Raw genomic sequence first — 144179 nt, forward strand, 5'->3', positions numbered from 1 at the left:
CTGTTGATGTGTTGCTTCTTCTTCAAGTTAAAATTGGCATCTGTCGCATATTTGCTGGTTGTGTATTGCTTCTTCTTTAACTTGAAACATGCATCTGTTGCATATTTTCTGGTGATGTATTCCTTCTGTTTCAACTTGAAATCAGCATCTGCTCTGTATCGGCTGATGATGTAAGTCCTCTTCTTATTGGTGACAGACATCTTTGTAGCCTTGAAATCACGCCTTCTTTCATTTCTGTGTCTTGTGTTCAGTTTTTGTCGCTGCTGTACATTTAATTTGGAAAATGCCTTACTGTCCTTCCATATGCCCTGTGAGGATTTTGCATCAAGTGACCATGTAGAATGCTTGTTGGCTGGGAATCCAGTGTGTGTTGCATCTTTGGTCATCTGTGTAACTTTGTTCTCCACATGCTTTCCATTATGTGGTTTGTCAGATTGCACCGGTGGGGACAGCAAACCATCTGCCAGACGTCTTGCACAATGAAATGAGACTGGCATGAAGTCATACTGCAGTCCATCAATAGGGCCTCTGGTGTCTGTAAGGAGCAATTCATACAACTTATAAATCCTTGCTCCCATATCACTCAAATGTGTAAAAGTGATCATAACAGCTTTTCCTTTGCCAGTGGCAGGAAGTCCATCTTTATTTCGACTATGAGAATCAAACAGTCCATATCTCCCAGACTTGTCTCTGAACAATGCAATACAAAATGGCGTTACTATAAAAAGTGCATGTGTAACATCTGCATTGAGGCACTGAAGTCTTGTTGAGAGGTCAACAAACCAACCTTGGTTGTCACTGTCGACCGTGGCTCTCACACATCCCGATAACACTGTAGATTTAACAACATTATACTCATATTTGTCAGTGTTGACTCTGAGGGGCACTTCTTCCATTGTCAAGTGTTGGTGCTGATAGAAATTTCTTCTTTTTAGCTGTTTTATTGTTGTGCCATACAAGCTATTGCCCTTCTTCAGTATTTGATCAAGATCATCCTTCCTCACATCATTAAGCTCACTGTGGTATGCCAAAAATGTCAGAGCCATGCATGTACACTGTTTGTTCCTTAACCTTCCATAGCCATGATGACCCTGATGAAATGATGCCTGCACAGATATCTCACTTGGTACACATGGTTCTTGCATGCCATGGTTTTCAGAAGTGCCCATCACACTGTCACTGTGCTCTTGAACTTGACACTGAGATGAACATGGGAATGACACCACAGGTTCACTATATACCTCGAGGGCACATTCACTGTCACAAACCTCCATTTCCACTATGCTGCTGTGGGGCTCTGGATCCAGAATGTCACAAACCTCCATTTCCACTATGCTGCTGTGGGGTTCTGGATCCAGAATGTCACAAACCTCCATTTCCACTATGCTGCTGTGGGGCTCCAGATCCCGAAAGCATGGGTCTGAAAGGTTAAGTTTAGCCCAGCGTATCTTTGCAGCTTTAGATCTCTTTCCTTTAGATGGCATGATGATATTCACACAGCTCTAATTTCTTTTCAGAAATGTAGCTAGTTGAAACACCTCAAATACTCTCTACTATAGACAACTTATTTCCCAACCTTTAACCAGAAGCCGGGAAAACTGTCCCGAATTCAAAATTAGATTTCAAATATGGCATTGAAGAGCGGTAAAAACAAACTGCTTAAAATTGCTCACTTCACTGGCGTCTTCACAATTTCTGTGGAAATTGTGTGGTGTTCTGGCCTCCACACACTGGAGTGGGCGGAGTAGCTTTTGTCTCTCTGCTTCCTGCTCACACAGCTGGGTTCCTATGGCAACTCCATCCACACCAAGGGCAGAGTCATGGTTATAAACAAACTGCTCCAAGTTGCTGACATCACTGGCGATTGCCATCTTCAAACGCTTGTAGTTTTAAAAGTATAAATGCTACCGTGAAAATGTTTATATTGTGACAATCACAAGAAACAGACCTAAATTTTGATGTATAGTATGTCTCTGCAATATTAAAAATGAAGGCACAGTCGCAGTTTAAAAACGTCCCTTAACATTTCAGGTGGCTGTGAGTGAAGTTTCAATGAAAGTCAATGGGAGGGGTGAGGTGCAAACACATGGTCATATTGTGAAAACTATCAGGAGTATGTCCTAGCCGTGAACATTTTTAGTGACAGCAGGGTTAGCTGAACGTTTTGATATAAGATATGTGTAGGTGGGCTTGAAAATGACAGAGTGATGGCAGTTTACAAATCATGTTCTGATTTTTCCTTCCACCCTGTAGCTTTGTCATTTCTCACTCTAGTTGCTCAATGCATTCCTATGGGAAAATTTCGCCACAAAAACTGCGATATTTCTTGAACGATTTGGCGAAACGTTCCACAAAGTAATAGCAATCCGATCGGGAACAATCCGCACGTTTTGATATATTACTTGTCGTTGTAGTGTAAAAACTGTGGGAGGAGTTAGCGTGGCAAATATGGCTATAATAAGAAACGGAATAAGAACTAGACAATCTACAATTTCTGGGGAAATTGTGTAAAGTGTTCTTGCCGCAACCTTTACCAAATGATTGATGAAATGTAAGCAGTGCACATTGCAAGCCTGATAGTGAGAAATGCATTTCAGCTTGTATTTTGAAGCTCACAGTCCAGCCTGGTGAGTCATCTGCCTCTTGAGTGACCTTTGGTTGCTGCACCTGGAGAGGGCGGAGTAGGCTCACTGTGCTGAGACAGCTGGGTTGCTATGACAACTCACTCTGAGAGGAATGTCAGCATGTGTGTTCTAAACAGGCTTTTTAAACTTGCCAAGTTCAATTGCGTGCTAAAATTAGTATTAATTAAATATTAAAGAAAAGAAACATAGTGTCTTATCCGGGATATCAATTATTTATTTTTATTTTAATTTTTTTTTTATTTTAATTTTATTTTAATTTTAATTTTTATTATTTTATTTTATTTTATTTTATTTTTAATTTTATTTTTATTTTATTTTAATTTTAATTTTATGTTTTTTTTTATTTTTATTTTAATTTTATTTTTATTTTAATTTTATGTTAATTTTATTTTTATTTTAATTTTTTTTTAATTTTAATTTTATTTTTATTTTAATTTTTATTTTTATTTTATTTTTAATTTTATTTTAATTTTAATTTTATTTTTTTTTATTTTAATTAAATTTTTATTTTATTTTTATTTTTATCCAGACTGAATAATAATACCATCTCATTTATACAGAAGGAACTGTCATTCCCACTGCAAATATGGCTATAATAAGAATAAGAATTAGATTTCAAATATGGCAGAGAAGAGCGGTTAAAAACAAACTGCTTCAAATTGCTCACTTCACTGGCGTCTTCACAATTTCTGTGGAAATTGTGTGGTGTTCTGGCCTCCACACAACTGGAGTGGGCAGGTTAGCTTTTGTCTCTCTGCTTCCTGCTCACACAGCTGGGTTCCTATGGCAACTCCCTCCACACCAAGGGCAGAGTCATGGTTATAAACAAACTGCTCCAAGTTGCTGACATCACTGGCGATTGCCATCTTCAAACGGTTGTAGTTTTAAAAGTATAAATGCTACCGTGAAAAGGCTTATATTGTGACAATCACAAGAAACAGACCTAAATTTTGATATATAGTATGTCTCTGCAATATTAAAAATGAAGGCACAGTCGCAGTTTAAAAACGTCCCTTAAAATTTCTTGTGTCTAAAGTGGAGTTTCAATGAAAGTCAATGGGAGGAGTGAGGTGCAAACAAATGGTCATATTCTGAAAACTATCAGGAGTATGTCCTAGCCGTGAACATTTTTAGTGACAGCAGGGTTAGCTGAACGTTTTGATATAAGATATGTGTAGGTGGGCTTGAAAATGGCAGAGTGATGGCAGTTTACAAATCATGTTCTGATTTTTCCTTCCACATTGCAGCTTTCTCACTCTAATGTGACTCAGCTGCCCCCTGAGTGACCTTTGCTTGCACCTGTTACCTCAGTCAGTCACAGGTGTGTGAGGAGCTGTGCTCTAAACAGGCTATTTAAACTTGCCAAATTCACTGGCGATTGCCATCTTCAAACGCTTGTAGTTTTAAAAGTATAAATGCTACCGTGAAAAGGTTTATATTGTGACAATCACAAGAAAAAGACCTACAGTTTGATGTATAGTATGTCTCTGAAAGATAACAAATGAAGGCACAGTCGCAGTTTAAAAACGTCCCTTAAAATGTCTGGTGTCTAGAGTGGAGTTTCAATGAAAGTCAATGGGAGGGGTGATGTGCAAACAAATGGTCATATTCTGAAAACTATCAGGAGTATGTCCTAGCCGTGAACATTTTTAGTGACAGCAGGGTTAGCTGAACGTTTTGATATAAGATATGTTTAGGTGGGCTTGAAAATGGCAGAGTGATGGCAGTTTACAAATCATGTTCTGATTTTTCCTTTGCACACTCTAGCTGTGCTCTGCTGCCACTCTAGATGCACCATTCATTCCTATGGGAAAATTTCGCCACAAAAACCGCGATATTTCTTGAACGATTCGGCGAAACGTTCCACAAAGTAATAGCAATCCGATCGGGAACATTGCGCACGTTTTGATATATTACTTGTCTTTGTAGTGTAAAAACTGTGGGAGGAGTTAGCGTGGCAAATTTGGCTATAATAATAAGAATAAGAATAAGAATATACTTGTGAGATAACAATAAGTGTTCCTTGCTATGCAAGAACACTTAACTAGACAATCTACAATTTCTGGGGATATTGTGTAAAGTGTTCTTGCCGCAACCTTTACCAAATGATTGATGAAATGTAAGCAGGGCACATTGCAAGCCTGATAGTGAGAAATGCATTTCAGCTTGTATTTTGAAGCTCACAGTCCAGCCTCGTGAGTCATCTGCCTCTTGAGTGACCTTTGGTTGCTGCACCTGGAGAGGGCGGAGTAGGCTCACTGTGCTGAGACAGCTGGGTTGCTATGACAACTCACTCTGAGAGGAATGTCAGCATGACTGTTCTAAACAGGCTTTTTAAACTTGCCAAGTTCAATTGCGTGCTAAAATTAGTATTAATTAAATATTAAAGAAAAGAAACATAGTGTCTTATCCGGGATATCAATTATTTATTTTTATTTTAATTTTTTTTTTATTTTAATATTAATTTTAATTTTTATTTTATTTTATTTTAATTTTAATTTTATGTTAATTTTATTTTTATTTTAATTTTATTTTAATTTTATGTTAATTTTAATTTTATGTTAATTTTAATTTTATGTTAATTTTATTTTTATTTAATTTTTTTTTTAATTTTAATTTTATTTTTATTTTTAATTTTATTTTTTTTTTATTTTAATTTAATTTTTATTTTATTTTTATCCAGACTGAATAATAATACCATCTCATTTATACAGAAGGAACTGTCATTCCCACTGCAAATATTTTTTATTTATTTTAATTTTAATTTAATTTTTATTTTATTTTTCATTTTATTTTAATTTTAATTTTTAATTTTATTTTTATTTTAATTTTATTTTATTTTTTTATTTTAATTTTAATTTTATTTTATTTTTATCCAGACTGAATAATAACACCATCTCATTTATACAGAAGGAACTGTCATTCCCACTGCAAATATTTTTTATTTTTTATTTATATTTTTCATTCATAGTTTTTGTTTTTTCACATTGATAAATTAATTTATTTTATATATTTACACAAATCATATATTTAAGTATAATTAATTGATGTAATTATTTGATTATCGGTGGTACACTTATGAATTCATTATATCACATAAGGTAGAATATATTGGAGCGTGGTACACTACTGGCATTCGTGAACATTTTTAGTGACAGCAGGGTTAGCTGAACGTTTTGATATAAGATATGTGTAGGTGGGCTTGATAATGACATAGTGATGGCAGTTTACAAATCATGTTCTGATTTTTCCTTTCACACTGCAGCTTTCTCACTCTAATGTGACTCAGCTGCCCCCTGAGTGACCTTTGCTTGCACCTGTTACCTCAGTCAGTCACAGGTGTGTGATGAGCTCTGCTCTAAACAGGCTGTTTAAACTTGCCAAGTTCACTGGCGATTGCCATTTTCAAACGCTTGTAGTTTTAAAAGTATAAATGCTACCGTGAAAAGGTTTATACTGTGACAATCACAAGAAAAAGACCTAAATTTTGATGTATAGTATGTCTCTGAAAGATAAAAAATGAAGGCACAGTCGCAGTTTAAAAACGTCCCTTAAAATTTCTTGTGTCTAAAGTGGAGTTTCAATGAAAGTCAATGGGAGGGATGAGGTCCAAACAAATGGTCATATTCTGAAAACTATCAGGAGTATGTCCTAGCCGTGAACATTTTTAGTGACAGCAGGGTTAGCTGAACGTTTTGATATAAGATATGTGTAGGTGGGCTTGATAATGACATAGTTATGGCAGTTTACAAATCATGTTCTGATTTTTCCTTTCACACTGCAGCTTTCTCACTCTAATGTGACTCAGCTGCCCCCTGAGTGACCTTTGCTGGCACCTGTTACCTCAGTCAGTCACAGGTGTGTGAGGAGCTCTGCTCTAAACAGGCTATTTAAACTTGCCAAGTTCACTGGCGATTGCCATTTTCAAACACTTGTAGTTTTAAAAGTGTAAATGCTACCGTGAAAAGGTTTATACTGTGACAATCACAAGAAACAGACCTAAATTTTGATGTATAGTATGTCTCTGAAAGATAAAAAATGAAGGCACAGTCGCAGTTTAAAAACGTCCCTTAAAATTTCTTGTGTCTAAAGTGGAGTTTCAATGAAAGTCAATGGGAGGGGTGAGGTCCAAACAAATGGTCATATTGTGAAAACTATCAGGAGTATGTCCTAGCCGTGAACATTTTTAGTGACAGCAGGGTTAGCTGAACGTTTTGATATAAGATATGTGTAGGTGGGCTTGAAAATGGCAGAGTGATGGCAGTTTACAAATCATGTTCTGATTTTTCCTTTGCACACTCTAGCTGTGCTCTGCTGCCACTCTAGATGCACCATTCATTCCTATGGGAAAATTTCGCCGCAAAAACCGCGATATTTCTTGAACGATTCGGCGAAACGTTCCACAAAGTAATAGCAATCCGATCGGGAACAATCCGCACGTTTTGATATATTACTTGTCTTTGTAGTGTAAAAACTGTGGGAGGAGTTAGCGTGGCAAATTTGGCTATAATAATAAGAATAAGAATAAAAATAAGAATAAGAATAAGAATATATTTGTGAGATAACAATAAGTGTTCCTTGCTATGCAAGAACACTTAACTAGACAATCTACAATTTCTGGGGAAATTGTGTAAAGTGTTCTTGCCGCAACCTTTACCAAATGATTGATGAAATGTAAGCAGTGCACATTGCAAGCCTGATAGTGAGAAATGCATTTCAGCTTGTATTTTGAAGCTCACAGTCCAGCCTGGTGAGTCATCTGCCTCTTGAGTGACCTTTGGTTGCTGCACCTGGAGAGGGCGGAGTAGGCTCACTGTGCTGAGACAGCTGGGTTGCTATGACAACTCACTCTGAGAGGAATGTCAGCATGTGTGTTCTAAACAGGCTTTTTAAACTTGCCAAGTTCAATTGCGTGCTAAAATTAGTATTAATTAAATATTAAAGAAAAGAAACATAGTGTCTTATCCGGGATATCAATTATTTATTTTTATTTTTATTTTAATTTTTTTTTTATTTTAATTTTATTTTAATTTTAATTTTTATTATTTTATTTTATTTTTAATTTTATTTTTATTTTTATTTTATTTTAATTTTATGTTTATTTTTATTTTAATTTTATGTTAATTTTAATTTTATTTTTATTTTAATTTTAATTTTATTTTATTTTTTATTTTATTTTTATTTTTAATTTTATTTTTATTTTAATTTTAATTTTATTTTAATTTTATGTTAATTTAATTTTATTTTAATTTTTATTTTAATTTTATTTTTATTTTAATTTTATGTTAATTTTATTTTGATTTTAATTTTTTTTTAAATTTAATTTTATTTTTATTTTAATTTTTATTTTTATTTTATTTTTAATTTTATTTTAATTTTAATTTTTTTTTTTTTTTATTTTAATTAAATTTTTATTTTATTTTTATTTTTATCCAGACTGAATAATAATACCATCTCATTTATACAGAAGGAACTGTCATTCCCACTGCAAATATTTTTTATTTATTTTAATTTTTATTTAATTTTTATTTTATTTTTAATTTTTATTTTGTTTTAATTTTAATTTTTAATTTTATTTTTATTTTAATTTTATTTTATTTTTATTTTTATCCAGACTGAATAATAACACCATCTCATTTATACAGAAGGAACTGTCATTCCCACTGCAAATATTTTTTATTTTTTATTTATATTTTTCATTCATAGTTTTTGTTTTTTCACATTGATAAATTAATTTATTTTATATATTTACACAAATCATATATTTAAGTATAATTAATTGATGTAATTATTTGATTATCGGTGGTACACTTATGAATTCATTATATCACATAAGGTAGAATATATTGGAGCGCGGTACACTACTGGCATTCGTGAACATTTTTAGTGACAGCAGGGTTAGCTGAACGTTTTGATATAAGATATGTGTAGGTGGGCTTGAAAATGAAAGAGTGATGGCAGTTTACAAATCATGTTCTGATTTTTCTGATTTTTCCTTTGCACACTCTAGCTGTGCTGTGCTGCTCAATGCATTCCTATGGGAAAATTTCGCCGCAAAAACCGCGATATTTCTTGAACGATTCGGCGAAACGTTCTACAAAGTAATAGCAATCCGATCGGGATCAATGCGCACGTTTTGATATATTACTTGTCTTTGTAGTGTAAAAACTGTGGGAGGAGTTAGCGTGGCAAATATGGCTATAATAAGAATAAGAATTAGATTTCAAATATGGCAGAGAAGAGCGGTTAAAAACAAACTGCTTCAAATTGCTTACTTCACTGGCGTCTTCACAATTTCTGTGGAAATTGTGTGGTGTTCTGGCCTCCACACAACTGGAGTGGGCAGGTTAGCTTTTGTCTCTCTGCTTCCTGCTCACACAGCTGGGTTCCTATGGCAACTCCCTCCACACCAAGGGCAGAGTCATGGTTATAAACAAACTGCTCCAAGTTGCTGACATCACTGGCGATTGCCATCTTCAAACGGTTGTAGTTTTAAAAGTATAAATGCTACCGTGAAAAGGCTTATATTGTGACAATCACAAGAAACAGACCTAAATTTTGATATATAGTATGTCTCTGCAATATTAAAAATGAAGGCACAGTCGCAGTTTAAAAACGTCCCTTAAAATTTCTTGTGTCTAAAGTGGAGTTTCAATGAAAGTCAATGGGAGGAGTGAGGTGCAAACACATGGTCATATTCTGAAAACTATCAGGAGTATGTCCTAGCCGTGAACATTTTTAGTGACAGCAGGGTTAGCTGAACGTTTTGATATAAGATATGTGTAGGTGGGCTTGAAAATGACATAGTGATGGCAGTTTACAAATCATGTTCTGATTTTTCCTTTCACATTGCAGCTTTCTCACTCTAATGTGACTCAGCTGCCCTCTGAGTGACCTTTGCTTGCACCTGTTACCTCAGTCAGTCACAGGTGTGTGAGGAGCTGTGCTCTAAACAGGCTGTTTAAACTTGCCAAATTCACTGGCGATTGCCATCTTCAAACGCTTGTAGTTTTAAAAGTATAAATGCTACCGTGAAAAGGTTTATATTGTGACAATCACAAGAAAAAGACCTACAGTTTGATGTATAGTATGTCTCTGAAAGATAACAAATGAAGGCACAGTCGCAGTTTAAAAATGTCCCTTAAAATGTCTGGTGTCTAGAGTGGAGTTTCAATGAAAGTCAATGGGAGGGGTGATGTGCAAACAAATGGTCATATTCTGAAAACTATCAGGAGTATGTCCTAGCCGTGAACATTTTTAGTGACAGCAGGGTTAGCTGAACGTTTTGATATAAGATATGTGTAGGTGGGCTTGAAAATGGCAGAGTGATGGCAGTTTACAAATCATGTTCTGATTTTTCCTTTGCACACTCTAGCTGTGCACTGCTGCCACTCTACATGCACCATTCATTCCTATGGGAAAATTTCGCCACAAAAACCGCGATATTTCTTGAACGATTCGGCGAAACGTTCCACAAAGTAATAGCAATCCGATCGGGAACAATCCGCACGTTTTGATATATTACTTGTCTTTGTAGTGTAAAAACTGTGGGAGGAGTTAGCGTGGCAAATTTGGCTATAATAATAAGAATAAAAATAAGAACTAGACAATCTACAATTTCTGGGGAAATTGTGTAAAGTGTTCTTGCCGCAACCTTTACCAAATGATTGATGAAATGTAAGCAGTGCACATTGCAAGCCTGATAGTGAGAAATGCATTTCAGCTTGTATTTTGAAGCTCACAGTCCAGCCTGGTGAGTCATCTGCCTCTTGAGTGACCTTTGGTTGCTGCACCTGGAGTGGGCGGAGTAGGCTCACTGTGCTGAGACAGCTGGGTTGCTATGACAACTCACTCTGAGAGGAATGTCAGCATGTGTGTTCTAAACAGGCTTTTTAAACTTGCCAAGTTCAATTGCGTGCTAAAATTAGTATTAATTAAATATTAAAGAAAAGAAACATAGTGTCTTATCCGGGATATCAATTATTTATTTTTATTTTTATTTTAATTTTTTTTTTATTTTAATTTTATTTTAATTGTAATTTTTATTATTTTATTTTATTTAATTTTTAATTTTATTTTTATTTTAATTTTATTTTAATTTTAATTTTAAGTTTATTTTTATTTTATTTTAATTTTATTTTTATTTTAATTTTATGTTAATTTTAATTTTATTTTTATTTTTATTTTAATTTTATTTTATTTTTAATTTTATTTTTATTTTTAATTTTATTTTTATTTTTATTTTTATTTTAATTTTATGTTAATTTAATTTTATTTTAATTTTTATTTTAATTTTATGTTAATTTTATTTTGATTTTAATTTTTTTTTAATTTTTATTTTATTTTTATTTTAATTTTTATTTTTATTTTATTTTTAATTTTATTTTAATTTTAATTTTATTTTTTTTTTATTTTAATTAAATTTTTATTTTATTTTTTTTTTTTATCCAGACTGAATAATAACACCATCTCATTTATACAGAAGGAACTGTCATTCCCACTGCAAATATTTTTTATTTTTTATTTATATTTTTCATTCATAGTTTTTGTTTTTTCACATTGATAAATTAATTTATTTTATATATTTACACAAATCATATATTTAAGTATAATTAATTGATGTAATTATTTGATTATCGGTGGTACACTTATGAATTCATTATATCACTTAAGGTAGAATATATTGGAGCGCGGTACACTACTGGTATTCGTGAACATTTTTAGTGACAGCAGGGTTAGCTGAACGTTTTGATATAAGATATGTGTAGGTGGGCTTGAAAATGAAAGAGTGATGGCAGTTTACAAATCATGTTCTGATTTTTCTGATTTTTCCTTTGCACACTCTAGCTGTGCTGTGCTGCTCAATGCGTTCCTATGGGAAAATTTTGCCGCAAAAACCGCGATATTTCTTGAACGATTTGGCGAAACGTTCTACAAAGTAATAGCAATCCGATCGGGATCAATGCGCACGTTTTGATATATTACTTGTCTTTGTAGTGTAAAAACTGTGGGAGGAGTTAGCGTGGCAAATATGGCTATAATAAGAATAAGAATTAGATTTCAAATATGGCAGAGAAGAGCGGTTAAAAACAAACTGCTTCAAATTGCTTACTTCACTGGCGTCTTCACAATTTCTGTGGAAATTGTGTGGTGTTCTGGCCTCCACACAACTGGAGTGGGCAGGTTAGCTTTTGTCTCTCTGCTTCCTGCTCACACAGCTGGGTTCCTATGGCAACTCCCTCCACAGCAAGGGCAGAGTCATGGTTATAAACAAACTGCTCCAAGTTGCTGACATCACTGGCGATTGCCATCTTCAAACGGTTGTAGTTTTAAAAGTATAAATGCTACCGTGAAAAGGCTTATATTGTGACAATCACAAGAAACAGACCTAAATTTTGATATATAGTATGTCTCTGCAATATTAAAAATGAAGGCACAGTCGCAGTTTAAAAACGTCCCTTAAAATTTCTTGTGTCTAAAGTGGAGTTTCAATGAAAGTCAATGGGAGGAGTGAGGTGCAAACAAATGGTCATATTCTGAAAACTATCAGGAGTATGTCCTAGCCGTGAACATTTTTAGTGACAGCAGGGTTAGCTGAACGTTTTGATATAAGATATGTGTAGGTGGGCTTGATAATGACATAGTTATGGCAGTTTACAAATCATGTTCTGATTTTTCCTTCCACATTGCAGCTTTCTCACTCTAATGTGACTCAGCTGCCCCCTGAGTGACCTTTGCTTGCACCTGTTATCTCAGTCAGTCACAGGTGTGTGAGGAGCTGTGCTCTAAACAGGCTATTTAAACTTGCCAAATTCACTGGCGATTGCCATCTTCAAACGCTTGTAGTTTTAAAAGTATAAATGCTACCGTGAAAAGGTTTATATTGTGACAATCACAAGAAAAAGACCTACAGTTTGATGTATAGTATGTCTCTGAAAGATAACAAATGAAGGCACAGTCGCAGTTTAAAAACGTCCCTTAAAATGTCTGGTGTCTAGAGTGGAGTTTCAATGAAAGTCAATGGGAGGGGTGATGTGCAAACAAATGGTCATATTCTGAAAACTATCAGGAGTATGTCCTAGCCGTGAACATTTTTAGTGACAGCAGGGTTAGCTGAACGTTTTGATATAAGATATGTGTAGGTGGGCTTGAAAATGGCAGAGTGATGGCAGTTTACAAATCATGTTCTGATTTTTCCTTTGCACACTCTAGCTGTGCTCTGCTGCCACTCTAGATGCACCATTCATTCCTATGGGAAAATTTCGCCGCAAAAACCGCGATATTTCTTGAACGATTCGGTGAAACGTTCCACAAAGTAATAGCAATCCGATCGGGAACAATCCGCACGTTTTGATATATTACTTGTCTTTGTAGTGTAAAAACTGTGGGAGGAGTTAGCGTGGCAAATTTGGCTATAATAATAAGAATAAAAATAAGAATAAGAATAAGAATATATTTGTGAGATAACAATAAGTGTTCCTTGCTATGCAAGAACACTTAACTAGACAATCTACAATTTCTGGGGAAATTGTGTAAAGTGTTCTTGCCGCAACCTTTACCAAATGATTGATGAAATGTAAGCAGTGCACATTGCAAGCCTTATAGTGAGAAATGCATTTCAGCTTGTATTTTGAAGCTCACAGTCCAGCCTCGTGAGTCATCTGCCTCTTGAGTGACCTTTGGTTGCTGCACCTGGAGAGGGCGGAGTAGGCTAACTGTGCTGAGACAGCTGGGTTGCTATGACAACTCACTCTGAGAGGAATGTCAGCATGCCTGTTCTAAACAGGCTTTTTAAACTTGCCAAGTTCAATTGCGTGCTAAAATTAGTATTAATTAAATATTAAAGAAAAGAAACATAGTGTCTTATCCGGGATATCAATTATTTATTTTTATTTTTATTTTAATTTTTTTTTTATTTTAATTTTAATTTTAATTTTTATTTTATTTTATTTTATTTTTAATTTTATTTTTATTTTAATTTTATGTTAATTTTAATTTTATTTTTATTTTATTTTAATTTTATTTTTATTTTAATTTTAATTTAATTTTATTTTTAATTTTATTTTTATTTTAATTTTATGTTAATTTTATTTTTATTTTAATTTTTTTTTAAAATTTAATTTTATTTTTATTTTAATTTTTTTTTTAAATTTAATTTTATTTTTATTTTAATTTTATGTTAATTTTATTTTAATTTTAATTTTTATTTTATTTTTAATTTTATTTTAATTTTAATTTAATTTTAATTTAATTTTAATTTAATTTTTATTTTTATCCAGACTGAATAATAATACCATCTCATTTATACAGAAGGAACTGTCATTCCCACTGCAAATATTTTTTATTTATTTTAATTTTAATTTTAATTTTATTTTTATTTTTATTTTAATTTTATTTTTTTTTATTTTTTTAATTTTAATTTTATTTTATTTTTATCCAGACTGAATAATAACACCATCTCATTTATACAGAAGGAACTGTCATTCCCACTGCAAATATTTTTTATTTTTTATTTATATTTTTCATTCATAGTTTTTGTTTTTTCACATTGATAAATTAATTTATTTTATATATTTACACAAATCATATATTTAAGTATAATTAATTGATGTAATTATTTGATTATCGGTGGTACACTTATGAATTCATTATATCACATAAGGTAGAATATATTGGAGCAAGGTACACTACTGGTATTCGTGAACATTTTTAGTGACAGCAGGGTTAGCTGAACGTTTTGATATAAGATATGTGTAGGTGGGCTTGAAAATGGCAGAGTGATGGCAGTTTACAAATCATGTTCTGATTTTTCTGATTTTTCCTTTGCACACTCTAGCTGTGCTGTGCTGCTCAATGCGTTCCTATGGGAAAATTTCGCCGCAAAAACCGCGATATTTCTTGAACGATTTGGCGAAACGTTCCACAAAGTAATAGCAATCCGATCGGGAACAATCCGCACGTTTTGATATATTACTTGTCTTTGTAGTGTAAAAACTGTGGGAGGAGTTAGCGTGGCAAATATGGCTATAATAAGAATAAGAATTAGATTTCAAATATGGCAGAGAAGAGCGGTTAAAAACAAACTGCTTCAAATTGCTTACTTCACTGGCGTCTTCACAATTTCTGTGGAAATTGTGTGGTGTTCTGGCCTCCACACAACTGGAGTGGGCAGGTTAGCTTTTGTCTCTCTGCTTCCTGCTCACACAGCTGGGTTCCTATGGCAACTCCCTCCACACCAAGGGCAGAGTCATGGTTATAAACAAACTGCTCCAAGTTGCTGACATCACTGGCGATTGCCATCTTCAAACGCTTGTAGATTTAAAAGTATAAATGCTACCGTGAAAAGGCTTATATTGTGACAATCACAAGAAACAGACCTAAATTTTGATATATAGTATGTCTCTGCAATATTAAAAATGAAGGCACAGTCGCAGTTTAAAAACGTCCCTTAAAATTTCTTGTGTCTAAAGTGGAGTTTCAATGAAAGTCAATGGGAGGAGTGAGGTGCAAACAAATGGTCATATTCTGAAAACTATCAGGAGTATGTCCTAGCCGTGAACATTTTTAGTGACAGCAGGGTTAGCTGAACGTTTTGATATAAGATATGTGTAGGTGGGCTTGAAAATGACATAGTTATGGCAGTTTACAAATCATGTTCTGATTTTTTCTTTCACACTGCAGCTTTCTCACTCTAATGTGACTCAGCTGCCCCCTGAGTGACCTTTGCTTGCACCTGTTACCTCAGTCAGTCACAGGTGTGTGAGGAGCTCTGCTCTAAACAGGCTGTTTAAACTTGCCAAATTCACTGGCGATTGCCATCTTCAAACGCTTGTAGTTTTAAAAGTATAAATGCTACCGTGAAAAGGTTTATATTTTGACAATCACAAGAAAAAGACCTACAGTTTGATGTATAGTATGTCTCTGAAAGATAACAAATGAAGGCACAGTCGCAGTTTAAAAACGTCCCTTAAAATGTCTGGTGTCTAGAGTGGAGTTTCAATGAAAGTCAATGGGAGGGATGAGGTCCAAACAAATGGTCATATTCTGAAAACTATCAGGAATATGGCTTAGCTGTGAACATTTTTAGTGACAGCAGGGTTAGCTGAACGTTTTGATATAAGATAACTGTCATTCCCACTGCAAATATTTTTTATTTTTTATTTATATTTTTCATTCATAGTTTTTGTTTTTTCACATTGATAAATTAATTTATTTTATATATTTACACAAATCATATATTTAAGTATAATTAATTGATGTAATTATTTGATTATCGGTGGTACACTTATGAATTCATTATATCACATAAGGTAGAATATATTGGAGCGCGGTACACTACTGGCATTCGTGAACATTTTTAGTGACAGCAGGGTTAGCTGAACGTTTTGATATAAGATATGTGTAGGTGGGCTTGAAAATGAAAGAGTGATGGCAGTTTACAAATCATGTTCTGATTTTTCCTTCCACACTGCAGCTTTCTCACTTCTCACTCTAATGTGACTCAGCTGCCCCCTGAGTGACCTTTGGTGCACCTGTTACCTCAGTCAGTCACAGGTGTGTGACAAGCTCTGCTCTAAACACAGTGCTCAAACTTGCCAAATTCACTGGCGATTGCCATCTTCAAACGCTTGTAGTTTTAAAAGTATAAATGCTACCGTGAAAAGGTTTATACTGTGACAATCACAAGAAACAGACCTAAATTTTGATGTATAGTATGTCTCTGCAATATTAAAAATGAAGGCACAGTCGCAGTTTAAAAACGTCCCTTAACATTTCAGGTGGCTGTGAGTGAAGTTTCAATGAAAGTCAATGGGAGGGGTTATTTGCAAACAAATGGTCATATTCTGAAAACTATCAGGAGTATGTCCTAGCCGTGAACATTTTTAGTGACTGCAGGGTTAGCTGAACGTTTTGATATACGATATGTGTAGGTGGGCTTGAAAATGACATAGTTATGGCAGTTTACAAATCATGTTCTGATTTTTCCTTTCACACTGCAGCTTTCTCACTCTAATGTGACTCAGCTGCCCCCTGAGTGACCTTTGCTTGCACCTGTTACCTCAGTCAGTCACAGGTGTGTGACAAGCTCTGCTCTAAACAGGCTATTTAAACTTGCCAAGTTCACTGGCGATTGCCATTTTCAAACGCTTGTAGTTTTAAAAGTATAAATGCTACCGTGAAAAGGTTTATATTGTGACAATCACAAGAAACAGACCTAAATTTTGATGTATAGTATGTCTCTGAAAGATAAAAAATGAAGGCACAGTCGCAGTTTAAAACGTCCCTTAAAATGTCTTGTGTCTAAAGTGGAGTTTCAATGAAAGTCAATGGGAGGGATGAGGTCCAAACAAATGGTCATATTCTGAAAACTATCAGGAATATGGCTTAGCTGTGAACATGTTTAGTGACAGCAGGGTTAGCTGAACGTTTTGATATAAGATATGTGTAGGTGGGCTTGAAAATGAAAGAGTGATGGCAGTTTACAAATCATGTTCTGATTTTTCTGATTTTTCCTTTGCACACTCTAGCTGTGCTGTGCTGCTCAATGCATTCCTATGGGAAAATTTTGCCGCAAAAACCGCGATATTTCTTGAACGATTCGGCGAAACGTTCCACAAAGTAATAGCAATCCGATCGGGAACAATCCGCACGTTTTGATATATTACTTGTATTTGTAGTGTAAAAACTGTGGGAGGAGTTAGCGTGGCAAATATGGCTATAATAAGAAACGGAATAAGAATAAGAATATATATGTGAGATAACAATAAGTGTTCCTTGCTATGCAAGAACACTTAAATATATATGTGAGATAACAATAAGTGTTCCTTGCTATGCAAGAACACTTAATAAGAATAAGAATATACAGTCATGGCCGAAATTGTTGGCACCCTTGATATTTCTCCAGGAAATCATGTATTTCTCACGAAACGTATTGCATTAACACATGTTTTGCTATACACATGTTTATTCCCTTTGTGTGTATTGGGACAAAACAAAAAAAGGGAGGAAAGAAAGCAAATTCGACATAATGTCACACAAACCTCCAAAAATGGGCTGGACAAAAGTATTGGCACCCTTTCACAACTGCGGATAAATAAGAATGTTACAAGCATGTGATGCTCCTGTAAACTCACCTGGGGCAAGTAACAGGTGTGGGCAATATAGAAATCACACCTGAAAGCAGATAAAAAGGAGAGACGTTCACTTAACCTTTGCATTGTGTGTCTGTCTGTGCCACACTAAGCATGGACAACAGAAAGAGGAGACGAGAACTGTCTGAGGACCTGAGAACCAAAATTGTGGCAAAATATCAACAATCTCAAGGTTACAAGTCCATCTCCAGAGAACTAGATTTGCCTTTGTCCACAGTGCGCAACATTATCAAGAAGTTTGCAACCCATGGCACTGTAGCTAATCTCCCTGGTCGTGGACGGATGAGGAAAATTGATGAAAGATTGCAACGCAGAATAGTCCGGATGGTGGATAAGCAGCCCCAAACATGTTCCAAAGACATTCAAGCTGTCCTGCAGGCTCAGGGAGCATCAGTGTCAGCGCGAACTATCCGTCGACATTTAAATGAAATGAAACGCTATGGCAGGAGACCCAGGAGGACCCCACTGCTGACACAGAGACATAAAAAAGCAAGACTACAGTTTGCCAAAATGTACTTGAGTAAGCCAAAAGCCTTCTGGGAAAACGTCTTGTGGACAGATGAGACCAAGATAGAGCTTTTCGGTAAAGCACATCATTCTACTGTTTACCGAAAACGGAATGAGGCCTACAAAGAACAAAACACAGTACCTACGGTAAAATATGGTGGAGGTTCAATGATGTTTTGGGGTTGTTTTGCTGCCTCTGGCACTGGGTGCCTTGACTGTGTGCAAGGCATCATGAAATCTGAGGATTACCAAAGGATTTTGGGTCGCACTGTAGGGCCCAGTGTCAGAAAGCTGGGTTTGCGTCCAAGATCCTGGGTCTTCCAGCAGGACAATGACCCCAAACATACGTCAAAAAGCACTCAGAAATGGATGGCAAAGAAGCGCTGGAGAGTTCTGAAGTGGCCAGCAATGAGCCCAGATCTAAATCCCATTGAACACCTGTGGAGAGATCTTAAAATTGCTGTTGGGAAAAGGTGTCCTTCCAATAAGAGAGACCTGGAGCTGTTTGCAAAGGAAGAGTGGTCCAAAATTCCGGGTGAGAGGTGTCAGAAGCTTATTGATGGTTATAGGAAGCGACTGATTTCAGTTATGTTTTCCAAAGGGTGTGCAACCAAATATTAAGTTAAGGGTGCCAATACTTTTGTCCAGCCCATTTTTGGGGTTTTGTGTGACATTATGTCATATTTGCTTTTCTGCCTCTGTTTTATATTTGTTCCAATACATACAAAGGGAATAAACATGTGTATAGCAAAACATGTGTTAATGCAATACCTTTTTTGTGTGAAATACTTGATTTTCAGGAAAAATATCAAGGGTGCCAACAATTTCGGCCATGACTGTATATGTGAGATAACAATAAGTGTTCCTTGCTATGCAAGAACACTTAATAAGAATATATATGTGAGATAACAATAAGTGTTCCTTGCTATGCAAGAACACTTAATAAGAATATATTTGTGAGATAACAATAAGTGTTCCTTGCTATGCAAGAACACTTAACTAGACAATCTACAATTTCTGGGGAAATTGTGTAAAGTGTTCTTGCCGCAACCTTTACCAAATGATTGATGAAATGTAAGCAGGGCACATTGCAAGCCTGATAGTGAGAAATGCATTTCAGCTTGTATTTTGAAGCTCACAGTCCAGCCTGGTGAGTCATCTGCCTCTTGAGTGACCTTTGGTTGTTGCACCTGGAGTGGGCGGAGTAGGCTCACTGTGCTGAGACAGCTGGGTTGCTATGACAACTCACTCTGAGAGTAATGTCAGCATGGCTGTTCTAAACAGGCTTTTTAAACTTGCCAAGTTCACTGGCGATTGCCATCTTCAAACGCTTGGGGTGAGGTGCAAACAAATGGTCATATTGTGAAAACTATCAGGAGTATGTCCTAGCCGTGAATATTTTTATAAATAGTTGGATAGTTACTTGTGAGCCACTGGGAGTTTTCTTTCTATATATAAACTCTATTGTTAATTGATATCATACATAAAAAATTATAAAAAAATATATGTGAAAAATATATAAATAATAAAATATTACAAATTAATTACGAATTAATTAATTAATTGCATGCTAAAATTAGTATTAATTAAATATTAAAGAAAATAAACATAGTGTCTTATCCGGGATATCAATTATTTATTTTTAATTTTAATTTTATTTTTATTTTTCATTTTAATTTTATTTTAATTTTATTTTAATTTTAATTTTTGTTTTATTTTATTTTTATGTTTATATTTAATTTTAATTTTATTTTAATTTTATTTTATGTTTATGTTTATTTTTTTTATTTTTTTTTTATTTTTATTTTATTAATTTTAATTTTTATTTTATTTTTCTTTTCTTTTTTATTTTCATTTTCATTTTAATTTTTTTTTATTTTTATTTTTATTTTAATTTTTATTTTTATTTTCATTTTTTTTTATTTTTATTTTATTTTTATTTTTATCCACACTGAATAATAACACCATCTCATTTATACAGAAGGAACTGTCATTCCCACTGCAAATATTTTTTATTTTTTATTTATATTTTTCATTCATAGTTTTTGTTTTTTCACATTGATAAATTAATTTATTTTATATATTTACACAAATCATATATTTAAGTATAATTAATTGATGTAATTATTTGATTATCGGTGGTACACTTATGAATTCATTATATCACATAAGGTAGAATATATTGGAGCGCGGTACACTACTGGCATTCGTGAACATTTTTAGTGACAGCAGGGTTAGCTGAACGTTTTGATATAAGATATGTGTAGGTGGGCTTGAAAATGACAGAGTGATGGCAGTTTACAAATCATGTTCTGATTTTTCCTTTCACACTGCAGCTTTCTCACTCTAATGTGACTCAGCTGCCCCCTGAGTGACCTTTGGTTGCACCTGTTGCCTCAGTCAGTCACAGGTGTGTGAGAAGCTCTGCTCTAAACAGGCTGTTTAAACTTGCCAAGTTCACTGGCGATTGCCATTTTCAAACACTTGTAGTTTTAAAAGTATAAATGCTACCGTGAAAAGGTTTATATTGTGACAATCACAAGAAACAGACCTAAATTTTGATATATAGTATGTCTCTGAAAGATAAAAAATGAAGGCACAGTCGCAGTTTAAAAACGTCCCTTAAAATGTCAGGTATCTAGAGTGGAGTTTCAATGAAAGTCAATGGGAGGGGTGAGTTGCAAACACATGGTCATATTCTGAAAACTATCAGGAGTATGTCCTAGCCGTGAACATTTTTAGTGACAGCAGGGTTAGCTGAACGTTTTGATATAAGATATGTGTAGGTGGGCTTGAAAATGACAGAGTGATGGCAGTTTACAAATCATGTTCTGATTTTTCCTTTCACACTGTAGCTTTCTCACTCTAATTTGACTCAGCTGCCCCCTGAGTGACCTTTGGTGCACCTGTTGCCTCAGTCAGTCACAGGTGTGTGAGAAGCTCTGCTCTAAACAGGCTGTTTAAACTTGCCAAGTTCACTGGCGATTGCCATCTTCAAACGCTTGTAGTTTTAAAAGTATAAATGCTACCGTGAAAAGGTTTATATTGTGACAATCACAAGAAACAGACCTAAATTTTGATGTATAGTATGTCTCTGAAAGATAAAAAATGAAGGCACAGTCGCAGTTTAAAAACGTCCCTTAAAATTTCTTGTGTCTAAAGTGGAGTTTCAATGAAAGTCAATGGGAGGGGTGAGGTCCAAACAAATGGTCATATTGTGAAAACTATCAGGAGTATGTCCTAGCCGTGAACGTTTTTAGTGACAGCAGGGTTAGCTGAACGTTTTGATATAAGATATGTGTAGGTGGGCTTGAAAATGGCAGAGTGATGGCAGTTTACAAATCATGTTCTGATTTTTCTGATTTTTCCTTTGCACACTCTAGCTGTGCTCTGCTGCTCAATGCATTCCTATGGGAAAATTTCGCCGCAAAAACCGCGATATTTCTTGAACGATTTGGCGAAACGTTCCACAAAGTAATAGCAATCCGATCGGGAACAATCCGCACGTTTTGATATATTACTTGTATTTGTAGTGTAAAAACTGTGGGAAGAGTTAGCGTGGCAAATATGGCTATAATAAGAAACGGAATAAGAATAAGAATATATATGTGAGATAACAATAAGTGTTCCTTGCTATGCAAGAACACTTAATAATTCCAACATTTAAACACCACATTGTTGGAGACTGAAGAATTGAAGTGGTATAATTGTGGCATAAACAGTAGAATTGTACATTTTAAAATATATTTTGGTGCTAATGTTAAAAAAGTAATATATTTTTTATCTTTGCTGAGCTTTCCATAAAATGTTTCTTAGTAAAACTTGTTCATGTTTGTCAAAGAAAACAACTGAAAGTAGATACAGAAAAAAAAGCATATTCAGAACAATGAGAAATCTATTACACTGAAATGTATAAAGAGAGAGGAGAGAGGAGAGATAATGACATTGTCAGTAACTTACTGAGGGCATGTCACTGATCAATGTTCAGTATCATCTCCATATCCATGATATTGATACCAGAGATCGCTTTATGTTCTATGAAGATCAGAATCTTAGTTTCATGTAATCTCTATAAAGGTCTGCTTTTCTGGATTGTCCTGTGGATGACATTATTTATACCCAAGATTCACAATTTACCACCATTCTTTAAAGTCCAGTTCGGGTGGTATGAGGAAGATGAGACTGGATATTATCAAGATGGTGACCTTATTATTGGAGGAGTGTTAACAATATCTGCACATGTTGCACCAAAGGTGTACAACAATACCCTAATACTTTTTACTATTGGGTAAGTAGCATTTTACAGAATTGTTTTACATTGTTCTCTTTTTTTTTTTTTTTGAATGCAGTTGATGAAATGTCCAGGAATTGCCCTAACCAGTGCTAAAAAATTAAAGGGATTCTGTGAAGATAGAAATATAGGAGTTTCATCTGATGACTTGTTACTGAAGTGTATGAGACTGTATGTGGTGACCTTCCTAAAAAAAATATTAGTTCTTTGGCCAACATGCTGATCCTTCAGGTTCAGTCCTTCCTTGATCACAGACCTGGGACAAAATGAGGCTCCAGCATTCTGACTTTCCTAATCTGAAGGCTTGTTTTTGTCTCAGGATGTATTGGTCCAGAGGAATACAGATTTCCTTTAGGGCAGAAGTTTTGTCATTGTGATATTGATCCTCTATTCATTGGCTAGACGGTCCCTGACTTCAAATAATTATGCAGGATGAACATATTAATATTACGCATCACTTTCTATATCTACTTCAACTTTGGAAGGTTTTACCCCCTTCATGACCAGGCTATTTTTTGATATTCAGCACTATGCTACTTTTATTGGTAATTGTGCGGTCATGCAACACTATCAGGTGTGTATTTACCGCTAAGAAAAAAAGGGCATTTGCTCCTTGGAAGACGAGACTAACATGGCAGGTGACAGATGATGGGCACCGGGTGAGGCACTGCCTGAGCTCTGCCATGGGATCTGAGAGAGGCTGCAGGCTTCTGGAGGGTGTAGGTAAAGGGTGACTCTCGTTCCCACTTAAGGGTGACACTGGGGATGGCTGGTGCTTTCAATCTGGAGAGTTGCAGGTGAGTGCTGGAAGAACGCATCTCTCTGTGGCTTTGGGGATGGCTAGCTGCTTTTGCTCTCTCTCCCTTTTTTTTTATTTGGGGGGGCATCCGATCTTTCTGTTGCCTGGAGCAGCACTATCACAAAATAGACCACTGAACAATGTACCCAAATTAAATGTATATACATTTTTTCACACAAACTTAGCTTTCTTTTGGTGGAATTTGAGTAACACTGGGGTTTTTTTATCATATGTATTAAAAAAGACAAACAATTTAGAAAAAAATATATTTTCTACTTATAAAACATATCCAATAAAACAATCTAATTTCTTCATAAATGTAGGCCAAAATGTATTTGCTGCATGTCTACCATAGCGGTAGAACACCAGTAAATAACAGTTCTAGTGTACTCTGTCTTCATAAAAGAAACATAAAAGTAGATAAACAAAAGAAAAATAATCAGCAGGAAATATCCACTAATAAAAACTTTAAATGGTATCTTAGATTGCAGAGTGCAAGAATAATGTGAACTATGCAACTCATAGAAGTGGGGGATATGGAATTCAGTAGAGCTCAGCTTATTGGGATCATGGTTATAAGATGCACCTTAAGAAACTTAAGAAGGGATGAATGGCATTAGGATTGTGTAGTGCAGGAAACACATCACATGGATCCAACAGGGGATCAATCTCTTGAGAATCATTTATGAGGTTTAGAGTGACTGGGTTTGCATATGTTATTGATGATAAGACCCCCATTGAGACAGTAATTTTGCTTCATCTTCTGGAGATGACCTTGGCTTGGTATCAAGAGATCCCCAGACGTTCCACTTCTTAATAGGTGATTTAACAGTACTGGTTGGCATATTCAAGGCTTTGGACATCTTTTTATGTTCTTTTTCATCTTTATAAAGTTCCATTACCTTGTTACGCATGACTTTTGACAGTTCTTTTCTGATCCCCATGGCTCAGTATCTAGCCTAGTCAGTGCTTCCATGTAAAAGCTAACAAACTCATTGACTATTTACACTGACAATAATTGCAATTTAAAAAGCCACAGATGTGGGACATTAACCTCTAATTGGCATTTTAACCCATGTGTGTCACCTTGTGTGTCTGTACCAAGGCCTAACATTCCAGGGGAGGGAAATTTTTGATCCGGGGGTGGAGACTTCTGATCTGGGGGGCGGAGACTTCTGATCCAGGCCATTTGGGTGATTTCGGTTATCATTATGATTTAAAAAGGTGTCAAACAAATATTTAATAATAATGGCTTCATATGCTCATCATCCTTCAATAAAAGAGCATTTTTGGCATGATCAGTCATATTTTCAATATCAATGCCAAAATTTCACAATTTATGCCAGGGTATGCAACCTTTTGAGCACAACTGTGTGTGTATATATATATATATATATATATATATATATATACACAATATATTGCCAAAAGTATTGGGACACCTGCCTTTCCACGCACATGATTTTTAATGGCATCCCAGGTCTTATTCCATAGAGTTCAGTAATAAGTTGGCCCACCCTTTGAAGCTATAACAGCTACAGCTCTTCAGGGAAAGCTGTCCACAAGGTTTAGGAAAGTGTCTATGGGAATGTTTGACCATTCTTCCAGAAGCACATTTGTGAGGTCAGACACTGATGACAGCCGAGAAGGCCTGGCTCACAGTCTCCGCTCTAATTCATCCCAAAGGTGTTCTATCAGGTTGAGGTCAGGAATCTGAGCAGACCAGTCAAGTTCTTCCACCCCAAACTCACTCCTCTATGTCTTTATGGACCTTGCTGGTGTGCAGTCATGTTTTAACAGGAAGGAGCCATCCCCAAACTGTTCCCACAAAGTTGGGAGCATGAATTTGTCCAAAATGTCTTGGTATAATAATACCTTAAGAGTTCCCTTCACTACAACTGAGGGGTTGGGCTTGGCCCCTTAATTCCAGTGAAGGGAGCTCTTAAGGTGTCAGCATATCAAGACATTTTGAACAATATCATTCTCCCAACTTTGTGGGAAGAGTTTGGGGATGGCTCCTTCTTGTCCCAACATCACTGCACACCAGTGCACAAAGCAAGGTCCATAAAGACGTGGATAAACGAGTTTGGGGAGGAGGAACTTGACTGTCCTGACCTCAACCCCAGAGAACACCTTTGGGATGAATTAGATTGGAGACTGCGAGCCAGGCCTTCTCGGCCGACATTAGTGCTTGAACTCACAAATGTGCCTTTGGAAGAATGGTCAAACATTCCCATAGACACACTCCTAAACCATGTGGACAGCCTTCCCAGAAGATTTGAAGTTGTTATGGCTACAAAGGATAGGCCAACTTAACATTGAACCCTACGGACTAAGACTGGGATGCTAATAAAGTTCATGTGTGTATAAAGTTAGGCGTCTCAATACTTTTGGTAATATACTGTAGTATATATATATATATGATCTGTGGTCTAGGGGACTTAGCTGGATCAAACCCATCTTGTCAGGGAAATCACTAAAGGTCATTGCAGGGATACACTCATCTCTGTCGCCATTGTTATTTGCCATATATGTGATCTCACTGGGAAATACCATTTAATACCATAGTCTTAGCTACCATTGCTTAATATATGGCACACAAATAAAACTAGACACAGGTGACCCAGTGATCATGTAATCGTAGAGGTCAGGCCCATGACCAGGTGAAACAGGTTATTAGGGTGTTGCTTGGGAGGAGGCAAAACTGAAGGCTAGTTGGTATACTTGGAACCAGGAGGCTTTCTGGTGAGTGCTCCTATTTCATTTATAGTTAGTGACACTACTTAACCACCATCATTGCCACATCACCTCACTTTTTCACTCTCTAAATCTTGTAAGACAAAATCAATTTTGAAGTGGTTATTCATTCCTTACTGAAAAAATAATCTGAATTTAAATCCAGTCATGTCTACTGAAAAGTGTTAGACAGCGTTTAGTGAACATGTGTGTAGTGGCCTACAATTGCCTGTCCCCACCTTTGACAAGCCAGACACTTAAGCTGGATATAGACAAGTAGAATTTTGTTTGAAAAATGTAATTCTAAGAACATTCTTTGATTTTTTTTAATCATTAATGGGGTCAAATCGATGTTTGCTTTTAACCACATTGATGCCTATGTGCCACCAAGACGAGTGTTTGTTTTGTCAGAGATGTAGGAGAGGCCATCAGAGGCCAGTTGGTGTAAGTCCATTGTAAAATGTATGCTAATCCACCACAAATATTTTTTCTTTACAGATTTTATAGGCATACACTTATAAATGTTTTTGCTTTTCTTTCTGCTATACGCGATGTTAATAAGAATCCAAAAATTTTGCCGAATCTTACACTTGGATTTCGTATGCTAGACTCATGTTTACATCCTAGTTTTGCTGTAAGGAATGTTCTAAGGATTTTATCTGGACCACGGAAGACAGTCCCTAATTATTCCTGTTCTAAAGTAGCTGAACTGGTGGGTTTCATTGGAGATCTTTGTTCAGTGACAACAATTCCAATGGCAGAGATACTGGGAATCTATGGATATACACAGGTAGATGCTGACTATTGTAATTCCCTCCTCATTGGCCTACCTAATCGCAGGTTATCCCCTCTTCAGTCTTTCATGAATGCTGCTGCCAGACTCATTCACCTCACCAACCATTCCATATCTTCCACCCCTCTCTGACAATCCCTCCACTGGCTTCCCATTGTCCAACAAATACATTTCAAAACATTAACAATAACATATAAAGCCATTTATAACTCTGCCCCAAATTACGTCACCAATCTTGTCTCCAAATATCACCCAAACCGTCCTCTCCGCTCCTCGCACAACCCCCTGCTCTCTAGCTCACTTGTCTCCCTCTCCCACGCTCATCTCCAAGACTTCTCCAGAGCTTCCCCCATCTTCTGGAACTCTCTACCCCAATTTGTCTGTCTAAAGCCTACACTTTTAGGCGATCTCTGAAAACCTCTCTCTTCAGGGAAGCCTATCCTGCCCTCAGCTAATAATGGAATCTTCTATTCCTCCTACCAGTCCATCCCCCACAGTTATTACCATTTGTACCACCAGCCCCTCCCTCTTAGATTGTAAGCTCCCAGGATCAGGGTCCTCCTAACCCTCTTGTTATGAACTGTATCGTTGCTGTATTGTCCCCCTTTATATTGTAAAGCTCTGAGCAAACTGTTGGCACCATAAATCCTGTATAATAATAATAATAATAATAATAATATTCCTTTTATCTTTCCGTCATGTGCAAAATTCTAATAACATAAAGCCAATGAGAAAATCATGTTATTCAATGCAACTGAAATGATTGTGAAAATAACTGTTTTGTGCACGGAACTCCTGGTATTAAGTTTTAAAGGACAATTATATTTTGCATGTTGTCTTTAATTAAACCCCCATCCCCCTGATTGTATCCTGCTTGATAAAATGCTTAGCCTCCCCCTTTTGTTTTCACCATGAGACCCTGACCAGAATAGCAAAGTCTTTGCAAGTGTAGCACCTTCCTAGTTAGTACAGGCTGTTAGAAAAATTTAGTAGAGCTCTTCTGTAATCAGTGGAGCCGGGGGTCATTATTCTGGCTTGCTCAGTGTTTCACCAACTGCTGCTCTGATTGATTTCCTCTGGTGGGGGGAGAAGTAGAGTGGGGATCGGTGGTGATGACAGGGGAGCAATGTTAGAGGGAGGGTAATGATGATGGGCTGGCTTCTTGTTGCAGTGTGGTGAGTGTAGGACAGCCATCAGTGGATGCACATGCCGGGCTCCTGTCTGTGTGATGAGTGACATGTGAGGTCAGACCTCGGCTCTAGCAGTGTGTGTGATCCTCCAGTGCTTTGTAATGGTCATTCCGCATCCATGAGATCACATGACAGTGTATGTGCGCATCAAAGTGAATGTAAAAATCTCACAACTGGTCCTGTGTGAACAGTCTGTGGTGGAGGCTGGATGTCCCACCAGAGGCTCTATGCCCCCTCCTCCAGTACCACTGAATGCAGACTGAAGGGGGAATAGTTCAGTTGGTTCTCTTCTTCCTCCATTAGCTGCTTCCTTTTTAGAATGCCCCAAATTCCTCTGCATGGAGGAGCACTAGGAAGGATGATACAGATTTCCTGGCAGAGGACATTTGATCTGATCCAGTAGTGAACAAACTTAGGGGGTGGAATGGCTGTGACCTGTATACCATGAATAGATCCCATAGACTGGAGGAGCCCAGGGTGACCACTCCATATGCTCTTATGTCCAGAATGCTGTGTACTGGGAGGTAAGGCAGACTTCATACACCCCCAGTGCCATCTAGCTGGACGAGCTCTGATCACACACTACTATTTCATTCACTGCTCATCCATAGAATACCTAGAGTTTCCAGGATTCACCCTGACAGTCTGGGTTTTGAATCATGTGTCCAGATTTCAGTCTGCCGGAAAATTGGCACATTAGTCTGATCCGGCTGTGGCTCCCCAAGTAACCAAAATACTCACACACAAATGCCATTCCAAGAGCTGTGGGTGGCTGTGGGCAGGACTGGCATCATTGGGGGAATGGGGTGATGATGTCAGCAAGAGATATTTGGCCACACCCACTGTTTTCCTTGGCACGCTATGTGCCTCGCTTTACTATCCTCCCCTTCGGGCACCTAAAGGTGTCCCAGGTCTTTTATGATCCTATAGTGTATACTTCAGTAAACGAATTTGCCCTGCACTGCTACAGTGTTCAGGTTTGGCTTAAAGAAACAGTGGCAACCCTAGGCCATGGTTGCGGCAGTCAGTGGCAGAGTGTGGTGGTGCGGGGGGGGGGGTTGGTTCTGTGTTGCATAGGGAAGCACAAGAACTAAATACACCACTGAACGCATCATGGAACGCAGCGTGGCATGACTTCATCACACCAGCGCTGCAGTCCTTGGTGCGTTCCAGCTCTCACTCCAGATGTTGGATTGGTGACCAGTTATGTAGGGCTACACCGATAGGGCCAGACTGAAAAGCAGGAAAAGTAATAAGATTTATTAGGAATGCACACTTTTTTTTTAAATACAAACACCAACAAAACACAAAACTCCCTATCTAACCTGACAATTATAATGACATTAAAATTTCATTTTTTTTTCAATAAATAACAAACATATCATACTTACATGCTCTGTGTAATGGTTTTGCACAGAGAAACCCCAATCCTCCCATCCTGGGGTCCCCTGCCGGCATTCCAGGCTCCTCCCCCTCCTTATTGCCCACCATAGGAAGCCGCTTCCTATGGTGGTCACTTGTGTGTGCTTGCTTCAAAGCTGAGCTTCATGTGTCTATTCAGACATACATCCTGGCTTGACCTGGCCCCCGCTGTCTACTCACTGGTCTTGAGCCAATGGCTCCCGATGCTGTGGGAGATGGCAGACATGCACAGTGCTGGACCAAGATTGAGCTCACGTGAGTATATAGGGGGGCTGTGGGGAGAGTTGCTTCTACCACTTTAATTAAATAATCTACAAACCAATGCAAATTTCCTAAGATATGTACAAGTGTAAACTACCTAAACTAAATGCAAAGCAGCAGGAGGAATCAGGTAACACATTGTAGGTTAGGAGGAACAAGGAACAGTGTATATGATGCGTCAGGAACAGGGGCGGACTGACAACTCATGGGGCCCCCAGACAATAGGGGGTCATGGGGCCCCTGTGTCCTAGCCTACACCCAAAAAAGCCATTGAAAAAGCCAATGAAAGGTACCAGGGGCATCTCATGAGGCCCCCTACTGACCCCGGGTCCTCGGGCAGTACCCTAGTGCTCAAATGGTCAGTCCACCCCTGGTCAGGAACAGGGCCAGAACAGGAATCACATACACAGGAAGCAGGTACAGGCAGTAGGAACAGGAGGATGGGGATAAAGGTTCATAGGAAGCAGGATCAGGATAACTGGCAAGAAGAAGCAAGTAAGACAGGTAAGGAACTGGACCAGGACAAGGTTCAGGATCACAGAAAGCAGCAACAGGATGAAGGGCAGCAGGGGTGAAGTTTGTGATTGTAGGGAGTACCAAGACAAATGTCACATAATGCATTGCAGTGCTTGGGAAATCCGGTCAGGTACAGAGGTTGCATATCCACATTTAAACACTCTTGTTCTCATGGGGACAAGGTGCTTTGCCAGGGTTGTCCCTCACGGCAAGGTCCATATTGAGGACATGTGGCCTGGTATGGTTCAGGAGGAGAAAAAAGTACCCTCCCCCCCATTCCCGGCCATCTAGGCTGCATGCTTGGCTAAGGGCCTGGTATGTATATTGGAGAGGGGCCCTATGCTTTTTTTTTCACTTCTGTGTCGGATTACCCCTTAAACACAATACAAGGCTCAAATAGTCAGGTGTAGAATTTGAAGAGAATCCACATTCGATCTGGCAAGTCCCCCTAAAAATGTTGGTGGTGTCCCTCCTACGAATTTTTGGGGGAACCCCATGCTGTTTACTATCCCCACCCCTTTGTTCACATTCACCTTTTAGCTGGGAATTTCCAATGAAATGGGTTAGGTGGGGATGATTCAGTGTTAGCAATCCTGTTGCACTTCCCACTCCAGCAGGAGGTTTGACTCCTTCGCTGAACCTCCAAACAAGCAAAACTCAGTCAGAGCATGGGTTGAGGCTGAACTAGAAGCTCATCCCTACTGATAGCTACTGGACCAGGCTTGTTATAGCTTGAGTTCACACAGGATTGGTGTGGAAAGCCTTCCTGCACTGATCCCATGCTGAGCGGAGAGTGGGCGATTGGGGATGTATACCGTGGAAGCAGATGCTCCATATTCTCAGTGGTAGGAGAGGAGAGAAAGTGGTGAGGATTTCAGATCCCCACCACTTTCCCTCCTCTCCTTGCAGGGATGACAGTTTGGGCTAGAGGGCTTTTAATTAATCAGCACCCTCACATGGACGGTGCTGACCAATCAGTTGCCATCTAGCCCGTACTGTCATCCCCGCAAGGAGAGGAGAAAAAAAATACTTCACAGGTCTAGGGATTTGAAATCTGCACCGCTTTCTCTCCTCTCCTTGCAGCAAAGAAGCTGATTGGCTACCATGCACAGCTCCACCAGATTCTGAGTGAACCAGCTTTAGTATATAAACCCTATATGTCTAGACCAGGGGTAGGCAACCTTAACCTCTTCCTGACCACCCTATAGCAGAACTACTGCTACAGGGTGGCAGGGCTGTGCAAATTCACATATACCGTATTTTCTGCCGTATAAGACAACTTTTTTTACTTAAAAACTTACTCCAACAATTGGGGGTCGTCTTATACGCCGGGTATAGAACTGCTGGATGTGCGGTAATACTGTACGATAGCTTCAGCTACATACAGTGTGCCGTGCTGAGCCAATCACGGCGAGCATTGTATTCTAATAATGAATACAGAGCCTGCTCAGATTGGCTGAAGTTGTGACATCATCAGCCTGCCTCTCTGACGCAGCCAATCCGAGCAGGCTCTGTATTCATTAGTAGAATACATCACTTGCCGTGATTGGCTCATATGACGTCTTCCCATTCTCCACGCATGCGCGGCGATGTGCTGTGTCCCTCGGACACAGCAATCACCGATCACTGAAAGATCCGAAGATGTCGGCTTGGTCATGTGATCAGCTGTGTCCAATCACAGCTGATCACATGTAAACAGGGAAATGCCGGTTATCGGCATTTCTCTCCTCTCGAGCTGTCACGCTGACAGAGGAGAGTCGGTAATCGGCTTTCCGTGGAGGGGACATGTACACTGATCATCAGAGCACTGATGATCAGTGTGCCCTGATGATCAGTGTAGCCCCAGCAGTGCCAGCTGTCAGTGTCCATCAGTGCCACATCAATGCTACATATCAGTGCCTACCAGTGCACATCAATGCCACATATCAGTGCCCATCTGAGCTGCCTTTCAGTGTCACCCATCAGTGCCAGTCAGTACCACCTATCAATGCCAATCAGTGCCACCTATCAGTGCTGCAAATCAGTGCCACCTATTAGTGCCAGCCAGTGCCGCCTATCAGTGCCGCCTATCAGTGCCATGTATCAGTGCTGTCTTTCAGTGCCCATCAGTGATGTCTGTCAATGCTCATCAGTGCCACCTATCAGTGCCCGTCAGTGCCAACTATCAGTGCGCATCAGTGCTGCCTATCAGTGCCAGTCAGTGCCACCTATCAGTGCCAGTCAGTGCCACCTAACAGTGCCAGTCAGTGCTGCCTTTCGGTGCCCATCAGTGATGCTTGTCAATGCCCATCAGTGCCACCTACCAGTGCCTTCTCATCAGTGCCCATCAGTGCCACCTATTTCATATGGGTACAGTGTTGCATGACCGAGCAATTGTCATTCAAAGTGTGGGGTTAAATGGTGTTGCTTCAGAAGGGGGGTAGTCTTATACGACGAGTATAGCCCAAAACCTATGTTTTAACTGGAAAATTAGGGGGTCGTCTTATACACCCAGTCACCTTATACGCCGGAAAATACGGTATAAATGTGATTTTGCATTACCTGGTAGGGGGGCGCACACGTGCCGCCCTACATACGCTGCCATTGGTGGCTACAGCTGTCAATCACCGGGTCACTGCTGAAGATTGACCACGGACACCTGGCAATCGCCAAAAAACACTGACAGGGGAGAGGTCTGTATGTAAACAACAGCATGCTGCTTACATAATAAAACACCTTCCTAATCCCTTCCTACCCAGGGCCATTAGTACAGTGTCAGTGCATTTTATTAGCACTGATCACTGTATTGGTGTCACTGTGGATGTTAGTGGCAGTTAGTCAGCTCCCCCCAGTGTCAGAATGCCCGCCGTAGTCTCGCTATAAGTCGCTGATCACCGCCATTACTACTATATATGAAAAAAAATCCAGTATCTATACCGCCATTTGTAAACGCTTTAACTTTCACGTAAACCAATTAATTTACAAGTAATGTACACATATTGGGATTTTTTTTTTTAGCAAAGACATGTAGCAGAATCCCTTTTGGCCTAAATTTATGACGGAATTACCTGTAGATTTTTATTTTTTTTACTGGATATGTGTTATAGCAAAAAGTCAAAAATATATATATATTTTTTTTAAATTGCCTTTTTTTATTTGGTTATAGCGCAATAAATAAATGCAGAGGCGATCAAATACCACCAAAATAAAACACTATTTGTGGGAAAAAGTACATAAATGTAATATTAATTAGCGTTGCATGACCGCGCAATTGTCAGTTAAAGTAACGCAACGCTGTATCGCAAAAAATGGCCTGGTAAGGAGGGGGGGTGAATCCTCTGGAGGGCAAGTGGTTAAAGAGGTGGGGATCTACCTGAACAACATGGGAGAAGTCAAAGATCACCAGGCACAGTGTCGCCTCCTCACACCTGATTTAAATGTTTAATTGCCGCACTACTGTGTCACAATCGTGTGCATTGCATGGCAATCATGGGTTTAAATCAGGTGGTGAGCTGCAGGTACACTGCACTGCACCCGCGATGTGGATAAAGCTCAGCACATCAGTGTGAAAGCAGCCCTATACTATTACGCCCAGTGTATTACTTCACACTGACCTGAAGATCTCTTTTTTTCCTGCTGCCGGCACCACTCTGGAGACCACTAGCCGGGATAAGAGGTGGAGTGCAGTGGGTATCATGGGACAGGAGCCGCCACTACAGAGGAGGCATCGGCTTATGTGGCTCTGGTTCCTTACTACAGATCCAGCTTTACAAGTAGCATTGCACTCTGTTTGATGCTCATGGATGGGGGGTCCACAAGCCCAGACCACCATCTACCAGTCACCTAGCCGTGATCAACTGATAGATAGCAATCTACAGGTTGCTGCCGCCCGGTCTAGACTATAGTAGACTGATTTAATTCCTTTTATCTTGTGGATATATTTCATAAAATCGACTTCAGCATTGAAAATAATTGGCTCTTTTTCTGTTCTATAGATCAGTTATGGAGCTACGGACTATTCTCTAACCAACAGGCTTCTCTATCCTCATGTATTCCGGACAGTTCAGAATGACCACGTTCATTATATGGCTGTTATTAAGTTGTTGAAACATTTTAGCTGGACGTGGGTTGGAATAATTGCATCACAAGATGATGCCGGAGAAAAAGATAAAGAGATATTAATAAAGTACATGAAAAGTAACAGTATTTGTGTGGAATATACAATATCAATCGGGTCTTATATGCTTGCTGATGACACTGATATAGAGCGTGCTATAAAACGTGATATCTCTGTTATTAAAGAGTCTAAAGCTAAAGTAATTGTAATATGTGGATCACTTATCAGTCAGAGTGTATTTTATTTGTATTTACATGATGTAAGTACTAGCTTTGAAAAAACATTTATCTTTCCTCCTCTGAGGTATTTGAGCTTTTCTGGATATAATCCAATACCTGCCTTTAATGGTAGCTTGGCTGTGGATTTATACCCTTTATTCATCCCAAATAAACAACATTTTTTTGATGGAATTGACAAGACTTTTAGCTTAACTAATTCATTTGGAGACATCTATATTTTATCAATGGCAAAGTGTATGTCTGCAAACAAAGAAAATGAAAATAGTACCATATCATGTCCACTTAACTATACTGATTGTATAATAGAAGAAAAGTGTCCAAATTTATTTCCTTTTGTGCACCAAGGACTCGCTCCACGAATTTATTATGCAGTGAAAGCTATGGCTGAAGTACTGCATTATATGAACCTGATCTATAAAGGAACATTGTATACAAAACAACCTTACAGGCACAAGGTAGAGTACTCTCTTTTTTTGGAAAATTTAAAATGAAAAGGCGATATGGTCAAATTTCAAATATTCAATCCCTATACTAAAAAAAAAAAGAAAAGTTGTTCCTGTAATAAAACAGATTTGTTGCTGACATATTCAGAGGAGGATTGGGAATTTATAGCCAGGGGGGCAAACACGACCAATTGGCCCATTCATGGTAGGGACACTTTCAGGGACAAATTACGCTGCAATATGAACGGGGTGAATAAATGTTTTTTTGCACTAATGTTTCCTTGCTCTGTCAGGCTTCCCTCTACTAAGTCACCGGTCACACCGCTGCGATTTAAAATTGTGAGTTTTGTGTGCAATTTCAGGTGCAATTTCTGAAGACTTTATTTCTACTTGTGAAGATTTTCAATGATTTCTTGCAATTTGCAGTGCAATTTCCATTATATTCTATGTATGTGAAATTGCAACAAAACTGCAGAAAAAGTAATGCAAGAACTATAGAAATTGCCTTGCAGCAAATCGCACGTGTTAAGACACTGACATTCACATTCATTAGATGAAATTTCTGGTGCGATTTCAATTCGCATTAGGTGCGATTAAAATCGCATCAGTATGATTGGGCACTAACATGTTTTTTCAGCTACACCCTATACATATACACTATATTGCCAAAAGTACTGGGACACCCCTCCAAATCATTGGATTCAGGTGTTCCAATCACCTCCATGGACACAGGTGTATAAAATCCATCCCCTAGGCATGCAGACTGCTTCTACAAACATTTGTGAAAGAATGGGTCGCTCTCAAGAGCTCAGTGACTCCAAGCATGGTATCGTGATAAGTTGCCCCCTGTACAATAAGTCCATCCATGAAAACTGCCTTGCTAATAAATATTCCATGGCCAATGGTTAGTGGTATTATAACAAAGTGGAAGCAACTGGGAACAGCAACTCTCATGTAAAATGAGAGAGCGGGGGGGGGGGGGGGCATGACTTGGGGAGCATGGAGCCACAGTGATACTTACCTTCTCCTCCACTCCTGTCACTTTTTCCACTTTTGAACTGCCTCAAGTGGCTTTTCCGGACTGGCCCTTTCAGCTGCAAACTCCAGGTCTTCCTTTTGCCCCACAGTGGCAGTGGTCCAGCAGGAAGAAGCTCTCCAGATCCTCTTCCCAGAAGATTCCAGATGGTTGAATTCCCAGCTGCTTTGCATTGGGAGGTTTTCCTTTTTCTATTTATGTTTGCATTTGACTGTATGGCCTCCACCCCTACTAGGTGGTTTCCAGGGTTCTGTTGGTTCCATGCTCTTAAATAACTACATTAATGTTATTTTTCTTGAATTGTCATTGTTACATGTGTTTTTTTTTGTTATCCATTCCTTGTGTGTTTTGGTTTGGTGTTAGCTCCCGAGTACTACCGCCTGTGTTTTGGGGGGAATGGTAGGGGGGCTCCTTCAATCCTTCCTGTGAGGGTTTTGCGCCCCTCCTTTCTTTTTGTGGGGGAAGCTCTCCCACTGCTCGCGGGCTCATGCTTCTCTGGGGAGGAGGATAGCTTGTTTTCCTCCATTTACCTCCTGAGGGTATGTTATACACATATTTTATGAGGGGGTTGCTCTTTAACTTGAGTAGCTTCCCTCTTGGTATCTGTTTCCCTGTGGGAGGCCTGGACCAAGACCTGCTCAATGTGCCTTTGATGTTCCCCACCTAGGCCTCTCCCATTTCCATATGAACAGTATTCCAGTTCTCCAAAAGTCGCTACTACACCCAATGGTACCACAGTACTAATATAAAAGCCAGGTCTAAGGGGGTGTTGGTGGCCTTCCATAATATCTTTAGTCCTGAGGTCTTGGACTCCCTCATAGATCCTACCTGTCATTATATTGTTCTTAAATTGAAACATCGGGACTTTATCTTTATGGTGGTAAATATTTATGGTCCCAATCAGGACCAGGGTCCCTTTCTCTCCACAGTTCTGACCAAATTGTCCTCTTTTGGTGGTCCCTGTTTCATTGTGGGAGGTTACTTTCATATAGCTTTTTCACCTACCTTGGATACTTCCTCAGGTAAACTTTTGCCCCTTTGCTGGTCCCGCTTTTAGCCCAAGCTTTTAATGTCATTGACGACTCTCACCTGTCTTATCCAGCCTTTCAGCCAATATTTTAAATATTCCTAAACTGGATAAGGATTCATCCCTCTACAGTAGTTATCGCTTAATTTCCCTGATTAACCTAGATGTCAAGTTATTTGCGAATCTTATGGTAAATCATTTGTCACTGTTCCTCCCTGCTTTGATTCACCAGCATCAGGTGGGTTTCATTTTGGGTTGTGAGGCTAGGGATAACACCACTAAAATTATTCATCTTATTTCCTATATCAAACAGCATTGCCTGAAGGCTTGCCTTCTTTCGTTTGACGCTGAGAAGGCATTTGATTGAGTAGATTTGCGTTTTTTGCGCCTCACTCTGGAGCAGATAGGTTTGGGATCAAGGTATAATGCCAGAATTATGTCCCTTTATTCATATTCCATGGCGTTGGTACTTGTGAATGACACATCCTCTTCATCCTTCTCTATCTCGAACGGCACAAGGCAGGGATGCCCTCTTTTTGTTTTGGTTATGGAACACCTGGCGCGGGCTATACGGGCTAACGATTCTGTTGTGGGTATCCATACCCCTTCCTCTCATCACAAACTTTCTCTTTATGCAGATGACCTTTTGGTTTACATGCAACAGGCACTCATCTCACTCCCTAGTCTACTTCATGAGTTTCATAGGCTTGGTTCGTATAGTAACTTTAAACTGAATATCTCAAAAATGGAGGTGCTGAATACTACTCTGCCCAACAACATGTTATTGCATCTTCACTCCAATTTTTCTTTTCAGTGGCGTCTGAAGGCTATTTCCTACCTCGGGTACTGATACCTTCCAATCTTGCTGAACTGTACTCCCTTAATTGTCTGCCCCTACTTTCTTGTCTGCGTAAAGACCTGGCCTCATGGGGAGCTTCCTCTTTGCCCTGGTTTGGACGCATTAACACCCTTAAGATGGACACTTTACCTAAATTGCTCTACGTTTTCCAGACTATCCTGGTTTCAGTGCCCAGGAGTTTCTTCCTCTTCCTGCGTTCTATATCGATCAGGTTCATTGGGCATTGTGGCTTTTCGAGACTGAAGTACAAGTTACTTACTTATCCAAAGCTCTTGGGTGGAGTAGGCTTGCCTGATTTTGAGCTGTATTACAGAGCCGCCTTGCTGTCACATATGCTTGATTGGTTCCCCAAACCCTATCGTAAGGCTTCTTCCATGGTGGAACAAGACTTATCTCCGGTCAGTTTACAAACTTTCCCCTGGGGTTATGGCCATGACTTACAGTGCTTCCCTGGCTTGTCGCCCTTAACTGTTGAGGTCATGCGTGTATGGTATAGATGTGGCCTTAATACCCTACTGTCTTTGATCCTTCCCCAATGTCGTCTCTATTTGACAATCCTTCCTTTCTATAAGGGATGGGTTCTTCTGTTCTTAGTCCCTTCTCCCGTGCCTCCTGGCTGGTAGCTCATGACTTAATTCATCCTTAGATGGGCCTCCTTCTCCTCCCGGGTTTTCCCAGGGATTGGCTGACTGCTTTGCACTTATCTTCATTTTGTAAACACTTGCACTCCTCCTCTCATATCCTTCACCTTCTCTCTGAGTTTGAGCAGTTATGTTCCCTTTCTGAACCTACCAGACATCTTTTAGCTTCCCTCTACAGATTATTACATTCCGCGATTCACTCTGAACTTCCATCCTATACCAGGGCGTGGTCCCAGTATCTGGGTAGGGACATATCTCATGGGGAATGGCTTACGTCATTCCATTTTACCCATAAATCTTCTATATCCTGCTACTCACAGGAATAAATTTTAAGCTCCTCTCATGATGGTACAGTATAGGGATCCCTTGTCTATGCATAGGGTATTTCCTTCTACATCCGACCTTTGTTGGCGTTGTAGTGAGGCTGTGGGCACTCATTTCCACATTTGGTGGGATTGCAATGGAATTAAACCCTTTTGGTACCAAGCCTTTAATGTTTATAATAAAATCTATGGCGAGTCCTTGACCTCTTCCCCGGAGATGGCTCTTCTTTCTATATTACCGGGTTCCTTGGCGGCACAAAAGAGATGCCTACTGTGTTTCTTCTTATCTGCGGCTCGCCAACTGATACCCCTTTTTTGGAAAACAGCCACCCCTCCTCCCCTTTCTTTGTGGGTCTCTACGATTAATGATATTATGTGCATTGAAGCGCCTAGCGCCTAGTCTACACCCGCCTATGCTCTCACCTCAACGACAACAACCTCCTCGATCCCCTACAGTCCGGCTTCCGCCCCCTACACTCCACCAAAACTGCCTTACTCAAACTCTCCAACGACCTGCTAACCGCCAAAGCTAATGGCCACTATTCAGTGCTCCTACTCCTTGACCTCTCTGCGGCCTTCGACACAGTCGACCACCCCCTCCTCCTCAAAAAACTACACTCCCTCGGCCTCAGAGATTCTGCTCTCTCCTGGCTCTCATCCTACCTGTCACAACGCTCCTTCAGCGTTACCTATAATGATACCACCTCCCCCTCACTCCCCCTCTCTGTTGGGGTCCCTCAAGGCTCTGTCCTCGGGCCCCTTCTCTTCTCCATCTATACCTCCTCTCTTGGCCAACTCATACACTCTCACGGCTTCAACTACCACCTCTATGCCGACGACACACAAATCTATCTCTCAACCCCCCACCTCACCCCCTTGGTCTCAGCCCGAATCACATTCCTACTGAGCGACATATCAGACTGGATGTCGCTCCACTTCCTTAAATTGAACCTCTCCAAAACTGAGTTTCTTGTCTTCCCCCCAGCCCGGACACCACCCCCCATTGATTTCTCCGTCACATCCAACAACGCTACCATCAAACCCGCCCTGCAGGCCAGAGTACTGGGTGTCATTCTGGACTCCAACCTATCCTTCCAGCCCCAAGTCCAATCTTTAACAAACTCGTGCAGACTCCACCTCCGCAACATCGCCAAAATCCGCACGTTCCTAACCCCAGAAACCACTAAACAGCTCATCCACTCCCTCATCATATCACGACTCGACTACTGCAACTCCCTCCTCACTGGCCTGCCTCGCCGCTGGCTATCCCCGCTTCAGTCCATCCTGAATACGGCTGCCAGACTCATTCACCTTTCCAACCGCTCTGTCTCCGCCACCCCCCTCTGCCAATCCCTCCACTGGCTTCCGATTGCGCAACGGATCAAATTCAAAATCCTAACGCTGACGTACAAAGCTGTCCACCATACTGCCCCGAACTACATCACTGACCTAATATCCAAGTACCGCCCAGCACGCACACTCCGCTCCTCACAAGACCTCCTTCTCTCTAGTTCCCTGGTCTCCTCCTCCCATGCCCGCCTCCAGGACTTCTCCAGGGTGTCACCCATCCTCTGGAACTCCCTGCCCCAACCCATCAGATTATCACCTACTCTCCTCTCCTTTAGGCGCACCCTGAAAACCCATCTCTTCAGGGAAGCCTACCCCACCCCCTGCTAACTTGCCGACCTCCTCCACTCTTCCTACCACTCCATCCCCCACAGCTATCTCCTCCTGTGCCACCACCCCCTCCCTCCTAGATTGTAAGCTCGAAAGAGCAGGGCCCTCGATCCCCTCATGTTTTGCATTGTATTGGTATTGTTCTGTCACATGTTCTGTCCCCCTTTGTAATGTACAGCGCTGAGCGAACTGTTGGCGCTTTATAAATACTGTATAATAATAATAATAATAATTGAAGAAATGTTGGCGTTTGCCAATGACACTTATGACAAACATAAGTTATTGTGGTGGGTCTGGCTCCATTTCTCCTCCACGACCCTTCAGGAATTGTGTGTTCCTGCTCTGCCTCCCCAAACCTCGTTCAATTGGACTAGTGGACTCGCTGTCATCTCTCTAGGTACTGGTTTCCTTGCTTCAGATATGACTTGTCATGTCCCCCCCCCTTGGGATTTGTCCAGGTGACCATCGGTGTGGCCCTGCCCCCTGTCCTTTCCCGGATTCCTGACTTCCCCACTGCCTTTTCTCACTTCTTGTGTGTCAGGGACCGCCGCGGCTCCGTCCCCGGCGCACGCGTACTAGCGGCGGCTCACGCCGGGACACAAGCACCAGGTCCCGGCGGGCCGCGGCTGACAGGCTGCCACGCATGCGCAGTAGGAGCCGTGGGCACGCCTCGGGCGGCCAATGACAGCCCGGGGGCGCGTCCTGGGCGGCCAATGACAGTGCAGGGCGCGATATTTAAAGATGCCCTGCACTGTCACAAATCGCCGCAAGGTCTGACCTGTTGTCTGAAGTTTCCTGTGCCCTGTGATATTAGACTCGGATTGTTTGACCTCTCTGCCTGCTCCAGCTCTGACCCGGATTGTTTGACCTCTCTGCCTGCTCCAGCTCTGACCCGGATTACCTGACTACGCTGCCTTCTCCTATCCCGACCCCCGGCTTGTTTGACCATTCTGCGGACTGACTTCGATACTGACCCTGCGTGTGACCTGACCACTCTCTGCCTGCCGTCTCTGTACCTCGCCATTCCCCACGGTGACAACCGCCGGTTTATCCTGCCTGGTCCTGCCGGCCTCCTCACATCTGGCTCTCTTCTGGTTTACTCTCATCCCCGGAGGCTCCCTCTGCCACAAGTGGTATTGCTCGGAGGTCGTGACCTGGTCCTGGTTCTGCTCCAAGTCCATCCCCACCATCAGGGGCCCTGGTAAAAATGCAGACTGGGACTTAGACTACACGCTCCGGGTGATTCCGCCTAGTGGGCTGCCAGAGGTACCACCTGGCGGATCCGTAACAGTGTGCTTGTTTCTTTTCTTTCCCTTTGTTTTTCCTTCTTGCTACATTTGAGCTATCCAGTGACAGATATTAATGTTCCTTGTGCCTTACCTTAGGGTGCACACCTGGGTCATATATCATTGTAATGCTTATGTTGTTTACTAATTCTACCATTGTGGTGTTCAGATTGTTCTTCTCTTTTTGGATTGTCTTCATGCTCAGACCAGTGCTCTGGTCCCATATGTCTGTACTCACTGCTTTCCCTTTTCTTTATATATATGTCTTCTTATAAAAAGTAATAGTGACAAATTTGCCTTTAAAATTTGAGAGCGGGGTCAGCGCATGCTGAAGAGAACAGTGTGCAGAAGTCACCAAATGTCTGAAGTGTCAATAGCTAAAGACCTACAAACCTTGTGTGGCCTTCAGATTAGCACAATAACAGTGCATAGAGAGCTTCATGGAATGGGTTTCCATGGCCGAGCAGCTGCATCCAAGCCTCACACCATTAAGTGCAATGCAAAGCGTCAGATGCAGTGGTGTAAAGCACGCTGCCAATGAATTCTAAAGCAGTGGAGTAATGAATCACGCTTTTCTGTCTGGCAATCCAATGGACATGTCTGGGTTTGGCAGTTGCCAGGAGAATGGTACTTACCTGACAGCATTGTGCCAAGTGTAAAGTTTGGTGGTGGGGGGATTATGGGGTGGGGTTGTTTTTCAGGGGTTGGGCTTGACCTCCTAGTTCCAGTGAAGGAAACTCTTTAGGCGTCAGCATACCAAGACGTTTTGGACAATTTCATGCTCCCAACTTTGTGGAAACAGTTTGGGGATGGCCCCTTCCTGTTCCATCATGACTGCTCACCAGTGCACAAAGCAAGGTCCAAAAAGACATGGATGAGAAAGTTTGGGGTAGAGGAACTTGACTGGCCTGCACAGAGTCCTGACCTCAACCCCATAGAAAACCTTTGGGATGAATTAGAGTGGAGACTGCAAGCCAGACCTTCTCATCTGACATCATTCCCTGACCTGACAAATGTTCTTCTGGAAGAATGGTCAAACATTCCCATAGACACCCTCCTAAACCTTGTGGACAGCCTTCCCAGAAGAGTTGAAGGTGTTATAGCTGCAAAGGGCGGGGCCAACTCAATATTGAACCCTATGGACTAAGACTGGGGGGCCGTTAAAGCTCATGTGCATGTAAAGGCAGGCGGCCCGATACTTTTGGCAATATAGTGTATGTCTGTGTTCAGATCTTAATGTCTTACAAATATACAACACATGAGATGCTAAAGGATGGAAATGTGTGCGTATAAAGGCCAGCCAACCAATACTTTTGGCAATATAGTGTAGAATATATGTAAAGTGTTGAGAGCGTGTCATTCGGTTTAAGTATTGTTCAGAGAGCTTTAAAGAAGTTCAGATGGTCAAACCCAAATCTGACAAATTAAAAATGCTCATTTTCATGGGCTTATACTGTAGGAAAGGGGTGTATACAAAATAGCATGGGAGGTGGGCACTGCACTGGGGAACATGTACCAAGACAAAAAAAATCTTTAAAATTCCATTCAGCCAGAAGCTGTAATTTATTTAAATGCTTAAAGTGAACCATTAAAAAAATGGCCATTTCCTTTAAATAACATACCTGGGGGTGCCCTAATCCTGCCTGTTAAGGGGCGCATCTCTGTGATGTACAGAATGAGCTGCATCACTGACATTTACAAAAGTATTTTAAATTACACTTCAGTACCAGCTTTTCTTTTTAAACAGCTCACAGACCCCTCTTAGGATCTGCTATGTATTTTGATGGACCTTTGGATGGGTGTTGTTTCTGTTGTTTGGTGTGTGCTTTTTATTTATTTTTCTTAAGGAAGCCAGTAATGAAATGTCATTTTTCAGCAAATAAACTGGTTCTAAAGGTTGAAGGCCTTTTACGCATTTTATGCATGAAAGTAGAAAAATGCAGTGTGCAACTCCCCCCTCACCCCCCCCCCCCCCCCAATACTTACCTGAGCCCAATCTTGATCCAGATATGTACATGAGAGCAGCTGCTCTCCTAGCTATCTCCCTCCTCATTGGCTCAGGCACAGCAGGTGTAGTCATTGGCTCCTGCTGCTGCCAATCACAGCCAGCGAGGAGGGAGCTGGGGGCAGGGCCAAGCTGAACTCTGTGTGTCTTATGGACTGACAGGGCTGGCTCTGTAGCGAGCATGCATGAGTGTCCCCAGAGCAAGTGGCTTGCTCTGGGGGCACTTGGCAGCAAGTGACTCAAGAAAAGGAGGATTGGGGCTGTTCTATGCAATTGTAGAGAGCAGTTAAGTGTAATATGTTTGTTATTTTACAAAAAAGCCATAAGAAACATACTCTGAGTCTGGTATTTTAAGGGGACTACTAAAAAATAAAGGAAAAGCCATAGCAGAGCCTTAAACAGATCATGCAGTCTGGACGTCCAGAAAAGTGGGGAACAATGTGTGCCCTCCCCCTCCCCTTCCTGTATCATACCAGGCCATAAGACCTGCTTCAGGACTCAACAAATGCCTACTGACACTTTTCCGGACATACAACCCTTTCAAATAACCTGTGGCTGCTTCAAAAAGCCCTGCCTTCTGTTTTGATAGCGTTGTCAATATGTACAAAAGATTCAGGAAGTTATTAACCACTTGCCGTCCGGCCGCTGTATGTAAACGGCCGGACAGTGGCAGTCCAGGGGCGGGTTGCCGTTCATAAACAGTGCCCGCCTTATTGGACTGTGCGTGCTCCCTGGGAATGTAAAATGTAAAAAAAAATTTTAAATTATAATTTTTGGTTATAAACTAATTTGGGTTATTTTTTTTTTACTAAAAAGTTAACAGAATACATTTTGGTCAAGATTTATGATGAAATATTATTTATTTGGAACATTTTATAGGAAAAACAATTTTTTTCAAAATTTTGGGACTTTTTCATTTATATAGCAAATAAAATATAAATCCCAGTGGTGAATAAATACCACCAAAATAAAGCTTTATCTGTCTCAAAAAAATGCTAAAAAATTCATATGGGTACAGTGTTGCAGGACCGTGCAATTGTCATTCGAAGTGTGATAGTGCTGAAAGCTGAAAATTGGCCTGGACAGGAAGGGGGTTAAAGTGTCCGGACTGGAAGTGGTTAATAATGCCAGTTTTACAAAGTGGTGCCATTAATGTACCAAATTCAAAAATAATTTCCTTCAGTTTGTAGATAATGAAAGTGGAGGTGTATAAGACTTGTGTCTGTCTCTGTCCTCTGCTGTGTAGCCGAGTGGCAGATTTGTTGCGTCTACTGCCTCCCCTTCTACCTGTCACTGGTTGTTAATGATGCTGTTGACTTTACAGCCGACTAGACATGTGTGTTTAGTTTTGTAACAAATCGATTTTTGGACAAAAATTGAATTTTCAGAGATTCAGATGTATTTAAATCTCTGAAAAAACAAAGTAACAAATGTCAATGAATCTGAAAAATGTAACAAATTAAATTTTCAAATTTGTTCTATAATTCAGATTCAAGTAAAGTTGGGAATTAAATTGAATTTGTAATTGTCACAGTTAGAGATGAGCGAATCGAAGTAGGCGAAGTGGAATTCGAGTCGAATATCGGAAAAATTTGCGCGCCGAATCCGAAAAATAGCCTACTTCGGACGCGCGAATCGAAATTTTTCCGAAAATGGCGGCGGACATGTGCGGCGACGGAGCGGGGATGTCTGGGAAGGCGCGCAGACAAGGCGCGCTGACCCATAATGTATTCCTTAATGACATGTGATCGCATCAGCCAATCAGCAGCCAGCCAGCCAGCACTGTGTAATGGTCGAGCTATAAATAGCGGCCATTTTGGAATTCTTCATTTGCCTCCAGTCATTCAACAGAGGCAGACCGCTCTGTATTAGGGACAGAGTTAGGGACACAGAAACGTTACTTGGGGACAGAGAAACGTTACTTAGGGACAGAGAAGCATTACTCAGGGACACAGAATTGTTAATGAGGGCCACAGAATCGTTACTTAGGGACAAAGAAACGCTAGTTAGGGCCACAGAATTGTTACTCAGGGACAGACAGAATTGTTACTGAGTGCCAGAGAATTGTTACTTAGGGCCACAGAAACGTTAGTTAGGGCCACAGAATTGTTACTCAGGGACAGACACAGAATTGTTACTGAGGGCCACAGAACTGTTACTCAGGGACAGACAGAATTGTTACTGAGTGCCAGAGAATTGTTACTTAGGGCCACAGAAACGTTATTAGGGCCACAGAATTGTTACTCAGGGACAGACACAGAATTGTTACTGAGGGCCACAGAACTGTTACTTAGGGCCACAGAAACGTTATTAGGGCCACAGAATTGTTACTCAGGGACAGACAGAATTGTTACTGAGTGCCAGAGAATTGTTACTTAGGGCCACAGAATTGTTACTCAGGGACAGACACAGAATTGTTACTGAGGGCCACAGAACTGTTACTTAGGGCCACAGAAACGTTATTAGGGCCACAGAATTGTTACTCAGAGACAGACAGAATTGTTACTGAGTGCCAGAGAATTGTTACTTAGGGCCACAGAAACGTTAGGGCCACAGAATTGTTACTCAGGGACAGACACAGAATTGTTACTGAGGGCCACAGAACTGTTACTTAGGGCCACAGAAACGTTATTAGGGCCACAGAATTGTTACTCAGGGACAGACAGAATTGTTACTGAGAGCCAGAGAATTGTTACTTAGGGCCACAGAAACGTTAGTTAGGGCCACAGAATTGTTACTCAGGGACAGACACAGAATTGTTACTGAGGGCCACAGAACTGTTACTTAGGGCCACAGAAACGTTATTAGGGCCACAGAATTGTTACTCAGGGACAGACAGAATTGTTACTGAGTGCCAGAGAATTGTTACTTAGGGCCACAGAATTGTAACTAAGGGACAGACACAGAATTGTTACTGAGGGCCACAGAACTGTTACTTAGGGCCACAGAAACGTTACTTAGGGCCACAGAATTGTTACTCAGGGACAGACACAGAATTGTTACTGAGGGCCACAGAACTGTTACTTAGGGCCACAGAAACATTATTAGGGCCACAGAATTGTTACTCAGGGACAGACAGAATTGTTACTGAGGGACACAGAATTGTTACTCAGGGACAGACACAGAATTGTTACTGAGGGCCACAGAACTGTTACTTAGGGCCACAGAAACGTTACTTAGGGCCACAGAATTGTAACTCAGGGACAGACACAGAATTGTTACTCAGGGACACAGAATTGTTACTCAGGGACACAGAATTGTTACTGAGGGACACAGAACCGTTACTTAGGGCCACAGAAACGTTACTCAGGGACACAGAATTGTTACTGAGGGCCACAGAACCGTTACTTAGGGCCACAGAATTGTTACTCAGGGACAGACACAGAATTGTTACTCAGGGACACAGAATTGTTACTGAGGGCCACAGAACCGTTACTTAGGGCCACATAAACGTTAATCAGGGACACAGAATTGTTACTGAGGGCCACAGAACCGTTACTTAGGGCCACAGAATTGTTACTCAGGGACAGACACAGAATTGTTTCTTGAGGGACACAGAATTGTTACTGAGGGCCACAGAACCGTTACTTAGGGCCACATAATTGTTACTCAGGGACAGACACAGAATTGTTACTGAGGGACACAGAATTTTTACTGAGGGCCACAGAACCGTTACTTAGGGCCACATAAACGTTAATCAGGGACACAGAATTGTTACTGAGGGCCACAGAACCGTTACTTAGGGCCACAGAATTGTTACTCAGGGACAGACACAGAATTGTTTCTTGAGGGACACAGAATTGTTACTGAGGGCCACAGAACCGTTACTTAGGGCCACAGAATTGTTACTCAGGTACACAGAATTGTTACTGAGGGCCACAGAACTGTTACTTAGGGCCACAGAATTGTTACTCGGACAGACACAGAATTGTTACTCAGGGACACAGAATTGTTACTGAGGGCCACAGAACCGTTACTTAGGGCCACAGAATTGTTACTCAGGGACACAGAATTTTTACTGAGGGCCACAGAACCGTTAATCAGGGACAGACACAGAATTGTTACTGAGGGACACAGAATTGTTACTGAGGGCCACAGAACCGTTACTTAGGGCCACAGAATTGCTACTCAGGGACAGACACAGAATTGTTACTCAGGGACACAGAATTGTTACTCAGGGACACAGAATCGTTGAATTAAAGAGTATGTCAGACAACACGCAGAGGAGTGGCAGAGGAGGCAATGTTTTAGGAGCGAGCAGACGTGGCAGCAGAGGAAGGGGTCGAGGCAGCACTATTCACAGCCAGAGGCCAGTGCTCCCGGTGTCATCCAGCGGTCGTGTCTCCACCGACAACCCTGCCATCATCGATTGGTTGGCTCGGTCGTCTTCCTCTTCCCAGGTCACCTCTGACACCTACAGCCAACGGTCGGTGGGTACGTCAGACACAACCGTTAGTTGGCATGGCCCGGGAGCAAGCCCACTGAAATCACGTGTCCTCTGCCTGCCCCTGTCCTTTGGTGTTCCCTCACCAAGCAAAGTATCGCATGCTGTGGGCTCAGCCCCACTGTACAGTGAGGAAGAGCTAACAGAGGGCGGTCAGGAACGGGGGGAGACATCCGCCTTTTCAGCAGCCAGGCGAAGAAGTACTGGCGAGGAGAGTGGCTCGGTAGCCGGTCTAGAGACAGGTCTGTCTCCTGACCCAGACGCAGCCGAGGGGGCTAGTAGTGAGGCGGAGACCCTACTTGATGATGATGAGGTTGATCGCACTTGGCAGCCTCGTCGTCATCAGGTAATTTCTTCCGCATCATCAGGAGAAGAGGGTGCCAGCTCCACTGCAGCCTACCACCACGGCCAGTAGTGGTGCCGGTGCGCACGGAGGAAGTAGCAGTCAGCCAGTGAGGAGTAGCGGGGGCAAAGTTTCCTACTCGGTGGTGTGGCAATTTTTCGTCAAGCCGCCCGAGGAAGTAAACGTAGCCGTATGTCGACTATGTGGCCAGAAATGCAAGCGTGGCCAGGGGGCCCATGTTGGGACTACAGCGTTGCGTCAGCATATGCAGCGTCACCATTCGGTGGCCTGGGAAAACCGTGATAAAGATACGGCGGTTCTGCCTGCTCCAGCCCCCGCTCCATCACCCGCTCCGTTACTTGCTCCGTCACCCGACGTCGTCAATCGCCCTCTATCAGCCAGTCAAGGCTCCAACACCTCTGCTGAGGGGAGTTGTCGCTCGTTGGCATCTTCCGCTCGTTCAGATGCTCCTTCTCCTGCTACTCCTCTTCTCGGATTCCGTCAGCAGTCTTTCTTGGAATCCGTTTCCAAGAGACAACAGTTTGCGAGCACGCACCCGACGGTGCAAAAGCTGAACGTCCTCCTGTCCAAGTTGCTGGTGCTGCAGTCCCTCCCTTTCCAACTGGTGGACTCAGCACCTTTCCGAGAAATGATGGCTTGTGCCGAGCCGCGGTGGAGAGTGCCAAGCCGTCATTTCTTCGCCAAAAAGGCAGTGCCAGCCCTGCATTCACATGTAGAAGAGATGGTGGGCCAGTCTTTGAGCATGTCGGTCTCTGCCAAAGTGCACGGCAGCGCCGACGTGTGGAGCTGTAACTACGGTCAGGGACAGTACATGTCATTTACGGCCCACTGGGTGAACGTGGTGCCGGCACAGCAGCACCAGCAACTTGGACAGGTCACGACGCTTTTGCCTCCACGTTTGCACGTCCTTGGTCCAGCAAACATGTCCGCCTCTACCACCTCTTCTTCCGCCGTGTCCTCAGCCGCCACCCCCGTGCCAAGTCCCATTACCCGATCGGCATATCACATGTGCAGGGCGCAACGGTGTCACGCTGTGCTGCACCTGGTATGCCTTGGCGAACGTAGTCACACAGGGGAGGAACTTCTGAGTGTAATGAACAGAGAAATCGACAGATGGCTGTCTCCGCGCAAACTGAAAATCGGAACCATGTTGACCGACAACGGAAAGAACATGGTGTCTGCTCTGCGTCAAGGAAGGTTGTGCCATGCGCCATGCATGGCTCACGTGTTCGATCTGGTTGTCAAGCGGTTCCTAAAATCCACCATCCCACTGCAAGACATCCTTAAAATGTCACGTAAACTTTGCATGCATTTCAGCCATTCCTACACCGCAAAGCACACCCTCATTGAGCTGCAGCGGCAGAACGGAATTCCACATCATCGCCTAATCTGCGACGTTGCAACAAGGTGGAATTCAACCCTACACATGTTAGACCGCCTTTACGAACAGCGAAAGGCCATCACCGATTTCCTGATGTTACAAGCGGATAAAGGTACTCCCCTGTGTAACTTCGATGTCAGCCATTGGCAGCTCATGCGTGACACCTGCCGCTTGCTCAGGCCCTTTGAGGAGGCCACGCTATTCGTGAGTCGGCAGGACTATGGGATGAACGACGTCATTCCTCTGTTGCACGTCCTTGAACAAATGCTGTTAACAATGGCTGGTCAGGGTGCGGTAGACGTGGCGCACAGATCTCAACGCCACATGACCCCTGTGGGGGCAGGACAGGAAGAAGAGGAGGAGGTAGAGGAGGACATTTGTGTTCAGGAATTATTGAGTGAAATGGGTGGTTTTTCCACTCAGCGGACAGGAGTGGAGGAGCAGGAGCATCTGGGAGAGGAGGAGGAGGAGGAGACAGAGGACCCAGACGCACCGTGGCAGTATGCTGTGGATATGGAGGCAGGGAGTCCCTCGCATTCCTTGGCGCAAATGGCCCATAGCATGCTCGGTTGTTTGCGTAGCGACAGCCGAATAATAACCATCAGACAGAGGGATGACTTTTGGCTGTCCACCTTGTTGGACCCTCGCTATCGTTCCAAAATGGTGGCCTTTTTCGCACCTGCTGAGAGGGAGGCCAAAATTACGTACTATAAAAACCACCTATGTAGTCAGTTGGTCTCTGCCTTGTGCGCCAACGTCCATCCTCAGACACTGTGGGCCCTGTGCGCTCGCGTTCCGCTGCCATGGCAGCAGGGGAGAGGTGGGGTGGTAGGAGCAGTGGCAGCTCCACCAGCAGCGGCTGCCTCAGTCTGCAGTCGATGATGAGTAGCTTTCTTCACCAGCGCAGTGAGGAAACTACTAACCAGCCGCAGCAGCAGCATCAGGTGGACCTGGAGCAGGAGCTCAAACAACAGGCTTGGGCCTACTTGGACAGCACCCTGCTCACCGAGGTAGACAATCCCCTTGACTACTGGGCAACGAAACTTGACCTTTGGCCCCAACTAGCTGAATTTGCCCTTGAAAGGCTGTCATGTCCGGCCAGTAGCGTGGCATCGGAGCGCGTGTTTAGTGCGGCAGGAGGTATTGTAACTCCGCGGAGGACACGACTGTCCACCCAAAGTGTGGAGAGACTCACGTTTGTGAAAATGAATCAGGCGTGGATTAGTCTGGATTTCAAACCACCAGTTCCTGACACAACTGACTAAATCCGCCATGAATCATGCCACAAACATGTGCCACTTTCAGGTCTCCTCACACACTGCTGGTGTGTTCCATTTTTTGTCATAGGGTGCTGGCAGATTACGGGCCTCCCATTGCTGCTGTCTCCATCGCCACACTCTGCCATGTGCCACTTTCAGGTCTCTTCACACTGCTGGTGTGTTGAATTTTTTGACATAGGGTGCTGGCAGATTACGGGCCTCCCATAGCTGCTACCAGGCCCCTAATCTGCCATGGGCCCCTATATACCGCCTCCTCATGCTGCTGCCAAGTCCAGAGTCTGTCATGGGTCCCTGTTCGGCCTCCCATTGCTGCTGTCTCCATCGCCACACTCTGCCATGTGCCACTTTCAGGTCTCCTCACACACTGCTGTTGTGTTGAATTTTTTGACATAGGGTGCTGGCAGATTACGGGCCTCCCATAGCTGCTGCCAGGCCCCTAATCTGCCATGGGCCCCTATATACCGCCTCCTCATGCTGCTGCCAAGTCCAGAGTCTCTCATGGGTCCCTGTACGGCCTCCCATTGCTGCTGTCTCCATCGCCACACTCTGCCATGTGCCACTTTCAGGTCTCTTCACACTGCTGGTGTGTTGAATTTTTTGACATAGGGTGCTGGCAGATTACGGGCCTCCCATAGCTGCTGCCAGGCCCCTAATCTGCCATGGGCCCCTATATACCGCCTCCTCATGCTGCTGCCAAGTCCAGAGTCTCTCATGGGTCCCTGTACGGCCTCCCATTGCTGCTGTCTCCATCGCCACACTCTGCCATGTGCCACTTTCAGGTCTCTTCACACTGCTGGTGTGTTGAATTTTTTGACATAGGGTGCTGGCAGATTACGGGCCTCCCATAGCTGCTGCCAGGCCCCTAATCTGCCATGGGCCCCTATATACCGCCTCCTCATGCTGCTGCCAAGTCCAGAGTCTCTCATGGGTCCCTGTACGGCCTTCCATTGCTGCTGTCTCCATCGCCACACTCTGCCATGTGCCACTTTCAGGTCTCTTCACACTGCTGGTGTGTTGAATTTTTTGACATAGGGTGCTGGCAGATTACGGGCCTCCCATAGCTGCTGCCAGGCCCCTAATCTGCCATGGGCCCCTATATACCGCCTCCTCATGCTGCTGCCAAGTCCAGAGTCTCTCATGGGTCCCTGTACGGCCTCCCATTGCTGCTGTCTCCATCGCCACACTCTGCCATGTGCCACTTTCAGGTCTCCTCACACACTGCTGTTGTGTTGAATTTTTTGACATAGGGTGCTGGCAGATTACGGGCCTCCCATAGCTGCTGCCAGGCCCCTAATCTGCCATGGGCCCCTATATACCACCTCCTCATGCTGCTGCCAAGTCCAGAGTCTCTCATGGGTCCCTGTACGGCCTCCCATTGCTGCTGTCTCCATCGCCACACTCTGCCATGTGCCACTTTCAGGTCTCTTCACACTGCTGGTGTGTTGAATTTTTTGACATAGGGTGCTGGCAGATTTCGGGCCTCCCATAGCTGCTGCCAGGCCCCTAATCTGCCATGGGCCCCTATATACCGCCTCCTCATGCTGCTGCCAAGTCCAGAGTCTCTCATGGGTCCCTGTACGGCCTCCCATTGCTGCTGTCTCCATCGCCACACTCTGCCATGTGCCACTTTCAGGTCTCTTCACACTGCTGGTGTGTTGAATTTTTTGACATAGGGTGCTGGCAGATTACGGGCCTCCCATAGCTGCTGCCAGGCCCCTAATCTGCCATGGGCCCCTATATACCGCCTCCTCATGCTGCTGCCAAGTCCAGAGTCTGTCATGGGCCCCTATATACCGCCTCCTCATGCTGCTGCCAAGTCCAGAGTCTCTCATGGGTCCCTGTACGGCCTCCCATTGCTGCTGTCTCCATCGCCACACTCTGCCATGTGCCACTTTCAGGTCTCTTCACACTGCTGTTGTGTTGAATTTTTTGACATAGGGTGCTGGCAGATTACGGGCCTCCAATAGCTGCTGCCAGGCCCCTAATCTGCCATGGGCCCCTATATACCGCCTCCTCATGCTGCTGCCAAGTCCAGAGTCTCTCATGGGTCCCTGTACGGCCTCCCATTGCTGCTGTCTCCATCGCCACACTCTGCCATGTGCCACTTTCAGGTCTCTTCACACTGCTGGTGTGTTGAATTTTTTGACATAGGGTGCTGGCAGATTACGGGCCTCCCATAGCTGCTGCCAGGCCCCTAATCTGCCATGGGCCCCTATATACCGCCTCCTCATGCTGCTGCCAAGTCCAGAGTCTGTCATGGGCCCCTATATACCGCCTCCTCATGCTGCTGCCAAGTCCAGAGTCTCTCATGGGTCCCTGTACGGCCTCCCATTGCTGCTGTCTCCATCGCCACACTCTGCCATGTGCCACTTTCAGGTCTCTTCACACTGCTGTTGTGTTGAATTTTTTGACATAGGGTGCTGGCAGATTACGGGCCTCCAATAGCTGCTGCCAGGCCCCTAATCTGCCATGGGCCCCTATATACCGCCTCCTCATGCTGCTGCCAAGTCCAGAGTCTGTCATGGGTCCCTGTACGGCCTCCCATTGCTGCTGTCTCCATCGCCACACTCTGCCATGTGCCACTTTCAGGTCTCCTCACACACTGCTGTTGTGTTGAATTTTTTGACATAGGGTGCTGGCAGATTACGGGCCTCCCATAGCTGCTGCCAGGCCCCTAATCTGCCATGGGCCCCTATATACCGCCTCCTCATGCTGCTGCCAAGTCCAGAGTCTCTCATGGGTCCCTGTACGGCCTCCCATTGCTGCTGTCTCCATCGCCACACTCTGCCATGTGCCACTTTCAGGTCTCTTCACACTGCTGGTGTGTTGAATTTTTTGACATAGGGTGCTGGCAGATTACGGGCCTCCCATAGCTGCTGCCAGGCCCCTAATCTGCCATGGGCCCCTATATACCGCCTCCTCATGCTGCTGCCAAGTCCAGAGTCTCTCATGGGTCCCTGTACGGCCTCCCATTGCTGCTGTCTCCATCGCCACACTCTGCCATGTGCCACTTTCAGGTCTCTTCACACTGCTGGTGTGTTGAATTTTTTGACATAGGGTGCTGGCAGATTACGGGCCTCCCATAGCTGCTGCCAGGCCCCTAATCTGCCATGGGCCCCTATATACCGCCTCCTCATGCTGCTGCCAAGTCCAGAGTCTGTCATGGGTCCCTGTATGGCCTCCCATTGCTGCTGTCTCCATCGCCACACTCTGCCATGTGCCACTTTCAGGTCTTCTCACACACTGCTGTTGTGTTGAATTTTTTGACATAGGGTGCTGGCAGATTACGGGCCTCCCATAGATGCTGCCAGGTCCCTAATCTGCCATGGGCCCCTATATACCGCCTCCTCATGCTGCTGCCAAGTCCAGAGTCTCTCATGGGTCCCTCTACAGCCTCCCATTGCTGCTGTCTCCATCACCAAACTCTGCCATGTGCCACTTTCAGGTCTCTTCACACTGCTGGTGTGTTGAATTTTTTGACATAGGGTGCTGGCAGATTTCGGGCCTCCAATAGCTGCTGCCAGGCCCCTAATCTGCCATGGGCCCCTATATACCGCCTCCTCATGCTGCTGCCAAGTCCAGAGTCTGTCATGGGTCCCTGTACGGCCTCCCATTGCTGCTGTCTCCATCGCCACACTCTGCCATGTGCCACTTTCAGGTCTCCTCACACACTGCTGTTGTGTTGAATTTTTTGACATAGGGTGCTGGCAGATTACGGGCCTCCAATAGCTGCTGCCAGGTCCCTAATCTGCCATGGGCCCCTATATACCGCCTCCTCATGCTGCTGCCAAGTCCAGAGTCTCTCATGGGTCCCTGTACGGCCTCCCATTGCTGCTGCCAGGAGGCAGCAGGGTCGCAGCAGTGTCAGTGGAGGCAAACGGCCACGGAGTAGAGCAGCAGCTCCACTGCAGCCTACCACCACGGCCAGTAGTGGTGACGGTGTGCACGGAGGAAGTAGCAGTCAGCCAGTGAGGAGTAGCGGGTGCAAAGTTTCCTACTCGGCGGTGTGGAAAGTTTTCGTCAAGCCGCCCGAGGAAGTAAACGTAGCCGTATGTCGACTATGTGGCCAGAAAGTCAAGCGTGGCCAGGGGGCCCATGTTGGGACTACAGCGTTGCGTCAGCATATGCAGCGTCGCCATTCGGTGGCCTGGGAAAACCGTGATAAAGATACGGCGGTTCTGCCTGCCCCAGCCCAGGGTTCCATTTTGTCATAGGGTGCTGGCAGATTACGGGCCTCCCATAGGTGCCGCCAGGCCCCAAATTGGCCATGGGCCCCCGTACCGCCTGGTCACGCTGCTGCTGGTCCCTCAGTGTGACCTGGGTCCCTGTACGGCCTCCCATTGCTTCCACTCTGCCATGTGCCACTTTGAAATCTCCTCACACTCCTGCGGTTTTCCATTTTGTCATAGGTTGCTGGCAGATTACAGGCCTTCCATAGGTGCCGCCTGGCCCCATATCGGCCATGGGCCCCCGTACCGCCTGGTCACGCTGCTGCTGAGCCCACAGTGTGACCTGGGTCCCTGTACGGCCTCCCATTGCTCCCACTCTGTCATGTGCCACTTTGAGGTCTCCTCACACTCCTGCGGTTTTCCATTTTGTCATAGGTTGCTGGCAGATTACAGGCCTTCCATAGGTGCCGCCTGGCCCCATATCGGCCATGGGCCCCCGTACCGCCTGGTCACGCTGCTGCTGGTCCCACAGTGTGACCTGGGTCCCTGTACGGCCTCCCATTGCTTCCACTCTGCCATGTGCCACTTTGAGGTCTCCTCACACTCCTGCGGTTTTCCATTTTGTCATAGGTTGCTGGCAGATTACAGGCCTCCCATAGGTGCCGCCAGGCCCCAAATCGGCCATGGGCCCCCGTACCGCCTGGTCACGCTGCTGCTGAGCCCACAGTGTGACCTGGGTCCCTGTACGGCCTCCCATTGCTTCCACTCTGCCATGTGCCACTTTGAGGTCTCCTCACACTCCTGCGGTTTTCCATTTTGTCATAGGTTGCTGGCAGATTAGCGGCCTCCCATAGGTGCCGCCAGGCCCCAAATCGGGCATGGGCCCCCGTACCGCCTGGTCATGCTGCTGCTTGTCCCACAGTGTGACCTGGGTCCCTGTACGGCCTCCCATTGCTTCCACTCTGCCATGTGCCACTTTGAGGTCTCCTCACACTCCTGCGGTTTTCCATTTTGTCATAGGTTGCTGGCAGATTACAGGCCTTCCATAGGTGCCGCCAGGCCCCAAATCGGCCATGGGCCCCCGTACCGCCTGGTCACGCTGCTGCTGAGCCCACAGTGTGACCTGGGTCCCTGTACGGCCTCCCATTGCTCCCACTCTGCCATGTGCCACTTTGAGGTCTCCTCACACTCCTGCAGTTTTTCATTTTGTCATAGGTTGCTGGCAGATTACAGGCCTCCCATAGGTGCCGCCAGGCCCCAAATCGGCCATGGGCCCCCGTACCGCCTGGTCACGCTGCTGCTGGTCCCACAGTGTGACCTGGGTCCCTGTACGGCCTCCCATTGCTTCCACTCTGCCATGTGCCACTTTGAGGTCTCCTCACACTCCTGCGGTTTTCCATTTTGTCATAGGTTGCTGGCAGATTACAGGCCTCCCATAGGTGCCGCCAGGCCCCAAATCGGCCATGGGCCCCCGTACCACCTGGTCACGCTGCTGCTGGTCCCACAGTGTGACCTGGGTCCCTGTACGGCCTCCCATTGCTTCCACTCTGCCATGTGCCACTTTGAGGTCTCCTCACACTCCTGCGGTTTTCCATTTTGTCATAGGTTGCTGGCAGATTACAGGCCTCCCATAGGTGCCGCCAGGCCCCAAATCGGCCATGGGCCCCCGTACCGCCTGGTCACGCTGCTGCTGAGCCCACAGTGTGACCTGGGTCCCTGTAGGCCTCCCATTGCTTCCACTCTGCCATGTGCCACTTTGAGGTCTCCTCACACTCCTGCGGTTTTCCATTTTGTCATAGGTTGCTGGCAGATTAGCGGCCTCCCATAGGTGCCGCCAGGCCCCAAATCGGGCATGGGCCCCCGTACCGCCTGGTCACGCTGCTGCTGGTCCCACAGTGTGACCTGGGTCCCTGTACGGCCTCCCATTGCTTCCACTCTGCCATGTGCCACTTTGAAATCTCCTCACACTCCTGCGGTTTTCCATTTTGTCATAGGTTGCTGGCAGATTACAGGCCTTCCATAGGTGCCGCCAGGCCCCAAATCGGCCATGGGCCCCCGTACCGCCTGGTCACGCTGCTGCTGAGCCCACAGTGTGACCTGGGTCCCTGTACGGCCTCCCATTGCTCCCACTCTGCCATGTGCCAGTTTGAGGTCTCCTCACACTCCTGCGGTTTTCCATTTTGTCATAGGTTGCTGGCAGATTACAGGCCTCCCATAGGTGCCGCCAGGCCCCAAATCGGCCATGGGCCCCCGTACCACCTGGTCACGCTGCTGCTGGTCCCACAGTGTGACCTGAGTCCCTGTACGGCCTCCCATTGCTTCCACTCTGCCATGTGCCACTTTGAGGTCTCCTCACACTCCTGCGGTTTTCCATTTTGTCATAGGTTGCTGGCAGATTACAGGCCTCCCATAGGTGCCGCCAGGCCCCAAATCGGCCATGGTCCCCCGTACCGCCTGGTCACGCTGCTGCTGAGCCCACAGTGTGACCTGGGTCCCTGTACGGCCTCCCATTGCTTCCACTCTGCCATGTGCCACTTTGAGGTCTCCTCACACTCCTGCGGTTTTCCATTTTGTCATAGGTTGCTGGCAGATTAGCGGCCTCCCATAGGTGCCGCCAGGCCCCAAATCGGGCATGGGCCCCCGTACCGCCTGGTCACGCTGCTGCTGGTCCCACAGTGTGACCTGGGTCCCTGTACGGCCTCCCATTGCTTCCACTCTGCCATGTGCCACTTTGAAATCTCCTCACACTCCTGCGGTTTTCCATTTTGTCATAGGTTGCTGGCAGATTACAGGCCTTCCATAGGTGCCGCCTGGCCCCAAATCGGCCATGGGCCCCCGTACCGCCTGGTCACGCTGCTGCTGGTCCCACAGAGTGACCTGGGTCCCTGTACGGCCTCCCATTGCTTCCACTCTGCCATGTGCCACTTTGAGGTCTCCTCACACTCCTGCGGTTTTCCATTTTGTCATAGGTTGCTGGCAGATTACAGGCCTTCCATAGGTGCCGCCTGGCCCCAAATCGGCCATGGGCCCCCGTACCGCCTGGTCACGCTGCTGCTGGTCCCACAGTGTGACCTGGGTCCCTGTACGGCCTCCCATTGCTTCCACTCTGCCATGTGCCACTTTGAGGTATCCTCACACTCCTGCGGTTTTCCATTTTGCCATAGGTTGCTGGCAGATTACAGGCCTCCCATAGGTGCCGCCAGGCCCCAAATCGGCCATGGGCCCCCATACCGCCTGGTCACGCTGCTGCTGAGCCCACAGTGTGACCTGGGTCCCTGTACGGCCTCCCATTGCTCCCACTCTGCCATGTGCCACTTTGAGGTCTCCTCACACTCCTGCGGTTTTCCATTTTGTCATAGGTTGCTGGCAGATTAGCGGCCTCCCATAGGTGCCGCCAGGCCCCAAATCGGCCATGGGCCCCCGTACCGCCTGGTCACGCTGCTGCTGAGCCCACAGTGTGACCTGGGTCCCTGTACCGCCTCCCATTGCTCCCACTCTGTCATGTGCCACTTTGAGGTCTCCTCACACTGCTGGTGTGTTCAATTTTTTGACATAGGGTGCTGGCATATTACGGGCCTCCCATTGCTGCTGCCAGGCACGTAATCTGCCATGGGCCCCCGTACCGACTCCTCATGCTGTGACGTTGCAACAAGGTGGAATTCAACACTACATATGTTAGACCGCCTTTACGAACAGCGAAAGGCCATCACAGATTTCCTGATGTTAAAAGCGGATAAAGGTACTCCCTGTGTAACTTAGATGTCAGCCATTGGCAGCTCATGCATGACACCTGCGCTTGCTCAGTCCCTTTGAGGAGGCCACGCTATTCGTGAGTCGGCAGGACTATGGGATGAACGAGGTCAAATCGGCCATGGGCCCCCGTACCGCCTGGTCACGCTGATGCTGGTCCCACAGTGTGACCTGGGTCCCTGTACCGCCTCCCATTGCTCCCACTCTGCCATGTGCCACTTTGAGGTCTCCTCACACTCCTGCGGTTTTCCATTTTGTCATAGGTTGCTGGCAGGTTACAGGCCTCCCATAGGTGCTGCCAGGCCCCAAATCTGCCATGGGCCCCCATACCACCTGGTCACGCTGCTGCTGGGCCCACAGTGTGACCTGGGTCCCTGTACCGCCTCCCATTGCTCCCACTCTGCCATGTGCCACTTTCAGGTCTCCTCACACTCCTGCTGGTTTCCATTTTGTCATAGGTTGCTGTATGGCCTCCCATTGCTGCTGCCTCCACCGCCACACTGTGGCTCCAAACACTGGTTTTGGCCCCGTGACTGGCCAAATGAGTGAAGTGTGCGGTGATTCTAAGATCGACGGCACTCATCTGCATGTCATACTGAGTGACAGTATTATTTCTCTTCCCCAGCAGACTCCAAGGGCATTTAAATTAAAGGTACAGTGTTCTGCACTAATATTAAGTCTCTCTGAAGCCTAGAAACACCCTTTTTTAAGTTAAATTCACAGCGAATATATTCGACTCGAATCGAATATTGTCCACGAATTCGCCGAATCAGTCGAATCGAATTTTTCAATACTTCGCTCATCTCTAGTCACAGTCAGTCAGTTCAGTTCCACAGTCTAATGCAATTCTTAGCTTTGAAAAATGTATATCTGAATAACGAATCCAACCGAAAACCAACATGTAACAATCTTTAAAAAAAACCTGCAAAATTTTTTCGAATCCACCCGGACCAACGCATATATGAAATGAACGCCAAAGATATGAAATGATGCCACAGTGGATGGAGCCTGATGAAGACGCTGAGATACTAGTTCCCCCACATGTCCACTTTCTACTTTTGATTGATATCAGGCATCGGGCAGTTTCTATAGCCATAAGAAGGCTGTCTGGTGTCATAAACACTCTTTATGAATTCCTTTAGGTGTGTCTGACTTACTGTAAATATACAGTATAAGATTTCAGCAATCAACAGCAGCAACTAGCTCTCCCTGCAAACACTGCTTGATCTGTCCCTAATATGATATATGACTGTCCACCAGTATCTCAGTTTTCTCTCTAGTGTTCTGATCGTCTCTGCTAGTGGTCCCTGCTAGAGGTCCTATGGCTTCTTCCTCCTCAGTCTGCTAGTATCTGGGGAAGCAACCTTAGGGAAATAGTCCAAACCTCTGTGAGGGGTCCCTAGTGAATATTGCCCGTTCTTCAGACTCCACTCCTCAGGGAACCCAGACATAGTCAGAGTAGGGTCCAGGTCACTCCACTATGCTCAGTTTGTGACAACTAAGTATATTGATTGTTTTCTACAAGATCTAGAAATAATCTGATGGACACTGGGGGCTGGATATAAATATTGATTTTCCTGTGTCCAGTTACTTTTCTTTACTTAACACGTTTTATCTTTCTATATTCAAACTGAAGTTGTATCATCTTTTAAAAGAAATTAAATATGAATTTGAATTACTCGAGCCAAGATCATTTTTTAATGAATACGGAGAATTTGTTTATCATTACAAAATTACAAATTGGGTATTTAAGGATAAGCGCACTATGATTTATAATGATGTGGGAAATTTTACATCCTGGGCACCAGAAGATCAGCAATTACAAATGAATACTAAAGCCATAACATGGAAGCTTTGCAATGAGGTAAGTCCATGATATACACTCACCGGCCACTTTATTAGGTACACCTTGCTAGTACCGCGTTGGACCCCCTTTTGCCTTCAGAACTGTCTTCATTCTTTGTGGCATAGATTCAGAATCAACAAGGTGTTGGAAACATTCCTCAGAGATTTTGTTCCATATTGACATGATAGCATCATGCAGTTGCTGCAGATTTGTTGGCTGCACATCAATGATGCGAATCTCCCGTTCCACCACATCCCAAAGATCCTCTATTGGATTGAGGTCTGGTGACTATGGAGGCCATTGGAGTACAGCAAACTCATTGTCATGTTCTATAAACCAGTATGAGATGATTTGAGCTTTGTGACATTATCCTGCTGGAAGTAGCCATCAGAAGATGAGGACAATGTAATCAGAAAGGGATTGACACGGTCACCAAAAATAATCAGGGAGGCCATGGAGTTTAAACAATGCTCAGTTAGGACTAGGGCAGTGGTGGGCAACCTTTTTTTTCAACTGAGCCAAATCTCGCCAAAACCACGATTGAAATTTATTTTGAGAGCCACATTTTTAAAACTGAAAATACATCCCCCATATAGTAATTCATCCCCCATAGTAATTCATCCCCCATAGTAATTCATCCCCCATATAGTAATTCATCCCCCATAGTAATTCATCCCCCATATAGTAATTCATCCCCCATAGTAATTCATCCCCCATATAGTTATTCATTCCCCATAGTAATTCATCCCCCATATAGTAATTCATCCCCCATAGTAATTCATCCCCCATATAGAAATTCATCCCCCATAGTAATTCATCCCCCATATAGTAATTCATCCCCCATATAGTAATTCATCCCCCATAGTAATTCATCCCCCATAGTAATTCATCCCCATATAGTAATTCATCCCCCATAGTAATTCATCCCCCCTATAGTAATTCATCCCCCATAGTAATTCATCTCCCCATATAGTAATTCATCCCCCATATAGTAATTCATCCCCCATATAGTAATTCATCCCCCATAGTAATTCATCCCCCATATAGTAATTCATCCCCCATAGTAATTCATCCCCCATATAGTAATTCATCCCCCATAGTAATTCATCCCCCATATAGAAATTCATCCCCCATAGTAATTCATCCCCATATAGTAATTCATCCCCCATATAGTAATTCATCCTCCATAGTAATTCATCCCCCATATAGTAATTCATCCCCCATAGTATTTCATCCCCCATAGTAATTCATCCCCCATATAGTAATTCATCCCCCATAGTAATTCATCCCCCATATAGTAATACATCCCCCATAGTAATTAATCCCCCATATAGTAATTAATCCCCCATAGTAATTAATCCCGCATAGTAATTCATCCCCCATATAGTAATTCATCCCATATAGTAATTCATTCCCCATATAGTAATTCATCCCCCATAGTAATTAATCCCCCATATAGTAATTCATCCCCCATAGTAATTCATCCCCCATATAGTAATTCATCCCCCATATAGTAATTCATCCCCCATAGTAATTCATCCCCCATATAGTAATTCATCCCCCATAGTAATTCATCCCCCATATAGTAATTCATCCCCCCTATAGTAATTCATTCCCCATATTCTGTCAATTCACTTACCTTTGCTCCGCGCGTTCCTCTCGCCGTGTTCCCGCGCCGTTCCGGTCTTCAGGGAGGACTGTGAGAGGAGAGGAGTTCGTCACGCTGCCCCGCCTACATCCTGACAGCCAATGTTTGCCACGCTCCGCGAGCCGGATTAAAAGGTCCGCCAGGCTGTAATTTGCCCATTGCTGGGCTAGCTGCAGAGTCCTGACTTTTTGGGCGACCGCCCGAGAAGAGGGAGGGGAGCGGGCGCCCGGCACACAGAAGAGCCGCATTGAAATGTGTAAAGAGCCGCATGCGGCTCGCAAGCCGCGGCTTGTCGACCACTGGACTAGGGGGTTCATAGTGTGCCAAGAAAATACCACCATTACCAGCTTGAACCGTTGATACAAGGCAGGATGGATCCATGATTTCATGTTGTTTACACCAAATTCTGATCCTACCATCTGAATGTCGCAGAGTAAATCGAGGCTCATCAGACCAGGCAATATTTTTCCAGTCTCCTATTTTCCCATGTTGGTGAGCCTGTTTGACTTGTAGCCTCCATTTCCTGTTCTTAGCTGACAGGAATGGCACCTAGTGTGGTCTTCTGCTGCTGTAGCCCATCTGCATCAAGGTTTGATGTGTTGTGCATTCAGAGATGGTATTCTGCATACCTTGGTTGTAATGAGTGGTTGTTTGAGTTACTGTTGCCTTTCTATCATCTGGAACCAGTCTGCCCATTCTCCTCTGACCACTGACATCAGCAAGGCATTTTTGTCCACACAACTGACTCTCACTGGATATTTTCTCTTTTTTGGACCATTCTCTGTAAACACTAGAGATGGTTGTGTGGGGAAAATCCCAGTAGATCAGCAGCTTTTAAAATACTCAGACCAGCCCGTCTGGCACCAACAACCATGTCACATTCAAAGTCATTTAAATTCCCTTTCTTCCCCATTCTGATGCTCGGAACTTCACCAAGTCATCTTCATTATGTCTAGATGCTTAAATGCATTGAGTTGCTGCCATGTGATTGGCTAATTAGCAATTTGTGTTACCGAGCAATTGAACAAATGTACCTAATAAAGAGGCCGGTGAGTGTAAACTTGGAATAACAATAAAGATGAAGAATTTGGGATCAATTAGAAAAATAGGAACTGTGTAGAGATACAGTATAGGGTGGACAGCACCAGCAGGAATCTTAGCTCGCAACCAGGTGTGCCCCCAAAACCCCCCAAAACAAACAGAATACAAGGAGATTACAGCACAGAGCGCTTAATGCATTGCTCCTATTAGTTAAAAAAGAATCCGGTCACTTGAGATATCTCTGCCCTTATAATCACTGACCTGCACAATGCAGTAGAAATAGAGATACACTATATTGCCAAACATATTGGCCCTGCCCTCCAAATCACCGGATCCAGGTTTTTCAATCCCCTCCATGGCCACAGGTGTATGCAATCAAGCCCCTAGGCATGCAGACTGCTTCTACGAACATTTGTGAAAGAATGGGTCGCTCTCAGGAGCTCAGTGACTCCAAGCGTGGTCCCGTGATAGGTGGCCACCTGTGCAATAAGTCCATCCGTGACATTTTCTGGCTACTAAATATTCCACGCTCAACTGTTAGTGGGATTATAACAAAATGGAAGCAACTGGGAACACCAGCAACTCAGCCACCAAGTGGTAGGCCACGTCACATGACAGAGCGGGGTCAGTGCATGCTGAAGCACACAGTGCGCAGAAGTCACCAACTGTCTGCAGAGTCAATAGCTAAAGACCTCCAAACTTGGTGTGACCTTCAGATTAGCACAACAACAGTGTGTAGAGAGCTTCATGGAATGGGTTTCCATGGCCGAGCAGCTGCATCCAAGCCTTACATCACCAAGTGCAATGCAAAGCGTCAGATGCAGTGGTGTAAAGCACGCCACCACTGAACTCTAGAGCAGTGGACATGTGTTCTCTGGAGTGATAAATCACACTTCTCTGGAAATCCGATGCATATGTTTGCATTTGGTGATTGCCAGGAGAATGGTACTTGCCTGACTGCATTGTGCCAAGTGTAAAGTTTGGTGGAGGGGGAATTATGGTGTGGGGTTGTTTTTCAGGGGTTTGGCTTGGCCCCTTAGTACCAGTGAAAGGAACTTTTAAGACATCAGCATACTACGGCATTTTGGACAACTTCATGCTCCCAACTTTGTGGGAAGAGTTTGGGGATGGCCCCTTCCTGTTCCAACATGACTGCGCACCAGTGCACAAAGCAAGGTCCATAAAGACATGGAGGAGAGAGTTTGGGGTGGAGGAACTTAACTGGCCTGCTCAGAGTCCTGACCTCAACCCCATAGAACACCTTGTGAGGTCAGGCACTGATGTCAGACTGTGAGCCAGGCCTTCTCATCTGACAATACAAATGCGCTTTTAGAAGAATGGTCAAACCTTCCCATAGACACCCTCCTAAACCTTGTGGACGGCCTTCCCAGAAGAGTTGAAGCTGTTAGGGCTGCAAAGGGCGGGGCCAACTCAATATTAAACCCTACGGACTAAGACTGGGGGGCCATTAAAGATCATGTGTGTGTAAAGGCCGGCCAACCAATACTTTTGGCAATATAGTGTATGTCTGAGTTCAGAACTTAATGGCTTACAAATATACAACACATGAGATGCTAAAGGAAGGAAACCTCAAGAATGAAAAAAAAGGATCACTTTGATGCAGTTGGATAACTTGAACATATATTGCAATGTACTTGAACCAAGAATTCCTGTTTCTTATGCAAAATTTTGCTAGGAATAAATAAGAGTGTATGGTATTGTGGAGAGTTCATTTTAAATGTTAGTGTGAGTGTGTGTACTTGTCAAGCAGGGCCTGATCTAGCCTGTCTGATGTGGGGGTGCAGGGGGGCAGAGGATGTGAGGTCAGTAGGGTAGTACACAGGGGGTCAGCAGGGCAGAGGATAGGATCAGCAGTTTATAGGGCAGTCTATAGAAGCCATTAGTTTGTAGGACAGTGTACATGGAGTTATCAGAGAAGAGGACAGTGTGCAGCTGGACAATGTACAAGAGTCAGTATGGTAGTGTACAGGGGGTCAGCAGAGCAGACAATAAGGGGCAACAGAGCATATGACAAGGATCAGCAGGGTGGAGAAAAGGGGTTATCAGGTCACCAGGATGGAGGACAGGGGTCAGTAGTACAGAGGGCAGGGGTCAGTAGTGCAGGAGACAGGGGTCAGCAGGGCAGACGGCAGGGGTCAGCAGGGCAGAAGACAATGGTTAGCAGAAAAGAGGACAAGGTCATTGCTGGCAGAGCACTCAGCAGATCTCCTCCTCCCTTCCCCACACTGTAACCAGCCTGGGTACTCATAGCTCCTCCACACCACAGCACATAGCTAAGATTGGATTCCCTTACAGACGCAGCATCCATCTGCACAGTGTGTGGCTGGCTACAGATTGAGGCTGTGTCTGTAAGGAAATTCAAGCAAATCCAGCTATGGGCTATGAGGATCTGTTAAGTGCACTCATATCATGTCTCACCCCCCCAAAAAAATCATCCCTCCCAGCACACGTTATATTATCCTCAAATTTCCCATTTTTGAAGAAATCCTCCCTGCCAAACCCCCCTCCCAGCACAAATCCTATCCCCAAATCCCCCCTCCTAGCATAATCCCCTCTCATTCCCCCTCCTAGCACAACCCCCTCCAAATTACTCTTCCCAGCACAAATCCTCTCCAGCCCTATCCTCTTAGCCCAAATTCCCCCATCCCCTCCTAGCATAACCCCCCACCCCCCACATGAAAAAATCCCACTCTTAGCTCAAATCCCTCTACTCCCAATCCCCCCTCCCAGCACATATCCAACCAAAAGCCCTCTTTGCACATATTCCTTCCCAATCCCCCACCTAGCACATACCCCCCCCATCTCCCCTTCTAATATGTTCCCCCCTCATAACACATATCCCTCCAATCCCCCCTCCAAACACATATCTCCCCCAATCCCCCCTCCTAGTCCTAGCATATTCCTCCTCCCTCGAATCTCCCCTACAAACACATATCCCCCAATTCCCCTACAAACACATATCTCCTCCAATGCCCCTCCTAGTCCTATTATATCCCTCCATCCCCCCTCCTAGCACATATCCCCCTCATTCCTCCTAATAGCACATATCCTTCCACCCCAATCCCCCTTTTTAGCAAATATCCCCCCCCCCCCAATCACCCTCCCCAGCACAAATATTCACCAATACCTCTGCCTTTCATTCCAAGCACAAATTAAAAGCACAAGTTAACCCCCCCACCCCCACAGGAGACAGGAGAGAGGCTGTGCTGTGTCCTCCTGTCAGTGCAGCGCTCCTCCACACACAGGATCGTTTGTTCGGGCTGCACACAGTGTAATTACCATGGGATAATAGTCTCATGGGATGTGATAGACCTATACAAAATACTAATAATAATAATAACATCTGAATTTCAGGTCCCAGTATCTCGATGCTCAGAGCCCTGCTTACCTGGCTGCAGAAAAAAGTTTGGATCTTCTGTTCACAAATGCTGCTATGAGTGTGTCCCATGTCCAGAAGAAGAGATATCCAACATGTCCGGTAGAGTTTGTAATTTTTTTTGGTCTGTATAGAGATTACCACTATTGCCCTCCACAGAATTCCCCACCCCCCCCCCCCTCCTCACCAGGCCATTTTTTTGCATTACGGCGCTGTGTTACTTTACCTGACAATTGCGCGGTCATACAACGCTGTACATAAATTAAACGTATGTCCTTTTTTCCCACAAATAGAGCTTTCTTTCTGTGGTATTTAATCACCTGTGCATTTTTTTTATTTTTTGCGCTATAAACAAAAAAAGACTGACAACTCTAAAAAAAAATAAATATGTTTGACTTTTTGTTATAAAACATATCCAGTAAAAAAATTTAAAAAGTCAATTTTTTTATAAATGTAGGCCAAAATGTATTCTGCTCCATGTCTTTGCTAAAAAAAAATCCCAATACTTGTAAATTATTTGGTTTACATGAAAGTTACAGCGTCTACAAATGGCGGTATATATACTTAAATTTTAATTTTGTTTATATTAGTAATAGCGGCGATCAGCGACTTACAGCGGGACTGTGGCGGGCATTCTGACACTGAGTGGGAACTGACTAACTGCCACTGACATCCCAATGACACTAATACAGTGATCAGTGCTAATAAAAAGCACTGACACTGTACTAATGACACTGGGCAGGAAGGGGTGGGGTGATCAAAGGGTTAACAGTGTGCTGTGTGCTGTTTTACATGATGTGCTGTGTGTGTTTTTACTAGGGAGACATGCTGCTGTGTATTTCTCTGATGTGCAAAATAATACACAGCAGCATGTCCTTGCTGACAGGAGAGAGATCTGTGTTGCTTACACACAGGTCTCTCCCCTGTCAGTGATACTTGGCAATCGCTAGGTGCCGGCAGGGAATCTCCAGCGGAAACCCGGTGATTGACATCCCTAGAGGCCAATGGTGGCGTGGGTAGGGCGCACATGTGCGCCCCCTGCCCAGAGATGCAAACCATGTATACATACGTGATTTTGCGCAGCCCTACCACCTTGTAGCAGTAGTTCTACTATAGGGTGGTGGGAAAGCAATTAAAGTGCATGAAGGTAAAAAAATGACTCAGTACATTACTACAAGGTAAGCTCATTTTCACAGGAGTTTGTACACCGCAATAACAATAAATGGTGTCAGCTCTGCCCAATCATCTTTTGCTACTGCTACTTTACTAAACAACCAAATCCCTCCCCATCTTTTAAATATAGAGAGCAATTGTTCTGTAATCTTAGATAAGAACTGGGAGGGTTGAGATAACACTGGGATAGGACAGCTCTTTATTTCCTGCGGAATCAAAAGGTATTTTTTGCACTTTTCAAAAACATAATTCTTGGTGAGAAGTCATTGGGAATGGATCATGTTGGTGGACTGTGTGCATTGGATGATGTGATTGGTGATGGATTTATGTGGGTAGGAATGAACGTACCTAGGTTCAGTCTGAAGCAGGATCTAGGAACTTAGCTAAAGTTCTGGTGCCGAATCTGAAATTCTTTCACAAATTCTAATAAAATTCTCAAGTAATGATGAGCCATACCCACTTGAGTTTGGTCCATTGTGCACTCTGCAAACTTTACCTAAGTTTGGATGCCAACATGTAATCCTATTGAAATCAATGGGAGCCAAAAATTAGAAGTCAGTCGTGGCCATTTTCTAGACTAATAGACAAGGGATTGTCAAGTAAGTGGCATGAGGGGGTGCTGCAGGGTACTGCCCCGAGAAATTTACCTAAGCAAAAAAAAAAAAAGTTGAAAAATGTCTGTTTGGCAGGCATGACATGCTTTAAGAACAATATTAAATAATGCAACATTTTCTTAAATACCAAGCCTGGGGTACCCTAAACTGCCTGTGAAGCAATGCCCCTGTACAATGTATGCAAGCTGCTGCAACCAGCCTGGCATTTACAAAGAAAAATGTAGCACTGCCTACTTAGGAGCTGCTGAAGTTTTTGGGTCCCCATATAGTCCTGTACAGCCAGGCAACACACATTTCCTCAGTCAGACTTTTCATCCAGGAGACATTAACCAGTCCCTGAGCTTTGTTTTGTAGTTTTATTAGGAGATTTTAACTGGGATAGGGATAGGGATGTACGGGATGCCCAATGGAGGTCAGCTTCCTGGAACTATACAAGACTTTCCAGCAAAAAAAATCCTCTTCTTGGAGAGCTAACCAGCATACTACCCCAGACCCTAGATACTCCTTATCCAGCTGTTCTGGGGGAGTCCCTGAGCAGGGGATCCAGTGCCTGTCACTTTAAAGTAAGACAGTCCTGGGTAGTTTCCCACCAGAGGGCTCATTCCCTATCTGGCCCAGAGGGTGAAGATCTACTCACTCAGCCCTTCTCCTGTGTTGATGATGGGTTGGTGGCTGCTACCTGGCCTCCTAGCTGTGCTGCTCCTTCTCTGCCTAACAAGTGGCCCTCTCTAAGGGGGCCGGTGAAGTCCCAAGCTTTCCTCCTTCCAAGCTTCCTGCGTGGAGTAGAGACCCGGAAATGTAACTCCACATCAATCCATATAGCTAACATGATATCATAAAATAACCCGCACTGCCTATGTAAGCCAACAATACAACTCACATACTGTAAAAACACAGATGATAAAGGAAGCTGCTGTTATAAAGTGTTACAACACCTCAATGCATTCAGTGTAAACCCCCTCCCTCCCCCCGCTATGGGTAACAGTGCTACCTTACCCTCTATTTAGATGTAAAAAAATACTGAAATTAATCAAAATCATATACATAGAATAGTCCACAATAAAAGATTCCACCACAAATGTGTCAGTGCTCCAACATGTACCTTATTAGGTACACTTTGCTAGAGCAAAGAAAATATCCTCAACACCATTATATCACCACCAGCAGCCTGATACAAGGCAGGATGGATCCATGCTTTCTTGATGTTTACGCCAAATTCTGACCCTACCATCTGAATGTTGCTGCAACCAGTCTGCCCATTCTCCTCTGGCCTCTGACATCAACAAAGCATTTATGTCCACACAACTGCCACTCACTGGATATTTTTTACTTTTTCAGACCATTCTCTGTAAACCCTAGAGATGGTTGTGTGTAAAAATCCCAGTAGATCAGCCAATTTTGAAATACTCAGACCAGCCCATCTGGCACCAACAACCATACCACATGCAAAGTCACTTAAATACCCTTTCTTCAGTATTCGGATGCTCGATTTAAACTTCAGCAAGTTGTCTTCACCACATCTAGATGCCTAAATGCATTGAGTTGCTGCCATGTTATTGGCTGATTACCAGTTGGTGTTACCAAGCAATTGAACCTAATAAAGAGGCCGGTGAGTGTAGAGTGCTCCAAGGATGTGTTTTCAGGTTGGGGTTCATCCAGTGAGGGACCACAGGGATTTCACACCACATTCATCAGACAACTCTGACCCCTTGCATTAACAAGTGAGTCAATAAGGTATGGTTTCCCATGGATCCCGAATCATGAGGCTCAGCTCCCCCAATGGTCCTAATCCAGCTCCCCAGTGAACATGTGTCACAGTCTCTTATGGTAGCTTTAGACTTTTCCTTGGCATCTCTCCTCCATTCCAAAGTGCTGCTCAGACTTCATCCTGCAACAGAATCGGGCTGATTCTGATTCTGGATTTTGTTGCAAGCTGAAGTTTAAGTAGTACTTTCAGCATCCGAAAAGTTTACAGAGTGTACAACGAATCGAAATCAGGTACATTCAGCTCATCATTACTTGAGAAATCTATAACTTTAATAATAAAATGATATCACATTTCACACTTGTATAGTGAGGATAGAAATATGGAAGCAGCCCTTACTGACTTAATTTTTAAACATTCCAGATGCAGAGTTTTTAATTAATTTCTGGTTTCACTTATTTGTAAGTCGTTGACCTGGAAAATAATCCAACCAATGAAGATTAAAATGTTATAAAGTGGACCATGCATTAGATATTTTATTTTATTTCATGTTATGTGCATGGTTGCTGGTAATGTGTAAAGGGTAACATCTATAGTTATTTAACATCTCACTGAGATCATAGCAGTCCCTTTGTCAACATCCTAATTGGGGATGAGCCGAATGTACCGGGGTTCAGTTTGAGAAATGTATAGCAAAAAATCTTGAAATTCAGATTTGGAATCTGAACCCAATTGAACTTGTTTGGAGCCAAACCGTCATTTTCAGTATTGGTCACTTTCTAAGCTAGAAGTCAAGGGATTGCCAAAAAAGGGCATAGTGGCTGGGCACTGACCTGAAGAACATATACCAAAGAACAAATAATTAAAAGTTGTCATTCAACAGAAAGATGCCACTTTGGAGCATCCCATAGGGCAACATAAACATAAAGGTTATACACTATATTGCCAAAAGTATTGGAACACCTGCTTTTCCATCACATGAACTTTAATGGCATCCCAGTCTTAGTCTGTAGGGTTCAATATTGAGTTGGCCCCCCTTTACAGCTGTAACAGCTTCAACTCTTCTGGGAAGGTCGTCCACAAGGTTTAGGAGGGTGTCTATGGGAAGGTTTGACCATTCTTCCAGAAACCCATTTATGAGGTTGGACGAGAAGGCCTGGCTCACACTCTCCTCTCTAATTCATCCCAAAGGTGTTCTATGGGGTTGAGGTCAGGACTTTGTGCAGGCCAGTCAAGTTCCTCCACCCCAAACTCGCTCATCCATGTCTTTATGAACCTTTTTTTGTGCACTGGTGCACAGTCATGTTGGAACAGGAAGGGGCTACCCCCAAACTGTTACCACAAAGTTGGGAGCATGAAATTTTCCAAAACGTCTTGGTATGCTGATGCCTTAAGAGTTCCCTTCACATGAACTAAGGGGCCAAGCCCAACCGCTGAAAGATAACCCCGCATCATAATCCCCCCTCCACCAAACTTTATACTTGGCACAATGTATTCAGGCAATTACCATTCTCCTGGCAACCAAACCAAACACGTCCATTGGATTGCCAGACTGAGAAGCATGATATGTCACTCCAGAGAACACGTGTTCACTGCTCTAGAGTGCAGTGGCGGTGTGCTGTACACTACTGCATGCGCCGATTTGCATTGCACTTGGTGTTGTAAGGCTTGGATGCAACTGCTCGGCCATGAAACCCCATTCCATGAAGCTCTCTACACACTGTTGTTGTGCTAATCTGAAGGCCACAAGACGTTTGGAGGTCTTTAGCTATTGACTCTGCAGACAGTTGGCAACTGTGTGCTCCAGCCTGTGCTGGCCCCACTCTGTCATTTTACGTGGCCTACCACTTCGTGGCTGAGTTGCTGTTGTTCCCAGTTGCTTCCACTTTGTTATAATACCACTAACAGTTGACCGTGGAGTATTTAGTAGCAAGGAGATTTCATGGATGGACTTATTGCACAGGAGGCAACCTATCACAGTACCACACTTGAATTCACTGAGCTCCTGAGAGCGACGCATTGTTCCACAAATGTTTTTAGAAGCAGTCTGAATTCCTAGGTGCTTGATTTTATTTACCTGTGGCCATGGAGGTGATTGGAACACCTGAATTCAATGATTTGCAGGGGTGTCCCTATACTTATGGCAATATATTGTATATCTTTGTTGTTTAAATGAAATAAAAATTATCCACAAAAAAAAGCCCAAGGTCAAAGTAGCTGCCATCACACATCACAGACAGTGCAGTAGTACCCATGTCTACAACAATGAAGTCATACCATACTCATCAGAAGTTGAATATTGCAGAACTCCATGGTGAGTCCAGTTTGGTGGTGGAGTAGCAGGTGTAGGGGAAAGAGACCAATGTGCCAAAATTTCCTCTACATTCTTCTTTTTTCTTTTTTTCCAAACTTTGCAATTTCTTAAAAGCATCATTCACTTTTTCATATTTTACTACTGCCCATAGCCAGTCTCTCCATACAAGGATGTCCAGCAACCCTCTTTTTATGTTACATGATAGCTATATAACCAGAGAAAAAATAAAACAAAAGATCTATCTATAATACAACTTACACTGACATTTAAATACTATTCACTCTCCCACAATGAACTGGAAATCAAATTGCTAGCTGTGAGGCAAAACAGTACATACTGTAGGTTTTTTTTCTTAGAAACTTTGACACAGATGCTCATTGTATTTGTATTTATCTTCCTGCAGACAGTGAAAACTGCATGAAATGTCCTGATGATGAATGGCCAAATGAGAAGAAGGATCGGTGTGTTCCAAAATCGGTGGAATTTCTCTCCTACACTGAGGATACAATTGTTGCAGTATTCTCAGCTGTCTCCATCTTCTGTTGTCTTCTGACTGGTTTAATATTGGGGATATTTCTACATTACCAGGACACCCCCATTGTTAAAGCTAATAACCGGAACCTGAGCTACCTTCTCCTGGTCTCCATCATGCTGAGCTTCCTCTGTGTCTTCTTGTTCCTCGGCCGTCCAGTAGATGTAACCTGCATGCTGCGTGTAACCTCTTTTGGAGTCATCTTCTCAGTTGCCGTCTCTTCTCTACTTGCCAAAAGTATGATGGTGTCTATTGCTTTTAAAGCCACCAAACCTGGAAGTCCCTGGAGGAAATGGATGGGAGCCAAACTACCCAATCTTATAATCTGTGTGTTCTCACTTGTTCAAGTCATAATCTGTGTCAGTTGGTTGTCTATTTCTCCTCCCTTCCAGGATCAGGACACTCACTCTTATCAGGGAAAGATCATCATTCAGTGTAATGAGGGTTCAGTTATTGGCTTCTACTCTGTCCTGGGATATATGGGGCTTCTGGCAGCTGTGAGCTTCATTATAGCTTTTTTAGCCAGGACATTACCGGACAGTTTTAATGAAGCCAAGTACATCACCTTCAGCATGCTGGTGTTCTGCAGTGTCTGGATTGCCATGATCCCAGCCTATCTGAGCACTAAAGGGAAAGACGTGGTGGCTGTGCAGATTTTTGCTATAATGGCATCAAGTATTGGACTTCTTGGTTGTATATTTTTCCAAAAATGTTACATAATTCTGTTCAGACCTGACCTGAATACAAAAACAGGTTTGCTTGAAAACAGAGGATAATATATATTTTTAGTGTTTTATATAATATAAAGAGAGAGATAGAAAATTACTGTGTTAACATTACAATTTCATTTTCACTAGTTTTGCATTTGGCTAGGGTTGGTGTCACTACTGGTAGCATGATGCCATACCTGGACCCTACAGAGGTCGCACAAGAAGTCCAACTCCTCCAGGATGGCACATCAATACATGCCATTGCCAGAAGGTTTGCTGTGTCTCCCAGCACAGTCTCAAGAGCATGGAGGAGATTCCAGGAGACAGGCAGTTACTCTAGGAGAGCCGGACAGGGCCGTAGAAGGTCCTTAACCCATCAGCAGGACTGGTATCTACTCCTTTGTGCAAGGTGGAACAGGATGAGCACTGCCAGAGCCCTACAAAATGCTTCCTTAAATATGACCATTTTGGTGGTGGGTCAGTGATGGTCTGGGGAGGCATATCCATGGAGGGTTGCACAGACCTCTACAGACTAGACAATGACACCCTGACTGCCATTAGGTATTCAGTCCTCAGTAGGTTGATAATTTTCATTTGCATCATACGATGGGGCATCCTTACATTCCCAATACTTTACCCAGTCCATATCAGTATAGATATATAGCAGGAGACTTTTCCCCATTGAGATCTGATGTGTTGTCAAAGTGTTCCTTTACTTTTTTAGTCCCGTGTATATTGTATGTAGATGTATCTGGCTATATTAACAAATGCATTTTGCTATTGTAGATTCTAAAATAATGTTTAATATTAGTTAAAGTTGATGCAATCATACTCATAATAAGTTCACACTTTAAGAGATTTATCACTTCATTTTAACCCTTTTGCTACCACATGGCATACGTCAGCAGCAGTGGTGGGATTTACACTCATTCCTGACTGACAAGACAATTGATGGCTGTCAGGTGGAAGTGATCAGGAAGCTGTTTAACTGTTAAATATTTTCCATGGACCTCCAGTAGTGTGCCCCCCCCCCCCCATGTTTCCTGGGCTCTGCTGTCCCACCTGAAAAAAAAGTAAAAAAACAACAGAAAAATACTTTGCTTAGAACAGGGTTTCTCAACTAGGGTTCCTCCAGAGGTTGCTAGGGGTTCATTGAGCAATGAGCAATTTCTACCTTTCAGATAAAATCCCGCTGACACCATTGATATTTTTAGCTTTTTGTAAGAGGTACAATGACCCAATGACCACAAGTGAAAGGAGCATTCTTCCCACTGAATATAATTCTAATGTATCATGAGTTGTAGATATTGTGATTTTTAGTAGGGGTTCCCTGAGCCTGGAAAGTTGTTTCAAAGCTTCCTCTGTGTTGAAAAAGGTTGAGAAGGGCTGGCTTAGAAGCTTAGAACAATACAGTACAGCACAAGAAGACACTGAAAGAAGACAAAGCCCTAACCTAAAAAAAAAATATTGGGAATTTTAAGGTATCATACCAATTACAATCAGAAATATTATGTAAAAATGAGCTTTATTATACAAAATTAAAAAACATGATTATAGTACAAAAGCTAAGCATAACCATACTCTCTGAAAACATATACAACTACGTATTGTAACAATAGAGACATTAAGCTGGATGTAAATAACTCCACGGTTGTATATTAAGCCAATGAAGAGTTTACATTTTGATGTATAGAACACTGACACGTTTCACTGGGCAAAGCCAGCTTCCTCAGGGAGGTCTAGTATTAATCTCTAGGATCATAAGCAGAACCATAGTAAACAAACAGAAAAAAACTGAAAATATAAAACAGGATACATTGTACATTTTACTAAAGTATATCTATATATCCAAAGAAGTAGTACCTAATTGTTCAAAGTTCACAATGCAAAGAAACACAGCAATCGAGAACCGCAATCATCCATTTTAAAGAAGGACCAATTCATTAAATAAATTTAAACATATATAGCATAGAGATGAAGCAAATATACAATAGGTCCTATAGAAAAATACATTGAAATGGTCAAAATAAGCAAAGAACAAAGGAAGTAACTTTCTAAAATGAGCTACTTATATAAATGTAATAAATACTCCATCAATAGTGTCTTAAAGGCCCAAAAGGTTCCAAACTACAACCCTACTCCCAACACTGATATCAAACAATTCACATGACGACCCACAAGTCACTTCTATCTTAAAGTACTTTTTTTTCTTTGCTTATTTTGATCTTTTTAATTTATGTTTTCTATAGAACCTATATTTGCTTCCTCTATGCTATATATTTACATATATTTAATGAATTGGTCCTCCTTCAAAATGGTTGATTGCATTTTTCCATCACTGGGCGTTTCTTTGCATTGTATACTTTGAACGAACAGGTACTATTTCTTTTGACATATAGATATATCATCATACAATGTAGAATATATCCTGTTTTGTCCTTTCTGTTTATTTATCATGGTTCTGCTTATGGTCCTAGCGATATATACCAGACCTCCCTGAGGAAGCTGGCTATACAACTCAGAATTGTATTTAATCTCTTCATTGGTGTAATATGTAACCATGGATTTATTTACATCAAGCTGAATGTCTCTATTATTACAATATGTAGTGGTATATGTTTTAGAGAGCATGTTTATACTTAGGTTTTGTACTACAATTATGCATTTTTAATATTGTATAATAAAGCTAATTTTTACATATTTATGATTGGTATTATTATTTCAGGTACTTATATAGCGCCGTCAATTTATGCAGTGCTTTGCATATATATTGTACATCCACATCAGTCCCTAACCCTCAAGGTGCGTACAATCTAAGATCACTAACTCACATTCATACATACACATACTAGGGCCAATTTAGACAGGAGCCAATTAACTTACCAGCATGTCTTTGGAGTTTGGGAGGAAACCCACGCAGGCACAGTGAGAACATGCAAACTCCAGGCAGGCGGTGCCGTGGTTGGGATTTGAATTGAAGACCCTAGTACTGCCAGGCGGAAGTGCTAACCATTTAGCCACTGTGCTGCCCAGTATGGCACCTTAAAAGTCCCGTTAGTTTTCTTAGTTTGAGTTTTGTCTTCTTTTAGTGTCTCTATAATAAAGGATGCGGTACCAGTAAAACCTATTGACAAGGTAGAGACTGGATATTACGTGACTCCTTCCCCTTTTTTTCATACCGTACTGTACAATCCGGCCATATTAATATTACTGGTAGAGGGCACCTCATCAATGTTGTTATTATTATTAAAATTTACTTTATTGTAAAACTGCTGAGATTATAAACATATAATAATAATAATAATAATAATAATAGGCCTACTGAGGAAGCCCAATCACAAGGTGTAACACATAGGTGGGAGGAGCCAAGCCAGCCATCCAGCAGACCGGGGTGGTATACACTATATTTCCAGGTATTGGGCCAGCCCTCCAAATCATTGGATTCAGGTATTCCAATCCCCTCCATGGACACAGGTGTATAACATCAAGCCCCCAGGCATGCAGACTGCTTCTACAAACATTTGTGAAACAATGGGTCACTCTCAGGAACTCAGTGAAATGAATTGTGGTCCTGTGATAGGTTGAAGCCTGTGCAATAAGTCCAGATCCCAGATGTATGGATGAATGGAGTTTTTCCTTTTTTCCAGCAGGGGGTCTGGTCATTATCAAGAGATCCTTTTTCTCAGCATGGATGGATGGATGGAGTTATCCCTCTTCCCACTAGGGGGTCTCTTGGCTCCTTTCACACTTTTTCCTCCATATGTGTGTATTCAATGTAATTGAAAGAAAATATATAGTGCCTTATCCTCTTTTTTAAAAGATTTATCAAATATATATAATGCACTCACATGTGAAACAATAAAAAAATGCCTTTGAAACAATTTTGCTTTGTTTAGAAAGTTTTTCTCATTCCCATCTACTTACTGTGTGTTATGCCTTTAACCACTTCCAGACCGGACACTTTTACCCCCTTACAGTCCAGGGCAATTTTCAGCTTTCAGCGCTGTCACACTTTGAATAACAATTGCGCGGTAATGCCACACTGTACCCAAATGAATTTTTTACCATTTTTTGCGATGGATAAAGCTTTAGTTTGGTGGTATTTATTCACCGCTGGGATTTTAATTTTTTTTTTGCTATGTAAATGATAATGTCCAAAAATTTTGAAAAAAAGTGTTTTTTTTTAAATTTTGCAAATAAATAATATTTCATCATAAATCTTGGCCAAAAGTTATTCCATTATCTTTTTAGTAAAAAAAAAATCCAAATTAGTTTATAACCAAAACTTATAATTTTTAAACATTTTTTTTTACATTTTTATTTTTTTTTATATTATTATTTTTGTTTTTTTTCTACATACTGTCACCCTAGCAGTACAGTGTCACCATGGTGACACTGTACTACTTGTGGGGGGTGATGAAGATTTTTTTTTTTTAACACTGACTGCTTTTACACCCATATAGGATGTAACAGCAATCTTTTCTCTTTCTCTGTCTGCATTCTTTCAGTCATTGAGAAATACTGAGTGAGCTGTGATTGGTCACAGCTTGTCACATGGTACAAGGCTGTTGTGACTAGCCTTGTACCATGTGACCTCTGTGATCATTCACAGATTTCACACGCAGTAAGCAATGATGTCACAAGTGACATCTTGCTTACTACTTTGCATGTGATCACTGATTGGCCAATCAGTGATCACATGATCGGGACCTCGTACAGAGGTCCTGTCTGACGATCAGTGTTTCACTGTGTCCGGAGGACACCGGATCGCGGTGCTGCGCGCTCCCAGGGAGAGCGCACAAGCAGGGTTGCGGGGAGGCCGTTTATAAACGACCACCCGACCCTGCACTGCCACCGTCTGGCCGTTTATATACAACGGCCGGTCGGGAAGTGGTTAAGCGTTCCCCCTGATGAAGCCACGTGACCTGGTGGTGTAACGTGTAGGGGAGGGGCTTTGACGTCACGACGCTTAAAGGCGTAACACACAGCAAGTAGATGGGAGTGAGAAAAACTTACTAAATGTAGCAAAATTGTATCAAAGGCATTTTTTATTGTTTCTTATGTGAGTGCATTATATATATTTAATAAATCTTTTAAAAAAGAGGATAAGGCACTATATATTTTCTTTCAATTACATGGAATACACACATATGGAGGAAAAAGTTTGAAAGGAGCCAAGAGACCCCCTAGTGGGAAGAGGGATAACTCCATCTATCCACCTCCAGGAGAAATATCTATAGGAAACGACGAGACCCGCTGCTGGGTAAAAGGAAAAACTCCATTCATCCATCAATCTGGAATACAGGGGTTTATCCATACGTCCAAATCTGAGCCCAATTAAAGGGACACAAGCTTATATGACCTCACTTAACGGTTTGGTCATATGCATCGGGTGAGAGCACAACTGGTGAAGGAGCACAGCATATATATATACATTTGGTGGACTATATTTTATTTATTTATTTTTCAATATACTATAGAAGACACTATAAGATCACGGATTGTTTTGAGGATTTTTTCTGAGGACTTGATATGTGAAGATATGTATGCAGCACTAGTGTGACTGTTAATATCATATTATGGAAATGTATTAAGGACTGATTATATGGTTTTGCACTTATTGATTTGTGTATATTGTTAGTGGAGCCCGTCACATATTGATTTTTAAACTCTTATTGGTACGTTACTACTCTGTTAATGCAGATGAAAACTCTCTGGATTATTGGAAGTTTGCAAATCGTATTTTTTCATTCCCTATTTTTTGTTCTTTTCTGTTTCTATTTTCTGTTATTCTGAAACTCCAATAAAGAATTATTCAAAGCAGAGTTTAATATGCAATTTCTGTCATCAGTGTCCAAAAAAATACACTTATTTATTTATTTTTACTGGTGCTAAATGCCTGCTCAAGATCTCAAAGATTTTCAAAAAGCCTCTCTGGTTGTGGTGTAATCCTGTATGCTCTTTCCATCTTAGGTGTCCATATGATACCTATATTTGTTTATTAGCTGTGGTTTGAGTAAAAAGACTTTTTAGCTATAGCACAAACCTAAACACTATTGCCATTGCCGGTGACCAAAGAAAGACACTATATATTTTTTACAGATGCTAATTGCCTGCTCATATTCTCAGAAATTATGCCTTTTCAAAAAGTCTTTCTAGCTGTGATTGTACAGTTGTATGCTATTTCCATCATGGGTGTTGAAAAACAATACAGTAATATTTTTTTTACAGATGTTAAATGACAGTGCAGGATTTCAGAAGTTGTAGCCTGTTCAGCTGTGCTGCAAACCTGTATGCTATTTGCATCTTCGGTGTCTAAAAAAGGAACAATTTTTTTTCTTATTGATGCTAAATGCCTGCTCAAGCTCTCATAAATGTTGCCCTGTCCAAACAGGCTTTTTAGCTGTTATGAAACTTTTTTTGGCTAATTCCTTTGTTGGTGTTAAAAAGCTTTATCATTTTCAGATTCTAAATGCATGCCCAAAATTTCATAAATTGTGGCCTGTTCAAAAATGTTTTCTAGCTGTGGTGCAAATCTGTATGTTTTTTCCATTGACAGTAAAAAAAAAAATACACTAATATTTTTTTTCAAATGCTAAATACCTGCTTCAACTTTTTTTTTCCATAATACATTTTTTATTTGGTTTTACAAATATAGTTACAACAAAAAAACAAAAAAAAAACAAAACAAAAATAGGACAGTGAAAAGCTACACAATATCCAGTATAAGTATTGCGGTAAAGTTTAACAAAAAAAGGAAATATTGAATAATTCCTAACAGTCCTAATAGTTCAACGAAATAATCATTTTAGAGTATACAAAAAAGGTTAAACATAATAATATCTGAGGTTACAGTTCTGAACCAGTCGGACCAGGGTTTCCAAGCTTTGTCAAATTGGTAATTCTATTAGGTGAGCTAAAGATTTCTCATAGATGAAGGGGGTCTGGACTCGCTCAATGACTTCTTTTAGAGAAGGGGCTAAGTCTTTTTTCCAGTGTCTAGTAATGGTAAGTCTTGATGCTAGAAGAATATGTGTCACTAAGAGTCGATAATGGATTGGATATGTATCTATATTTATATTCAGAATGGCTAGGGTAGGATCTGGTTGTTTTAATATCCCAGTAATTTCCGATATCATGTGGAAAACTTTATACCAATAGTTTCTAATATTTTCTAATATTATGTCCATAATATATGTAATAGAGTACCAATCTGACCGCAGTTTCTCCAGCATTGAGGACTACGTTGTTTTGAGAATTTGGCCATTAGGTAAGGAACTAGATACAATCTTGTGCAAGTTTTGTGAATTAGCCGCCAAAGGTTAGCAAATCTAGTAGCTGAAAACACATTCCTGAATGCACATTCCCACTGCTAATTACAGATTTCCATCTCTAAGTCTTTTTCCACTTGAGTAGCCTCCCTGGCAGTATTCCCGAATGTAGCTCGGGGTAAAGTTTCAGCACCACATGCGGTAACCCCGAGCTACACACGGGAATACACTGCAGCGTTGCCCCGGGAGCTCTTCTTCACTTACCTTGTCCTGCACTCCCGCGATGTCCCTCCTGCAGTGTCCCCTGTAATGTCCTCCGGCCGATGCCGGCATCTCTCTTCTGGGTTCCGTTCCCTGCGACGTCGGGACGTACGGGGGACAGAACGGCGGGAAATTTGAAAATGACAAAAAGTGACATTCACTAAATACACTAAAATCACATAGTATAACATTCCTGTATCAAACCATTTCACATACATTTTGTCCCGAGTGCTTTGTCCGGCGCCCTGTCTGCATTTTTACTGTTCTTGCTGCCTGGAAACTGAGAAACGTCCATGGCGTCCAAAAAGGCGTCCCTTTAGGTCAAAATCGGTTTTAGACCGGCTAGAAAACAGCGATAGTAAATCAGAACCACTTGCAGAATTGAGAGATAATGATTCGCGGGGGAAATTTATCATCAGACACTGAATACGATTCTGCAACTTTGCTCAGCGATGTGCGAACTTGGCGCTATATTTCACATTTCGGTGTTTTTGGTTTGATTAAATTATTGTATTAAATATATTATTATTATATTATTATTTTTCTTTACATTTTTTTTTTAATTTTTTTAATGGAATTGTAACTTTCAGCCAATATAAATCCATTCGACGACAGAGGGGAGTGTCACCTCCACATGTGGGTGACGCTGGTCCATGTTGTCCAGGATGCCAAGGAGGGTCCTCCTCACAAGTTAAGCAGCTTCTCATTGAGAGCGATCTGGGACTGGGTGAAGTTGGCCAGGTAAAAGACCATGAGCAGGTCATTGATGTTGCTGTTGAGCATGGCCTCAAAGTCCTCCGTGCCGATCTTGGGAACTTGGGTCACCAGGTCCTTCAGGAACCTTCCCACCGTGTTGTCCGCTGAGATTTTACCGGACAGCACATCTTCGGCATACTGCAGCACGGTGGCCAGAGGTTCCAGCAGGTGGCTGGCCGCGGATCCCACTTGCTGCAGGTCGGTGGTCAGGCCGATGGAGCGGTTGGAGTTGAAGTAAGTTTTGTTAATCAGATCAACTCCGATCCTCTCCGTGTCATAGTAAATGTATTGCACAGTCAGTGGGGTGAACATCACCCCCATCGTTTTACTGATGTAGGCCTTGATGTTCATGCGGCTCCCCTGCATGCTGGTGTCCACAGTCAGGTGGACGGGGTTGTTGGCCTCCCGGCTGTAATACTCATGAATGAGTACGGAATGCTCTGTGATGTCATTTCCTGTGGCGTACCAGCCCATGATCTGTTCGGTGTTGGAGACTTCCTTATGAAGTTCGTATATATTTTTGGCGAATTCTATATCCACCGCCACCTCGTCCTCGGACTCATTATGGGGGACGGAGAAGCAGTTGGTGATCTCCACAGAATGTTTATCCGTCGTCCCCAGCAGAGTTCCGATCACCCGGGCCGCCCCCTCGTTCCTCCGCTCGTAGCTGTCCACTATGGAGGCCAGGACCACCGGGTGCACCTTCACCACCGGGCTGTTCAGCACCACCGGAGCCCCGGAACACATTCCCGGAGCCGCCATCACCGTCCGCCGGAAAGAGAGAGAGCCTATATTATTATTTTTTATGATTATTTATTATATTATAATTTATGATTTTGTGTTTCAAATTTTAACATACCCGGGATGTTTACTAGACTCTTGCTCGGACAGATTTCAGTGATTTATTCCTAACAATTACAGGCCTACAATAGAAAATACATATTTCCATGCAAAAAAATGTACTGCTTTGAGCACAGAAATACTGACATAATCAGACCGCTAGGGAGGTTAAGGCAGAAGTCTTATTAAATTCTGATTTACATTGTAGAAGGTTATAAAATAGGGTTATACCACCTGATTTAGGAGTAGCAGAGCTATGGATCTGTAAATATACTTTGGGTATATATATTGTTTTTACTGGATGTTTCAATAGGCAACTACTGATGCGTGTATAGGTTGGTTTTTCTGAAGAGAGGAGATTAAAATCTTTCATAAGGAATTCAAAATTTTTTATATAGTTTTCAACACAAATATCTTGTATTGTGCGTATGCCATTATGTTTCCGATTTGAGGTATCTATGCTCGGCATTACGACTTCTAAGGCTGTTATAGGTGTAGGAAGAGGACTTATTCAGAGAGGATCTATAGGCATGGAGCTAAGGATTCCCAGGCTTCAATTGAGGCTCGTACAGTTGGTGTTGTTTTATTGTAGAAGTGGAAAACCCAGATACTCCTGCGCTTGGGGATGGACTCAATATCATTGGGACCACATAACGAAATTCTTGGGATATGCACGCTTTGCTGCCCTCAAAGGACCGGCGAGTCCAAATATACTGAATAGAGAAAAACAAACAGAGGGCGCAGCGACCTAGTGCATTACCATAAAAGTATTTTTATTGAATGTTAAAAAATAAGTATTCTACTCACAATAGTCAATAAATAAAAGGCACATCATGAAGGAACAGCTCTGTCCAATTCGCACTGCGCATCTGTCTTATGATGAGAATTCTGGACATCCAAAAGGCTTATGCGTTTCTATCCTCTTCCCCATAGCCCAGGTGTTATTTGACTAGTTGGAATCCTTTGCCACAAGCTCCCTAGTAGTATGGCACTTACATCGGTAGTAGAGGCTAGAGTTTTTTCAATGTCACCCCATTTTGTATCATCTTCCACTATAAACCAGTGTTTGAGTTGGTCTAATAATGATGCTTTGTGATAGTCCCTAATGTCAACCAATCCCATTCCTCCTAATTTTTTGTGTTTGATTAATATATTATGTTAGCATCTATGTCTCATATTTCCCCAGACGTATTTTTTAAGCCTCGATTGTAGTTTTGCTAGATATGAAGATTTAATTGGGATTGGAATTGATCTGAATAGATATAAAATCTGTGGCAATATGAACAGTTTAAATGCGGCCAGTCTGCCAGACCAGGATAGTTCATGTTTAGCCATTTGATTGAGGCGGATTTGAATTTTTGGAATGAATTTAGAATAATTGAGAGTTCCTAGGTCAGAGGTTTTGTTTGTCAACAATATCCCAAAATAAGGAATGGCTTCATTTTCCCAGATGTAGGGAAATTTGTTTTGGAGGTGCATTTTTAGAATGTGATCTACACCCAGATTTAGGATATTAGATTTGGATGCATTTATTTTATAATATGAAATATTACTGAATTGTATGAGAGTTTGCTGAATTGCTGCTAAAGAAGTAAAGGGATTAGTTAAAATCCACAAAGAGCGTTATTTTGTGGTGTTTTTTTTACCCATATAGAAGCAATGTATATCTGGATCGTTTCTTACAGTTGCATCAAAAGGTTCAATTGATAGGTTAAAAATAAGTGGTGACAATGGGCATCTTTGTCTGGTACCAATCGTAATTAAACCCTTCCAGTCCGGACACTTTCACCCCCTTCCAGTCCGGACACTTTTACCCCTTTCCTGTCCAGGCCAATTTTCAGCTTTCAGCGCTATCACACTTTGAATGACAATTGCGCGGTCATGCAACACTGTACCCATATGAATTTTTTAGCATTTTTTTGAGACAGGTAAAGCTTTATTTTGGTGGTATTTATTCACCACTGAGATTTTTATTCTTTTTGCTATGTAAATTAAAAGTCCAAAAAGTTTGAAAAAAGTTTTTTCTTATAAAATTTAGCAAATAAATATTATTTCATCATAAATCTTGGGCAAAATGTATTCTGTTATATTTTTAGTAAAACAAAAATAACCCAAATTAGTTTATAACCAAACATTATAATTTTTAAATATTTGTTTTCACACTTTTGTTTAATTTTTTTTATATTATTATTTATTTATTTATTTATTTTACATACTGTCACCCTAGCAGTAGAGTGCCACCATGGTGACACTGTACTACTTGTGGGGGGTGATGAAGATTTGTTTTTTTTACACTGATTGCTTTTACACCCATAAAGGTTGTAAAAGCAATAATTTCTCCTTTTCTCTGGCTGCATTCTTGCAGCCATTGAGAACTGCTGTGTGAGCTGTGATTGGTCACAGCTTGTCACATGGTACAAGGCTGTTGTGAATAGCCTTGTACCATGTGACCTCTGTGATCATTCACAGATTTTACACGTAGTAAGCAATGATGTCAGAAGTGACATCTTGCTTACTACTCTGCATGTGATCACTGATTGGCTAATCAGTGATCACATGATCAGGACCTCACACAGAGGTCCCGTCCGATGATCAGTGTTTCACTATGTCTGGAGGACACAGTGGGCACCGGATTGCGGTGCTGCGCGCTCCCAGGGAGCGTGCACAAGCAGGTGGCTAGGAAAGCCGTTTATAAACGGCCACCTGATCCTGCACTGCTACCGTCCGGCCATTTATATACAAGTGGTTAAGAATGGTTTGGATAGCATGTCAGATACATAGACTTGGCCAGAAGGGTTTAGTAAAGTGCTGAAATAGCATTAATAATTGTTCCTGAAAATCCAAATGTATGCAGTACTTGGAACATGTATGTCCAGTGTGTCCTATCAAAAGCCTTTTCGGCCTCCAGAGCAAGTAATAAGGAGGGAATGTTATGTGAGTCTGCATAATGAATTATGTTGATTAATCTCCGGGTTGCGTCAAATGTTTGTCTACCTTTAGTAAAGCCTAACTGATCAAGCTTGATCAAATCTGGGAGTATATTGGCCAGTCTGCACTCTATAATTTTAGCGTAAATCTTAATATCAGTATTTAATAAAGAAAGAGGCCTGAAATGTTGTGGGCTGTCGGGATCTTTACCTGATTTGGGGATTGTTACAATTAATGCTTGTAGCGTTTTGGAAGGTATTGGTTTAGATTGGTTTAGCATTTTGGAATAGTTGATTTAGATGAGGATTTTTTAACATTTTATAGTATTCGCTGGAAAATCCATCTGGTCCCAGACTTTTGCCATTGGGTAGCTTTTCTATTGTTCTGTTTATTTTATTTATTGTGATAGGGGAGTTTAAGATACTTAGTTGTGATTTTGAAAGAGTGGGTAAGCGAATGCGTGATAAAAACGCTTGTATGTTTTCTAAAGAAGGTTGGAGAGTGGATTTTTCTTGATTTAGGTTATAAATAGAGATGAGCGAATTATTCAAAAATTCGATTTGGCTGATTCGCCGAATTTCAGGAAGAAATTTGATTCGATGCGAATTAATTCGCTACGAAGTTAACTTATAAAAAGGGTTTCTAGGCTTCAGAGAGCCTTTAAATTAGTGCAGAACACTGTACCTTTAATTTAAATGCCCTTGGAGATGAGGAAGGAGAAGGAGAAGGAGAAGGAGAAGGATGAGAAGAAGGAGAAGGATGAGAAGAAGGAGAAGGAGAAGGATGAGAAGAAGGAGAAGGATGAGAAGAAGGAGAAGGAGAAGGATGAGAAGAAGGAGAAGGAGAAGGATGAGAAGATGGAGAAGGAGAAGGATGAGAAGAAGGAGAAGGAGAAGGATGAGAAGAAGGAGAAGGAGAAGGATGAGAAGAAGGAGAAGGATGAGAAGAAGGAGAAGGATGAGAAGAAGGATGAGAAGAAGGATGAGAAGAAGGAAAAGGATGAGAAGAAGGATGAGAAGAAGGAGAAGGATGAGAAGAAGGAGAAGGATGAGAAGAAGGAGAAGAATGAGAAGAAGGAGAAGGATGAGAAGAAGGAGAAGGATGAGAAGAAGGAGAAGGATGAGAAGAAGGAGAAGGAGAAGGATGAGAAGAAGGAGAAGGATGGAGAAGGAGAAGGAGAAGGATGAGAAGAAGGAGAAGGATGAGATGAAGGAGAAGGATGAGAAGAGGAAAGGAGAAGGATGAGAAGCCAAGAAGGAAGAGAAGTCATGAGAAGGATGAGAAGATGCAGAAGAAGGAGAAGGATGAGAGAAGGAGAAGGATGAGAGGAGAGGTTCAGTTCTGTGACAGTTTCTGTACTATTTCTGACAGTTCTGTGACATTCACTCCATACAGCGGTTGAAACATTGTATCTATTTGTTTCCATAAATGGATCCATTTATGGAAACAAATAGATACAATGTTTCAACCGCTGTATGGAGTGAATGTCACAGAACTGTCAGAAATAGCGGAGCTCTGCAGATACACTTAGAGGAGCTCTGCAGATACACTTTTTGCCGGCTTGGAATTATTCTTATTTTCATCCTACTTCTTCTTCTTCTTCATCCTCATCCTCTTCTTCTTCTTCTGAGGATGAGGATGAAGAAGAAGAAGAAGAAGAAGTAGGATGAAAATAAGATTAATTCCAAGCCGGCAAAAAGTGTATCTGCAGCGCTCCTCTAAGTGTATCTGCAGAGCTCCTCTAAGTGTATCTGCAGAATAGAGGAGCTCTGCAGATACACTTTTTGCCGGCTTGGAATTATTCTTATTTTCATCCTACTTCTTCTTCTTCTTCTTCATCCTCATCCTCATCCTCTTCTTCTTCTGAGGATGAGGATGAAGAAGAAGAAGAAGAAGAAGTAGGATGAAAATAAGAATTCCAAACCGGCAAAAAGTGTATGTGCAGAGTTCCTCTATTTCTGACAGTTCTCTGACAGTTCCTTCACATGTACAGCGGTTGAAACATCTGTATCCTAAATGGAAACTAATAGATACAATGTTTCAACCGCTGTACATGTGAAGGAACTGTCAGAGAAATGTCAGAAATAGCGGAGCTCTCTGCAGGGACACTTTTGCCGGCTGATCGGGAAAAATCCGATTCGCGCACCCGAAGTAGGCAAATATTCGGATTCGACGCGAATCAAATTTTTCCTGAAATTCGTATCGAATTCCGGTTCGCCTGGTTCGATTCGCTCATCTCTAGTTATAAAGTTGCTTAGTTCTGGACTTAAATCGTCCACTGCTTATCTGTTCCTGTGCAAAATTTATGATGCTAGCTTTGAAATGTGCGCACATTGGAAGGGACTCACGCTGACACACAAGTTCAGTCTATGAACACTTCTAGTTTATTATAATGAGAAAGTGAGCTTATATATGCAGAATGATGCAAGAGTCATGTGACAACACCATAAGCATTATATTAGTCTTTGATTGGTCATTTCCACACGAAAACAATCTCCGTCATGGTATAGGTGTGATCTTCTTCAGTCTTATCTTATAGAGAAGAAAAACATTCCTTTGTTTCCCAAATCACACGGTGGGAGGGGGTCTGTGTGTGTGAGCAGACATTTCTTATGCAAGGATTTCTTTTAGTACCACAAAGCCCAGCAGGCAGAAAATATTCACACAACATATGTATTAAAGTATAAAAGTAAATATTTATAAAACTCATAGAAATAGAGTATATATATATATTCAATAGGAAACGAAATAGGCATTTTACCAAATCCATCACAGTCCCCCTTAAAATGACTATTTTACTCTGTCCCTATAAAGCCTAGCTCATCTGTCCTTATGTACCTTGGAACTCTTTTATGCTGTACGTTAGACAAGTGATGACTATTTCATCACCTCCCTTGCCACAGACTTTGTACATAAGGAAGTCAGATGCTATCCCTACAAAATTGTGAGATTACTGTTGGCGGGGAGGGACCGTAATGGGGTATAAGGTTTTCCTTCATCTATCATATGGGGATCCTCTTGCTCCTGGTTCAGGAAGGTAGGTGTTCTGTTGTCTACAGCTTTGCTCATCAATTTCCTCACACATGGTATAACACAGCATACAACCAGGGCCAGGAGAATCAGAATTATTAATACAGTTACCCCTATTTGGGCAAGTATCTTTTGCCACCCACTCATCCAACTGAAATATTGATCCCACGGGTCTGTGATCCCTGAATTCTTTTTTCAACTCAACTGATCTTCAAATTTCTTTATAGACAGAGTAACCTTACCATTCGAGCCAGCATTGTCAGGAATATATGTACAACATGTTCCGGTTCCTTCTATCATTTTACAGACACCTCCTTTTTCTGCTAAAATCATGTCCAGAGCCATCCTATTCTGGAATGTCATGTAGGATGTAGGGGCTAACTGGTCAACGATTCCTTGAAGGGCATCCCTGGTATAATTCACAAACCTCTGTTGGTTGTAGTATATGTAATTTATCTAATCTACATTTTTATTAACAGTTATCATGGGAATCAGGGATTCAAAGCCTGCTTTACTTGGTCTCTGGCTTTAAATTTATTAGGCACCCCCCTTGGGACTCCAATAGCATCTATACACATGTGGGTCAAAACTACCAGAAGGAGCTTTTGCTTCCTCCTACGGCCAGGCATTGGGTCAGGGGTATTTTCTGCTAGGATGTAGAGAGGCATAATGGCCTTTGCAAGAGCATACTCACCAGTCCAAATCCCTTCCAATCTGGTTCTAATCTTTTGGTCCCCAGTAATCATTCATGACACATATATATACCTGGTCACTACTATTGGAACATGCTCGTTGTGTCAAGATCATATAGATTATGGTCATAGCACCACATGGGATCTATACTACAGAAATCAAAGGTGTAAATAGCTACATGAGTGTTGGATGAGTTGTACCAAAATATAGTGGTGTCACCTATTTCAGTGATATCCACCTGTTGAGCCTCTGCCAGACTTATAAGAAAAAGGATATACAACATAGTTGTCATGGTGTAGATGACGCCTTTCCCTCAGGGTTCAGGACTTTCTTGCAGTGGGAGGCGTGTATCCAAGTGTTCTTCCCGGCCACCTTGTCAGAAGGGGCTGTGGTCAGCAGAACTTGGAATGGACCATCATATCTTGGCTCAAGGGAATGTTTCCTCATAAATGTCTTTACTAATACCCAATCTCTGGGTAATAGGCTGTGAGTTCCTTAATCTGACTCAGAATCTGGAATGGAGAAAACACTTGGACATGGATACGGGTTAATTCACGTAATAATACAGTCACATAATCAGTTAACACATCAAATAATAATTGCAACTGTTGTGGAAAATAACAACCAAATCTGGGGGCTGAGCTAAACAAAATCTCATAAGGGGATAGGGAGTGTTCTCCCCTTGGTGTGTATCTGACACTAAATAGGGCAATAAGCAGACTGTCTGGCCAACTCATGCCAGTCTCTTGGGCTATTTTTAGCATTCTTTCTATTTTCCCACTACTTTGGGGGTGATAGGGGGTATGGAACGCCAGAGTGACTCCTAATGCCGCCCATATTTCTTTGGTTACTGAAGCTGTGAAGGCGGGGCCCTGGTCACTCTCTATCACCTCTGGAAGCCCATATCTGCATACAACCTTAGTGGGGAGTTTCTTCGCAGTTATTTTAGCAGTCCTGTTAGTTACAGCAAAGTCCTCTGGTCAACTTGAAAACATGTCCAACACCACTAGGGTGTACTCAGCCGCCCACTCTTTGGCATCTGGATATAGTCAATTTGTATCCTTTGAAAAGGGTATAGGGGTTTGGTCAAGTGTTTCTGTGGTGTCTTCTCTGTGCGTCCCGGATTGCATTTTGCACAGATGGCACGTTCTGCAAAAATTGTTCGTCAATGTGGTGATTCCAGGTGCTACATAGTACTTGTTGATAAAAGAGTTCATGAGGCTCTTTGACAGATGGGCTGCCCCGTGTGCCCACTGGACTACAGCTGGAAACATATTCTTGGGTAAACAAAGCCTCTTGTTGCACTCAAACAGAATGTCTTTGAAAATAGCTCCTCTCCGTCTCCAGCTTTCTTTTTCTTCTGGACTTGCTGCTTCTTGGAGTTCCTTGAAATAATTTCTGTCCACAGGTAAAGTCTGTAAAGTGAATATTGGTTCCCACTCTCCGGTCACCTCTCCTTCCATTTCTGGTGATCCCATGGCCGCTCGTTTTACCGCCAATTCTGCCAAATTATTGCCTTTGGCTTCTGAGGAGTTTAATTTCCCATGAGCTTTACCTTCAGAATAGCCACTTGAATGGGTAGAAGGAGTGCTTCCAGCAATCGTCCAATGGCTGCTCCATGTCTTATGGACGTACCTGCCACAGTCATAAATCCTCTTGCCTTCCATATGGGTCCAAAGTCATGGGCCACCCCAAAGGCGTATCTGGAGTCTGTGTAGATATTGGCCTTTTTTCCTTCCGCCACCTGGCATGCTGTTGTAAGTGCTTGAAGTTCAGCTCCCTGTGCAGATATTGCAGGTGATAGGGCTCTTGCCTGTAGGACTGTGTCTGCAGTAGTGACCGCAAATCCTGTATAATATTTGCCTCCTTCATCTGCATATCTGGAACCATCAACAAAGAAAGTGAAGTCTGGATCCTGCAGAGGTGTTTCACTCACTGTGGGGAGATGGAAGATTTCCATTTTTCATCACTTCAAGACAATTATGAGGCTTAGTGGCTCCATCATCCTCTCCACTATCTGCATTACCTTCATTACCCCCCTCAGCAATTGGGAGGAGAGTGGCCGGATTCAGGGGTTGGCAACGTAGGAGAGTGACGTTATCAGGAAGTTGGAGGGAACACTGTAGTCTAAGATGCCTCGCTGTGGACAAATGTTTAGGTTGGAGCTTCTTGGACTTGGTTTCAAATGGAAGCAATGTCATGCAGCGCCAGAAGAAAAAGTTCATGTCCCAGTACGATATCAGAGGTCTTATCCAGCAGAGCTTGAGCAGCGAAAACTGCACGCAGACATGACGGTGCTCCTCTAGCCACTGGGTCTAAACGGCATGAGTAGTAGCCTACAGGTCGTAGGCAGTCGCCATGGGACTAGGCCAATACTCCTGTGGCATGGCCTTGGCGTTCAGACACGAACAGTTTCAAAGGTTTCTCGTAGTCTGGTAGACCTAGGGCTGGGGCTGAAGAAAGTAATCGTTTTAGAGCCAAAAAGTTGGAGGCGGCCTCTTCGGACAGATGAAAGGGCTCAGACTTGAGAGCATCGTAGAGTGGTTGCATAAACCAAGAAGCATCAGGAATCCATGACCTACAGTAGGATATGAGGCCAAGAAAGGCATGGAGTGGCTTCTGGCCTAGCGGCAGTGGCAGATTTTAGATGGCCTTAACTCTTTCCTCCGTAAGATGCCTTGTTCCATGTGAGAGGCAGTGGCCCAAGAATACGACTGTTGTAGAGCACCATTGCAACTTCGGTTTAGAAGCCTTACAGCCTTGGTGTGCCAAATAACATAGTAAACTCTCTGAGGCTTCTTCAGCTGTGGGCAGGTCATCAGAACAGAGGAAAAGTCATCCACTTATTGAAGAAGGACCACTGCCGAATGTTCCTTTTGCCACGTGCCCAGTATGGTGGTCATGGCTTTTGCAAACTGGCTCAGGGAATTTTTCGCCCCCTTGTGGCATAACTGCCCAGGTGTATTGCTGCCCCTCATGGATAAAAGCGAAGAAGTAGCTGCAGGGAGGATACAAGGGAACGCTGGAGAATGCATTTGCCAGGTCCACCACGGTGAAATACTTTGCTGTTGGAGATACCCCTGTGAGTAAAGTGTGGGGATTTAGAACGATAGGTGTCTCTAAGACAGTGGCTTCATTCACTGCTCGAAGGTCCTGTATCATCCTGTACGTCTCTGGTTCTCCTTTGGGTGTCTTCTTTTCTTATCGGGAACAAAAGCGTATTACATGGAGAGGTACAAGGTACGAGTGCACCATTTGCCACAAGGGACTTGACCTGCTTCAAAATGGCCTTGGATTGCGCTGGTTTCAGTGGGTATTGTGGTTTCCTGGGTAGGGGAGCTCCAGGCTTCAGTTCCACCATAATTGGGGGTACCTTTTAAACGTCTAATATCTTCGGGTCCTGTGGACCATAGACAACTTGGGATTCTGCTCAGCACATCCGGTGCTACGTAGAATGTACCATTGACTTGTAAGACCGGACACACTGGGTAGAGGCGGCTCACTCAAGGCGTTGGCCTTCCATTTGTCTAATTTGGTGTACCAATATGGCCACCTCCAGGAAGTGTACTGGGCTGGGCAGGAAGGGACAAAGCAGGAGCAGCAAGATGGCTGCCTTCAGGAAGTGTACTGGGCTGGGCAGGAAGGGACAAAACAGGAGCAGCAAGATGGCTGCCATCAGGAAGTGTACTGGGCTGGGCTGGGGTTATGGGAATAAAGTAGGCGTTAGACAAAAGGGCAGGGCTGTCCCTCCCCTCCTTTGTCCTGAATTCTATCATCATAGGGCTTCCATTTTCACTTTTATGATACATTATACAATCGCCATTTTATTGAATTTCTTCCAACTATCCTTTATGCAACGCTTTTGCAGTTTTTTTTTTTTTTTTTCAGTCTATGAACACTTCTAGTTTATTATAATGAGAAAGTGAGCTTATATATGCAGAATGATGCAAGAGTCATGTGACAACAGCATAAGCATTATATTAGTCTTTGATTGGTCATTTCCACACGAAAAAAATCTCCGTCATGGTATAGGTGTGATCTTCTTCAGTCTTATCTTATAGAGAAGAAAAACATTCTTTTGTTTCCCAAATCACACGGTGGGAGGGGGTCTGTGTGTGTGAGCAGACATTTCTTAAGCAAGGATTTCTTATAGTACCACAAAGCCCAGCAGGCAGAAAATATTCACACAACATATGTATTAAAGTATAAAAGTAAATATTTATAAAACTCATAGAAATAGAGTATATATATATATATTCAATAGGAAATGAAATAGGCATTTTACCAAATCCATCACAAAGTGAATCGTAGTAATTAGCAAATTAATTTTATATATATATATATATACAGTGACTAAATGGTTAGCACTTCCACCTGGCAGTACTAGGGTCATTCGTTCGAATCCCAACCATGGCACCACCTGCCTGGAGTTTGCATGTTCTCCCTGTGTCTGAGTGGGTTTCCTCCAGATACTCCGGTTTCCTCCCACACTCCAAAGACATGCTGGTAGGTTAATTGGCTCCTGTCTAAATTGTCCCTAGTATGTGTATGTATGAATGTAAGTTAGGGACCTTAGATTGTACACCCCTTGAGGGTTAGGGACTGATGTGAATGTACAATATATATGTAAAGCACTGCGTAAAATTGACAACGTTATATCAGTACCTGAAATACATAAATATATATATATATTGAATGTGGCCAAAACTGTAGCATATCAATATATTTGGGAAGAATATTTTTAAAATATATTTCAAATATATTTTTCTTCCATAAGGGCTGAAGCATCTGATCGTTAAAATCCACCAACCCCCAATTCAGGCTTTTAGATGAGACCACATCTTCCATAAATGTCCCCTGAGGTGTCATTGTGGATGATGGACAGGATGTATACATCTCTCTTATCCCTCCATTTCACGGCCAACACTTTGTCATTATTCAAACTCATTAATTCCCCCCTTTGTAGCCTTGTAGTCATCTTTTTTCTTTGGGTGGTACAACAGGCCAAGGTTTTCTGGGGGTACAGGTGGCAGAAAAGGAGCAGACTTGTATAGAAATTATCCAGATAGATGTGACAACTCTTTTTGAATAGTGGAAATGCCAGGTCCCAGACAATTTTTCCACTTTTGACAATGTAGGTTGGGCACTCATTGGGCTAGAGCTGGAGATCATTGCCTTTGTACACATGAAATGCATACAAATACCCCGAGGCTCTTTCACAGAACTTGTAGGACTTTACTCCATACCTGGCCCTTTTACTGGGAATGTACTGCTTGATTCCCAGCTGGCCAGTGAAGTGGACAAGGGACTCATCTACACTGATGTTTTTGTCAAGGACATACAAGTCAGTGAATCTCTGGGGAAAAAAAATAAGTATTGGGCAAATTTTGTAGAGCTTATCATATCCAGGCTGATCTCTGGGGGGACACTGTGTGATATCACTGAAATGAAGGAAGAACGTGATCATTTCATAGCGTGACCTTGACATTACAGTTGAATAAATGGGCATGTGATGAAAGGGGTGGGTATACCAGTAAGCATGTGCTTCATTTTGCAAGCCAAGGTCAAGGTTAATTGTGAGGCCCAAAAATAATTTACACTCTTCCACTGTGAGAAGTTTCCATTCAAACGGATGGGCATAGGATGAATTGTGGTTATTTACAATATATTGTTGGACATAAAGATTGGTCTGGTCCAGAATCAACTGGAATACATTTTCAGAAAAAAACCCTAATTCTTGGTGTCTGATGGGATATCTCTGTACTAGTAACAGGCCTTTCATCTAGGGGTCAAGGGCCAATTCAGCATTGGAGTGTATGTGGCTACTGGTGGCTGCCTGGACTTCAAAGCATCTTATCCTTTTTGGAGGGACTGTTTCTTCCCCCGATTCAGTCACAGATCTACAACTTTCGATCGGTTCGTACTCAGAATTGGAATTGGACAGTGAGAGCTTCTCGCTGCTCTAATCCGTCATACTGAGGATTTGAAAAGCCTCCTCACTAGTATAACTAGAGAAAGGTATACTGATGATGGTGACTGTGTGACGGGTATACTGATGATGGTGACTGTGTGACAGGTATACTGATGATGGTGACTGTGCGACTGTGTGACGGGTATACTGATGATGGCGACTGTGTGACGGGTATACTGATGATGGCGACTGTGTGACAGGTATACTGATGATGGCGACTGTGTGACGGGTATACTGATGATGGCGACCGTGTGACGGGTATACTGATGATGGGGACCGTGTGACGGGTATACTGATGATGGTGACTGTGTGACAGGTATACTGATGATGGGGACCGTGTGACGGGTATACTGCTGATGGTGACCGTGTGACGGGTATACTGCTGATGGTGACCGTGTGACGGGTATACTGCTGATGGTGACTGTGTGACGGGTATACTGCTGATGGTGACCGTGTGACGGGTATACTGCTGATGGTGACCGTGTGACGGGTATACTGCTGATGGTGACCGTGTGACGGGTATACTGATGATGGTACTGTGTGACGGGAATACTGATGATGGTGACCGTGTGACGGGTATACTGATGATGGTGACTGTGTGACGGGTATACTGATGATGGCGGCTGTGTGATGGGTATACTGATGATGGTGACTGTGTGACGGGTATACTGATGATGGTGACTGTGTGACGGGTATACTGCTGATGGGGACTGTGTGACGGGTATACTGATGACGGTGACTGTGTGACGGGTATACTGCTGATGGTGACTGTGTGACGGGTATACTGATGATGGTGACTGTGTGACGGGTATACTGATGATGGTGACTGTGTGACGGGTATACTGCTGATGGGGACCGTGTGACGGGTATACTGCTGATGGTGACTGTGTGACGGGTATACTGCTGATGGTGACTGTGTGACGGGTATACTGATGATGGTGACTGTGTGACGGGTATACTGATGATGGTGACTGTGTGACGGGTATACTGCTGATGGGGACCGTGTGACGGGTATACTGCTGATGGTGACTGTGTGATGGGTATACTGATGATGGTGACTGTGTGACGGGTATACTGATGATGGTGACTGTGTGACGGGTATACTGATGATGGTGACTGTGTGACGGGTATACTGATGATGGTGACTGTGTGACGGGTATACTGATGATGGTGACCGTGTGACAGGTATACTGATGATGGTGACTGTGTGACGGGTATACTGATGATGGTGACTGTGTGACGGGTATACTGCTGATGGTGACTGTGTGACGGGTATACTGATGATGGTGACTGTGTGACGGGTATACTGATGATGGTGACTGTGTGACGGGTATACTGATGATGGTGACTGTGTGACAGGTATACTGATCATGGTGACTGTGTGACGGTATACTGATGATGGTGACTGTGTAACGGGTATACTGATGATGGTGACCGTGTGACGGGTATACTGCTGATGGTGACTGTGTGACGGGTATACTGATGATGGTGACTGTGTGACGGGTATACTGATGATGGTGACTGTGTGACAGGTATACTGATGATGGTGACTGTGTGACGGGTATACTGATGATGATGACTGTGTGACAGGTATACTGATGATGGTGACTGTGTGACGGGCATACTGCTGATGGTGGCTGAGTGACAGGTATACTGATGATGGTGACCATGTGACGGGTATACTGATGATGGTGACTGTGTGACGGGTATACTGATGATGGTGGCTCTGATCACTCTGTGTGACAGGTACACTTGATGGGGAACTGAAGGGTCGCTGAATTTTTGGGTCCCCCTAAGCTCTGCACGGCCAGGCAACATGCATTTTCCACATGTTCCAAGTCAGTAAAACAGTCCTTGTTTTTGTTGTTTTTATTGAGGGTAACAACTTGGATGGGGTCTAGTGGTATATTAGATGCCCAAAGGAACTGTAAACTTAAAGGACAACTTATTTACAAAAATGTACAAGATGTGGACCAAAATCAGCAACTGTCTCTTTAAAGAACACTGAGTCCCTTTTGGTGTAGCTCCTCAGACCCTAGTTAAACCTCTCCTCATCCATCCAGCTGTCCTGAGGGTATCCCTGGGCAAGGGATTCCAAGATCTACAGTGGGAACTAGTTGGGTATTGCACTTGACCGCCCTCTCCCTGCTTTGGCCCAGGGGGTGTAGAAGTATTCACACTTTTTCTCTGTACCTTAATGGGTTGAAGATGCTTCCAGGCCTCACACTGGGCTGTGTCCTTCCCTGCTGACAGGTTGTCTTTTCTAGCAGACAGCAGGACAGTGGAGATTCTTCTTTCCAGATTCAGCCTGTAGGTAGGCCCCCTGATACTGGGTCCCCCTCCCAGGCTACAAACATCATCACCTTAATTCACTCTTTCTTCCACTCAGCTCCCCTTCTGATCAGGCTCGCCCATATTTAAGGGCCCGTCTGACCACTATTGCCCAGCCTCCGACCAGGGGATTGGTCAGACTCCCTTAAATATGAAAATCTAGGCCTCCTCCCCTCCTCTGCCCCACTTCTAGAAAGTGCCAGAAGTTTCTAGAAGGGTGAGAAGGCTCCAGAAGCCCTAACTTGTAGAGCCTCCCAGCCTCCTTTGAAGTACCCTTGCTGACTCACTCCCAGGCTGACTTATCCCAGGCTTCTAACAAGCCTCTGACTCACAAACAAAAAATCATCTACCTGGAGGGCGTTACACTAGTTATCCATGAGGTTTACACAACACATCCCACAATATATTATAAAAATGATGAGGGGATGTTTTTTGTAGTTCTAAAACTTTTCTGACAGTGCTAATCCCTCACAGATACAGTAATTATGTTACTTGCAGGATTCTCAAGTGAAAATAAAAGGGAAAAACCATTAAAAAAAAATGCATCCATTACATCAGTAAGTTGTAATATATTGCATTGTTGCTTTATCTTTAATTTAATTAATTAGTAATTTTCTGCATGACAGTAAACAATTTTTTCTGAGCAATTGCTTAAAAAAGATGAATTAGAGGATATGTCATCCAGAACGTGGTCTATAGGTATGAGATTAGAGGAGCAATAAAGCACAGACATTGTACTGCACGGCCAGTAATAATCAGCGTATGAACATTTGGCTGAATATGGCTACCTACTGTAAATGTACATCATTATTAAAACGTCAAAATGTTATAACGATCATTTACATTACAATCCCGTCTGTCTGCAGCTGGATGTATGCTTCAGGAACTTTTGTGTCTCTTCCATTACAATTCATAGTTTGTATTTTTCAATGGCTTTACCTTCTCAGTAAGATGGAGTTTCAATTCTTCTCATTGTTTTTTTTGGTTTTCATTCAAAACAACCGAGCCTGCTGCGTCTGCTCCTAAATCCATCCCTGTCCAAGGTTCCCTTAGGTAATGTCGGCTCGGCATATAATTATAGAGGGGAGACCGAAGCTTTTCTGTGATAATTAGCAGACTTGTAACATCAATTAATATGTAATATGATCCATGTGATTAGTGATGGAACCGCAATGAAAGAAGTCATTAACTGATCACATTGAAACACATTAATGATAATGCAGAGACAGTTGTCAAACATCAAGGCTCATCATACAGATCATATTCCATGTTCCTTATATACCTGAGGAGCAAGAAAAGTACATGATTTACAGCGGAATGTCAGAATAGACCGATACTGGTTTTATGTCAGTAGAAGTATGGAACTAACTGCTATGGATTATGTGTGGGCAATATTATTATTATCAATTATAATAATAGATCCTATATGAGATCACATAAGTATTTTTATACATTCCACAGTATTTCACAAAGTCAGTATTATTATTAGTATTAGTAGTAGTAGTAGTAGTAGTAATAATAATTATTATTATTATTATTATTGTTAATAATAATACTACTACTACTAATACTATTAATAATAATAATAATAACAATAATAATAAAACATTTCACATAGCTGTTACATGAGCATTTTTTTAAACGTTAGCAGTATTTTAGAATAAATTAAGTAATAGTAATATTAATACTAATACTACTAATAATAATAACAACACAATCCAACATAACATAGGAAAATTCATTTTCAGAAATGTATGCACCAAGTTTGATAATAATAAAACAATTTCACATAGCTGTTACATGAGCATTTTTTTTTTAAATGTTAACAGTATTTTAGAATACATTAGTAATACTAATATCAATACTAATACTACTACTAATAATAATTACAACAACATCCAACATAACATAGGAAAATTCATTTTCAGAAATGTTTGTACCATGTTTGATCAGCAATTCCTTTGCTTCTTTGCCCAAACACAACCCTTTGCTTGCGCGTCCTCATTTCCTTTATTGGGTTTCAGCTCGTCTCAATCCAAATTTTATTATAAGTGCCACCAGACTTAAAGGATACGTTCACCTTTTGGACAAAAATAATAAATGCACATTTTTTTGAAGGTAAAAAAAATGTGCATTTATTATTTTTGTCCAAGGGAGCCTGGCAAGCATTGCACCAGTGATCAGTAGATTGCTGATGCCATGACAGTCTCCTGAAGACCTGTCAGAATATCTGCTTGCCTTACGGGATGTACGGGGTGTACAGGGATATACGGGATGTACGGAATATACAGGGGTGTAGGGGATGTACAGGATGTATGGGGTATAATGGATGTACAGGGATGTACGGGGTGTACAGGGATGTACGGGATGTACGGGGTGTACAAGATGTACGGGATGTACGGGGCGTACTGGATGTACGGGATGTACAGGGATGTACGGGATGTATGGGATGTACAGGGTGTATGGGATGTACGGGGTGTACAGGGATGTACGGGATGTACGGGGTGTACGGGATGTATGGGATGTACAGGGTGTATGGGATGTATGGGATGTACGGGATGTACGGGATGTACGGGATGTACGGAGTGTACAGGGATGTACGGGATGTCGGGGTGTACAGGGATGTACGGGATGTACGGGATGTATATGTACACCATTATTTGCAAATAAATTCTTTCCAAATCAGCCAATGTGATTGTCTGGATTTGTTTTCTCATTTTGTCTCTCATAGTTGAGGTCTACCTATGACGCCAATGACAGGCCTCTCTCATCTTTTTAAGTGGGAGAACTTGCACAATTGGTGGCTGACTAAATACTTTTTTGCCCCACTGTACTTTCAAGCATCACTGAGGAACTGCAATTTGCGATGGGAGTTGCAGCAGGAATAGATTGGTGGGTTGGCAGGTTGTCAACACACTGAACAATGTGATTGTCATTGGATTTAAATCATATGACATTGGCTGACAGCACTGACATACAGTGATATCAGAGCATTCTTTTTCGTTTTACATACTGTCACCAGAACAGTTCAGTGTCACTGTGGTGACATTGTACTGATGTAGCTATTGATCAGAAACATTGTCTGCTGAACTGGCATGCAGTGTCTTCAGTGCACCAGTCAGTGTCTCTGACCACCATACAGCAGAGCAGAATAATTTCACCGCAGTGACAACCTACCGCTCACTACATTCACTACAGTAAGCAATCGGTTTTCTTTCACAGCCATCAGCTGTGAAACTCTTTGAAAGGCTGCAGGCATGCAGCCTTTACTTACAACTGTGATTGGTCAAAGAGATCACATGGTACAGGGCCAATGAAATTGTCCCTGTACCCACTCTGTGATTCACAGCCATGACAGAGCACACTCTAGGAGCCAAGCACAGGAGGTTGATTCAGAACCAGTAACATACCAGTACACCCTGCATCAATGCTGCTCCTGTCCGGCCATTTATCTACATGGGCTGGACAGGAAGCCATCAAAGGAATAAAGCGTTTCCACTTTCAAAACTTAATTTTCTTTTATCTTACTGAATAGTGAAATTTTGCTGTTCATAGAATATCCAATCATGTGAAATGCAAAAAATACATTAATTTTATTTGTCCTTGATTGGATGCTTGAAGTCACCACGACTTCACCTCATTCACTAAGCGAAATTAAGGACCAATATCTGTCTGCAACAAGTGATAGCTAGTGCTCCATTATCAACACTAGAGATCAGCGAATTATTCAAAAATTCGGTTCGGCTGATTCGCCGAATTCGCCGAATAAATTCGCTTCGAGCCGAATATATTCGCTGCGAATTTAACTTATAAAAGGGTGTTTCTAGGCTTCAGAGAGCCTTTATATTAGTGCAGAACACTGTACCTTTAATTTAAATGCCCTTGGAGTCTGCTGGGGAAGAGAAATAATACTGTCAGTCAGTATGACATGCAGATGAGTGCCGTCGATCTTAGAATCACCGCACACTTCACTCATTTGGGCAGTCACGGGGCCAAAACCAGAGTGTGGAGCCACAGTGTGGCGGTGGAGGCAGCAGCAATGGGAGGCCATACAGCACCCTATGACAAAATGGAACCCACCAGCAGTGTGAGGAGACCTGAAAGTGGCACATGGCAGAGTGTGGCGATGGAGACAGCAGCAATGGGAGGCCGTACAGGGACCCATGACACACTCTGGACCTGGCAGCAGCATGAGGAGGTTGTACAGGGGCCCATTACAGATTACGGGCCTGGCAGCAGCATGAGGAGTCGGTACGGGGGCCCATAGCAGATTACGGGCCTGGCAGCAGCATGAGGAGGCGGTACAGGGGCCCATGACAGATTACGGGCCTGGCAGCAGCATGAGGAGTCGGTACGGGGGCCCATGGCAGATTACGGGCCTGGCAGCAGCATGAGGAGTCGGTACAGGGGCCCATGACAGATTACGGGCCTGGCAGCAGCATGAGGAGTCGGTACGGGGGCCCATGGCAGATTACGGGCCTGGCAGCAGCATGAGGAGTCGGTACGGGGGCCCATGGCAGATTACGGGCCTGGCAGCAGCATGAGGAGGCGGTACAGGGGCCCATGGCAGAGTGGTGGAGCGTAAGCAGCTAAAATTGAAGGCCATACAGAGGCCTATGTTAAAAAGTCCCCCCAGCTGCAGCGTGGGGAGACGACTATCAAGAGTCCAATGGCAGAGTGGCGGAGCAGAAGCAGCTTCAATTGAAGGCCATACACAGGCCTAGGTTTAAAAGTCCCTCACAGTTAATTCCAATAACGAACTCTACTCCTCCGTGCAATCTACTTACGAGACCCTGGGCAGGTCTGGGTCCAATTTGTGGTAGAGACTGGTTTTGTTCAGCCATGCTTGAGCGAGTAATAACAGGTCTGTGCTGCCCTTTGGTGTCTGGCTTAATGCGCACAACACTGAACGTCCCAGCGTTTGTCAACGATTTGCCGTTAAGTGATGCAAACCCGCTGAACCACGTTCATGAGGAGCCGGTACAGGGGGCCATGAATCAGTATGGACCTGGCAGCAGCGTGAGCAGACGACAGAGGCACATGGCGCAGGGTGGCGGTGTAGGCAGAATTATTCTGAAGCCATACACAGGCCTAGGTTAAAAAGCGGAAGCCGTCAGCAGCGTGAGCAGACGACAGAGGCACATGGCGCAGGGTGGCGGTGGATGCAGCAGTATTCGGAAGCCAAACACAGGCCTCGGTTAAAAAGCGGAAGCCGTCAGCAGCGTGAGCAGACGACAGAGGCACATGGCGCAGGGTGGCGGTGGAGGCAGCAGCAATGGAAGGCCATACAGCACCCTATCACAAAATGGAACCCACCAACAGTGTAAGGAGACCTGAAAGTGGCACATGGCAGAGTCTGGCAATGAAGTCAGCAGCAATGGGAGGCCGTACAGGGACCCATGACACACTCTGGACCTGGCAGCAGCAAGAGGAGGCGGTACAGGGGCCCATGGCAGAGTGGCGAAGCGTAAGCAGCTTAAATTGAAGGCCATACAGAGGCCTATGTTAAAAAGTCCCCCCAGCAGCAGTGTGGGGAGACGACTATCAAGAGTCCAGTGGCAGAGCAGAAGCAGCTTCAATTGAAGGCCATACACAGGCCTAGGTTAAAAAGTCCCCCCAGCAGCAGCGTGGGGAGACGACTATCAAGAGTCCAATGGCAGAGTGGCGGAGCGGAAGCAGCTTCAAATGAAGGCCATACACAGGCCTAGGTTAAAAAGTCCCCCCAGCAGCAGTGTGGGGAGACGACTATCAAGAGTCCAATGGCTGAGTGGCGATCCGGGAAGTCAGCGTTGTGATTGCAGATGCAATGCAGAGATTCTATGAGGTGATGCCGTGGGTGCGAAGAAGATCATATACCGTCGTACTTCCATCCATAAGACGGAACAACCTGCGAACCGGGAGCTTTATTGCCCTGACCCGCTGAGCAGCTTCTGGGATACCCAAGAGGCCCATGGCAGAGTGGCGGAGCATAAGCAGCTTCAATTAAAGGCCATACAGAGGCCTATGTTAAAAAGTCCCCCCAGCAGCAGTGTGGGGAGACGACTATCAAGAGTCCAATGGCAGAGTGGCGGAGCGGAAGCAGCTTCAATTGAAGGCCATACACAGGCCTAGGTTAAAAAGTCCCCCCAGCAGCAGTGTGGGGAGACGACTATCAAGAGTCCAATGGCTGAGTGGCGATCCAGGAAGTCAGCGTTGTGATTGCAGATGCAATGCAGAAATTTTATGAGGTAATGCCGTGGGTGCGAAGAAGATCATATACCGTCGTACTTCCATCCATAAGACGGAACAACCTGCGAACCGGGAGCTTTATTGCCCTGACCCGCTGAGCAGCTTCTGGGATACCCAAGAGTTTGGCTTCTGTGGGGAATATGATTGAAAACTGAAACTTAAAGGCATGTTGACGGAAGGGCACCAGTGTCAGTGCTCCGGAGGGAATATAGCTTCAAAGCTGACACTTAAAGGTATATCGACGGTCAGAGACCACAGGAAGTGGAGCGTGCGTCTTAAATCGACTGAATGTGGCAGACGTGAAACGTCTACGGGCCGTATATGAAACGGGTTGTTCCTCTTTCTGGAATAAGTGTTGGAAATGGCCACTCTTTTTGGTGTGGCGTTTTGTCTATTTAATTCTGATAACGGACTCTACACCTCCGTGCAATCTAGTTACGAGACCCTGGGCAGGTCTGGGTCCAATTTGTGGTAGAGACTGGTTTTGCTCAGCTATGCTTGAGCGAGTAATAACAGGTCTGTGCTGCCCTTTGGTGTCTGGCTTAATGCGCACAACACTGAACGTCCCAGCATTTGTCAACGATTTGCCGTTAAGTGATGCAAACCCGCTGAACCACGTTCATGAGGAGCCGGTACAGGGGGCCATGAATCGGTATGGACCTGGCAGCAGTGTGAGGAGACCCGAAAGTGGCACATGGCGCAGGGTGGCGGTGGAGGCAGCAGTATTCGGAAGACATACACAGGACTAGTTTAAAAAGCGGAAGCCGTCAGCAGCGTGAGCAGACGACAGAGGCACATGGCGCAGGGTGGCGGTGGAGGCAGCAGTATTCGGAAGCCATACACAGGCCTAGGTTAAAAATCGGAAGCCGTCAGCAGCGTGAACAGACGACAGAGGCACATGGCGCAGGGTGGCGGTGGAGGCAGCAGTATTCGAAAGCCATACACAGGCCTAGGTTTAAAACTGGAACCCAGCAGCGTGAGCAGACGACAAAGACGCACATGGCAGAGGATGGATCTGGCAGCAGTATGAGAAGGCGGTACAGGGGCCCGTGGCACAGTGTGGTGATGGGGGCTACAGCAACTGGATGCCAGAAAGTGGCCGATAGGGCTATATACTGCATGGAATTATAAAGTTGTAAAGACAGCGGCCTATAAGGCTATACACACTATAACAATCATGACTTGATTGACCATTGGCCTATAAGGCTATACACAGCATGAATATCATGACTTATTCTGAGAGTGGTTTGGAAGGCTATATACAAAAAGTAATTCATGAGCTGTCCGGACAGCGAACAATAAGTACATATATACAAATCAATTCATCAGCTGTCCAGCCAGCGGCCTCAAAGGCGACACATATAAAAAGCAATTCATGAGCTGTTCAGACAGCGGCCTCTAAGGCGACAGATATACAAAGCAATTCCCGAGGTGCAGCTTGCCGTTGGCTGTAAACTGTACGTTTATGTCACTGGAATGCACTAATCACCCAAAAAATATTACCGCCAGCCGGCGTGTAAATGGATTTAACTCTTTGAACGTACAATAGTGGTTGTGAAGCAGAAAGTCAGTTTATTGTACACAATCAGTCAATTGCAGCTTGCCGTTGGCTGGAAACTGTACGTTTATGTCACTGGAATGCACTAATCACCCAAAAAATATTACCGCCAGCCGGCGTGTAAATGGATTTAACTCTTTGAACGTACAATAGTGGTTGTGAAGCAGAAAGTCAGTTTATTTAGCACAATCGGTCAATTGCAGCTTGCCGTTGGCTGGAAACTGTACGTTTATGTCACTGGAATGCACTAATCACCCAAAAAATATTACCGCCAGCCGGCGTGTAAATGGATTTAACTCTTTGAACGTACAATAGTGGTTGTGAAGCAGAAAGTCAGTTTATTTAGCACAATCGGTCAATTGCAGCTTGCCGTTGGCTGGAAACTGTACGTTTATGTCACTGGAATGCACTAATCACCCAAAAAATATTACCGCCACCCGGCGTGTAAATGGATCTAACTCTTTGAACGTACAATAGAGGTTGTGAAGCAGAAAGTCAGTTTATTTAGCACAATCGGTCAATTGCAGCTTGCCGTTGGCTGGAAACTGTACGTTTCTGTCACTGGAATGCACTAATCTCCCAAAAAATATTACCGCCACCCGGCGTGTATATGGATTTAACTCTTTGAACGTACAATAGTGGTTGTGAAGCAGAAAGTCAGTTTATTTAGCACAATCGGTCAATTGCAGCTTGCCGTTGGCTGGAAACTGTACGTTTATGTCACTGGAATGCACTAATCACCCAAAAAATATTACCGCCAGCCGGCGTGTAAATGGATCTAACTCTTTGAACGTACAATAGTGGTTGTGAAGCAGAAAGTCAGTTTATTTAGCACAATCGGTCAATTGCAGCTTGCCGTTGGCTGGAAACTGTACGTTTATGTCACTGGAATGCACTAATCACCCAAAAAATATTACCGCCAGCCGGCGTGTAAATGGATCTAACTCTTTGAACGTACAATAGTGGTTGTGAAGCAGAAAGTCAGGTTATTTAGCACAATCGGTCAATTGCAGCTTGCCGTTGGCTGGAAACTGTATGTTTATGTCACTGGAATGCACTAATCACCGAAAAAATATTACCGCCACCCGGCATGTAAATGGATCTAACTCTTTGAACGTACAATAGTGGTTGTGAAGCAGAAAGTCAGTTTATTGTACACAATCGGTCAATTGCAGCTTGCCGTTGGCTGGAAACTGTACGTTTCTGTCACTGGAATGCACTAATCACCCAAAAAATATTACCGCCAGCCGGCGTGTAAATGGATTTAACTCTTTGAACGTACAATAGTGGTTGTGAAGCAGAAAGTCAGTTTATTTAGCACAATCGGTCAATTGCAGCTTGCCGTTGGCTGGAAACTGTACGTTTCTGTCACTGGAATGCACTAATCACCCAAAAAATATTACCGCCAGCCGGCGTGTAAATGGATTTAACTCTTTGAACGTACAATAGTGGTTGTGAAGCAGAAAGTCAGTTTATTGTACACAATCGGTCAATTGCAGCTTGCCGTTGGCTGGAAACTGTACGTTTATGTCACTGGAATGCACTAATCACCCAAAAAATATTACCGCCAGCCGGCGTGTAAATGGATTTAACTCTTTGAACGTACAATAGTGGTTGTGAAGCAGAAAGTCAGTTTATTTAGCACAATTGGTCAATTTCAGCTTGCCGTTGGCTGGAAACTGTACGTTTATGTCACTGGAATGCACTAATCACCCAAAAAATATTACCGCCACCCGGCGTGTAAATGGATCTAACTCTTTGAACGTACAATAGTGGTTGTGAAGCAGAAAGTCAGTTTATTGTACACAATCGGTCAATTGCAGCTGGCCGTTGGCTGGAAACTGTACGTTTCTGTCACTGGAATGCACAAATCGCCCAAAAAATATTACCGCCACCCGGCGTGTATATGAATTTAACTCTTTGAACGTACAATAGTGGTTGTGAAGCAGAAAGTCAGTTTATTTGGCACAATCGGTCAATTGCAGCTTGCCGTTGGCTGGAAACTGTACGTTTATGTCACTGGAATGCACTAATCACCCAAAAAATATTACCGCCACCCGGCGTGTAAATGGATCTAACTCTTTGAACGTACAATAGTGGTTGTGAAGCAGAAAGTCAGTTTATTTAGCACAATCGGTCAATTGCAGCTTGCCGTTGGCTGGAAACTGTACGTTTATGTCACTGGAATGCACTAATCACCCAAAAAATATTACCGCCAGCCGGCGTGTAAATGGATTTAACTCTTTGAACGTACAATAGTGGTTGTGAAGCAGAAAGTCAGTTTATTGTACACAATCGGTCAATTGCAGCTTGCCGTTGGCTGGAAACTGTACGTTTATGTCACTGGAATGCACTAATCACCCAAAAAATATTACCGCCACCCGGCGTGTAAATGGATCTAACTCTTTGAACGTACAATAGTGGTTGTGAAGCAGAAAGTCAGTTTATTTAGCACAATCGGTCAATTGCAGCTTCCCGTTGGCTGGAAACTGTACGTTTATGTCACTGGAATGCACTAATCACCCAAAAAATATTACCGCCACCCGGCGTGTATATGGATTTAACTCTTTGAACGTACAATAGTGGTTGTGAAGCAGAAAGTCAGTTTATTTAGCACAATCGGTCAATTGCAGCTTGCCGTTGGCTGGAAACTGTACGTTTATGACACTGGAATGCACTAATCACCCAAAAAATATTACCGCCACCCGGCGTGTAAATGGATCTAACTCTTTGAACGTACAATAGTGGTTGTGAAGCAGAAAGTCAGTTTATTGTACACAATCGTTCAATTGCAGCTTGCCGTTGGCTGGAAACTGTACGTTTATGTCACTGGAATGCACTAATCACCCAAAAAATATTACCGCCACCCGGCGTGTAAATGGATCTAACTCTTTGAACGTACAATAGTGGTTGTGAAGCAGAAAGTCAGTTTATTTAGCACAATCGGTCAATTGCAGCTTGCCGTTGGCTGGAAACTGTATGTTTCTGTCACTGGAATGCACTAATCACCCAAAAAATATTACCGCCAGCCGGCGTGTAAATGTATTTAACTCTTTGAACGTACAATAGTGGTTGTGAAGTAGAAAGTCAGTTTATTTAGCACAATCGGTCAATTGCATCTTGCCGTTGGCTGGAAACTGTACGTTTATGTCACTGGAATGCACTAATCACCCAAAAAATATTACCGCCAGCCGGCGTGTAAATGGATTTAACTCTTTGAACGTACAATAGTGGTTGTGAAGCAGAAAGTCAGTTTATTTAGCACAATCGGTCAATTGCAGCTTGCCGTTGGCTGGAAACTGTACGTTTATGTCACTGGAATGCACTAGTCACCCAAAAAATATTACCGCCACCCGGCGTGTAAATGGATTTAACTCTTTGAACGTACAATAGTGGTTGTGAAGCAGAAAGTCAGTTTATTTAGCACAATCGGTCAATTGCAGCTTGCCGTTGGCTGGAAACTGTACGTTTATGTCACTGGAATGCACTAATCACCCAAAAAATATTACCGCTACCCGGCGTGTAAATGGATCTAACTCTTTGAACGTACAATAGTGGTTGTGAAGCAGAAAGTCAGTTTATTGTACACAATCGGTCAATTGCAGCTTGCCATTGGCTGGAAACTGTACGTTTCTGTCACTGGAATGCACTAATCACCCAAAAAATATTACCGCCACCCGGCGTGTATATGGATTTAACTCTTTGAACGTACAATAGTGGTTGTAAAGCAGAAAGTCAGTTTATTTAGCACAATCGGTCAATTGCAGCTTGCCGTTGGCTGGAAACTGTATGTTTATGTCACTGGAATGCACTAATCACCCAAAAAATATTACCGCCACCCGGCGTGTAAATGGATTTAACTCTTTGAACGTACAATAGTGGTTGTGAAGCAGAAAGTCAGTTTATTTAGCACAATCGGTCAATTGCAGCTTGCCGTTGGCTGGAAACTGTACGTTTATGTCACTGGAATGCACTAATCACCCAAAAAATATTACCGCCACCCGGCGTGTAAATGGATTTAACTCTTTGAACGTACAATAGTGGTTGTGAAGCAGAAAGTCAGTTTATTTAGCACAATCGGTCAATTGCAGCTTGCCGTTGGCTGGAAACTGTACGTTTATGTCACTGGAATGCACTAATCACCCAAAAAATATTACCGCCAGCCGGCGTGTAAATGGATTTAACTCTTTGAACATACAATAGTGATTGTGAAGCAGAAAGTCAGTTTATTGTACACAATCGGTCAATTGCAGCTTGCCGTTGGCTGGAAACTGTACGTTTCTGTCACTGGAATGCACTAATCACCCAAAAAATATTACCGCCAGCCGCGTGTAAATGTTTTTAACTCTTTGAACGTACAATAGTGGTTGTGAAGTAGAAAGTCAGTTTATTTAGCACAATCGGTCAATTGCATATTGCCGTTGGCTGGAAACTGTACGTTTATGTCACTGGAATGCACTAATCACCCAAAAAATATTACCGCCAGCCGGCGTGTAAATGGATTTAACTATTTGAACGTACAATAGTGGTTGTGAAGCAGAAAGTCAGTTTATTTAGCACAATCGGTCAATTGCAGCTTGCCGTTGGCTGGAAACTGTACGTTTATGTCACTGGAATGCACTAATCACCCAAAAAATATTACCGCCACCCGGCGTGTAAATGGATTTAACTCTTTGAACGTACAATAGTGGTTGTGAAGCAGAAAGTCAGTTTATTGTACACAATCGGTCAATTGCAGCTTGCCGTTGGCTGGAAACTGTACGTTTCTGTCACTGGAATGCACTAATCACCCAAAAAATATTACCGCCACCCGGCGTGTATATGGATTTAACTCTTTGAACGTACAATAGTGGTTGTAAAGCAGAAAGTCAGTTTATTTAGCACAATCGGTCAATTGCAGCTTGCCGTTGGCTGGAAACTGTACGTTTATGTCACTGGAATGCACTAATCACCCAAAAAATATTACCGCCACCCGGCGTGTAAATGGATCTAACTCTTTGAACGTACAATAGTGGTTGTGAAGCAGAAAGTCAGTTTATTGTACACAATCGGTCAATTGCAGCTTGCCGTTGGCTGGAAACTGTACGTTTCTGTCACTGGAATGCACTAATCACCCAAAAAATATTACCGCCACCCGGCTTGTATATGGATTTAACTCTTTGAACGTACAATAGTGGTTGTGAAGCAGAAAGTCAGTTTATTTAGCACAATCGGTCAATTGCAGCTTGCCGTTGGCTGGAAACTGTACGTTTATGTCACTGGAATGCACTAATCACCCAAAAAATATTACCGCCACCCGGCGTGTAAATGGATCTAACTCTTTGAACGTACAATAGTGGTTGTGAAGCAGAAAGTCAGTTTATTTAGCACAATCGGTCAATTGCAGCTTGCCGTTGGCTGGAAACTGTACGTTTATGTCACTGGAATGCACTAATCACCCAAAAAATATTACCGCCACCCGGCGTGTATATGGATTTAACTCTTTGAACGTACAATAGTGGTTGTAAAGCAGAAAGTCAGTTTATTTAGCACAATCGGTCAATTGCAGCTTGCCGTTGGCTGGAAACTGTATGTTTATGTCACTGGAATGCACTAATCACCCAAAAAATATTACCGCCACCCGGCGTGTAAATGGATTTAACTCTTTGAACGTACAATAGTGGTTGTGAAGCAGAAAGTCAGTTTATTTAGCACAATCGGTCAATTGCAGCTTGCCGTTGGCTGGAAACTGTACGTTTATGTCACTGGAATGCACTAATCACCCAAAAAATATTACCGCCACCCGGCGTGTAAATGGATTTAACTCTTTGAACGTACAATAGTGGTTGTGAAGCAGAAAGTCAGTTTATTTAGCACAATCGGTCAATTGCAGCTTGCCGTTGGCTGGAAACTGTACGTTTATGTCACTGGAATGCACTAATCACCCAAAAAATATTACCGCCAGCCGGCGTGTAAATGGATTTAACTCTTTGAACATACAATAGTGATTGTGAAGCAGAAAGTCAGTTTATTGTACACAATCGGTCAATTGCAGCTTGCCGTTGGCTGGAAACTGTACGTTTCTGTCACTGGAATGCACTAATCACCCAAAAAATATTACCGCCAGCCGCGTGTAAATGTTTTTAACTCTTTGAACGTACAATAGTGGTTGTGAAGTAGAAAGTCAGTTTATTTAGCACAATCGGTCAATTGCATATTGCCGTTGGCTGGAAACTGTACGTTTATGTCACTGGAATGCACTAATCACCCAAAAAATATTACCGCCAGCCGGCGTGTAAATGGATTTAACTATTTGAACGTACAATAGTGGTTGTGAAGCAGAAAGTCAGTTTATTGTACACAATCGGTCAATTGCAGCTTGCCGTTGGCTGGAAACTGTACGTTTATGTCACTGGAATGCACTAATCACCCAAAAAATATTACCGCCAGCCGGCGTGTAAATGGATCTAACTCTTTGAACGTACAATAGTGGTTGTGAAGCAGAAAGTCAGTTTATTTAGCAAAATCGGTCAATTGCAGCTGGCCGTTGGCTGGAAACTGTACGTTTATGTCACTGGAATGCACTAATCACCCAAAAAATATTACCGCCACCCGGCGTGTATATGGATTTAACTCTTTGAACGTACAATAGTGGTTGTGAAGCAGAAAGTCAGTTTATTGTACACAATCGTTCAATTGCAGCTTGCCGTTGGCTGGAAACTGTACGTTTCTGTCACTGGAATGCACTAATCACCCAAAAAATATTACCGCCACCCGGCGTGTAAATGGATTTAACTCTTTGAACGTACAATAGTGGTTGTGAAGCAGAAAGTCAGTTTATTTAGCACAATCGGTCAATTGCAGCTTGACGTTGGCTGGAAACTGTACGTTTATGTCACTGGAATGCACTAATCACCCAAAAAATATTACCGCCAGCCGGCGTGTAAATGGATTTAACTCTTTGAACGTACAATAGTGGTTGTGAAGAAGAAAGTCAGTTTATTTAGCACAATCGGTCAATTGCAGCTTGCCGTTGGCTGGAAACTGTACGTTTATGTCACTGGAATGCACTAATCACCCAAAAAATATTACCGCCAGCCGGCGTGTAAATGTATTTAACTCATTGAACGTACAATAGTGGTTGTGAAGTAGAAAGTCAGTTTATTTAGCACAATCGGTCAATTGCAGCTTGCCGTTGGCTGGAAACTGTACGTTTATGTCACTGGAATGCACTAATCACCCAAAAAATATTACCGCCAGCCGGCGTGTAAATGGATTTAACTCTTTGAACGTACAATAGTGGTTGTGAAGCAGAAAGTCAGTTTATTTAGCACAATCGGTCAATTGCAGCTTGCCGTTGGCTGGAAACTGTACGTTTATGTCACTGGAATGCACTAATCACCCAAAAAATATTACCGCCACCCGGCGTGTAAATGGATCTAACTCTTTGAACGTACAATAGTGGTTGTTAGAGATGAGCGAATCGAAGTATCCGAAGTGGAATTCGAGTCGAATATCGGAAAAATTTCGATTCGTGCCGAATCCGAAAAACAGCCTAATTCGGACGCGCGAATCGAAATTTTTCCGAAAATGGCGGCTGACATGTGCGGCGACGGAGCGGGGATGTCGGGGAAGGCGCGCAGACAAGGCGCGCTGCCCCATAATGCATTCCTCAACGACATGTGATCGCATCAGCCAATCAGCAGCCAGCCAGCCAGCACTGTGTAATGGTCGAGGTATATATAGCGGCCATTTTGGAAATCTTCATTTGCCTGCAGTCATTGAACAGAGGCAGACCGCTCTGTACTAGGGACAGGGACAGAGTTAGGGCCACAGAAACGAGAATTGGGGACAGAGAGAAGTTACTTAGGGACAGAGAACCATTACTCAGGGACACAGACTTGTTAATGAGGGCCACAGAATCGTTATTTAGGGACAAAGAAACGCTAGTTAGGGCCACAGAATTCATACTCAGGGACAGACAGAATTGTTACTCAGTGCCAGAGAATTGTTACTTAGGGCCACAGAAACGTTATTAGGGCCACAGAATTTTTACTCAGGGACAGACAGAATTGTTACTGAGTGCCAGAGAATTGTTACTCAGGGACAGACAGAATTGTTACTGAGTGCCAGAGAATTCTTACTCAGGGCCACAGAATTCATTCTCAGGGACAGACAGAATTGTTACTCAGGGACAGACAGAATTGTTACTGAGTGCCAGAGAATTGTTACTCAGGGACAGACAGAATTGTTACTGAGTGCCAGAGAATTGTTACTCAGGGACAGACAGAATTGTTACTGAGTGCCAGAGAATTGTTACTCAGGGACAGACAGAATTGTTACTGAGTGCCAGAGAATTGTTACTCAGGGACAGACAGAATTGTTACTGAGTGCCAGAGAATTGTTACTCAGGGACAGACAGAATTGTTACTGAGTGCCAGAGAATTGTTACTCAGGGACAGACAGAATTGTTACTGAGTGCCAGAGAATTGTTACTCAGGGACAGACAGAATTGTTACTGAGTGCCAGAGAATTGTTACTCGCACAGACACAAAATTGTTACTTGCACAGACACAGAATTGTTACTCGCGCAGACACAGAATTGTTACTCAGGGCCACAGAATTCATACTCAGGGACAGACAGAATTGTTACTGAGTGCCAGAGAATTGTTACTCAGGGACAGACAGAATTGTTACTGAGTGCCAGAGAATTGTTACTCAGGGACAGACAGAATTGTTACTGAGTGCCAGAGAATTGTTACTCGCACAGACACAAAATTGTTACTTGCACAGACACAGAATTGTTACTCGCACAGACACAGAATTGTTACTCAGGGCCACAGAATTCATACTCAGGGACAGACAGAATTGTTACTGAGCGCCAGAGAATTGTTACTCAGGGACAGACAGAATTGTTACTGAGTGCCAGAGAATTGTTACTCAGGGACAGACAGAATTGTTACTGAGTGCCAGAGAATTGTTACTCAGGGACAGACAGAATTGTTACTGAGTGCCAGAGAATTGTTACTCAGGGACAGACAGAATTGTTACTGAGTGCCAGAGAATTGTTACTCGCACAGACACAAAATTGTTACTTGCACAGACACAGAATTGTTACTCGCACAGACACAGAATTGTTACTCAGGGCCACAGAATTCATACTCAGGGACAGACAGAATTGTTACTGAGTGCCAGAGAATTGTTACTCAGGGACAGACAGAATTGTTACTGAGTGCCAGAGAATTGTTACTCAGGGACAGACAGAATTGTTACTGAGTGCCAGAGAATTGTTACTCGCACAGACACAAAATTGTTACTTGCACAGACACAGAATTGTTACTCGCACAGACACAGAATTGTTACTCAGGGCCACAGAATTCATACTCAGGGACAGACAGAATTGTTACTGAGTGCCAGAGAATTGTTACTCAGGGACAGACAGAATTGTTACTGAGTGCCAGAGAATTGTTACTCAGGGACAGACAGAATTGTTACTGAGTGCCAGAGAATTGTTACTCGCACAGACACAAAATTGTTACTTGCACAGACACAGAATTGTTACTCGCACAGACACAGAATTGTTACTCAGGGCCACAGAATTCATACTCAGGGATAGACAGAATTGTTACTGAGTGCCAGAGAATTGTTACTCAGGGACAGACAGAATTGTTACTGAGTGCCAGAGAATTGTTACTCAGGGACAGACAGAATTGTTACTGAGTGCCAGAGAATTGTTACTCAGGGACAGACAGAATTGTTACTGAGTGCCAGAGAATTGTTACTCAGGGACAGACAGAATTGTTACTGAGTGCCAGAGAATTGTTACTCAGGGACAGACAGAATTGTTACTGAGTGCCAGAGAATTGTTACTCAGGGACAGACAGAATTGTTACTGAGTGCCAGAGAATTGTTACTCGCACAGACACAAAATTGTTACTTGCACAGACACAGAATTGTTACTCGCGCAGACACAGAATTGTTACTCAGGGCCACAGAATTCATACTCAGGGACAGACAGAATTGTTACTGAGTGCCAGAGAATTGTTACTCAGGGACAGACAGAATTGTTACTGAGTGCCAGAGAATTGTTACTCAGGGACAGACAGAATTGTTACTGAGTGCCAGAGAATTGTTACTCGCACAGACACAAAATTGTTACTTGCACAGACACAGAATTGTTACTCGCGCAGACACAGAATTGTTACTCAGGGCCACAGAATTCATACTCAGGGACAGACAGAATTGTTACTGAGTGCCAGAGAATTGTTACTCAGGGACAGACAGAATTGTTACTGAGTGCCAGAGAATTGTTACTCAGGGACAGACAGAATTGTTACTGAGTGCCAGAGAATTGTTACTCAGGGACAGACAGAATTGTTACTGAGTGCCAGAGAATTGTTACTCGCACAGACACAAAATTGTTACTTGCACAGACACAGAATTGTTACTCGCACAGACACAGAATTGTTACTCAGGGCCACAGAATTCATACTCAGGGACAGACAGAATTGTTACTGAGCGCCAGAGAATTGTTACTCAGGGACAGACAGAATTGTTACTGAGTGCCAGAGAATTGTTACTCAGGGACAGACAGAATTGTTACTGAGTGCCAGAGAATTGTTACTCAGGGACAGACAGAATTGTTACTGAGTGCCAGAGAATTGTTACTCAGGGACAGACAGAATTGTTACTGAGTGCCAGAGAATTGTTACTCGCACAGACACAAAATTGTTACTTGCACAGACACAGAATTGTTACTCGCGCAGACACAGAATTGTTACTCAGGGCCACAGAATTCATACTCAGGGACAGACAGAATTGTTACTGAGTGCCAGAGAATTGTTACTCAGGGACAGACAGAATTGTTACTGAGTGCCAGAGAATTGTTACTCAGGGACAGACAGAATTGTTACTGAGTGCCAGATAATTGTTACTTAGGGCCACAGAAACGTTATTAGGGCCACAGAATTGTTACTCAGGGACAGACAGAATTGTTACTGAGTGCCAGAGAATTGTTACTTAGGGCCACAGAAACTTTAGTTAGGGCCACAGAATTGTTACTCAGGGACAGACACAGAATTGTTACTGAGGGCCACAGAACTGTTACTTAGGGCCACAGAATTGTTACTCGCACAGACACAGAATTGTTACTCAGGGACACAGAATTGTTACTCAGGGACACATAATCGTTGAATTAAATAGTATGTCAGACAACATGCAGAGGAGTGGCAGAGGAGGCAATGTTTTAGGAGCGAGCAGACGTGGCAGCAGAGGAAGGGGTCGAGGCAGCACTATTCGCAGCCAGAGGCCAGTGCTCCCGGTGTCATCCAGCGGTCGTGTCTCCACCGACAACCCTGCCGTTATCGATTGGTTGGCTCGGTCGTCTTCCTCTTTCCAGGTCACCTCTGACACCTACAGCCAACGGTCGGTGGGTACGTCAGACACAAACGTTAGTTGGCATGGCCCGGGACCTAGCCCACTGAAATCACGTGTCCTCTACCTGCCCCTGTCCTTTGGTGTTCCCTCACCAAGCGAAGTATCGCATGCTGTGGGCTCAGCCCCACTGTACAGTGAGGAAGAGCTAACAGAGGGCGGTCAGGAACGGGGGGAGACATCCGCCTTTTCAGCAGCTAGGCGAAGAAGTAGTGGCGAGGAGAGTGGCCCGGTAGCCGGTCTGGAGACAGGTCTGTCTCCTGACCCAGACGCAGCCGAGGGGGCTAGTAGTGAGGCGGAGACCCTACTTGATGATGAGGAGGTTGATCGCACTTGGCAGCCTCGTCGTCATCAGGCAATTTCTTCCGCATCATCAGGAGAAGAGGGTGGCAGCTTGGCAGTGAGCGAAACAGTCGGTGGGTTGCCCAGGAGACAGCAGCAGGGTCGCAGCAGTGTCAGTGGAAGCAGTGTCAGTGGAGCCAAACGGCCACGGAGTAGAGCACCAGCTCCACTGCAGCCTACCACCACGGCCAGTAGTGGTGCCGGTGTGCACGGAGGAAGCAGCAGTCAGCCAGTGAGGAGTATCGGGGGCAAAGTTTCCTACTCGGCGGTGTGGCAATATTTCGTCAAGCCGCCCGAGGAAGTAAACGTAGCCGTATGTCGACTATGTGGCCAGAAAGTCAAGCGTGGCCAGGGGGCCCATGTTGGGACTATTTGGGCCATGTTGGGACAATGGGAGACCTCCCATTGCTGCTGTCTCCATCGCCACACTCTGCCATGTGCCACTTTCAGGTCTCCTCACACACTGCTGGTGTGTTCAGTTTTTTGACATAGGGTGCTGGCAGATTACGGGCCTCCCATAGCTGCTGCCAGGCCCCTAATCTGCCATGGGCCCCTATATACCGCCTCCTCATGCTGCTGCCAGGTCCACAGTGTCTCATGCCATGTGCCACTTTCAGGTCTCCTCACACTGCTGGTGTGTTGAATTTTTTGACATAGGGTGCTGGCAGATTATGGGCCTCCTATAGCTGCTGCCAGGCCCCTAATCTGCCATAGGCCCCTATATACCGCCTCCTCATGCTGCTGCCAGGTCCAGAGTCTCTCATGGGTCCCTGTACGGCCTCCCATTGCTGCTGTCTCCATCGCCACACTCTGCCATATGCCACTTTCAGGTCTCCTCACACACTGCTGGTGTGTTCAGTTTTTTGACATAGGGTGCTGGCAGATTACGGGCCTCCCATAGCTGCTGCCAGGCCCCTAATCTGCCATAGGCCCCTATATACCGCCTCCTCATGCTGCTGCCAGGTCCAGAGTCTCTCATGGGTCCCTGTACGGCCTCCCATTGCTGCTGTCTCCATCGCCACACTCTGCCATGTGCCACTTTCAGGTCTCCTCACACACTACTGGTGTGTTCAGTTTTTTGACATAGGGTGCTGGCAGATTACGGGCCCCTAATCTGCCATAGGCCCCTATATACCGCCTCCTCATGCTGCTGCCAGGTCCAGAGTCTGTCATGGGTCCCTGTACGGCCTCCCATTGCTGCTGTCTCCATCGCCACACTCTGCCATGTGCCACTTTCAGGTCTCCTCACACTGCTGGTGTGTTCAGTTTTTTGACATAGGGTGCTGGCAGATTACGGGCCTCCCATAGCTGCTGCCAGGCCCCTAATCTGCCATAGGCCCCTATATACCGCCTCCTCATGCTGCTGCCAGTGCCAGAGTCTCTCATGGGTCCCTGTACGGCCTCCCATTGCTGCTGTCTCCATCGCCACACTCTGCCATGTGCCACTTTCAGGTCTCCTCACACACTGCTGGTGTGTTAAATTTTTTGACATAGGGTGCAGGCAGATTACGGGCCTCACATAGCTGCTGCCAGGCCCCTAATCTGCCATGGGCCCCTATATACCGCCTCCTCATGCTGCTGCCAAGTCTAGAGTCTCTCATGGGTCCCTGTACGGCCTCCCATTGCTGCTGTCTCCATCGCCACACTCTGCTGCCATGTGCCACTTTCAGGTCTCTTCACACTGCTGGTGTGTTTAATTTTTTGACATAGGGTGCAGGCAGATTACGGGCCTCACATAGCTGCTGCCAGGCCCCTAATCTGCCATGGGCCCCTATATACCGCCTCCTCATGCTGCTGCCAAGTCTAGAGTCTCTCATGGGTCCCTGTACGGCCTCCCATTGCTGCTGTCTCCATCGCCACACTCTGCTGCCATGTGCCACTTTCAGGTCTCTTCACACTGCTGGTGTGTTAAATTTTTTGACATAGGGTGCAGGCAGATTACGGGCCTCACATAGCTGCTGCCAGGCCCCTAATCTGCCATGGGCCCCTATATACCGCCTCCTCATGCTGCTGCCAAGTCCAGAGTCTGTCATGGTCCCTGTACGGCCTCCCATTGCTGCTGTCTCCATCGCCACAGTCTGCTGCCATGTGCCACTTTCAGGTCTCTTCACACTGCTGGTGTGTTAAATTTTTTGACATAGGGTGCAGGCAGATTACGGGCCTCACATAGCTGCTGCCAGGCCCCTAATCTGCCATGGGCCCCTATATACCGCCTCCTCATGCTGCTGCCAAGTCCAGAGTCTGTCATGGTCCCTGTACGGCCTCCCATTGCTGCTGTCTCCATCGCCACACTCTGCTGCCATGTGCCACTTTCAGGTCTCTTCACACTGCTGGTGTGTTAAATTTTTTGACATAGGGTGCAGGCAGATTACGGGCCTCACATAGCTGCTGCCAGGCCCCTAATCTGCCATGGGCCCCTATATACCGCCTCCTCATGCTGCTGCCAAGTCCAGAGTCTGTCATGGTCCCTGTACGGCCTCCCATTGCTGCTGTCTCCATCGCCACAGTCTGCTGCCATGTGCCACTTTCAGGTCTCTTCACACTGCTGGTGTGTTTAATTTTTTGACATAGGGTGCAGGCAGATTACGGGCCTCACATAGCTGCTGCCAGGCCCCTAATCTGCCATGGGCCCCTATATACCGCCTCCTCATGCTGCTGCCAAGTCCAGAGTCTGTCATGGGTCCCTGTACGGCCTCCCATTGCTGCTGTCTCCATCGCCACACTCTGCTGCCATGTGCCACTTTCAGGTCTCTTCACACTGCTGGTGTGTTAAATTTTTTGACATAGGGTGCAGGCAGATTACGGGCCTCACATAGCTGCTGCCAGGCCCCTAATCTGCCATGGGCCCCTATATACCGCCTCCTCATGCTGCTGCCAAGTCCAGAGTCTGTCATGGTCCCTGTACGGCCTCCCATTGCTGCTGTCTCCATCGCCACACTCTGCTGCCATGTGCCACTTTCAGGTCTCTTCACACTGCTGGTGTGTTAAATTTTTTGACATAGGGTGCAGGCAGATTACGGGCCTCACATAGCTGCTGCCAGGCCCCTAATCTGCCATGGGCCCCTATATACCGCCTCCTCATGCTGCTGCCAAGTCTAGAGTCTCTCATGGGTCCCTGTACGGCCTCCCATTGCTGCTGTCTCCATCGCCACACTCTGCTGCCATGTGCCACTTTCAGGTCTCTTCACACTGCTGGTGTGTTAAATTTTTTGACATAGGGTGCAGGCAGATTACGGGCCTCACATAGCTGCTGCCAGGCCCCTAATCTGCCATGGGCCCCTATATACCGCCTCCTCATGCTGCTGCCAAGTCCAGAGTCTGTCATGGTCCCTGTACGGCCTCCCATTGCTGCTGTCTCCATCGCCACACTCTGCTGCCATGTGCCACTTTCAGGTCTCTTCACACTGCTGGTGTGTTTAATTTTTTGACATAGGGTGCAGGCAGATTACGGGCCTCACATAGCTGCTGCCAGGCCCCTAATCTGCCATGGGCCCCTATATACCGCCTCCTCATGCTGCTGCCAAGTCCAGAGTCTCTCATGGGTCCCTGTACGGCCTCCCATTGCTGCTGTCTCCATCGCCACACTCTGCTGCCATGTGCCACTTTCAGGTCTCTTCACACTGCTGGTGTGTTAAATTTTTTGACATAGGGTGCAGGCAGATTACGGGCCTCACATAGCTGCTGCCAGGCCCCTAATCTGCCATGGGCCCCTATATACCGCCTCCTCATGCTGCTGCCAAGTCCAGAGTCTGTCATGGTCCCTGTACGGCCTCCCATTGCTGCTGTCTCCATCGCCACACTCTGCTGCCATGTGCCACTTTCAGGTCTCTTCACACTGCTGGTGTGTTAAATTTTTTGACATAGGGTGCAGGCAGATTACGGGCCTCACATAGCTGCTGCCAGGCCCCTAATCTGCCATGGGCCCCTATATACCGCCTCCTCATGCTGCTGCCAAGTCCAGAGTCTGTCATGGTCCCTGTACGGCCTCCCATTGCTGCTGTCTCCATCGCCACACTCTGCCATGTGCCACTTTCAGGTCTCTTCACACTGCTGGTGTGTTAAATTTTTTGACATAGGGTGCAGGCAGATTACGGGCCTCCCATAGCTGCTGCCAGGCCCCTAATCTGCCATGGGCCCCTATATACCGCCTCCTCATGCTGCTGCCAAGTCCAGAGTCTGTCATGGGTCCCTGTACGGCCTCCCATTGCTGCTGTCTCCATCGCCACACTCTGCCATGTGCCACTTTCAGGTCTCCTCACACACTGCTGGTGTGTAGAATTTTTTGACATAGGGTGCTGGCAGATTACGGGCCTCCCATAGCTGCTGCCAGGCCCCTAATCTGCCATGGGCCCCTATATACCGCCTCCTCATGCTGCTGCCAAGTTCAGAGTCTGTCATGGGTCCCTGTACGGCCTCCCATTGCTGCTGTCTCCATCGCCACACTCTGCCATGTGCCACTTTCAGGTCTCCTCACACTGCTGGTGTGTTGAATTTTTTGACATAGGGTGCTGGCAGATTACGGGCCTCCTATAGCTGCTGCCAGGCCCCTAATCTGCCATGGGCCCCTATATACCGCCTCCTCATGCTGCTGCCAAGTCCAGAGTCTGTCATGGGTCCCTGTACGGCCTCCCATTGCTGCTGTCTCCATCGCCACACTCTGCCATGTGCCACTTTCATTTCTCCTCACACACTGCTGGTGTGTTGAATTTTTTGACATAGGGTGCTGGCAGATTACGGGCCTCCTATAGCTGCTGCCAGGCCCCTAATCTGCCATGGGCCCCTATATACCGCCTCCTCATGCTGCTGCCAAGTCCAGAGTCTGTCATGGTCCCTGTACGGCCTCCCATTGCTGCTGTCTCCATCGCCACACTCTGCTGCCATGTGCCACTTTCAGGTCTCTTCACACTGCTGGTGTGTTAAATTTTTTGACATAGGGTGCAGGCAGATTACGGGCCTCACATAGCTGCTGCCAGGCCCCTAATCTGCCATGGGCCCCTATATACCGCCTCCTCATGCTGCTGCCAAGTCCAGAGTCTGTCATGGTCCCTGTACGGCCTCCCATTGCTGCTGTCTCCATCGCCACACTCTGCTGCCATGTGCCACTTTCAGGTCTCTTCACACTGCTGGTGTGTTAAATTTTTTGACATAGGGTGCAGGCAGATTACGGGCCTCACATAGCTGCTGCCAGGCCCCTAATCTGCCATGGGCCCCTATATACCGCCTCCTCATGCTGCTGCCAAGTCCAGAGTCTGTCATGGTCCCTGTACGGCCTCCCATTGCTGCTGTCTCCATCGCCACAGTCTGCTGCCATGTGCCACTTTCAGGTCTCTTCACACTGCTGGTGTGTTAAATTTTTTGACATAGGGTGCAGGCAGATTACGGGCCTCACATAGCTGCTGCCAGGCCCCTAATCTGCCATGGGCCCCTATATACCGCCTCCTCATGCTGCTGCCAAGTCTAGAGTCTCTCATGGGTCCCTGTACGGCCTCCCATTGCTGCTGTCTCCATCGCCACACTCTGCTGCCATGTGCCACTTTCAGGTCTCTTCACACTGCTGGTGTGTTAAATTTTTTGACATAGGGTGCAGGCAGATTACGGGCCTCACATAGCTGCTGCCAGGCCCCTAATCTGCCATGGGCCCCTATATACCGCCTCCTCATGCTGCTGCCAAGTCCAGAGTCTGTCATGGTCCCTGTACGGCCTCCCATTGCTGCTGTCTCCATCGCCACAGTCTGCTGCCATGTGCCACTTTCAGGTCTCTTCACACTGCTGGTGTGTTTAATTTTTTGACATAGGGTGCAGGCAGATTACGGGCCTCACATAGCTGCTGCCAGGCCCCTAATCTGCCATGGGCCCCTATATACCGCCTCCTCATGCTGCTGCCAAGTCCAGAGTCTGTCATGGGTCCCTGTACGGCCTCCCATTGCTGCTGTCTCCATCGCCACACTCTGCTGCCATGTGCCACTTTCAGGTCTCTTCACACTGCTGGTGTGTTAAATTTTTTGACATAGGGTGCAGGCAGATTACGGGCCTCACATAGCTGCTGCCAGGCCCCTAATCTGCCATGGGCCCCTATATACCGCCTCCTCATGCTGCTGCCAAGTCCAGAGTCTGTCATGGGTCCCTGTACGGCCTCCCATTGCTGCTGTCTCCATCGCCACACTCTGCCATGTGCCACTTTCAGGTCTCCTCACACACTGCTGGTGTGTAGAATTTTTTGACATAGGGTGCTGGCAGATTACGGGCCTCCCATAGCTGCTGCCAGGCCCCTAATCTGCCATGGGCCCCTATATACCGCCTCCTCATGCTGCTGCCAAGTTCAGAGTCTGTCATGGGTCCCTGTACGGCCTCCCATTGCTGCTGTCTCCATCGCCACACTCTGCCATGTGCCACTTTCAGGTCTCCTCACACTGCTGGTGTGTTGAATTTTTTGACATAGGGTGCTGGCAGATTACGGGCCTCCTATAGCTGCTGCCAGGCCCCTAATCTGCCATGGGCCCCTATATACCGCCTCCTCATGCTGCTGCCAAGTCCAGAGTCTGTCATGGGTCCCTGTACGGCCTCCCATTGCTGCTGTCTCCATCGCCACACTCTGCCATGTGCCACTTTCATTTCTCCTCACACACTGCTGGTGTGTTGAATTTTTTGACATAGGGTGCTGGCAGATTACGGGCCTCCTATAGCTGCTGCCAGGCCCCTGATCTGCCATGGGCCCCTATATACCGCCTCCTCATGCTGCTGCCAAGTCCAGAGTCTGTCATGGTCCCTGTACGGCCTCCCATTGCTGCTGTCTCCATCGCCACACTCTGCTGCCATGTGCCACTTTCAGGTCTCTTCACACTGCTGGTGTGTTAAATTTTTTGACATAGGGTGCAGGCAGATTACGGGCCTCACATAGCTGCTGCCAGGCCCCTAATCTGCCATGGGCCCCTATATACCGCCTCCTCATGCTGCTGCCAAGTCCAGAGTCTGTCATGGTCCCTGTACGGCCTCCCATTGCTGCTGTCTCCATCGCCACACTCTGCCATGTGCCACTTTCAGGTCTCCTCACACTGCTGGTGTGTTGAATTTTTTGACATAGGGTGCTGGCAGATTACGGGCCTCCTATAGCTGCTGCCAGGCCCCTAATCTGCCATGGGCCCCTATATACCGCCTCCTCATGCTGCTGCCAAGTCCAGAGTCTGTCATGGGTCCCTGTACGGCCTCCCATTGCTGCTGTCTCCATCGCCACACTCTGCCATGTGCCACTTTCATTTCTCCTCACACACTGCTGGTGTGTTGAATTTTTTGACATAGGGTGCTGGCAGATTACGGGCCTCCTATAGCTGCTGCCAGGCCCCTAATCTGCCATGGGCCCCTATATACCGCCTCCTCATGCTGCTGCCAAGTCCAGAGTCTGTCATGGGTCCCTGTACGGCCTCCCATTGCTGCTGTCTCCATCGCCACACTCTGCTGCCATGTGCCACTTTCATTTCTCCTCACACACTGCTGGTGTGTTGAATTTTTTGACATAGGGTGCTGGCAGATTACGGGCCTCCTATAGCTGCTGCCAGGCCCCTAATCTGCCATGGGCCCCTATATACCGCCTCCTCATGCTGCTGCCAAGTTCAGAGTCTGTCATGGGTCCCTGTACGGCCTCCCATTGCTGCTGTCTCCATCGCCACACTCTGCTGCCATGTGCCACTTTCAGGTCTCCTCACACTGCTGGTGTGTTGAATTTTTTGACATAGGGTGCTGGCAGATTACGGGCCTCCTATAGCTGCTGCCAGGCCCCTAATCTGCCATAAGCCCCTATATACCGCCTCCTCATGCTGCTGCCAAGTCCAGAGTCTGTCATGGGTCCCTGTACGGCCTCCCATTGCTGCTGTCTCCATCGCCACACTCTGCCATGTGCCACTTTCAGGTCTCCTCACACACTGCTGGTGTGTTGAATTTTTTGACATAGGGTGCTGGCAGATTACGGGCCTCCTATAGCTGCTGCCAGGCCCCTAATCTGCCGTAGGCCCCTATATACCGCCTCCTCATGCTGCTGCCAGGTCCAGAGTGTGTCATGGGTCCCTGTACGGCCTCCCATTGCTGCTGTCTCCATCGCCACACTCTGCCATGTGCCACTTTCAGGTCTCCTCACACTGCTGGTGTGTTCCATTTTTTGTCATAGGGTGCTGGCAGATTATGGGCCTCCCATAACTGCTGCCAGGCCCCTAATCTGCCATGGGCCCCTATACCGACTCCTCATGCTGTGACGTTGCAACAACGTGGAATTCAACCCTACATATGTTAGACCGCCTTTACGAACAGCAAAAGGCCATCACAGATTTCCTGATGTTAAAAGCAGATAAAGGTACTCCCTGTGTAACTTAGATGTCAGCCATTGGCAGCTCATGCGTGACACCTGCGCTTGCTCAGGCCCTTTGAGGAGGCCACGCTATTCGTGAGTCGGCAGGACTATGGGATGAACGACGTCATTCCTCTGTTGCACGTCCTGGAACAAATGCTGTTAACAATGGCTGGTCAGGGTGCGGTAGACGTGGCGCACAGATCTCAACGCCACATGGCCCCTGTGGGGGCAGGACTGGAAGAAGAGGAGGAGGTAGAGGAGGACATTGGTGCTCAGGAATTATTGAGTGAAATGGGTGGTTTTTCCACTCAGCGGACAGGAGTGGAGGAGCAGGAGCATCTGGTAGAGGAGGAGGAAGAGGAGACAGAGGACCTAGACGCACCGTGGCAGTATGCTGTGGAGATGGAGGCAGGGAGTCCCTCGCATTCCTTGGCACAAATGGCCCATAGCATGCTCGGTTGCTTGCGTAGCGACAGCCGAATAATAACCATCAGACAGAGGGATGACTTTTGGCTGTCCACCTTGTTGGACCCTCGCTACCGTTCAAAAATGGTGGCCTTTTTCACACCTGCTGAGAGGGAGGCCAAAATAACGTACTATAAAAAACACCTATGTAGTCAGCTGGTCTCTGCCTGTCTGCGCCAACGTCCATCCTCAGACACTGTGGGCCCTGTGCGCTCGTGTTCCGCTGCCATGGCAGCAGGGGAGGGGTGGGGTGGTAGGAGCAGTGGCAGCTCCACCAGCAGCGGCTGCCTCAGTCTGCAGTCGATGATGAGTAGCTTTCTTCACCAGCGCAGTGAGGAAACTACTAACCAGCCGCAGCAGCAGCAGCAGCATCAGGTGGACCTGGAGCAGGACCTCAAACAACAGGCTTAGGCCTACTTGGACAGCACCCTGCCAACCGAGGTAGACAATCCCCTTGACTACTGGGCAACGAAACTTGACCTTTGGCCCCAACTAGCTGAATTTGCCCTTGAAAGGCTGTCATGCCCGGCCAGTAGCGTGGCATCGGAGCGCGTGTTTAGTGCGGCAGGAGGTATTGCAACTCCGCGGAGGACACGACTGTCCACCCAAAGTGTGGAGAGACTCACGTTTGTGAAAATGAATCAGGCGTGGATTAGTCTGGATTTCAAACCACCAGTTCCTGACACAACTGACTAAATCCGCCATGAATCATGCCCCAAACATGTGCCACTTTCAGGTCTCCTCACACTGCTGGTGTGTTCCATTTTTTGTCATAGGGTGCTGGCAGATTACGGGCCTCCCATAGCTGCTGCCAGGCCCCTAATCTGCCATGGGCCCCTATACCGCCTCCTCATGCTGCTGCCAAGTCCAGAGTCTCTCATGGGTCCCTGTACGGCCTCCCATTGCTGCTGCCTCCATCGCCACACTCTGCCATGTGCCACTTTCAGGTCTCCTCACACTGCTGGTGTGTTCCATTTTTTGTCATAGGGTGCTGGCAGATTACGGGCCTCCCATAGCTGCTGCCAGGCCCCTAATCTGCCATGGGCCCCTATACCGCCTCCTCATGCTGCTGCCAGGTCCAGAGTCTCTCATGGGTCCCTGTACGGCCTCCCATTGCTGCTGTCTCCATCGCCACACTCTGCCATGTGCCACTTTCAGGTCTCCTCACACTGCTGGTGGGTTCCATTTTTTGTCATAGGGTGCTGGCAGATTACGGGCCTCCCATAGCTGCTGCCAGGCCCGTAATCTGCCATGGGCCCCCGTACCGACTCCTCATGCTGCTGCCAGGCCCGTAATCTGTCATGGGCCCCTGTTGTCGCTTGTTGGCATATTCCGCTCGTTCAGATGCTCCTTCTCCTGCTACTCATCTTCACGGATTCCGTCAGCAGTCTTTCTTGGAATCCGTTTCCAAGAGACAACAGTTTGCGAGCACGCACCCGACGGTGCAGAAGCTGAACGTCCTCCTGTCCAAGTTGCTGCTGCCAGGCTCGTAATCTGTCATGCGCCCCTGTACCGCCTCCTCATGCTGCTGCCAGGTCCAGAGTGTGTCATGGGCCCCCGTACCGACTCCTCATGCTGCTGCCAGGCCCGTAATCTGTCATGGGCCCCTGTACCGCCTCCCCATGCTGCTGCCAGGTCCAGAGTGTGTCATGGGTCCCTGTACGGCCTCCCATTGCTGCTGCCAGGCCCGTAATCTGCCATGGGCCCCTGTACCGACTCCTCATGCTGCTGCCAGGCCCGTAATCTGTCATGGGCCCCTGTACCGCCTCCTCATGCTGCTGCCAGGTCCAGAGTGTGTCATGGGTCCCTGTACGGCCTCCCATTGCTGCTGTCTCTATCGCCACACTCTGCCATGTGCCACTTTCAGGTCTCCTCACACTGCTGGTGGTTTCCATTTTTGTCATAGGGTGCTGTATGGCCTCCCATTGCTGCTGCCTCCACCGCCACACTGTGGCTCCACACTCTGGTTTTGGCCCCGTGACTGCCCAAATGAGTGAAGTGTGCGGTGATTCTAAGATCGACGGCACTCATCTGCATGTCATACTGACTGACAGTATTATTTCTCTTCCCCAGCAGACTCCAAGGGCATTTAAATTAAAGGTACAGTGTTCTGCACTAATATTAAGTCTCTCTGAAGCCTAGAAACACCCTTTTTTAAGTTAAATTCACAGCGAATTTATTCGACTCGAATCGAATATTGTCCACGAATTCGCCGAATCAGTCGAATCGAATTTTTCATTTCTTCGCTCATCTCTAGTGGTTGTGAAGCAGAAAGTCAGTTTATTGTACACAATCGGTCAATTGCAGCTTGCCGTTGGCTGGAAACTGTACGTTTCTGTCACTGGAATGCACTAATCACCCAAAAAATATTACCGCCACCCGGCGTGTATATGGATTTAACTCTTTGAATGTACAATAGTGGTTGTAAAGCAGAAAGTCAGTTTATTTAGCACAATCGGTCAATTGCAGCTTGCCGTTGGCTGGAAACTGTACGTTTATGTCACTGGAATGCACTAATCACCCAAAAAATATTACCGCCACCCGGCGTGTAAATGGATCTAACTCTTTGAACGTACAATAGTGGTTGTGAAGCAGAAAGTCAGTTTATTTAGCACAATCGGTCAATTGCAGCTTGCCGTTGGCTGGAAACTGTACGTTTCTGTCACTGGAATGCACTAATCACCCAAAAAATATTACCGCCACCCGGCGTGTATATGGATTTAACTCTTTGAACGTACAATAGTGGTTGTGAAGCAGAAAGTCAGTTTATTTAGCACAATCGGTCAATTGCAGCTTGCCGTTGGCTGGAAACTGTACGTTTATGTCACTGGAATGCACTAATCACCCAAAAAAGATTACCGCCACCCGGCGTGTAAATGGATCTAACTCTTTGAACGTACAATAGTGGTTGTGAAACAGAAAGTCAGTTTATTTAGCACAATCGGTCAATTGCAGCTTGCTGTTGGCTGGAAACTGTACGTTTATGTCACTGGAATGCACTAATCACCCAAAAAATATTACCGCCACCCGGCGTGTATATGGATTTAACTCTTTGAACGTACAATAGTGGTTGTGAAGCAGTAAGTCAGTTTATTGTACACAATCGGTCAATTGCAGCTTGCCGTTGGCTGGAAACTATACGTTTATGTCACTGGAATGCACTAATCACCCAAAAAATATTACCGCCAGCCGGCGTGTAAATGGATTTAACTCTTTGAACGTACAATAGTGGTTGTGAAGCAGAAAGTCAGTTTATTTAGCACAATCGGTCAATTGCAGCTTGCCGTTGGCTGGAAACTGTACGTTTATGTCACTGGAATGCACTAATCACCCAAAAAATATTACCGCCACCCGGCGTGTAAATGGATCTAACTCTTTGAACGTACAATAGTGGTTGTGAAGCAGAAAGTCAGTTTATTGTACACAATCGGTCAATTGCAGCTTGCCGTTGGCTGGAAACTGTACGTTTATGTCACTGGAATGCACTAATCACCCAAAAAATATTACCGCCACCCGGCGTGTAAATGGATTTAACTCTTTGAACGTACAATAGTGGTTGTGAAGCAGAAAGTCAGTTTATTGTACACAATCGGTCAATTGCAGCTTGCCGTTGGCTGGAAACTGTACGTTTATGTCACTGGAATGCACTAATCACCCAAAAAATATTACCGCCACCTGGCGTGTAAATGGATCTAACTCTTTGAACGTACAATAGTGGTTGTGAAGCAGAAAGTCAGTTTATTTAGCACAATCGGTCAATTGCAGCTTGCCGTTGGCTGGAAACTGTACGTTTATGTCACTGGAATGCACTAATCACCCAAAAAATATTACCGCCACCCGGCGTGTATATGGATTTAACTCTTTGAACGTACAATAGTGGTTGTAAAGCAGAAAGTCAGTTTATTTAGCACAATCGGTCAATTGCAGCTTGCCGTTGGCTGGAAACTGTACGTTTATGTCACTGGAATGCACTAATCACCCAAAAAATATTACCGCCACCCGGCGTGTAAATGGATTTAACTCTTTGAATGTACAATAGTGGTTGTGAAGCAGAAAGTCAGTTTATTTAGCACAATCGTTCAATTGCAGCTTGCCGTTGGCTGGAAACTGTACGTTTCTGTCACTGGAATGCACTAATCACCCAAAAAATATTACCGCCACCCGGCGTGTAAATGGATTTAACTCTTTGAACGTACAATAGTGGTTGTGAAGCAGAAAGTCAGTTTATTTAGCACAATCGGTCAATTGCAGCTTGCCGTTGGCTGGAAACTGTACGTTTATGTCACTGGAATGCACTAATCACCCAAAAAATATTACCGCCAGCCGGCGTGTAAATGGATTTAACTCTTTGAACGTACAATAGTGGTTGTGAAGAAGAAAGTCAGTTTATTTAGCACAATCGGTCAATTGCAGCTTGCCGTTGGCTGGAAACTGTACGTTTATGTCACTGGAATGCACTAATCACCCAAAAAATATTACCGCCAGCCGGCGTGTAAATGTATTTAACTCATTGAACGTACAATAGTGGTTGTGAAGTAGAAAGTCAGTTTATTTAGCACAATCGGTCAATTGCAGCTTGTCGTTGGCTGGAAACTGTACGTTTATGTCACTGGAATGCACTAATCACCCAAAAAATATTACCGCCAGCCGGCGTGTAAATGGATTTAACTCTTTGAACGTACAATAGTGGTTGTGAAGCAGAAAGTCAGTTTATTTAGCACAATCGGTCAATTGCAGCTTGCCGTTGGCTGGAAACTGTACGTTTATGTCACTGGAATGCACTAATCACCCAAAAAATATTACCGCCACCCGGCGTGTAAATGGATCTAACTCTTTGAACGTACAATAGTGGTTGTGAAGCAGAAAGTCAGTTTATTGTACACAATCGGTCAATTGCAGCTTGCCGTTGGCTGGAAACTGTACGTTTATGTCACTGGAATGCACTAATCACCCAAAAAATATTACCGCCACCCGGCGTGTAAATGGATTTAACTCTTTGAACGTACAATAGTGGTTGTGAAGCAGAAAGTCAGTTTATTGTACACAATCGGTCAATTGCAGCTTGCCGTTGGCTGGAAACTGTACGTTTATGTCACTGGAATGCACTAATCACCCAAAAAATATTACCGCCACATGGCGTGTAAATGGATCTAACTCTTTGAACGTACAATAGTGGTTGTGAAGCAGAAAGTCAGTTTATTTAGCACAATCGGTCAATTGCAGCTTGCCGTTGGCTGGAAACTGTACGTTTATGTCACTGGAATGCACTAATCACCCAAAAAATATTACCGCCACCCGGCGTGTAAATGGATTTAACTCTTTGAATGTACAATAGTGGTTGTGAAGCAGAAAGTCAGTTTATTGTACACAATCGGTCAATTGCAGCTTGCCGTTGGCTGGAAACTGTACGTTTATGTCACTGGAATGCACTAATCACCCAAAAAATATTACCGCCACCCGGCGTGTAAATGGATCTAACTCTTTGAACGTACAATAGTGGTTGTGAAGCAGAAAGTCAGTTTATTTAGCACAATCGGTCAATTGCAGCTTGCCGTTGGCTGGAAACTGTACGTTTATGTCACTGAAATGCACTAATCACCCAAAAAATATTACCGCCACCCGGCGTGTATATGGATTTAACTCTTTGAACGTACAATAGTGGTTGTGAAGCAGAAAGTCAGTTTATTTAGCACAATCGGTCAATTGCAGCTTGCCGTTGGCTGGAAACTGTACGTTTATGTCACTGGAATGCACTAATCACCCAAAAAATATTACCGCCACCCGGCGTGTAAATGGATCTAACTCATTGAACGTACAATAGTGGTTGTGAAGCAGAAAGTCAGTTTATTTAGCACAATCGGTCAATTGCAGCTTGCCGTTGGCTGGAAACTGTACGTTTATGTCACTGGAATGCACTAATCACCCAAAAAATATTACCGCCACCCGGCGTGTATATGGATTTAACTCTTTGAACGTACAATAGTGGTTGTGAAGCAGAAAGTCAGTTTATTTAGCACAATCGGTCAATTGCAGCTTGCCGTTGGCTGGAAACTGTACGTTTATGTCACTGGAATGCACTAATCACCCAAAAAATATTACCGCCACCCGGCGTGTAAATGGATATAACTCATTGAACGTACAATAGTGGTTGTGAAGCAGAAAGTCAGTTTATTTAGCACAATCGGTCAATTGCAGCTTGCCGTTGGCTGGAAACTGTACGTTTATGTCACTGGAATGCACTAATCACCCAAAAAATATTACCGCCAGCCGGCGTGTAAATGGATTTAACTCTTTGAACGTACAATAGTGGTTGTGAAGCAGAAAGTCAGTTTATTTAGCACAATCGGTCAATTTCAGCTTGCCGTTGGCTGGAAACTGTACGTTTATGTCACTGGAATGCACTAATCACCCAAAAAATATTACCGCCACCCGGCGTGTAAATGGATCTAACTCTTTGAACGTGCAATAGTGGTTGTGAAGCAGAAAGTCAGTTTATTGTACACAATCGGTCAATTGCAGCTTGCCGTTGGCTGGAAACTGTACGTTTATGTCACTGGAATGCACTAATCACCCAAAAAATATTACCGCCAGCCGGCGTGTAAATGGATTTAACTCTTTGAACGTACAATAGTGGTTGTGAAGCAGAAAGTCAGTTTATTTAGCACAATCGGTCAATTTCAGCTTGCCGTTGGCTGGAAACTGTACGTTTATGTCACTGGAATGCACTAATCACCCAAAAAATATTACCGCCACCCGGCGTGTAAATGGATCTAACTCTTTGAACGTACAATAGTGGTTGTGAAGCAGAAAGTCAGTTTATTGTACACAATCGGTCAATTGCAGCTTGCCGTTGGCAGGAAACTGTACGTTTCTGTCACTGGAATGCACTAATCACCCAAAAAATATTACCGCCAGGCGGCGTGTAAATGGATTTAACTCTTTGAATGTACAATAGTGGTTGTGAAGCAGAAAGTCAGTTTATTGTACACAATCGGTCAATTGCAGCTTGCCTTTGGCTGGAAACTGTACGTTTCTGTCACTGGAATGCACTAATCACCCAAAAAATATTACCGCCAGCCGGCGTGTAAATGGATTTAACTCTTTGAACGTACAATAGTGGTTGTGAAGTAGAAAGTCAGTTTATTTAGCACAATCGGTCAATTGCAGCTTGCCGTTGGCTGGAAACTGTACGTTTATGTCACTGGAATGCACTAATCACCCAAAAAATATTACCGCCAGCCGGCGTGTAAATGGATTTAACTCTTTGAACGTACAATAGTGGTTGTGAAGCAGAAAGTCAGTTTATTTAGCACAATCGGTCAATTGCAGCTTGCCGTTGGCTGGAAACTGTACGTTTATGTCACTGGAATGCACTAATCACCCAAAAAATATTACCGCCACCCGGCGTGTATATGGATTTAACTCTTTGAACGTACAATAGTGGTTGTGAAGCAGAAAGTCAGTTTATTTAGCACAATCGGTCAATTGCAGCTTGCCGTTGGCTGGAAACTGTACGTTTATGTCACTGGAATGCACTAATCACCCAAAAAATATTACCGCCACCCGCCGTGTAAATGGATCTAACTCTTTGAACGTACAATAGTGGTTGTGAAGCAGAAAGTCAGTTTATTTAGCACAATCGGTCAATTGCAGCTTGCCGTTGGCTGGAAACTGTACGTTTATGTCACTGGAATGCACTAATCACCCAAAAAATATTACCGCCACCCGGCGTGTATATGGATTTAACTCTTTGAACGTACAATAGTGGTTGTGAAGCAGAAAGTCAGTTTATTTAGCACAATCGGTCAATTGCAGCTTGCCGTTGGCTGGAAACTATACGTTTATGTCACTGGAATGCACTAATCACCCAAAAAATATTACCGCCAGCCGGCGTGTAAATGGATTTAACTCTTTGAACGTACAATAGTGGTTGTGAAGCAGAAAGTCAGTTTATTTAGCACAATCGGTCAATTGCAGCTTGCCGTTGGCTGGAAACTGTACGTTTATGTCACTGGAATGCACTAATCACCCAAAAAATATTACCGCCACCCGGCGTGTAAATGGATCTAACTCTTTGAACGTACAATAGTGGTTGTGAAGCAGAAAGTCAGTTTATTGTACACAATCGGTCAATTGCAGCTTGACGTTGGCAGGAAACTGTACGTTTCTGTCACTGGAATGCACTAATCACCCAAAAAATATTACCGCCACCCGGCGTGTATATGGATTTAACTCTTTGAACGTACAATAGTGGTTGTGAAGCAGAAAGTCAGTTTATTTAGCACAATCGGTCAATTGCAGCTTGCCGTTGGATGGAAACTGTACGTTTATGTCACTGGAATGCACTAATCACCCAAAAAATATTACCGCCACCCGGCGTGTAAATGGATTTAACTCTTTGAACGTACAATAGTGGTTGTGAAGCAGAAAGTCAGTTTATTTAGCACAATCGGTCAATTGCAGCTTGCCGTTGGCTGGAAACTATACGTTTATGTCACTGGAATGCACTAATCACCCAAAAAATATTACCGCCAGCCGGCGTGTAAATGGATTTAACTCTTTGAACGTACAATAGTGGTTGTGAAGCAGAAAGTCAGTTTATTTAGCACAATCGGTCAATTGCAGCTTGCCGTTGGCTGGAAACTGTACGTTTATGTCACTGGAATGCACTAATCACCCAAAAAATATTACCGCCACCCGGCGTGTATATGGATTTAACTCTTTGAACGTACAATAGTGGTTGTGAAGCAGAAAGTCAGTTTATTTAGCACAATCGGTCAATTGCAGCTTGCCGTTGGCTGGAAACTGTACGTTTATGTCACTGGAATGCACTAATCACCCAAAAAATATTACCGCCACCCGGCGTGTATATGGATTTAACTCTTTGAACGTACAATAGTGGTTGTGAAGCAGAAAGTCAGTTTATTTAGCACAATCGGTCAATTGCAGCTTGCCGTTGGCTGGAAACTATACGTTTATGTCACTGGAATGCACTAATCACCCAAAAAATATTACCGCCAGCCGGCGTGTAAATGGATTTAACTCTTTGAACGTACAATAGTGGTTGTGAAGCAGAAAGTCAGTTTATTGTACACAATCGGTCAATTGCAGCTTGACGTTGGCAGGAAACTGTACGTTTCTGTCACTGGAATGCACTAATCACCCAAAAAATATTACCGCCACCCGGCGTGTATATGGATTTAACTCTTTGAACGTACAATAGTGGTTGTGAAGCAGAAAGTCAGTTTATTTAGCACAATCGGTCAATTGCAGCTTGCCGTTGGATGGAAACTGTACGTTTATGTCACTGGAATGCACTAATCACCCAAAAAATATTACCGCCACCCGGCGTGTAAATGGATTTAACTCTTTGAACGTACAATAGTGGTTGTGAAGCAGAAAGTCAGTTTATTGTACACAATCGGTCAATTGCAGCTTGCCGTTGGCTGGAAACTGTACGTTTATGTCACTGGAATGCACTAATCACCCAAAAAATATTACTGCCACCCGGCGTGTAAATGGATCTAACTCTTTGAACGTACAATAGTGGTTGTGAAGCAGAAAGTCAGTTTATTTAGCACAATCGGTCAATTGCAGCTTGCCGTTGGCTGGAAACTGTACGTTTATGTCACTGGAATGCACTAATCACCCAAAAAATATTACCGCCACCCGGCGTGTAAATGGATCTAACTCTTTGAACGTACAATAGTGTTTGTGAAGCAGAAAGTCAGTTTATTGTACACAATCGGTCAATTGCAGCTTGCCGTTGGCAGGAAACTTTACGTTTCTGTCACTGGAATGCACTAATCACCCAAAAAATATTACCGCCAGGCGGCGTGTAAATGGATTTAACTCTTTGAATGTACAATAGTGGTTGTGAAGCAGAAAGTCAGTTTATTGTACACAATCGGTCAATTGCAGCTTGCCTTTGGCTGGAAACTGTACGTTTCTGTCACTGGAATGCACTAATCACCCAAAAAATATTACCGCCAGCCGGCGTGTAAATGGATTTAACTCTTTGAACGTACAATAGTGGTTGTGAAGTAGAAAGTCAGTTTATTTAGCACAATCGGTCAATTGCAGCTTGCCGTTGGCTGGAAACTGTACGTTTATGTCACTGGAATGCACTAATCACCCAAAAAATATTACCGCCAGCCGGCGTGTAAATGGATTTAACTCTTTGAACGTACAATAGTGGTTGTGAAGCAGAAAGTCAGTTTATTTAGCACAATCGGTCAATTGCAGCTTGCCGTTGGCTGGAAACTGTACGTTTATGTCACTGGAATGCACTAATCACCCAAAAAATATTACCGCCACCCGGCGTGTATATGGATTTAACTCTTTGAACGTACAATAGTGGTTGTGAAGCAGAAAGTCAGTTTATTTAGCACAATCGGTCAATTGCAGCTTGCCGTTGGCTGGAAACTATACGTTTATGTCACTGGAATGCACTAATCACCCAAAAAATATTACCGCCAGCCGGCGTGTAAATGGATTTAACTCTTTGAACGTACAATAGTGGTTGTGAAGCAGAAAGTCAGTTTATTTAGCACAATCGGTCAATTGCAGCTTGCCGTTGGCTGGAAACTGTACGTTTATGTCACTGGAATGCACTAATCACCCAAAAAATATTACCGCCACCCGGCGTGTAAATGGATCTAACTCTTTGAACGTACAATAGTGGTTGTGAAGCAGAAAGTCAGTTTATTGTACACAATCGGTCAATTGCAGCTTGACGTTGGCAGGAAACTGTACGTTTCTGTCACTGGAATGCACTAATCACCCAAAAAATATTACCGCCACCCGGCGTGTATATGGATTTAACTCTTTGAACGTACAATAGTGGTTGTGAAGCAGAAAGTCAGTTTATTTAGCACAATCGGTCAATTGCAGCTTGCCGTTGGATGGAAACTGTACGTTTATGTCACTGGAATGCACTAATCACCCAAAAAATATTACCGCCACCCGGCGTGTAAATGGATTTAACTCTTTGAACGTACAATAGTGGTTGTGAAGCAGAAAGTCAGTTTATTTAGCACAATCGGTCAATTGCAGCTTGCCGTTGGCTGGAAACTATACGTTTATGTCACTGGAATGCACTAATCACCCAAAAAATATTACCGCCAGCCGGCGTGTAAATGGATTTAACTCTTTGAACGTACAATAGTGGTTGTGAAGCAGAAAGTCAGTTTATTTAGCACAATCGGTCAATTGCAGCTTGCCGTTGGCTGGAAACTGTACGTTTATGTCACTGGAATGCACTAATCACCCAAAATATATTACCGCCACCCGGCGTGTATATGGATTTAACTCTTTGAACGTACAATAGTGGTTGTGAAGCAGAAAGTCAGTTTATTTAGCACAATCGGTCAATTGCAGCTTGCCGTTGGCTGGAAACTGTACGTTTATGTCACTGGAATGCACTAATCACCCAAAAAATATTACCGCCACCCGGCGTGTAAATGGATCTAACTCTTTGAACGTACAATAGTGGTTGTGAAGCAGAAAGTCAGTTTATTTAGCACAATCGGTCAATTGCAGCTTGCCGTTGGCTGGAAACTGTACGTTTATGTCACTGGAATGCACTAATCACCCAAAAAATATTACCGCCACCCGGCGTGTATATGGATTTAACTCTTTGAACGTACAATAGTGGTTGTGAAGCAGAAAGTCAGTTTATTTAGCACAATCGGTCAATTGCAGCTTGCCGTTGGCTGGAAACTATACGTTTATGTCACTGGAATGCACTAATCACCCAAAAAATATTACCGCCAGCCGGCGTGTAAATGGATTTAACTCTTTGAACGTACAATAGTGGTTGTGAAGCAGAAAGTCAGTTTATTTAGCACAATCGGTCAATTGCAGCTTGCCGTTGGCTGGAAACTGTACGTTTATGTCACTGGAATGCACTAATCACCCAAAAAATATTACCGCCACCCGGCGTGTATATGGATTTAACTCTTTGAACGTACAATAGTGGTTGTGAAGCAGAAAGTCAGTTTATTTAGCACAATCGGTCAATTGCAGCTTGCCGTTGGCTGGAAACTGTACGTTTATGTCACTGGAATGCACTAATCACCCAAAAAATATTACCGCCACCCGGCGTGTAAATGGATCTAACTCTTTGAACGTACAATAGTGGTTGTGAAGCAGAAAGTCAGTTTATTGTACACAATCGGTCAATTGCAGCTTGACGTTGGATGGAAACTGTACGTTTATGTCACTGGAATGCACTAATCACCCAAAAAATATTACCGCCACCCGGCGTGTAAATGGATTTAACTCTTTGAACGTACAATAGTGGTTGTGAAGCAGAAAGTCAGTTTATTGTACACAATCGGTCAATTGCAGCTTGCCGTTGGCTGGAAACTGTACGTTTATGTCACTGGAATGCACTAATCACCCAAAAAATATTACTGCCACCCGGCGTGTAAATGGATCTAACTCTTTGAACGTACAATAGTGGTTGTGAAGCAGAAAGTCAGTTTATTTAGCACAATCGGTCAATTGCAGCTTGCCGTTGGCTGGAAACTGTACGTTTATGTCACTGGAATGCACTAATCACCCAAAAAATATTACCGCCACCCGGCGTGTAAATGGATCTAACTCTTTGAACGTACAATAGTGTTTGTGAAGCAGAAAGTCAGTTTATTGTACACAATCGGTCAATTGCAGCTTGCCGTTGGCAGGAAACTTTACGTTTCTGTCACTGGAATGCACTAATCACCCAAAAAATATTACCGCCAGGCGGCGTGTAAATGGATTTAACTCTTTGAATGTACAATAGTGGTTGTGAAGCAGAAAGTCAGTTTATTGTACACAATCGGTCAATTGCAGCTTGCCTTTGGCTGGAAACTGTACGTTTCTGTCACTGGAATGCACTAATCACCCAAAAAATATTACCGCCAGCCGGCGTGTAAATGGATTTAACTCTTTGAACGTACAATAGTGGTTGTGAAGTAGAAAGTCAGTTTATTTAGCACAATCGGTCAATTGCAGCTTGCCGTTGGCTGGAAACTGTACGTTTATGTCACTGGAATGCACTAATCACCCAAAAAATATTACCGCCAGCCGGCGTGTAAATGGATTTAACTCTTTGAACGTACAATAGTGGTTGTGAAGCAGAAAGTCAGTTTATTTAGCACAATCGGTCAATTGCAGCTTGCCGTTGGCTGGAAACTGTACGTTTATGTCACTGGAATGCACTAATCACCCAAAAAATATTACCGCCACCCGGCGTGTATATGGATTTAACTCTTTGAACGTACAATAGTGGTTGTGAAGCAGAAAGTCAGTTTATTTAGCACAATCGGTCAATTGCAGCTTGCCGTTGGCTGGAAACTGTACGTTTATGTCACTGGAATGCACTAATCACCCAAAAAATATTACCGCCACCCGCCGTGTAAATGGATCTAACTCTTTGAACGTACAATAGTGGTTGTGAAGCAGAAAGTCAGTTTATTTAGCACAATCGGTCAATTGCAGCTTGCCGTTGGCTGGAAACTGTACGTTTATGTCACTGGAATGCACTAATCACCCAAAAAATATTACCGCCACCCGGCGTGTATATGGATTTAACTCTTTGAACGTACAATAGTGGTTGTGAAGCAGAAAGTCAGTTTATTTAGCACAATCGGTCAATTGCAGCTTGCCGTTGGCTGGAAACTATACGTTTATGTCACTGGAATGCACTAATCACCCAAAAAATATTACCGCCAGCCGGCGTGTAAATGGATTTAACTCTTTGAACGTACAATAGTGGTTGTGAAGCAGAAAGTCAGTTTATTTAGCACAATCGGTCAATTGCAGCTTGCCGTTGGCTGGAAACTGTACGTTTATGTCACTGGAATGCACTAATCACCCAAAAAATATTACCGCCACCCGGCGTGTAAATGGATCTAACTCTTTGAACGTACAATAGTGGTTGTGAAGCAGAAAGTCAGTTTATTGTACACAATCGGTCAATTGCAGCTTGACGTTGGCAGGAAACTGTACGTTTCTGTCACTGGAATGCACTAATCACCCAAAAAATATTACCGCCACCCGGCGTGTATATGGATTTAACTCTTTGAACGTACAATAGTGGTTGTGAAGCAGAAAGTCAGTTTATTTAGCACAATCGGTCAATTGCAGCTTGCCGTTGGATGGAAACTGTACGTTTATGTCACTGGAATGCACTAATCACCCAAAAAATATTACCGCCACCCGGCGTGTAAATGGATTTAACTCTTTGAACGTACAATAGTGGTTGTGAAGCAGAAAGTCAGTTTATTGTACACAATCGGTCAATTGCAGCTTGCCGTTGGCTGGAAACTGTACGTTTATGTCACTGGAATGCACTAATCACCCAAAAAATATTACTGCCACCCGGCGTGTAAATGGATCTAACTCTTTGAACGTACAATAGTGGTTGTGAAGCAGAAAGTCAGTTTATTTAGCACAATCGGTCAATTGCAGCTTGCCGTTGGCTGGAAACTGTACGTTTATGTCACTGGAATGCACTAATCACCCAAAAAATATTACCGCCACCCGGCGTGTAAATGGATCTAACTCTTTGAACGTACAATAGTGTTTGTGAAGCAGAAAGTCAGTTTATTGTACACAATCGGTCAATTGCAGCTTGCCGTTGGCAGGAAACTTTACGTTTCTGTCACTGGAATGCACTAATCACCCAAAAAATATTACCGCCAGGCGGCGTGTAAATGGATTTAACTCTTTGAATGTACAATAGTGGTTGTGAAGCAGAAAGTCAGTTTATTGTACACAATCGGTCAATTGCAGCTTGCCTTTGGCTGGAAACTGTACGTTTCTGTCACTGGAATGCACTAATCACCCAAAAAATATTACCGCCAGCCGGCGTGTAAATGGATTTAACTCTTTGAACGTACAATAGTGGTTGTGAAGTAGAAAGTCAGTTTATTTAGCACAATCGGTCAATTGCAGCTTGCCGTTGGCTGGAAACTGTACGTTTATGTCACTGGAATGCACTAATCACCCAAAAAATATTACCGCCAGCCGGCGTGTAAATGGATTTAACTCTTTGAACGTACAATAGTGGTTGTGAAGCAGAAAGTCAGTTTATTTAGCACAATCGGTCAATTGCAGCTTGCCGTTGGCTGGAAACTGTACGTTTATGTCACTGGAATGCACTAATCACCCAAAAAATATTACCGCCACCCGGCGTGTAAATGGATTTAACTCTTTGAACGTACAATAGTGGTTTTGAAGCAGAAAGTCAGTTTATTTAGCACAATCGGTCAATTGCAGCTTGCCGTTGGCTGGAAACTGTACGTTTATGTCACTGGAATGCACTAATCACCCAAAAAATATTACCGCCACCCGGCGTGTAAATGGATCTAACTCTTTGAACGTACAATAGTGGTTGTGAAGCAGAAAGTCAGTTTATTGTACACAATCGGTCAATTGCAGCTTGCCGTTGGCTGGAAACTGTACGTTTCTGTCACTGGAATGCACTAATCACCCAAAAAATATTACCGCCAGCCGGCGTGTAAATGGATTTAACTCTTTGAATGTACAATAGTGGTTGTGAAGTAGAAAGTCAGTTTATTTAGCACAATCGGTCAATTGCAGCTTGCCGTTGGCTGGAAACTGTACGTTTATGTCACTGGAATGCACTAATCACCCAAAAAATATTACCGCCAGCCGGCGTGTAAATGGATTTAACTCTTTGAACGTACAATAGTGGTTGTGAAGCAGAAAGTCAGTTTATTGTACACAATCGGTCAATTGCAGCTTGCCATTGGCTGGAAACTGTACGTTTATGTCACTGGAATGCACTAATCACCCAAAAAATATTACCGCCACCCGGCGTGTAAATGGATTTAACTCTTTGAACGTACAATAGTGGTTGTGAAGCAGAAAGTCAGTTTATTTAGCACAATCGGTCAATTGCAGCTTGCCGTTGGCTGGAAACTGTACGTTTATGTCACTGGAATGCACTAATCACCCAAAAAATATTACCGCCACCCGGCGTGTAAATGGATCTAACTCTTTGAACGTACAATAGTGGTTGTGAAGCAGAAATTCAGTTTATTGTACACAATCGGTCAATTGCAGCTTGCCGTTGGCTGGAAACTGTACGTTTCTGTCACTGGACGGCACTAATCACCCAAAAAATATTACCGCCACCCGGCGTGTATATGGATTTAACTCTTTGAACGTACAATAGTTGTTGTGAAGCAGAAAGTCAGTTCATTTAGCACAATCGGTCAATTGCAGCTTGCCGTTGGCTGGAAACTGTACGTTTATGTCACTGGAATGCACTAATCACCCAAAAAATATTACCGCCACCCGGCGTGTATATGGATTTAACTCTTTGAACGTACAATAGTGGTTGTGAAGCAGAAAGTCAGTTTATTTAGCACAATCGGTCAATTGCAGCTTGCCGTTGGCTGGAAACTGTACGTTTATGTCACTGGAATGCACTAATCACCCAAAAAATATTACCGCCAGCCGGCGTGTAAATGGATTTAACTCTTTGAATGTACAATAGTGGTTGTGAAGTAGAAAGTCAGTTTATTTAGCACAATCGGTCAATTGCAGCTTGCCGTTGGCTGGAAACTGTACGTTTATGTCACTGGAATGCACTAATCACCCAAAAAATATTACCGCCAGCCGGCGTGTAAATGGATTTAACTCTTTGAACGTACAATAGTGGTTGTGAAGCAGAAAGTCAGTTTATTGTACACAATCGGTCAATTGCAGCTTGCCGTTGGCTGGAAACTGTACGTTTATGTCACTGGAATGCACTAATCACCCAAAAAATATTACCGCCACCCGGCGTGTAAATGGATTTAACTCTTTGAACGTACAATAGTGGTTGTGAAGCAGAAAGTCAGTTTATTTAGCACAATCGGTCAATTGCAGCTTGCCGTTGGCTGGAAACTGTACGTTTATGTCACTGGAATGCACTAATCACCCAAAAAATATTACCGCCACCCGGCGTGTAAATGGATCTAACTCTTTGAACGTACAATAGTGGTTGTGAAGCAGAAAGTCAGTTTATTGTACACAATCGGTCAATTGCAGCTTGCCGTTGGCTGGAAACTGTACGTTTCTGTCACTGGAATGCACTAATCACCCAAAAAATATTACCGCCACCCGGCGTGTATATGGATTTAACTCTTTGAACGTACAATAGTTGTTGTGAAGCAGAAAGTCAGTTCATTTAGCACAATCGGTCAATTGCAGCTTGCCGTTGGCTGGAAACTGTACGTTTATGTCACTGGAATGCACTAATCACCCAAAAAATATTACCGCCACCCGGCGTGTATATGGATTTAACTCTTTGAACGTACAATAGTGGTTGTGAAGCAGAAAGTCAGTTTATTTAGCACAATCGGTCAATTGCAGCTTGCCGTTGGCTGGAAACTGTACGTTTATGTCACTGGAATGCACTAATCACCCAAAAAATATTACCGCC

The 144179-nt window shown here is 43.9% G+C and overlaps 1 protein-coding gene and 1 pseudogene across 1 annotated transcript; one reads left to right on the forward strand and one right to left on the reverse strand.

Moving 5' to 3' along the window:
* Positions 1–23360: 23360 nt before the first annotated feature.
* Positions 23361–74378, forward strand: LOC149449823 (vomeronasal type-2 receptor 26-like). Its single transcript, XM_089692717.1, has 6 exons — positions 23361–23392; positions 26758–26920; positions 34287–34477; positions 60920–61196; positions 67243–67366; positions 73474–74378. The coding sequence occupies exons 1-6, from the start codon at positions 23361–23363 to the stop codon at positions 74376–74378; spliced, it is 1692 nt and encodes a 563-aa protein (XP_089548843.1).
* Positions 74379–82429: 8051 nt separating this feature from the next.
* Positions 82430–83382, reverse strand: LOC149449824 (eukaryotic translation initiation factor 3 subunit F pseudogene; annotated as a pseudogene).
* Positions 83383–144179: the final 60797 nt, after the last annotated feature.

The sequence above is a fragment of the Staurois parvus genome, unplaced genomic scaffold, assembly GCF_062004578.1.
Source record: "Staurois parvus isolate SC_StPar_1 unplaced genomic scaffold, SC_StPar_1.0 ptg000602l, whole genome shotgun sequence".
NCBI classification, from domain to species: Eukaryota; Metazoa; Chordata; class Amphibia; order Anura; family Ranidae; genus Staurois; species Staurois parvus.

What these genes read in the sequence shown, in the direction of transcription:
- LOC149449823 (XM_089692717.1), top strand. Translation starts at nt 23,361, where the DNA reads ATGGCTGGTGCTTTCAATCTGGAGAGTTGCAG. An exon ending in GAATCTATGGATATACACAG is followed by an intron (nt 26,921 to 34,286) that starts GTAGATGCTGAC and finishes TCTGTTCTATAG; the next exon opens with ATCAGTTATGGAGCTACGGA. An exon ending in AGAGATATCCAACATGTCCG is followed by an intron (nt 67,367 to 73,473) that starts GTAGAGTTTGTA and finishes ATCTTCCTGCAG; the next exon opens with ACAGTGAAAACTGCATGAAA.